This window comes from Talpa europaea, assembly GCF_964194135.1.
Source record: "Talpa europaea genome assembly, chromosome: 15".
Classification (NCBI taxonomy): Eukaryota; Metazoa; Chordata; class Mammalia; order Eulipotyphla; family Talpidae; genus Talpa; species Talpa europaea.
This window is the reverse complement of record NC_140083.1, coordinates 63492122-63607107: the sequence shown is the minus strand read 5'-3', so window position 1 is coordinate 63607107 and position 114986 is coordinate 63492122. Positions and strand designations below refer to the sequence as shown.

The following is a 114986-nucleotide window of genomic DNA, read 5'->3' as shown; positions in this document are numbered from 1 at the left end:
GTCCACAAATAGGTAACATTCCTTGCTACTTTCTGTATATCCATTAATTCCCAAAGGGTTGTGATGGAGACTCACATTTTTAAGCAAAAGCTAGAACAAAATTACTAAGTCTGTGAATACAAGGAAACACTCTGGTAGGGCAACAGGCCCCCAAAGTACCACTCATTTTTCAGTTGCCATTAATGTATATGGAACATAGAAAGAAAACAATCTGGAATGTGGAGATCCAAGTTTTACTTCTGATTCCCCGCTCATCCTAAATAAGATGAACCAGGAAAATTCATTATCACACTCAGGGGCTTACTTCATGATCTTAATCTTAAAGTTAGATATTTGAAGGGAAATATTCTCTGATATTAACTTTAGCTTCATCATTTCATGACAAAAATTAGATTTATAAAGTTGATTAAAAAATTCTAGGCTTTGGGCCTCCCCAGTGCTTGTATAAATAAATAAATTAATTTAAAAAAAATTCTAGGCTTTAAAGGGGAAAATAAAAGCACTACCATCTCAGGGCAGATAGCTGGCTTTGATTACATTACATGTACATTTATGCATGTACATCAGAAACAGGAGGTCCTATTTGTTTCTCATGTATACCCTTCTTCTGTATAAAAGAGATATTTTAAAAGTTGACTGCAATGTTGCATCCTTTTGGTGAAACCTCTGAGTCCTCTCTGCCAGTCCCACTTCTAGCCCTCGGTTGCCTTGGTTTCTGTCTCGTTTTAACTTTCTCCTTGACTTTCTTATCAACTCAAATCCTCACCACACACATACTCCACTACCTTATGCTGTCAGTAGCTGGGAGGTATCCTCTCACTTTTTCAGCCATAAAATGCTACAAAGGAACAATCTGTGCAACCAAAGGGATATCCATGTCATTATCATCTTCCTCACCACCAACTTTAACTGGATATTTAGGATATGCTGGAAAGTCTCACTGAAGGCTCCTAAAAATATTAAGAGTTACTTAGTTACTACTATTTCTCTTTTTATAGATAAACAGAATGAGGCTTAGTGAGGATCATAGTTTGCCTAAATTACACAACTCAAAAGTGAATTTGAAACACATCTCACTTCAAGGCACAAATACTTAATTCCTGTGTTCCATTCCTTAGAACTGGATATTTTCTCTTTTTAGGTGTATTCTTTCATCAAGCATTTCCCAAACAACTATAAAGTAGTCTCTAAACATCTTTAATATCAAATTGATAAAATAACAGTTTCTTTCCTTAAGAACTCTGTTCAGGGCCTCCCGGTGGCGCAGCGGTTGAGCACTGGATTGCAAAGCTGCCCGCAGCCTCTGCAGCGCCAGTTCGATTCCCGGCTGCTCCCCCCTCACCGGAGGAGGATCCCACATGGCGCGCAGACCTCTCCTGCCGCCCACTGCTCCCCTCTGCAGTGTACTTGGGTCCTTCTGCCTGCTCTGCTCCCCACTCTGGCTCTGGTGAATTCTCTCACCCTCCCGCGCTTCTGACTGTACCCAGTGCTTGTATAAATAAATAAATAAATCTTTAAAAAAAAAAAAAAAGAACTCTGTTCAAAACCCTAGTACGTGAAGTAAGCATTTCTTTAGGAAACATTTACTTTAGCTTTTCCAGTTTTAATGTTCAAGGTCAAAGAGAAAATAAATAAAGGATCTAAATCTTGAGTTAAACAAAATCAGTGGATTTGATCTTTCATGTTAGAATAAGTCAACTTTCTTTTTGTTTGTTTGTTTTTAAACTTACTGCTTCTTCCCATTGAGTCCAGTTCATTTTAATTTCTATCCAAGTTGCTGTAAAAATTGTCATTCCCCAGCCAAATGACTCTACACCCTCTCCACAACTTCCAGCTTCTCACTTGCAAAATTTTTGCTTGGGAATCTTATCTCACTTGCTGTTAACTTTTTTTGGACTAACAAACCATAATTACACATTGTACATCATCAGTCTTCCTGATAGATTCTTGGCCTCTTATTCATTTTTTAGTGCCACATTTTCTGTCTTAGATTTTCTTTCAGTGTTGGATACCTTAAAAATAGGAAGCCATATTAAGAACAGATTAAAAGGACCTGAAATTGTTGCAATTCATATCTGGAAATACATAAGGTATAAGGCAGAGGGTATAGACGTTATACTAGCAATGACCACAGTGTGGCGACCTCGCATCATGGACGACCTAAGGAACTGCCTTCTGTCATCACCAAAAGATGAAAACCCGCTCAAATTAGTGTAGGCTGCAGTGGCTACCAGTAGCTTCATAGTGCTGAGACTTAACCCCTTGCACCACAGTTCGATCCCTGGCCAGGGAGCAACCCACATGGCGCAGCAGACCTTTCCTGTCTCGCCCGCTGCTCTCCTCAGCAGTGTATTTCCTCAGTCTGCCTGTTCTGTTCCCCACTCTGTCTCTGGTGAATCCTCTCACCTCCTGCACCTCTGGCCTGTACCCCAGCTCTTGTATGCACTAATAAATAAAATAAACCTTTAAAATAATTAGTGTAGGCTCTTCCCTCCAAGGAAGTCATCAGGAGAAGCCAGGCTTTAAGCATTATGTTCAGTTGTGTCTATGTTTCATTTTTCCTTACTCGTACCTAGTTTTATCTTTCCCTTGACTACCACTCTTTACCCTTGGTCAAACCTTCCCTTATCTAAAAAGAAAAGCTAGTCCTCTCTAGTCATCAACCTGCCTATGTATCAGATCTCTTTTTTTTTTTTTTTAATAGAGGCATGTTTTTTATTTATTTATTTATTATGTTTGTTTGTTTTGTTTATACATGCACTGGGTACAGTCAGAAGCGCGGGAGGGTGAGAGAATTCACCAGAGCCAGAGTGGGGAGCAGAGCAGGCAGAAGGACCGAAGTACACTGCTGAGGGGAGCAGCGGGTGGCAGGAGAGGTCTGCGCACCATGTGGGATCCTCCTCCGGTGGCCGGGGAGCAGCCGGGGATCGAACCGGCGCCGCAGAGGCCGCGGGCAGCTTCGCAACCCAGCGCTCAACCGCTGTGCCACTGGGGAGGCCCTATGTATCAGATCTCAATTAAAATTTTCCAGCAAATATCCTTCACTTGCAGAATCCACTTTGTAGCCAACAGCAGTCTGGTTTACAATGCTATTTTCCCATGAAATTCAGCTTTTAATGCATCTCACAATGAATTTCTCTCTGACACTATTGTTCATCTTTTCTTTTTTAAAATTTTTTTAAGAAGATTTATTTATTTATGCATACAAGAGTGGGGGTACAGGCCAGAGGTGCGGGGGTGAGAGGATTCACCAGAGACAAACTGGGGAACAGAACAGGCAGATCTACTGAAATACACTGCTGAAGGGAGCAGAACAAGTGGATTGACGGAAACACACTATTGAGAGGAGCAGTGGGCGAGACAGGAGAAGTCGGCTGTGCCATGTGGGTAGCTCCCTGCCAAGAATTGAACTCATGTTGCAGTGGCTGCTGATAGCTTGATAGAGTTAAGACATAGCCTCTTGCACCACCAGGGAGGTCCATTTTCTGCCCCTTTAGATGCTGCTGGTGGATAAAAGAGAAGGATCTTCCATCCCACACGTGGAGGGGAGGGGTTCTGAAGAGGTGTAGACCTCACAGAGATGTATTGTTTTAGCTCAGATTCTTCAGATTCCAAGCCTGAAATGGGAATGTTTTCAAAGTACTTATTGAGGAATGCTCCTGGTGTGGGGGTGGAGTGGGTGAGGGATGCAGGGGAGGGTAGATGCTAAAGCTAAGTAAGAATATGGCCTCACATGGAGATTTGCCAAGTTTGACCCCACAGAGAAAGCTCTGGAGCACCAGTTAGTCTGCCTGGTGGTCTCCTGTGAGGCCAGAGCCAGGGCTTTTGTGTCCTCTAGTTAGAGTAGTGCTGAGGGTAATTATCTGGAAAAGGGGCAGCTGGCAGAGCTGGCAGCCAACACTCACAATAAGTGGGTGGTGGGGGCACTGTCAGTAATGGGGCTCAGGGTGCAGCACCCACAACGTTCACCCCTTGCTGCCTTTAGTCAGGGATCTGAGAGCATATTGTATTTTTTCACTACAAAGATCAACACGTGCTAATTTGCAAAGACCTGACAAGTGTCTTATCTTTGCCCCAGTATTCCTTTCAAGCACCGAGAGCAAAAATCAGCAACTTTACAGAGGGACACCTGGCAGGCACCACCTCACCTGAGTTATCAAGGCAGGCTCACCCAGTGCCATCCTGCACCCTGATGGGAGAGGCTGTGAGACTAAGGGAGACCCCTTAATGAAAAATCCCCAACTCCAGTGTGATCGTGTAAAAACATTCGACAAGCACAAATTGAGGGGCATGCTCTAAAATACCTGACCTGTGTTCTCCCGAGGTATCCAGATTAGGAAAGATGAGAGAAGACTGAGGAGACTGAGAAAGGAGCCCTGGATGCAGTGTGAGATCTTGCATGGGATCCTGGACAGAAATTGAACATGAGCAAAAGAGGAAGCAGAATAAAGCCTGTGGTTTAGTTAAGGGTATGGTGCCAATGTCAATTTCTCAGTTTTGATAGCTGTACCGTGGCTTTGAAAATACAAAGGAAAGTTAGGTGAGGGTATATGGACACACTGCATTATCTTCACAACTCTTCAGATATCTAAAATTAGTCCAAAATTAAACCTTTTTTTAAGATTTATTTATTTATTTATACAGGCACTGGGTACAGTCAGAAGCGCCAGAGGGTGAGAGAATTCACCAGAGACAGAGTGGGGAACAGAACAGGCAGACCGACGAAATACACTGCTGAGGGGAGCAGCGGGCACGGAAGGAGAGGTCTGTGCACCATGTGGGACTCTCGCCGGTGGCTGGGGATCGAACTGGCTCTGCAGAGGCTGCGGGTAGCTTCACAGTCCAGTGCTCAACCGCTGCACCAACAGGGGAGGCTCCAAAAAATTAAACTCTTTTTAAAATGCTAGTATTCTCTTTCCTTAGATTCAGAAATGAGGCGCTGGAACAGTGGTGAAGAAAAATTACACATGCGTGAAATAGTTGATGAAGCAATATTCATTACTGAGTAGTGAAATGTCAGTTTCATAAAACTATGTTTATGTCCTTCCTAACTTCTGTGCTCTGTGTCCCGGGAGGTGGCAGGGCATGTGGCACTGTGCTTGTGGTACAAAGAGCTACTGTCTTTTCCAAAGCAGGGACAACTCCAATCACTTACTCAGAATACAACATGTCATCAGAATTTTACCAAAATTAACTGATGAAAGAAAATCTTGTAACAGACATAACTCATTCATAAAAGGGATTGGAAGTTGCTCCCAAACTTTAAATTGTCTAATTCTGTTCATTTCCTTACAAAAGGAAAATAAAAGTTATAGAGAAAAAGCAAAGTGAATTTTAAAGTGGACTGCGCACTTTGTTGACCCTTTCCTTTTTTTTTTTTTAAAGATTTATTTATTTATACATACAAGAGCTGGGGTACAGGCCAGAGATGCAGAGGGTGAGAGGATTCACCAGAGACAGAGTGGGGAACAGAACAGGCAGATTGACCGAAGTACACTACTGAGGGGAGCAGCGGGCAAGACAGGAGAGGCCTGCTGCGCCAAGTGGGTTGCTCCTTGGCCAACCGGGGATCAAACTCATGCTACAGAGGCTGCGGATTGCTTCATAATGCGGTGCTTAACCCCTTGCAACACCAGGGAGGCCCAACCCTTTCCTCTTTTAAGGCCACCCTCACCTGAGAGTTAGAGGTCAGTTTTTCACTCTTGTTTGAATCCATCTTGTTTGTTTTCCTTCCCAAGTATTGGATGGAGAAATGGATTCAGAAGGCGGTATCACTTAACTTTTTAAAATGGATTATCTCCGCCAAAATATGACCTTTTTAAGTCTTGTTCTTAAAATTCACCTGTCATTAAAAGTTGAGCATCATTTATATTTGAACATTGTGTACAATTTGTGGTTTCAATTGTTTTTGAGTTCTAAGAGTATCAGGGGTCACTGGATCACACAACATATGGTTTCTGCTCTCCAGAGAGGGATCCTTGGGACAGTAGGAAAGTATCTGTAGAATGTGAAAACTCAAGGATTTGGGGGATATTTTCAGAAGGCACATGCATCAACTTAATCACCGAAATAGCTGTAACTAATTTTGAAAGTTCACATGCTCTACAGGTTCTTTGTATCTGTTCTGTCTTGTGATGCAGTTGATGTTATTTTAATCTTTCATCTTATATTCTAATATTTGTTTTGGAAAATATATGGGAGAAACCCAAGGCACTGACATTTACTGATTCACCTAAGTTAAATGTACTGGGGATCCAGGAGCAGCCTCCCATCTGATGTCAACTTCCATAACATCAATTTTTCCCATTTGTTTAATTTGAAACTGATTAATTTAAAAAATGTTTCATCAACACCTACCTTTTGCACAGACATGCTCTGTTACTTGGCATAAAAATGTATGAATTACTTGGCTCCTAACTTGGAGGAATTCAGAGAACAAAGAGACCTCCTATAGCTGATTATCCAGGTAAATATTCTAGATTGTTTTATATTTTTTCCAAGAATGGGAAAGAATGAATTCTAAAGAGAGGAATTGCATGTAAATACCCAGTAGTATATTTCTTTTATGGCTTTGCAAGGAATACTTGTTTCACTTTTTTGCATACAAGAAAACTTTTCAAGGAAAACTTTGTGTTATTCACAGGATACTCCTAGTTGATTTTCCATCTAAGAAAGCAGGAAAAAAAAAACAAACCCACTAGTGGTCCGACAGCATATAGCTCAGTGTTGTGTTATGTTACTTGAGACTTGCCTTCAATATATTTTTCTGCAAAGCTGCAAATCTGATTTTGCTTTACTGAGTCAATTAGGAAAGAGATGCTTGAATTCCATAACACTGAAGCAAAATTGAGTTCACAGCTGAGGAGATGAGAAGAGGTTAATTTTGCACTTAGTCTCTCATTGACCCTAAACATGGTGAACCTTAGACTCCTTGAATTTTTGGGGGTAGGTTGATGATCATGCTAAGTGAAAACTTCAAATAAGTTATCAATTAACATCTTTAAATAAATAAATTACCTTTAATATTTTTGAATATTCCATAATACTTAAAGTCATTTTCCATGTAAAAATACTTAAAACCACCAATAAAGTACCAATCCCTCCTCATTGACCCAGATACAACTACTGTAATCTATCAAACAAGCCTTTTAGGGTGTGTTTTCATGCACTTGTATTTTTTTATAGCACTGTGTTGTGTATTTATTTAAGCACACAGTGTCTCTCGTGTTTCAGCTTCCATTAACAGAATGTCTTGGGTAACCACATGTGAATTTATTTAGAATTGCCTCACTTTTATTTTTTATTATTTTTTAAAAGATTTATTTATGTATGCATACAAGAGCTGGGGTGTAGGCCAGAGATGCAGGGAGGGTGAGAAGATTCACCAGAGGCAGAGTAGGAAGCAGAACAGGCAGATTGACTGAAATACACTCCTGAAGGGAGCAGTGGGCAACATAGGAGAGGTCTGCTGTGCCATGTTGGTCAGCACTGGGCTGGGGATCGAACTCCAGCTGCAGTGGCTGTGGTTTGCTTCACAGTGCTGAGACTTACCCCTTGTGCCACCAGGGAGGTCCCTCACTTTTTTTTTCTTTCACATTTTATTTAAATTTTATTTTTTATATTCCCCATACAATTACAACCCCCTCATTTTGACCCCAAGCCCTCCTTTCCCTGCCCCCCACCTAGATCCCTCACTTTTAAAAGCTGCTGCTTAAGATTGCATTCAATGAACATACTATAATTAATTCAAACTTTCCTATACTGTGGACTATTTACATTGCTATCTATATTTTTTCTACCACAAACAATTTTGGTGAATGTCCTTACATATACCTGTTTTACTATTACTTAGGTATTGCAGGGCTAACAGACCAGAGGATGCCTGCCACTGAAAGACAGCTCACAGGTCCCCAGAGGAGGGCACACATACCCAGGGTAGACAAGTGAGAAAGCACCCAGGTGGGTCAGAAGCAGAGGGAGGCCACTGTATGCAGGAACCTTTATTGTAGCTTAAACAGCAAGGAAGGGGTTGCAGGGTAAGCAGGTTTAGGATTGGCTAGTTTGACTAATTTCAGTGGGTTCTGGGGTTAAGGAATGTCTCTCATTGTTTTGTACCTGGTCCTGGGATGATTAAGGCAGGTGAATAGTGTATCCCTGAGCATAAGACCTGATGAGCATTAGTGTTTGGAGGGAACAGACTCTGAATGGATTACATTTGAAAAATACACTCAGTGGATGAGTTGTTTATTCTCTATATTATATTCAAACATTCTTCCATTTTTAATCTCCTAGTGCGATCCTCTGAAGTATTAGACAAGAAAAGACAGATTAAAACTATTTTATTTTAGAGGCCTCCCTGGTGGTGCAAGGGGTTAAGACACAGCACTATGAAGCAATCCACAGCCTCTGCTCCGAAGCCTCTGCAGCACGAGTTCAATCCCCGGCCAGGGAGCTACCCACATTGCGCAGCAGACCTCGCCTGACTCACCCCCTGCTCCCCTCAGCAGTGTATTTCAGTCAGTCTGCCTGTTCCATTCCCCACTCTGTCTCTGGTGAATCCTCTCATCCCCTGCATCTCTACCCCAGTTCTTGTATGCATAAATTAAAAAAAAATCTTAAAAAAAAAAACCACTATTTTATATTAGTCATAAAATACAGACCACTAAAAATGATATTGCAATTTTATATAGAAGATAGTCACTCAAGGGAGTTGGATACTATCCATATCTGAAAATCAGCTTGACTCTAAAGAGAGAATCTTCCTCCCTCCATCCCTCACTTCCTTCCTTCCTTGCTCCTTGAAGGCAGAAACCGCCTTTGATTGATCACTATATCCTCTGTGTGCCTAGCACAATGTCTAGACAAGACAAACCCTCAATAAGTCTTGTTAAATGAATAAGAAAAAGGGACAACTGAGTTAGTGAAATGAGAATCACCGAGTTGTATACAGAATACTTTCCCAAATGAAAATAAAATAAAGAAAATCCTGTCTCTTCTTTAAAAAATGAATAAAATAAACCCTTGCTCCCAAAGCAAGGGCGTGAAATTTCATCTTTAAGAATGCTAGGGGTGGGCCACCCCGGTGGCGCAGCGGTTGAGCACTGGGTTGCGAAGCTGTCCGCAGCCTCTGTAGGGCCGATTGGATCCCCGGCTGCTCCCCGGCCACTGGAGGAGGGTCCCGCATGGCGTGCAGACCTCTCCTGCCGCCTGCTGCTCCCCTCAGCAGTGTGCTTCGGTCCTTCTGCCTGCTCTGCTCCCCGCTCTGGCTCTGGTGAATTCTCTCACCCTCCCACGCTTCTGACTGTACCCAGTGCTTGTATAAATAAATAAATAAATCTTAAAAAAAAAAAAAAGAATGCTAGGGGTGACTGTGTTTCTGTTATTCCTAATGTCTCTATTAATAAAACAGGAAAGAGGCTCATAGGGAAACCAAGTCCACACTGGCAATGGGCAGATTCATTTTGACCAGAATAGCAGCAGCTGCTATTCCTAGATGCCAGGTATTCCAAGATGGGTGGCTGTTAGGGGTTTAATATCTCACTACAAAGTTGTTCCCCTTTGAGTTTTGTCTTTTCGCTGTTTTTATGGTGTCTTCTGATGAATCCTGGTGTTCTTAATTTTTATGTAATCAAATTTATCAGTTTTTGCTTTGTCACAAATGCACTTGGGTCCTCTGTAAGAAATTATTTTTCTCCCTCAAGGTGTAAATATACTCTTCAGTGTTCTAACTTGTGGAGAGGACGCACTGTATTGTGGGCACTTTGTAAACATTTGTACCTTTTTTGCACATAGTCGTGGCTCATTCCCCTGCTTCTTCTAGGGCAAGGGAACTTCTGCCTTGATGAAGCTTCTGTTCAGGTTCCTTGAACATCATTGGCCAAACTACCTTAGAAAAAGGAGCCTCGGTGGCCTCCCCTGGTGGCGCAGGCAGTTGAGCGCAGCGCTGTGAAGCTGTCCAGAGCCTCTTCAGTGCCGGTTCGATCCCTGCCGGCCGCGGAGCAACCCACATGGTGCAGCAGACCTCTCCTGCCTTGCCCTCTGGTCCCCTCAGCAGTGTCTTCGGTCTGTCTGCCTGTTCTGCTCCCTGCTCTGTCTCTGGTGAATTCTTTCACCCTCCCGTGCCTCTGGCCTGTACCCCGGTTCTTGTATAAATAAATAAATAAATCTTTAAAAAAAAAAAAAGAAAAGAAAAAGGAGCAGCAAATAAAGGGATTCATTCCTTGGATCAAAATGATTAAAATTCCTTGGTGAGGACAGTTGTTCTTTAATTATACAGGCAGCAAAAGAAAGTTGAGAAGACACTAAGGAAACAGAAAAATTGTGTAGATATTTTGGATTTATCTTGGAATTTCTCTGGAGGAAATTTATTAAATGTGCTCTATTTCTCTTCCCTCTTTCCCTCCCCCACTTCTCATGATCATTGCTGACCAATCTGGAAAGGCGTGATCACGATGAAATTTCTGATCAGAAAAGGAATGTAAACAGGTGAGCTTTTCAGTGGGAAAATTTTTAAGTACAAATTTTTTTTGAAAATCAGAAATTTGGGTGAGTTGGTGATTCAGTGTAAACCTTCCCCTTCAAAATTCGGATGTCTTTGTTTCTTATTTGTGTCTGGGACACATTGCCCCTGACATCTATCAATAGATCACTCTGGTGGCACAGTGGGTTGAGCGCAGTTCTGTGAAGCTGTCCACAGCTTTTGCAGTACAGGTTTGATCCCGGCCAGGGAGCTGATCCATATGGCGCAGCAGACCTCTCCTGTCTGCCCTCTGCTCCCCTCAGCAGTGTATTTCAGTAGATCTGCCTGTTCTGCTCCCCACTCTGTCTCTGGTGAATCCTCTCACCCTCCCACGCCTCTGGCCTGTACCCCAGCTCTTGTAATTAAATAAATAAATAAATCTTTTTTAAAAAGTAGATCACTACACTTCTCACTGTTATGTTACTATGGGATGAGATTTGATTGTGGATGTTTTCCAAGAATATTGACCTGACTGTAATAACATCAGCAAATTGATGTTACATTTTCAATGTTTTTTTCAAGCTCATATGATAGAAATTAGCGAGAACTCAAAAGTAGAAAGCAAGTGCATGGATATGTTCACTTATTTGTATATTTTGTGTTGTAAGAATAATGACTGACGATTGTTAGTTGTTTCAAGAAATTTAAAAACAAATAAGGATTATAACACAAATGAAAATATGAGGTACAATAAAATAAGAGTTGGGGAACGTCAATACAGGAGAAAGTGGGACTTTTAAATTCTCTCTGGACCCCACAGTTCCTAAATGAAGTCGCAGTTACAAACCAGATAATTTTAACCCATGCCTTAATTTATTTATCATTATATTGGAAAAATAATAGTCAAGATTAGGTTAAATAATAGGATGGCTAAATGACCTTACACAATATGTTGTGGTGTAACACTCAGGTTTGCTAAGAGTTCAATATATTTAGAATTGATTATTGGTCTCAAGGTTGGACAAAAGACACTGAAACCAAGGTCATGACTATTATCAATTCTAAAGAATAGGGTGAAAGTACAGTTAAGTCTGGAAGGAATGTATGCCCCTGAGAAGTAGAGTGAAGGTCAATTACCAGGTGAAAGCCGGTAAATGTCACAGTCACTCTGAGAGGGCCAAATAGAGTTAAGAGTTGAAAGGTGTTAATTATTGGATGACAGAAAGGAAAGTGCTACATGTTGACTGGAAATAAACAAGGTCATGGTCAAAAGCCAGGCTCACTGCCTGGCAGAAGCAAGTGAAGACGCAGGAAAGTTAAGGTTTGAGGCAAATTGTGGGGAGATCCTCATCCATTCTGTCAGACTACACCTGTTGACAAGGGGGTTTCGTTATCATTAGTATCTTTTGACATAAAATCACGCCTAATACAGTGTCATTCTATTTTAAAAAAACCTTCCCTTCATCACAAAACATTTAAACAGCACAAAAGTATAAAAAGGAAACAGTGGCTTACTTATGTCCTCCACAATTTTACTTCCAGAAAACAGTCACTGGTAACATTTTATATATATTTTCTGAACACAACTTTCTTTCATTATGTATATAATATATAAGTCATATACATAATAGAAAACACATAATAGATGTATGTATACATATATACAGGTACTTATCAATATATACACATATGTCTATATTCAATATATAATTATACACATAATAGAATATATATGATATATAGATATATAAAAGATAGATACATTACAGACTATATATTATCTGTCATAACAATTATATATAGTCTATATACAATTATATATAATATATACTGCTTAGAAAATAGATATGTTATAGGTTGTATGTCTCATATATACAGAGAGACAGAGAGGAAGAGAGAGACAGAGAACTTAGACATTTTCTTCTATACAGAAATGGGATCATATTAATTTTTTTCACTTAATATTGCTTGTATGCCTTTTCATGTGGATATCATACACATAAATCTACTGAATTCTTTTCAATAGCTACATTATATGCCATTGTATTAATGGCCCATAACTATTTAACCAGCTAGATCAGCATTTTTATTATTTACCAGTATTTTGCCATTACACTATTACAGAAAGTGCTACAATTATATTTCTTATTTTTTTATTTATTGACTTATGCAGTAACAGGGTAAATTAAGATTGCCTAAAAAAAAGGTGCATTTTGACAGATCATATAATTTACCTTCTAAAACTTATATAAATATAAATATGAACTTCCAAAGGTATAAGAATGGCTATTTCCTATGTCTTTATCAACATAGCTGAAACAACCATAGTGTGTACACAAACGTATGATATCCTCTAGATTAATAACTTTAAAGCAAGCATTTGAGTTTTAAAATGTAACATAGCTATGGGAAAATGCACAATTGTATGGGCTTAGATTTATGAATATTTACAAGGAGAACACATCCATGTAATAGCAATAAGCTCAATAAATAGTATATGAATAATAAATCAAAGTACCCTGATAATACTTTCCAATGTCCCTACACAATGTCTTTCCATAATGATTTTAATGATTATGGAAAGAGTAAATTTTATGATTTTAAACAATAAAACAGTATATGCTTTTCTGAGTTTGGTTGCTTTCATTAACCACTTTATTTGAGTGTGGTAGTAGTGTGTTCATTTTCATTGCTGTATGATATTCCAAACCTATGACTGCACTATAATTTGCTAATCTGTTGTCCTGTTGGTAGACTATTGGGTATTTACAGTTTTGATTACTTCAAAGAAGATTTCTAATTATTGTACATACAGTGCACACATCTTATGTTGCTATTGCAGCTATACCTAAGATTGTTGGGTCATAGAGTATAAGTATGTTCAGTATGAGTTTATATTGTCAAACAATTTTCTTTTTTTTTTTTTGCATAGAAGAACTGGGGTATAGGCCAGAGGTGCAGGGGTGGTGGTGGTGGTGAGCAGGCAGGCGAAACAGGAAAGGTCTGCTATGCCATATGTGGGTTAGCTCGATGAAACTCAGCCCGCGGTGGTAATAGCACTAAGACTTAACTCTAGGCCACCTGGGATGTCCCAATCAAACCATTTTCTAAGGTGCTTGTATCAATTTGCACTCATCAAATGTTTAACCCTTATTAATTTGATATCTGGAAAAGGTATCTCTTAGTGTTAACATGTAATTCATTAATTTTATGTTTGATTGTAATTTCTTACATTAAGCCATTCTGAGTTTTATTTCCATGTTAGCAACTATACCCACTTTTGCTCATTCAGTGCATAAATTTATTAACTAAAATAATTACATTGGTTGTTTTAATATTTTGAAGAGATATAACTAATTTGGGCTTTCATTTTTGTTAATTTGCTCTTTCAATCTGCTGGTACCTTTAGCTGCTAAGGAAATTATTTTTCCTAATCTAGCTTTGCTTTTTGCTTCTGTGCCAAGTTATCTTTACATTGGTTGTCTATCTTCTGTCCTATTATTGCATCTTATAAGAATAAGATCAGAGAGACTGAGTAATTTCCCCCAAGTTATGTGATTAGAAAATGAGAGAATCAGGATTTGAATACAAGCAGTCTAGCTTTAAATACCAGAATTTTAATCATTCTTCTATTCTAAACTGCCTTAAATATTTTCATTTATAGTCCATAATGTGTGCTATTTGATTTTCTGATGAATTCCCCATGTTCCTTACCAACTCCACTGTGGATTTTAATTTTACTATTGTACTTTTACTTTCTGTGAAAGCCTTTCTAATTTGATCCTTCTGTTTTAATTTCATCTCATTCTGCTTTCTCCTGAAGACTTTACAATGGCTACAGATCATTCCTCATCTTCCTTGACTTCTTGGCATTTTCTTCTGTTGATGTCATTGAGAACTTTCTGATGACTTCTCAGTCTCCTTGATTTCTTCCACATCTTAAGTCTTGATTATCTCCAAGGCCTTTGGCTGTCTTCCTCAAACTTCCTTTCTTATCTACACTTTGGATTCTATTTCATTCACTACCATGATATTAAGTACCTACATATTTGTAACTCCAAAATATATATTTCACCCAGGCCTAATCCTGAACTTTATAATAGAATATTGATTCCAGTAAAGTTTTCTGAACATCAATTTTACAGTCACATGTGAGATACTAGACATTTCCACCTGCATCTTACACAGGCACCCAAGACCTTAATCTCATTATATCTTCCTCCAAATTTTTTTTGGATTTTTTTTATTCCTTGGATTATTCCTTGGATTACTTTTTGCTGAATCCTAATGCCACCAGTTGCATAAGCCAAAAACAAAAGTGAAATTAACCTCAGAATACTCTGTTTACTTTTAATTCTGTCATCTTTATTCTATATCTGAAATACCTTTTTGAACATTTCTGTTTCTTCATTCCAATCATCACTACCTTAACTCAGTCCCTCCCTGTGTATTACTTGGGGACTTGCAGTAGATCATTCTCTTCTCAACACAGTTAACAATGTCATCTTTCTAACACAGCAATAAAATGTTCTTACATTTTTTGCTATTTTGTCTCTCATTCCACAAAGTATTTATATCACCTCTTTTGCATGAATTCTGTCATCTGTTTTTATCATTTGGTACATAGCAATATGATCACATTTTTCTTCTTCTGCTTCAAGTATCTTTCCTCTTAATAGTGAATTACATTTAATGTCACAAGCCTGGTGTAGTCTCTCTCTTATATCTGTTCTTGTATGCATTTCTCTTCCTAGAACATCCTCATCTTGCAATGATCCTCCTGATATTTAACTATGATTTTTACTATTTCTGCTGGAATGCTAAGTTCTCTGTGAAAGCTTCCCTGATTTCTACAGGTAGACTTGGGTAGTCCCTAGAATGCTTCCCAGTTTTATTTGTATGCATGGCTAGTGTCTCTGTGGACATGTTCCCAAATGAGGCTGTCATTTTCCTGTGGTCAGAAAGTTTATCTTTCTAAAACAATACAAAGTTTTTTGTTAATGCCAGTTTTAAAGATATGATAATTTAACTGATGTCTCTGGTTTTATAACTAGAGTGAAAATAGCTCTCTGGTAGTACATTCTACTACTAGTAGTAGTTCTAGTAGAGATTTGAATGAAAATAAAACTATGGCCATTATATAAGTTTGGGCATATTAATAAATGCAATTGAGACTTTGTTTTGTGATAAAAAAAGATTTCTAGATTTTACTTTCTAAGAGTGATCAGAAAGATCATGTATCTTCTTATATTTTTATGCCAAAAAAAGGAGAAATCTTCCTTCCAGACTACATTGTAAGGAGATATTTGGACACAAGTGATTCTACCCTGATTCTACACTTTTGTAAACATACTAGTTATAGTTCCCTTAGTGTCTGTGCTCATGAGTTAAAAAGAAACTAATTTTCCCCTGAAGAAGTCAATCTATTTTCACAAGTTTCAATAATTTAAAAAACCATATTTTATGTTATTATAAGATAACAAACATTTAAAATAATTTTACATTAAATTTAAACTTGTCTAAAATAATGTAAATAATTCTAAGAAATTATTTTACATTATTTTATGCTTTCTTCACAACATCCTCCTTTTAAAATCAATCACTCTTTTTATATCTTCTAGACTCTACAAACAAGATTGTGTTTTGTTCTGTTTGACGAAGTACAACTATCACATTTAGTACTATTCTTCTCTTTCCAAGCTGAACCCCTTTAATCTACTCAACTAATCCTTGAATGAAACTGTTTTCTGACCCACTCATTATTCTTATCATCTTTCATTGTGGGATTTTACACTGAATTAAAATCAAGAACTCTAATACATTCTGAATAACTATAGTCTTCTCTGTCTGACATTGGTTTTCTCTCTTACTGGCAACTACTTTCATTTTTAAAGTCACACAGATAAATTATTCTAGTCTTTCTTGATCCCTTGCTGTCCTTTAATCTTGTGATTATATTTCTATTATTTTAGCCTCTCATTTCATGCAGATTCTGTTAGCTCATTGTACAGGAAAAGGGCCTGAAATAATTGACATTAGACAACTTGAACAATGTTGGGTAGGACAATAAAACAGAGAACCAAAGTTCTGAACTGATGTTACAAAGCGGAAGATACTTATTAAAATTTGTAATTATAACTAATAATTGAGGAGGGTGAATAATTATTTTAAGGAGTCTGATTAACAGCTTTCCATTGATGAGCTTGACTAACTTTTGAATTTACAGGCTGGTTGAGGCCAAATGGCAAATCAGATATGGTGACAGGTGCCCAACCCATGGGCTTCAAAGGTGATATTGTTCCCTTTGGCCTCATAAAGGACTGCTTCTGAGGTGCCCGTAGCAAGAGAGAGAAGGAGAGACATCATGGCTTCTCCCAAGATGCTGGTGCTCCTGTTCTCCACGACTTTGCTGGCCCTGATCTCAATGCAAGGCTCTACTGATGGTGAGAGGGGAAAATGGGGCTCCTAGCAAGGCTTATGGGGCTAAAATTTATGGAAAGGAATAAAGTTGGATTGAACCTTCTTAGAAATTTAGTACTTTGTTGTCAGAGAGTAGGTCAATAAAAAAAAAATTTCCACTGAAGGCCAATATCTTTTTAAAAACTGGACCTACGTCTCAGGCCAACATCTTCTTCATGTAACTTCATTTTTTTTAGAGCTATGGACTTTCAGTTATTCAGTCTGTGTGAAATAGATCATGTAAATTGAATGAAAATTCTATAATTCATCTAGATATATCATTTCCTTGACACCCAAAACTTGAACATTTAGAAATGTTAAGAATTTTGATTATTTTTAAATTCATTTTATTAAATTATTGCCACTCAGTAAGCATTATTACATGCTTCTCTTCATTTCATTACTTATTCTTTTAAAATATTTACAGGCCTGGTCATGTAGCCATATGACAGGCATTCAGTTATCATAAATCTAGGTATTTCTAGAAGTGAATAATTTCAGGTGACAGTGGAGGAATCTATATATTATAAAAGAAGAAGTTTAATTCTTTACCAGTCTCATGGCTTATATTAAATTTCCAGATACACAACAAATATCCAGATAATTGTTACATAACTATAAACACGTAGATGTCAGACCTCTTCTCAGATAAATAAGGAGAAGTTGGAATGAAATTTTATTTTCTTATGAAATGTTTTGGCTTTATAGAGAAGTAGCCTAAGTCAAGAACATTAAACACATGAGCTCCTAATAGATTATTTAGTTCTAAACTGTTGTCATATCCTGAGATAAAGTTGCTGTTCACAGGGAAGGCAATTCTAAAATGGTAATTTCAGATTTCTCTGAAAGGTATATAGTGTTAGCTTTCTCTGAATATTTCACAGAACATTTGTGATCAAGATGGGAGAAGTTTTTCAAATAAAAATATAGTTTAGGGGCTCCCCGGTGGTGCAGCAGCTGAGCACTGGGTTGAGAAGCTGCCCGCAGCCTCTGCAGCACCGGTTCAATCCCCGGCTGCCGGGCTAGGGCCCCACATGGTGTAAAGACCTCTCCTGCTGCCTGCTGCTCCCCTCAGCAGTGTATTTCATCAGTCTGCCTACTCTGCTCTCCCCTCTGGCTCTGGTGAATTCTCTCACCCTCCCGCGCTTCTGACTGTACCCAGCGCTTGTATAGATAAATAAATAAATATTAAAAATATATATATATATAGTTTAAAAGATTATAAAATGTAACATGCCCCCAAATGCCACCAAAGCAATCTGTTGAAAGAAGCAAAGAAAAATTTATTTTTCTCTGATAAAGGAGAGTGCTGCTTTGCCTGAGTGCCTCTGAAGGGAAAAGGCAAAGTCAAGGTTTTTGAAAATGAAGTTTAGGGGTCTCATGTCAGAGGGCTTTACTAGGAATTTGTAAGACAATGATTTAAGAGTTTAGACGATAAGGGTGATGAGGTTCTGTGAAGAATCTTAAACAGGAAAAAATTGATGAGGTTCATGTTTGCTTAAATGGACTTTGGGCAAATTCTTGAAATAAACAATCATTATTTGTAACATTTAAACATAAATATCACTAACATATTTCCATGTATTTTCCTGACTTTAAAATGTAATTATATATTTCTTACATGTTAATGAATTAAAATTATTTTGCATATGTAAGAAATGGAGATGTCTTTCTTGAGCAAGAGGCTGTTTTCAAGATTTAATAAAATTTTATTTAAAACAATCAGAAAAAAGAAGCATTCATCTTTTCTGGCAAAAGTATTTTGAAATAGTAATGCCATGTTAATGCAGACAGTAGGTTTTATGGTTGTAGATGGTTTTAGTTCTCAAATTTTCTTGGCTGCCAAGTATTACCTAATCTTTATTTGGTCACGGTAACATCCATCTCATTATACACAATGCAGAATTACTAAGATGTATGACTCCCTCTTTATCTCTGCTAAAGAATCAATGATTAGAGGATTATGGTTTGTTTGGGGGTTTTTTGGAAATGATTCATTGTATCCAATCTTTTATTATTACTATTAAGCATTAATTGTTACTGTTATTTTCATTCTTATTCATTTTTTAAAAGTATTTATTTATTTATGCATACAAGAACTGGGGCACAGGCCAGAGGTGGCAGGGGGAGAGGATTCACCAGAGACAGAGTGGGGAACAGAACAGGCAAACTGACTGAAATACACTGCTGAGGGGAGCAGCAGATGAGTCAGGAGAGGTCTGCTGCATCATGTGGGTAGATCCCTGGCTGGCCCAGGATCTAACTTATGCTGCAGAGGCTGCAGATAGCTTCATAGTGCTTTGCTTAACCCCTTGCACCACCAGGGAGACCCCATCATTTTTATTCTAATTTTTAATTCTGTTGGGCATTTAACTTCCTATATCTAAACCTATTGTCTTTCTTCAAATGTATTCTGAAAATGTATTTATTTATTTATTTATTTATTTATTTAAAAGATTTTTTTTTTTTTATTTATTCATTTATACATGCACTGGGTACAGTCAGAAGCGTGGGAGGGTGAGAGAATTCACCAGAGCCAGAGCAGGGAGCAGAGCAGGCAGAAGGACTGAAGTACACTGCTGAGGGGAGCAGCGGGCAGCAGGAGAGGTCTGCGCACCATGTGGAACCCTCCTCTGGTGGCCGGGGAGCAGCCGGGGATCGAACCGGCACTGCAGAGGCCCACGGGCAGCTTCGCAACCCAGTGCTCAACCGCTGTGCCACCGGGGAGGCCCTGAAAATTTATTATATAATACTTTATTTATCTTTGTTTTAAGATTTTTTGGATTAAATCCTAGACACTAATAAGGTTTGCAGACAATGTAGGTAAATCCCTATTCAAAGAATTGTTCCTTTTTTTCCCCTTAAGAATCTATCATACTTTTTTTTTCACTTATGTTTATCTCTTGGAAGTTCTCAAAATTGGGTCTATACAAGGGCAAATATGAATACCAAACTCATAAGTCCCAGTGATCCCAAGTAATATTGTTATATATCAAACATCTCCTTTCTTTTCATATTGGAGTCTCTTGTGTCTAATATTAAAATGTCTCAACATCAGTAGGACCTACTCATGACCTACTCATGATTTTCTCCAAATCTTTCTACAACTGACTAATGATTAAATGACCTCAATCTCTTAAGCTTGTAAGGACATTATTTCCATCAATATTTAATTAATTTGAGTCATAAAATTTGAGACCTTGAAACTCTAAAGATACTATGTATTTTAAGTAAAATACAATAGTTGTTTTATCAATATATTTACAACTGTACCTTACTTATTTGCAATAGGAATGCTTCATTCTATGATTTTAAATCTTGATATCTGTTTAAGTGATAGTTTGTCTCAGAGTCATTGAAGTTTAAAACCACTGATATGTCATCAAAGAAACGGCAGAAATGAGTAAATGAGTCAACTAAAAATTTTGTTACCTAAAGAAAATCTTTTCATGCTTAATGACTCTTCCCAGTTCCTGATTTGTCAATAGTCCTTCCATTTTGGGTTCTGATGGTGTTTCATACATGATTTTTTGTTGTTTTGTTTTTTCTTTGCAGCTTTCTCTCAAGTAAGACAGGACAATTATCCGCAATCAAGTGAGTCATTTTAAAGTTAATTAACTTATTTGGAAATTTTCTAAATGGATGCTACAATCCTCTAGATTTTTGGTCTAATTCAAAATATCTATCATTTTTATCTTAACAAAAAGAATTATGCTTACATATTAATATTGCATTTCCCAGTCATTCCACTATATAGTTTAATTTTATTAGTTTCACATTGCAGAAAGAGCACAGAAAACCATGCCCCCCCAAAGAAAATGATAATTTACATTAGACTGAAGAGTTCTCAAAGTCTAAGAGTCCTCCTATACACACTCCTACCCATATTACTTTTCTTCTGAGTTGTTTTCCACGTAATTTACCTGACCTGATTTTATGAGAACATGCCCATTTGGGAATTCCCAAAAGAAATGTTTTGATTTATTATATTCTATACTCCCAACATTAATTCAAGAAAAAGCAGTATTTAATAATAACCATGTCAAGGTCCTATTCTTGACATCCTATTCTTGGATATAAAGGTAAATAAAACGGTATTCAAGATCTAATGGAAGGTTGAGCTTGAGCACAGCGATGATCACCATAAGAAAAGTGGTAAAAGAAGAAATGGAAGCTTGGAGCAGGGGAGGAAAGGGAAGGGCTCTCAGAAGATGCTCTGGTGTGGAGGATGGAGGTTGGAGATGTAGGGGGAAGCAGAGTGAACTTCATGGGCAGTCTATGGATATCACATGGTCTGTCAGTGGTCTAGGAACACTGACTGACCCATAAGGTTGAGGTGAATATGGGAAGATTAATTTGGAACTGGAAGGATATAGTGAATGGCAAACAGAATTGAGTCTGCAAAGAATTCTAAGGCAGTAAGGAGATTTTTTTTTTAAGCTTCTATATTCGCGTGTGTGTCTATGTGTGTGTGTGTGTGTGTGTGTTTGTGTGTAGAAGAAATGGAGTATAGGCCAGAGGTGGGGTGGTGAAAGGATTCATCAGAGACAGATTGGGAGCAGAACAGGTAGATCCACTGAAATACACTGCTGAGGAGAGCAGCGGGAGAGACAGGAGAGGTCTGCTGTGCCATGTGGGTTAGCTCCCTGGCTGGGGATGGAGCTCAGGCCATCACAGTGGGCTGTGGTGGCGCTAGCGCTGTCTTAACCCTTAGGCCACCAGGAAGGCTTTTGCAAGAACTCTTTTGAACATTAGTTGCCCATACTAAAGTGACACATATTGCAAGTAGGCGACCATGGGCATATTGAGGAAAGCCTATCTAACCCTTCTGGGGAGATTGATCCCACAACAGTGACAGAGAATAGTGACAGCAGCACCCAAAGAAGGGAGAATAAATGGTGATGGAGCAAACACAGCTAAGTAAGTACACGTCCGTGCACTCATCAGAAGCCAGGATTCCTCTGCCCCTTCACTTCTCGCCAATGGTCAAGGCCAAGTACCATATAATCCAATAATGTATAACTTCTAAATTACTTTTGGCTATATAGATTCCACACGCGTCGCATTTAAGTTTACGGCTAACTTCTCCCTTGACTTGTTCCTCTCTGAATTTGTGTTCTCTTGCTTAAGCCAACAATGGAGAAACTGCAGGCACCTATTCTACAAACCAGAGAAGTTCCCTTGCCAAGAAAGGTACAGGTTCTGGTTCACAGAATGGACCTTATGGAGGCCTGAGAAGCTCATCTGGATTGGGTAGCAACACTGGCAGAGGTGGCAGCAGTGGCTACAGTGGCAGTAGTAGCTACAGTGGCAGCAGTAGCAAAGGTGGAAAAAGTGGCCAAGGAGGTTTGAGTGGCTCAAGCAGTCTTAATGGCCAGGCCTGCTTTGGCAACCAGGGAAGCCAAGCTGGCCAGAGAGGTCAGAGTGCAAAAGGCACTAAGGCATGAAAATGAACACCAACTGAAGACAGTCTCCAGTGTTTCCCTAGGTATTAATTCTATTTTTATACATGAATCTAGTGCATTTCTCTTTAAATTCCTTAATTCTCCTTATTATTTGTTCATTTCTCTCATTTTTTAATCTTGACCTTAATCACTCTTAAACTCTTTGTCCAGATCTTCCATTCAGCCTTATACAAAGAAAAGTCTCCTCCATATCATAAGAACAATGTTCTACTCAGTTCTTTTTTTATTCCCTTTTTTTTTTTTGTTTACTCATTTATTTATTTATTTTATTGAGATAACATTGGCTTACCTCATTTATATTCTGGAGAGTATAGGCTCTCCCCCTCTTCATGCATTATTAGCATAGTGCACCCCCCACCATCTCAATGGTCCATCATGCTGCCTCCCCACTTTGTTCTCACTCCTCTCCCTCCTCCTCTGAATCCCTCAGTCCTATAGTCAGTGTTCAAGGGTTACTATTTAAGTTTGACTTTACCTGACCCTCTCTTTGGTTTCTCTATATTCCACCTGTAAGTGACACTATCTGGTCTTTCTCCCTGTTGTTTATTCCACTTAGTATCATCCCTTCCAGATCCACCCTTGTTGGTGCACATGGCATGATTTTGTGCTTTTTGACTGCTGAGTAGTATTCCACTGTGTTTATATACCACATCTTTTTGATCCATTCATCCACTTTGGGCACTTAGGTTGTTTCTATATCTTGGCTATTACAAATAGAGCTGCTATGAACCTTCCTCTGTTAGCCTACAGCCTCCTTCAAGTTTTATCTCTTGCCTTACCACCCCTCATATCCTCTCATTTCCCTTGTCCCTTTTCCATCTTTTAGCTGCTACTTCCTGTCTCCCTCTTAATGGGGTATCTTGTATTGAGAATACTTAATAGTAGTTATACCAGGCATGGATCATGCTCACACCAAGTTATTTCTTCTGTCTAAATCTTGGTTTCAGAAATTGATGGAGATCAACCGATGACTGCGACTTCCTAGGCGTGGAAACTTGGTCTCTCCTTTCCCACTTCAATCACCAATAAAGTCATTAGCAGTAAAGTCCTGGCTCTTGTTCTCCTTCTAGTGTCATTTTTCTCTTTCAAGGGACAAGGACAGGCTGGGAGATGCAACGTTGTGATGGGATTCCAAATGTTCTATGTAGAGCAGCTCTAAGGGAGTTCTGCTTTTATTACTTTTGTGAGGCCTTACCTACCTCCAGTATTCCCAAACAAAAGATTTATTTTGTGACCAGTAAGGGGGCTTGCCAAATTCAGAAGATCAATACACATAATCTTTCCCTAACTCCAATACACAGAAAATTACCTTGTCAGCTTCCTCTATCTCTGGCCGTCTTCCCACACACATTTGCCATGATATTATATTTTGGTTTAGGTCTTGAACTCAAGAGGATCCCCAGAAACTGTCTACCCTCAACATGCTCTGACAGAGACTCATCCCAAACTGTCAGTCAGATAGGCTTGCCCTGGGATTGAAGACATTGAGATGACCTCAGGCACTATATTTAGCTCATACATGTTGACACAACTCATTTCTTTGGCATATATGCATTTGTAGAAAAGGTTGCCTAAACTAGGCAAAGGTAACTGAGTGTTATGAGTTGAATCATGTCTCCCAGAAATCCTTGTGTTGAAATCCTAAGCCAGTGACTCAGAATGTGGCTGCATTTGGAAACAGATTTGTTGCAGTTGTAACTAGTTAAGATGAGCTCCAGTGGGAGCAGGGTAGGCCCCTAATCCAACAGAACTGGGTATCCTTCTGAAAAGAGAAATTTGCACACAGACATGCACACATGGAGAATACCATGTAAAAATGAAAACAAATCAGGGTGATGAAGCAGAAGCTAATGAACAACAAAGAGAAAGTGGGGTGAGGGCACAATGGACTTGGTGCCAGATTGTGGGTGCCTTCGTGTCTGGTCCGCTATGGCAAGTAACTACATCTGATGGGTATGAGACCTAGCCACCATTCCTCTGTACAACCACCATTTTAGTATTTCAAGTTTTGCTTACTCAAGACTAAATAGCTTGCATTCCAGAGAAGGTTTCGACCCTCACCCCACTCTGGTCTTATCTCGGACAGCCCGGACAGCCACAGCGGAGCCAGTAGTTCGGACCACTAATGGGGTCAAACTAGCCATAAAATAGAGCTGCATCTTGGTGTGACCAATCAGCTCAAAAACTGAAACTGTGCGCCCACCGTTGTTAGGAAATGCACCTGTATAACCAATGAATGGTTGCCAACATGATTTGATTTTTTAAATTTGCTTGTAACCCTATAAAGAATCCCTGTTCCCTTTGTTCAGGGCTCTCAATCTCTGCCGCTGTGACGGTGTGTGTCCTGAGCCCGGACTCCAGCCCGAAATAAACTCCTTTGTGTTCTTGCATCAGCTGACTGTGTGTCCTAGGGGGCTGCACTTGTCAGCCCTGGGCACAACAATGGGGGTGTAGTTAATACACCAAAATACAAACAATGTTGTAAACCGATGTTACCTCAATAAAAAGCTAAATTAAACAAAAAAAAAGATCCTGAGTCTTCAAGAACAGCAATGATGCTCTATTTACCTTCACATCCTCCTGCTAGAAACAGGGCCCTGCCTAAACAGTTATTCAAGGAGGCCAAAGTCAATGCAGAAGTTGTTGTTTGAATGTTTGACTATGGGGGGCTGAATGACATCATTCTAATGGAACAGAGAAATGCTTCCTAAAAATGAATTTCTTTTGCCATATGTAGAGTTGAAGGAACAAATTTCTAGCAGTTTTTAGTAGATTTTTTTTTCCCAGCCACACTTAAATGCTGAACACAAAGAGGATTCTATTACCCAATTGTTTTTTCCTTAATTAAAAAAAAAAATTGGGGCCTCCCCAGGTGGCACAGGCGGCTGAGTGCGCGCTGTGAAGCTGTCCACAGCCTCTGCAGCGCCGGTTAGATCCCGGCTGGCCTCCGCGAGGGTCCCACATGGCGCTACAGACCTCTCCTGTCTCGCCCATGCTCCCCTCAACAGTGTATTTCATCAGTCTGCCTGTTCTGTTCCCCACTCTATCTCTGGTGAATCCTCTCGCCCTCCGGTGCATCTGGCCTGTACCCGGGTTCTTGTATAAATAAATAAATCTTTTAAAAAACATTTATTTCATGGCGGTAATATTGTTTTAGAGCCCTGCATGTGATTCAGAGATACAAGTTCACATCGCTTTTGCATGTATGTTACCACACCACACCCACCACCAACGCACACATAGTCCTCCACCATTGAGGGGGTCCACTGAGCCCCCTCCACACATTGCTCCCCATCCTCTCCCCCATCCCTTTAGCTTTAATTTTGCAGATTTTTTTAAGAATAAAAATTTACATTTATATGTACATTTTAATTACATATTTAAAATTTTATGATCCAAAAGTTAAATACCAGATTATCTGGCTCTTTTCTAGACACTTAGAGAGCCTGACCAGATCTGCTGAAGAATTGCCCTCCCCACACATAGTGGATGATAGGCCCAGACTGGCTCTCTGAGGATGTGGTCTTTTGAATTGAAGAGATGTGGTTCATTACAAGCAGGCAAGGATTCTAGTCATCACTAGTGTCTGCCAAGAGAGTTGAGAATTCACTGATCCAAAGACCTTACCAGCAAGAAATGCTTTCTGAAGTCAAACCTATACATATATCTACCTCTTCTGCACCTAATTAGTGCCTATCTTTCAACATCCACTCAAAACCCAAATGGCTGGAGACAAAACCTTGCTGGCAATCACTGATGAGTCATTCTCTCCATCTAAAACCCAAGAGCTTTCAATACTGCGTTCTGACAGATGCTGAGTACATCCATTCCAACTTTATTCTTGAGAATGAGAGAGACTAGCAGAGGATAGTGATGTGGACCTTCAGAACAACTTGTCTCCCCCAAACCTCCACTCCCACTGGAAGCTCCTGATGGAATTTTCATTGCCCAGATGCTAGTATTCAATCAAATCCTGTTCTTAACATCTCTCAAAATATCTAACTATCTCTCTTATCCCAGTTCACAATTACTCCATAAAATGGGTGCATTTCCCTTTGGGGAGGATTGAAGATTAGGAAAACATGCACCATGAAAATTCGCAGTGGTTTTTAGGATCTTTCTTCCCTGAGACCAGATCTTTGCTTTGATTAACGGACTTTTTGGTAAGTGACTCAGAGCTGGAGATTTGAGAAGGAATGGTGGTTTTCTATCACAGTGACTTCTTGGCATTTATTTTTTCCTTGCATAATTCGAGAGGTACCTTATTTGAATGTCTCCCTTAATCCTAGGAATGCCATTTCTATTAGTCCTCACCATAGATTCCTATGGATCAGTATGCACTAATCAGCTCTCTAGTTGACATTGCTATCCAATGAGATACTAACAATTAAGTGCTGTAACTGGCAGTTCCAATGTATTCACTGACGATAGGGCGCCCAGTTTCCTGGAAGCCTCTCCTACTAGTCAATTCTGGCCTGTGGAGAATGCCCCATTACTGAGTTTTCCATGATTCCAGGGCTCAGCGAAGGGCACATCCTCAAGGATATCCTGGGGTATGGAGTTAGGTGGTGGGTTTTTGGATCTGATATAATCAGTCCTCCTGATGTTATTATCTCCTTGAACTTCCTGGTCTTTCTTAATACCATGTCAAGGAAATTGCAGCAACTCCACTGTACATAGGAGGCCATCATGTGTCCCAGTGTCACGGAGCTGTCCCAGTGGAATATTAGGACTGGATTTACATGCCTGGCAAGGCCATTGAATGCCAAGTTGTTAGCAACTTGGCACTATGTCGAGGGTCCCCATGGCAATAAATTCCACAGATCCAGACTAAATACAGATGACTCTTCCATCCTCCACCCTCAAAATCCATTACCAACATTTTTTCTTATTCTTGTTAATATGTTAACAATATGTGCTAGCATTCGTTTGAAACTCTTTTCTTTTGGGACAGAAATGGCTTCTCCCTGGTTGGTCTGAGATAAAACTTGTGCTGGAATAATGAGGAGAGGGAAGAAATAGCTTTAGGACAACAAATGTTAACTTGCTGAGATTGGGTTAATCAACACTTACCAGGGGTGGGGATGCTGTTCTTCTTTTGTAAGGGGGAGGGAAGGGAACCCACTATTTCTTTTTTTAATTTTATTTTTTATTCCCCATACAATTGCAACCCCTTTATTTTGACCCCAATCCCTCCTTTCCCCGCCACCTCACCCCCCACCATAGTGTGTCTCTGGTTAATAGTTGTTTGTTGATTTTGATTTTTTCTTTCTTATAGTTATTCTTTTTCCTGGTCCCTTATTTAGGTTTTCTAGATTCCTGCTATGAGTGAGACCATCTGGTATTTTTCTTTTTCTTTCTGGCTTATTTCGCTGAGCATGATCCCTTCCAGCTCCATCCATGTTGCTGCAAATTGCATGTGTTTATCTTTTTTGAATGCTGAGTAATATTCCATGGTGTATATGTACCACATCTTCTTGATCCAGTCATCTATTTTTGGGCATTGGGGTTGTTTCCAAAGCTTAGCTATTGTAAATAGTGCTGCTATAAACATAGGGTGCAGGTGCTCTTTGGAATTAAGGTTTCTGTGTCCTTTGGGTAAATCCCTAGGAGTGGAATTGCTGGATCATATGGAAGCTCTATCTTTAGTAGGTTGAGGAATCTCCACACAGCTCTCCATAGTGGTTGGACCAGTTTGCACTCCTCCCACCAGCAGTGTAGGAGAGTTCCTTTTTCTCCACATCCTTGCCAACATTTGTTGTTGCTAGTTTTTTTAATATGTGCCATTCTCACTGGTGTGATATGGGATCTCATTGTAGTTTTGATTTGCATTTCCCTTATTGCAAGTGATGTTGGAACCCACTATTGATGGAATCCGCTGAAAGTTTCAGGGATTATGGGGCTTCCATATATTCAGCTTCATCTGCCTAAAATCCCTATCTGATTTTTTTTATGACATAATTTTCCCCAGGAATTTCTCTCTCTTATCTTCTTCTCTATTGAATTATTTCAATTTGCATGCACTCACTTTATTTATATTATCAACCTACATTTATTTATAGCCTGAGCTAAGGAATGGGGTAGGAGCCTGGGACTTCAAAGGGATAGAAGGGGATCTCCCATGATGAGGTACTTTTCTGACAAAGACCAGTGCTCTATAATTATATGTTTGACCTGCCATCTAGGTAGGTTTCTCTGATAGATTATTTCTGATAAAAATCTTAATTCTGTGTAATATCCCCAATTTTCACCTTCTAGGTTGTAAAGGGAGTGGTAATGTTTCTTGTGAGCCTGCAGGGCCTCCATGACCTCAGCTCAAAATAATCCACTTGCCAAAGTGACACATCTTAGGATGGCCTGCTCTGGAAATCTTGGGGGAGGCCTATTTGAACATCTTGGGGAGGCTTTCCTTTGCCAATAAGAACTATGTAGAGGAAGAAGCCTCTAATATGACTTTGTATCTACCTCATTTTCTTTTGCTTGGCTACTGTCCCCAGAGAAATTGAATGTTGAGGTGCTATGTTTACTTATTTATTCTAAAGATTTTATTTATTTATTTTTGCATAGAAGAGCTGGGGTATAGGCTAGAGGTATGGGGGTTGAGAGGATTTATCAGAGACAGAGTGGGGAGCAGAACAGACAGACTGACTGAAATACACTGCTGCGGGGAGCAGAAGGTGAGACAGGAGAAGTCTACCATATGTGGTGCCATCTGTGGGTTAGCTTCCTGGCCAGAGATTGAACTCAGGCTGTAGAGGTGATAGTTCTGAGACTTAACCCCTAGGCCACAAGGGAGGCCCCCAAGGTGCTATATTTATAAGTGGATGATCAAACTCCTAGGATTCACACCATCAAGACATCTGACATGGAGCTTCCAAGATTCCCCCTTGTTTTCAGGGCTTTTTTGTTCCCATTCCTAATAAATCCACAAAAACTAGTCTCTGCTTTGGTAGGGGGCAGGGACAGGTATTCTATAAGATGACATTAGAAAGAATGTAATCTCCAGTCTATGTATCAAATCTTCTAATGCTTCTTTATTAAACACTCGGTAAATCTTTTTAAATTCCTTAATTTCATCAATATATATCTTCTGGGCCTCCTGGTGGTGCAAGGGGTTATGCACCACACTATGAAGCAATCTGCAGCCTCTGCAGCATGAGTTTAATCCCCGGCCGGCCAGGGAGCTACCCACATGGCACAGCAGACCTCTCCTGTATGGCCCACTGCCCCCCTCAGTAATGTGTTTCAGTCAGTCTGCCTGTTCTGTTCCCCACTCTTTCTCTGGTGAATCCTCTCACCCCTCGTATCTCTGGCCTATACCCCAGCTCTTGTATTCTTGTATGCATAAATAAATAAATCATAAATATATATATATATGTATGTATGTATCTTCTGTCCTGCCAAATTTGGAGAAGAAAAATGAACAAATGACAATTGTGTAAAAGCAATTGCAGTTTTTAGCAAATTTATTAACCAGCATATTTAATATCTCTTCACTTATAAACATTTCCTCTTCGGTACACAAAGTTCACGGCTACTCTGGATAGGTTAGTAACAGTCCATCCTTATCTCACAGGTGACTTATAAATAATCCAGATAATATTCCCAACATTTGAAGATAATCTGTATAACATCATGTTTTATATGAAATTTTGACATTTTAACATGTCACTACCTAAGGCTTTTTTTTTTTTTTTTGATTGACCTCATCCCATCTGGATATCTTGACTATTAACGCAGGGCTAATTTGCTAAAAGCAATCACACATACCTCTTATGTGGAGAAATACCTTTCAGTGGACACGAAACAGTTTCATTTAGGATCTTTGTTTAGCCAACTTTGTTTTAGAAAATTTCCACATTTTGGGGTCACTCTCACTAATCCCGAATGCCTGATGCAGTTATTTTAATGAGTTCAAATAAACTAAAATTGCACCTGACATAGACACAAACTTAAAAAAAGAAAAAGAAAATTCCACATAAATCTCCTCCTCTCATACCTAGAGGGTATCTTACATTGATCTTTCACTGACCAATGGACGAGATCGTCCTTTTCCTAAAATAATTTTTGAACTTGTTGTGACAGTATTTTATTTACAATTTGTCTTAATTGTGATTATAATCAACATTAATTTCTGCTATATTCCTACAAGACTATAGCTGTCACCTTATTGAATCTTTACCAAAGGAGGATAATTGTTGGATGATCTGGGAAGAAAAATTTAATAGGTCTATGAGGATAACCAGCTGTTTTCCATAGGGATGCAAATAACAGCAGGATGATTTACAGTTGTTCTGAATTAGTTACACAGTTTTGCATTTGGAGAAATGATTTAAAACTAGCAATGAAAATATTCTTTCCTCTCACAGTTGATTTTAGAACATTAGCTAAGATTTTACATCATACACACCATTTTTACATCTCAGCCTCCTAGTCAAGGACTGTTTCAGCTTGCTATTTCCAATAATTAAAACCAGTGAGTGGCCTGAGGGATAGAGAATTGATGTTGCTTCTCCAAACATCACACCTAACTTTTTTTCTTTCATAAGGTAGCTAAAGGTCACCAAAAGACGAGCCCCACAATAAATAAAAAGGAGGAAGAGAAAGAAAGCGACATTTTTCAAGGCTCCCATGTGGGCATCTGTGCTAGAGTCTCTATAATCTGTGGCATTGAGTTTCATTTGCTTGGTGTGTCTCCACAGGGACATGATTAAAAGGAAAAATGACATCAGTGACACAGAAAATGGGACAATTATGAACAGGTTAAAGAGAGACATGGGTTGAAGTACTGACTTTTACTCACATGGGACATTTCAGTGAAGTTTTTTCTCTGTATTACAATTTTGTGAAACTTATTATCATCATTTGGTATCACTGTTAAAATAAGGCTTATAAGCGAGGAAAAGGCCAAACACCCCAGTAGGATCCAGAGAATTACCCTGTCAATCCTCCACTTCAGCTAGAGAAACAGTGGGTGAGAGAAATTAGCTATCTTGAGTAAATAGAAGAAATTGAGACAGGTGGCAAACCACATACTTAAGTAGTTGATCAGTGTCCAGAAGATACTCCAGACTACCTGTAGCTGATCATTTTCATAAAAATCTGGGTTTAGGACCCTGAGGATGCTATTTTTTGCTATAACAAAAAACCAAACATATTCTGGAACTAGCTAAACTTAGGAGAATGCAGTTAATCAAGGAGACCTTCTTCTTCTTCTTAATCCAGTGTCTCCAGCTAACGAATGTGATGTATCCATTCCCCAGCAGTCCTGTGATGGATGCTCCAGTTACTATGACTATAAAGATGTTCTCCATGATGGGCATGTTGGTAGACAGTACACGCTGATCTGATATCACTGCAGACCAGCTAGTTTACAGATGATCAGTTGGAACACATCAAATAAAGTCTTCAAATCATGAATAATGTTTTCATTTGTCATGATTCTGACTCGGATAACATTCCAGAAGGGTCCAGCTCTCCTCTGAAATAGGGTAGCTTCTATACTCATGAAGACTAAACTAACTGATCCTTCCAAACCGACAGTTTGAAGCCTGGACAAGTTATAATTATCACCTTTTAGTGAAATTGGTTTGGTTGAAATTGCTTTCATGCAAAATAAAAAGAGATTCTATTTCATGAATTTGCAATAGGCTTCCTGCTCTTAAATTCTGTATATTTGAATCTGTCCAACTGCTTTTTGAATAGGGAGCCACAAAAAGCAAGTAAAACGTGTTTAATAAAAATTTAAAGGTATAAATGAAACATCATTTTCAACACCATAAATTATAAATGACCCACAAGTCAGGTCTCCAGGTGGAAATGGATGTTAGTTTTGGAAATGATCAGTGTGGCCAAGTGGTAGAAAGTTGATAGTGAGTTAGAAGATAACAGTTTTTGTTTTATGTGAGTGGTTAATTAAGGAAGGATATTACACAAATCTAACTATAAAAGACATAGTGCTACTAGCTAGGCAAGCACATGGCAAAATTTACTAAAATTTGCTCTTTATTCCGGTGTTTGTTAAAATTGACAGATGCTAAGCATTTGTTATCTTTAGGTTTATTTAATATGGAAAATGCTGTCCTTGCCAATTCATTTCCTGAAAAATTTTCTCTCGGATGATAAACAGTCTGATCTAAGATTAAGGAAGTTCACATTTTAAATTATTCTAGTCATAATCTTTTATGAGGTTTGTGATCCCACATTCTATATTATAATCATTTCTCTAGATATGACAAACACATTTTTAAAATGTGCATTTTTTAATAAACAATAATTCCAGGAAACAGGACAAATTCTACTATAAATTGATTTATTCTTTTTTTCTGGGGAGACATGATTGAACCCACAGTAAAGATAGGTAATACAAATCACATAAACTAAAGTTCTTCTCATATTTAAATAGTTCTACAATGTCAACAACATATGCAGTATTTCCCCCTATTTCTTACATGTGCATAATATGTAATAGGAAAGCAGGACATTGACAATTTAAGGCAACCCAGTTTTCTGTAAAATGTTACCAGAATTGTACACTTAAAATGGCTTAAATGGCAAATTTTATGTCATATATGTTTTACTACAATAGAAATTTTTATTGATAGTGTTCAATTTTACTTCCAGCCCTGGTGTGACCCAAGCTAGGTATCTTATGAACATGGTCCTTGTAAACTCAGTTTGAGGAAGATGTAGAATGTTCCACAGGCTCTATTTTCTTTTCTTTACACTTTTCCTATCATTTTTTGTCATCTAGCATTTTCTTTTTACTTTTCTGACTACTGGACCATGTACTGAAAATAATTTTGAAGACTTGTTTCCCCCAATTTTTTATGTATTCTGAACTGGAAAGATTGCTCCAGATACATGGTTTACCATAATCTTGAAAGAAAAAGTTGTTTGTTCTTTTTTGTAGCTTCTTTTCAATCTTTCTATTTTTAAGTAATATATTCAAAGTTATATATTTCCTAAGTATTGATTTAGATACACACCGCAATGTAGACACATGGTTCTTGTGCTGTGTTGCAGAATCTTTACTCAATTGTAATTGGGTCAAGATTTTGTTTCATGTCAAATCAATAGATTTGAAGAATAGAAAGACTCCCTAATCAGTGCTCATCCCCTTCCTCCTAAGTAGACTTCATTTCCTGAGCTATTTTTCACAGAACTACTCAAATCTAGTGCTATGATCATTGCTACCATGTCAAACACACACAGGAAAACACAGACATTAGGTTTTAAGCAGTGAAAATAAAAGCAATCTTTTAAAGAATTGAAACTGAGTGCTCAACAGAGGCACCTCTGTCCTTTCATTTCCATGTTCATAACTTCCATTGTTAACTTTCTTTTTCTTTGAGTCTTGTTGGTGAAATGCTGTCAGTCCATTAAGAAAATCTGGTAAAGCATCATAAAAAGTCTTCAAAGTGAATATCTCCAAGATGTTCTTCCTCTGGGAGGTCTGAGGAAAGAAGTTGCAGGATAAAGAAATTGACTGAGTCACTGAATTTACAGGTGGGATTAAAATCTTGTTGAAGAGTGAGATTCTCTGAGATGTAGTCAAAATAATTACAAAAGATTTTAGCGATGTTCAATAATATAGTCAAAACAAATGCAAGAATATGATGCAAATGAAATAGGTCTTCAGGTGTTTCTTCACTAGTTGAAGCCTCCACTTCTCCCCTAGTTTGTCTGGGGAGTTCTGAGAAGATTCTATTTCTCACGGCACTCTAAGTGCTGCAGTATCACCAAAGAGCCTTGCTTTAGCTTGTTGTTTCCCAGAATTAAGATAAATGAGTGGCCCCAGGGATAGAAGACTGCAATTGTCATACCAAAAATAAGCAATGATTTGCATTCTGTCATAGTATAACATGATATTTCTATGGAAATGCCTATAAAATATAAGATGAAGAGGATGACAAAAGATATCAAAATTTTCATGGCGTTCATATGTGCTTCGGTGCCGGAGTCTCTGAATCCTGTGACATTCAATTGCATCTGCCTGCTGTGCCTCCAGAGGGAAATGATTAACAAGAAACACGTAATCAGGGTTAGTATAAAGAAGACTATTACTCCCAGATTGAACAATAGCTGGTTAATAATGAATTCACGTGTAATAATGTTGCTCTTCCAGGCTGTGTGGTTATTCTTCATTCTTTGAACTTTCATAATCTTCACAATTTGTGGAAAAGTAAGTAACCAGGAAATAAGCAAGGATCCCATCAGAAGGGGAAGAACCCTATTAATTCTGTTCTTCAACCAGAGAAAAATGTGGTGAGAAAAATTTGCTATCTTCAGGAAATAGAACATGTTGAGGCTAGTGGCAAACCAGATACTTGATTGATTGAGAATTATCCACAAGTAACTAATATAGTCAATTAATTTACCAGATGCATACATATCTGGGGAGAATATCTTTATAAATCCATCTGTAATTATTAGCCCTATCAGAAAAATTCTGGAAGTTGCTAAGCCCATGAGAATAAAACCAATCATAGAAAACTTCTTGTTCTTCATACAGTCAATGCAATAGACAATTCCAATAAACCCATTCCCTAGAACCCCCAATATTGACTCAATAATTGCTACAAAAATTAGGAAAACTTCTACTATACTTAGCATATCTGCCAATCCCTAATATTGCCTCTGTTACATCTAGGTCAGATTACCTGTTGCAGAATGAGGCATATATTGGTTGCTTGATGGAAGAATTATTTTCTTCTCTTTCTTTACATAAAGTCTGAAAAGTGCCCCAATTAATGCCTGGTGATAGAATCCAAAATATCTCCTTCCACTTGTCTGTACAAGTCAGTATAGAGAAAGCTTACTTACAGTTTGCTAAGATGCAAATAGAAGTTTTGGTTCATGGATTTTACTTGTCCTTCTGAGATTATTTGCATTTGTTGACCTGAATTGTGAAGAGGGAGTGCCAAATGCAACAGAAGCATAAACTGGACATCTTTTTCAACATCATCTTTAACATTATCATGTATGTTAAGTGTTTATAATGACAGCTCAGCTATATAAATTAAAAATAGTGCATAGAAAAGTGAATTTAGTCATTACAGACACTGAATAATTAAAGGCATAAAAAAACACATTCTCTTCCACTTTCTGGTAATTCAGGCAGCACATACTTGAAATTATGATATAAAGAGGACAATTGATTATGAGTCAATTATATAGAAAACCTGAAGGATTGTCACTTAGTATGAAGGTGGGTACCAGAAGGCAAGAAAATATAGTGACATTAGAAATCAATGATATAGGGGGCTCCCTGGTGGTGCAAGGGTTTAAGCACAGCACTGTGAAGTTATCCGCAGCCTCTGCAGCATGAGTTTGATCTCCAGGTAGCAAGGGAGCTACCCAAATGGCACAGCAGACCTCTGCTGTTTCACCCACTTCTCCCCTCAGCAGTGTATTTCAGTAGATCTGCATGTTCTCGTTCCTCGCTCTATCTCTGGTGAATCCTCTAACCCCCCACACCTCTGGCCTGTACTCCAGTTCTTGTAAGCATAAATAAATAAATCTTTTTTAAAAAAGAAAGCAATGTTATAGAAAATAAACTTTTCTGTAGAAATACACCAATATTCATCAAGACTAAAAATACAGGGCCTCTCTGGTGGTGCAGCAGTTGAGCGCTGGGTTGCGAAGCTGCCCGCATCCTCTGCAGCGCCAGTTCAATCCCTGGCTGCTCCCCAGCCACTGCAGGAGGGTCCCACATGGCGCCCAGACCTCTCTTGCCACCCGCTGCTCCCCTCAGCAGTGTGCTTCGGTACTTCTGTCTGCTCTGCTCCCCGCTCTGGCTCTGGTGAATTCTCTCACCCTCCCGTGCTTCTGACTGTACCCAGTGCTTGTATAAATAAACAAACAAACAAACAAACAAACAAATAAATAAATAAATCTTTAAAAAAAAGAGAGAGAGAGACTAGAAATACTATGAAAACTTCATGTGAAACTTCCTCAAGAACACTTCAAGAAAATTATGGGCTAAAATAGCCTGATCACAGATAAACTACAGCCCAGCCCATTCCAGTGCAGGACCCTGCTTTGTCTATTGAAGTCAGTTAATTCATGATATTCTGCTGGTCTCTGGTGGTGGATGCAAGTGTAGAGTAAGGTCCAGAGGTCAGCAGACTGAAATGAAGGATTTATTACCCATGATTTAAGTAAGGGTTCTCTGTCTCCAGTTTGTCATGAAAGGAAATAGATCCAGGTGCCATTGGCAACCATATTGTCACCCCAAAATGATGACACTAGAAGGAAGACCCTGAGGTGAACAGAATAGAGAGATAAATAGCTAGAGTCCTTGGCAACCTCCTAATACAACCAAAGCTGGAATTTTTTCTCCTTTAGATGCCTGGATATGAGATATTTTCCTCAGAATTCACTCCAGTTTTAGACAGGTTTTCTCTTATTGATAGTCAAAATCTTCCAGATTAATGTATCTCCCCCAAATATTGCTAAGATGTACATACTTCCAGGGATTCATGCTGCATGTAACATTTAATGAATAATTCGTTTTCTCTGTGGAAACACCACTCAGTAGAAAAGGTAAATATAAATGAGAAGATATTATCTTTTCCAGTCATCCAGCAATATTTCTTAAACTTCATGCCAAATTTTCCATTATAGAAAATAGGAAAATCTCATTTCTTTAAGTTGTATAGTATTAATAACTATTTCTATCAGTATGTTCATTAATGTGAATGTTTCTAATTTTTTATGGTTAAAGGATCATTTTATTTTAGCCTTTTCACAAAAGTCTTCAGGATTTCTCTACTCTCTTTTCAAAGACTCACTTCAAAGACTCCCTGAAATTCATTTTCAGTCATTCTACACAAACTAAGATGCAAATGTCACATAGTACATAGTGTAAAGAGAATTTCCATTTTACCAGGAATCAAAAATTTATGCAAAGCAGACAAAATGTCCACAGTAACTTAATCTCAGGCATCAGAAAACTACTTTGGAAAGGAAATTCTTAAACAAAAAATTATTTAGTTGAGCCATGATCTCAGCAGAAAATTGGAAATCTCCTCAATAGCTTTTTTAAAGGCATCGTCAATATTTTGCTACAAAGTGTTTACATGTTTTGTGGGAAACAGTATATATTGTTCTGTAATATTTTCCACTTGAAAACATATATGTAGTTATCATTTTTAATATTAATAATAGTTTTGTATGTCTTGATTAGTTAAATGTCAATTATTTTGATTCCTTAACAATTCCTCTTTTCAGGGCCTCCCCTGGTGGCGCTGGCGGTTGAGCACAGCGCTGTGAAACTGTCTGCAGCCTCTGTAGCATGGGTTCGATCCTGGCCTGCTGGCAAGAATCCCACATGGCGCAGTAGACCTCTCCTGTCTTGCCGGCTGCTCCCCTCAGCAGTGTATTTCAGTCAGTCTGCCTGTTCTGCTCCCCGCTCTGTCTATGGTGAATCCTCTCACCCTCCGGTGCTTCTGGCCTGTACCCCGGTACTTGTATGCATGAATAAATAAATCTTTAAAAAAAAAAAGCTTTAAAAAATAAATAATTCCCCTTTTCTTTCTTTCTTTCTTTCTTTTTTTTTTTTTTTTTTGGTGGGATTAGGATCAGAATAAGGGGGGGGGGGTGGGAATTGTATGGGGAATATAACCAAAATGAAAATGCATACATTGTGCAAAAATGAAAAATGATGTAAGAGTTATATAAAATAAAATAATTTACAAAAAAAAAAAAAGAATTAAAGAGACTAGGACCAAATCTGAGGTACAGCAAAAACAATAATAATAATAATACACCTTCTTTTGAAGTTAAAGATGTTTCTCAATCTCATGCACTGATATTTTGGTCTGGATAGATCTTTGTTGTAGAAAACGGGCCTGTAATTGTAGAATGTTCAATAACATCTCTGACCTCCATCCACAAGATGCCAGAAGCACCTCCCCAATGGTGAGAACCAAAAGTATCTCCAGATATTGCCTGATGTCCAGCGGGAGGGAACAAATATTACCAGAGGGCCTCCCCGGTGGCGCAACGGCTGAGCGCTGGGTTGTGAAGCTGCCCACGGCCTCTGCGGCGCCGGTTCGATCCCAGGCTGCTCCCCGGCCACCGGAGGAGGGTCCCACATGGCGCGCAGACCTCTCCTGCCACCCGCTGCTCCCCTCAGCAGTGTACTTCGGTCCTTCTGCCTGCTCTGCTCCCCACTCTGGCTCTGGTGAATTCTTTCACCCTCCCGCGCTTCTGACTGTACCCAGTGCATGTATAAACAAACAAACAAACGAACAAACAAATAAATAAATAAAAAACATGCCTCTATAAAAAAAAAAAATTAAAAAAAAATATTACCAGAACACAATGCCATTGCCAGCAGATACTTGGGTGTTATTCATGGAGTTTTTCATATCAATTCAGATTTTTGCCTATTCCTAAAGATGGGTTTTCATATTCTTTAACATAAGTCAGTATCCTAAAATACCTTACCCAGGGATCATGGCTGGAGGGTTTTCTTGACAGCAGTTATGTTCACAGCTACACATTTGTGCGGTGTTTCAAGGGCATTAAGTGTAGGTCTTGTAAAGGACTGAACCCTGAAGTTACCATTTGCTGAGGTCACAGGATCAGCTAATCATCACATATGTTGTCAGGGTTTTGATCATCCAGCTTAGGGTTTAAATTCTCCAGATATTAATAATTTTCTTTTAATTTATAATACAACATAGTTTTAGTATTTCCTGATTTTTTTCAGTTACCTCGTGGTTTTTACTTTTATGGGAGCAGATTTTGTTTCAGATTAAATGTGTTTCACTCATCGTACCAATGCCTGGTGGTTGTTTTCAGAAAATTTTCTGTTCTTATTAAATAAAAAGATCAGGAAAACATATCTTTATTATGTCTGCTACATTTAAAAACCATATAGTTCTTAAAAATTCTTGGAATTTTTTAATCCACTGATTAAACAGATTTATTTAAATTTACTTTTTTTACAATATATTTTCCTTCTTAATTAAAACCAAGGTCTTAATTAATAAAAAGTCACCTAAAATGAGCTACCAGAGTAAATCAACTAATTTTATGCTGTTATCAACTAATAACACAATCGAGAGTGAATATGAGGGGTTTAATTAACTCTTTTTACCCACTTTTTTACTTTCAGATCAGAGGATTTGAGTTTGGATTCTAACCATGAAGTCACACATTATGCCTTGGAATTTTTCTCACTGAAAAAAATAACGATAATAAAAATTTGGTATAAATTAAATTACAATGCTAAATTGCCTAGGATATTTCATGAAATCCAGAAAACCTTTTCTCTTATGTAATAGCCTGGTCTACTGAGAGTTTAAAAAAAAAAAATCTATTGACACAAAATGAAGACCAAGGTAGAAACTAGGGGATCCTCAGAACATAAACTGTTTTCTTCAGGTTCCTCCATGCTATGAAGATTACAATCCCTTGATGTAAGATTCCATTTGCTTAAGCACATTCACGAAAGTCTGTCTCATTTTTCTGTTCCCCAGAATCATATTGAAGGGGTGAATTGAAGGATAGAACAATGCTACCATCTCAGCGATAATCACACTCACTGAGTTGTCCAGTTTGGCATAGCACCACATTACCAAGAAACTAGCCAAATAATGCACCACTAAGAGAAGGATGAAAGAAATCATCATATTTCTGGCTCTTACATGAACCTCTGTGTTGAGGTGTCCAGATCCTGTGGTGTGATGCATCATCTGTCTGATATGTCTCCATAAGGAAAAGATTAACAGGAAAAATGAAATGACTGCCACAACAAAGGGGATGAAGCAATCCCAGTTCAGGAAAATTTGATGGTCAAAACTTGGGTTTTCATTCAGCCATGCTTTCCAGGTCAGATTCCTTTCCATTTTTAGATATTCATGCACCCAAACAGTATTCCATTTTATGTTCAGAAGATTAGCCAAGAATGAGAAAAAGAACCCAAAAAGAATGGTGAAAACAACTCTATCTCTTCTCCACTTCAGCCAGAGAAAGAAGGGATGGGAAAAATTGGAAAGTTTGAGGAAGTAGTAGACACTTAGGCAGGTAGCACACCAGGTGCCCAAAGAGTTGTTCAGACTCCATAAGAAACCAAGAGTTATTGCTACCATTAGGTTGGTTTCATATATTTTTGGATAGAACACTATTACGATACTGTCTTGAAGAAGCAGGTATATCACACCAATCCTGGAGACTGCAAAGCACATTAAGATAAAGTCAAGCAAGGTGATTTTCTTGGTTTTGATCCAGTCAGCACAGATTACTAGGAAAATGAATCCATTTCCCCAGGTACCTATCAGGATTTCTACAATTTCAATGCTGATGATAACTTTTTCAAATGCACTTGACATATCTGCAGAAGTCAAATCTCAGCCACTTCTGTCACAGCTGACTTTTTGGAAATGATTTAACTGTTGAGAATGTTCTTCTTTGAGGTTTTTGGAGTCTCAGACCAGAAAAATACACAACCCTGATGTGAGAAAACACTGTCAGCAGCTTTGTAAAAAGCACATGCAACACAAAAACCCTCCAAAGAGCAATCCTCATAAATATCAACTCGATTCCTAAATGAATCTTTTTGTCATAGTCACAGGCTGTTTTTCATCTGTGAGGCTGGCTGAATGTTCACCTCATATTTGCTAACAGGCAAATGAGCAGAAGATTCTATGACATTGCTTTGTGTTTTCTTCCTCTTCAATTAAGCTTTATTTATTTATGCATACAGGACCTGGGGTGCATGCCAAAGGGGGGGAGGGTCGGCGGGGAGAAATTTCACCAGAGATACGATGTGGAACAGAACAGGCAAACTGACTGAATACACTGCTGAGGGGAGCAGTGAGGGAGACAGAAGAGGTCTGCTGAGCCATGTGGGTAGCTCCCTGGCCAGCCTGGGAATGGAACTCATGCTGCAGAGCCTGCGGACAGCGTCACAGTGCTGTTCTTAAACCCTTGTGCCTCCAGGGAGGCCCCCTTATAAATTCTTAATCCTGAGATTAAAAATGGCCAGGACCCTGAATTCCTAATTGCTGCAGCTTTTACTTCAGGATCCTTAAGGGCTGCAAACACCATGCTCAACACTTCCAAAGATTTGAGTTTGGATTCTAACCTGTTTGGGTGCATAACTTCTAAAGGCTCCATTTGTAGTTTGCCACGAGCCAGCGGCTTAGCCTGGGTGTCGGGGGTTCCTGAAGGATAGGATGGTGTTGGTGTCGGTGCAATTGTGGAAATGAGGGGGAGGGAGAGTGATGAGATGCAGACAATTGATCAGGGTGCAGACATCATACTGCTGAGGGTCTCAGCAGCCCTTTATTTATACATTTCAAGCAAACCGTGAGTGCTTAAGCATATGCATTAAGGCAGGAAAATAACAATCATCACATCTTTTTCAAGAACAGCCAGGGGTCTATTTGCCCTCCTGCAGAGGTTGTGACATTTATTATTCTTTGTTTTATAGAAGGCACAGTTGCTAAACAAAAGTGTTCTTAGAATAGTCATTTACCTTAAACAACCAAACAGTCATTTTATTACTAGTAAAAACTTATGTGACTGAAACTGCTATAGGACAGGGAGAGGGGCAGCCCAAACCCCATAAACCTGCCTATTCTAAATGGGTTCTGCCATCCGCCGCATCAACACAAAACATATGAGACTTTAATGGAAAGGAACTTTAATAAAACTAGGAAACAATACAGGTAAGACAAAGAGTCTAGTTTCTAAATCAAGCACCCAAAGTTACCCGTCCCCTCGTGGGTAAAACTCCATCCATATGGGAATGGCGCAGAGCAAGGCTCCAAAGCCTGCCATAAGTCTAAAGCATCTTCCAGTGGGGACCCACAGAAAAGGGTCAAAAACAACCAGACAAGCCCGGAAGGAAAAGAGCAAAATCAACATCAAGATAAATGCTGCCATTGTCACCTCCCCATGGGTCTCACCCACATCTGTGTCACCCAGTCCACGACCAAAAGACAAGCGCAGTTTCTTCACGTGTTTCTAGGCTCCATGCGCCTCCTCCAGGTCTCCTTCTGGCTCCATCTTGCTTCCTTTTTTTCTCAGTCCCTTCTGCAGCTTCTCCTCTTCCTGTTCAGCTCCACCCTCCCTTGGGTGGGGCAGGGAACCTCCCCCTTTCCTGGGGACCACCCTGTTACAAAACTATCATATCTATGTTTGCCTTAGTGAACGATTAACTAAGGGCTAGGGGAAACAAAGGACAGGAAGCTACCTGGGGAAGGAAGATGCACTGATACTTCCCTAGCCCCAAGCTCTCAATTAAGGGAGGAATTTTCCTAATCTAACAAAAGAGTTATTCTACCTATTACCCTATACTTATCTCGTCAGCCTAGTTTCCGTATCTAACTTTAAGATCAGGGGAAAATTTCTTTTTCTGTAAGATTGCTGGTTGTTGTTTTAAGGAACTACAAATATTTCATCAGAGGCAGGGCCGGAGATGGTTATAGCTTTTGATTCCCAGAATGGTTAATACGTGACATATCAGTTGTAACATTGACTATTTCCAAGTGCATTATTGTGCTGCCATGGTTTTTAGCTCGACCAGTCACAGAATTGTTGTTGACTTATTCTTGAATACACACTCTAACAGCCACCATACCAATCATCACCTCCAGGGGAATCAGGCATAAACAAGCAGGAAGAATTTAGCAAGAGCCGGCTTTGGCACCTCCTGGCTTATCAGGAATTTTCTTATGCTTGGAGCATGGCTCGCCTCTGCCACCCAACTGCTGTCTTTAACTTTAAAGTAAAAGAATTTCCTTCTCCATTTAGCCCTTGTCTCAGAAGACCACATCTCCATATTAAAGACTTGGCCGAGGGATGTTTACAGCCTTTTGTTCCCAAAAGTTTTTTCACTTGTTAATGTAAGGGAATTGAAATATTGAATGTTGAATGTTGAATTGCTGCCTTTTGGCAGAGAATTACTAATTTCATAAAAAATGTAATATTTGTATCACGCAGTGCCATTTGCCATCAAATTGGTTATTCAGTAATTGATCAAACAGCATTTGCAGTTTTACTTTTTTTTTATTTTTTTTAAAGATTTATTTATTCATACAAGCACTGGGTACAGTCAGAAGCACGGGAGGGTGAGAGAATTCACCAGAGCCAGAGCAGGGAGCAGAGCAGGCAGAAGGACCAAAGCACACTGCGGAGGGGAGCAGCGGGCAGCAGGAGAGGTCTGGGTGCCGTGTGGGACCCTCGCCCAGCAATGGAACGAACCACAATGCAGAGATGCCAGGCAGCTTCGCAACCCAGCGCTCAACTGCTGCACCACTGGGGAGGCCCTGCAGTTTTACTTTTAAATGCGTATTTTAACAATGGTAGAAACTAGCCATAAACAAATGAGGAGAATCTAGCAGGAGTCAGCTAATGGATTCCTGACTTTTCAGGAATCTGCCCCATGTCCGGACCTTTGTCAGACAACATGAGTAGCACAGCTCCCAGCAGCAGTTCAGCACCGGTCTGTTAGGGGGAACGGGATGTCCTAAAGCTAATATCGGGGCTGCTCTATAACAGGTCCTCTAACTCCCCATCCAGGGAAAGACCACACAAAGCCTGAGCCACACACATTCTTATACTTGGGCCATAATATTCCAGCTTGACTAATAGCTACATACAAAATGTATAAGAAAAACAAGAAGATGAGGTTTGTCTCTCCAACTCTTTTCCTTTCTCCTATGTCTTATCCCAGTCTTACTGATATTCCAAGCTGGGGCCTCCCCTGGTGGCGCAGCAGTTGAGCGCTGGGTTGCGAAGCTGCCCGCAGCCTCTGCAGCGCCGGTTCGTTCCCCGGCCGCCGGCGAGGGTCCCACAAAAAATCCTGATATTCCAAGCTGACAACTTCCTCGGGCTTCACCTAAATAGATTAGAATTCCTGGAACAGGAAGGAAATCTCAAGGACAAAGTTACTGGCCCCATTTGCTCCTTCCATGCAAAGCTCCGACTCTTAGCTGGGTGATGTGATACATTGAACTGTGTCCCTCCTCCCCCCAAGGATATGTCTGATACCGGAATTGTCAGGCCTAGTCTCCCAGCCAGGAACTGATCCCAGGCTGCAGGGCAGCGCTGAGCCCCAGCCACTAGACCCCCACGGGTTGGTGTCTCACGATGCCGCAGCAGGAACTTCGCAGACGCTCAGGCAAGCAAGCGAGAAGAGGCAGGTTTGTTTAGAGAAAGAAAAAGTTTATTGAGGAGAAAAAAGAGCAGAAATAAAGTGGGACTCCCAGGCCAGGGAACCAGGCCTGGGAGGGGCAAGGAAGCCAAAGTAGAGTATAGACCTTCTTTCCCTCATTATTCTAAAGCTCCACCAGTCTCTTTGTGATTGGTTAGTTCTCAGCTGTTTCACTTAATTTGCTACTGAGTGGGGGATCTTCACATTCCTTATCTAACAGCTTTCTCTTTCCCCATTTGTTGCATCTTTAAATTTATGGCCCAGTCCTCTGGATGGGCATCCCTGCATTGAAGTTAAACAGCTGCCCTTCTAAGTTGTCCATAAATTAAACCACTCTCCATTTCTCCAATCTCCGCCTCCCTTTACCACCTGAAGGAAACCAGGACAAGCATTAACAACGTTGTCCTTGGTCCTGGCATGTTTGTTTTTCCTAGTGGAATGGGTTACTTTCCCTTGGTTGTCCTTATCTCTGAAGCCTCCCTAAATTCTTCAGAGGTCCCCTCCTGCACTGTCCCTAAAACTGCCTAATTTCTAGCTTGCCCTGTGTCTCATGTCCAAGTATGAACCCCTGGCAGCTATGAGTGTATCCTCTGTTGCAGATATAATCAGCCCTAAAACTGATGACAGGGGTTCTTATAAAAGAAAGGGTGAGGGATTTGACATACAGAAGGAAGAGATTGCATTTATGCTGCTTCCATCCAAGAAACCCTGGGTGCACCAGCAGCAGAGGAGAGGAAGGACTCCCCAGCAGCACTTTCAGAGGGAGCATAGTCCTACCGCCATCTTGACTTCAGGCTTTTAGCTTTCAAACTGTCTGCTGCATCAGTTGCCTACTGATTACATTTAATATAAATATTTAATAAGATATTAATATAGTTAATATAAATATTAAACTATTATGAGGAAGAGGTAGGATTAAAAACAGGTCACGGTGATTTGATACTGGGTGTCTTGATGGTGGGTGTCTAAGGCGACAGCACATAAGGGGGGAATTCCTGTATTTCCAAACACTAGCAAGGATGTAAAACAATGGTACTTCATTTAAAAAAGAAAGTAACTTTTTTTTTTTAATTTTAAAGATTTATTTATTTATGCATACAAGAACCGGGGTGTAGACCAGACGTGCGATGGTGGGGAGGAGAGTGAGAGGATTCACCAGAGACAGAGTGGGGAGCAGAACAGCAGACTGACTGAAACACACTGCTGAGGGGAGCAGCGGGCAAGCCAGGGGAGGTCTGCTGCGCCATGTGGGTATCTCCCTGGCTGGGGATTAAATTCGTGCTGCAGTGGCTGCAGATAGCCTCACAGGTTGCGTCTCAACCCCTCCCTTGCGCCACCAGGGAGGCCAGTCTTCTAGGTCATTTTTAAAAATTATTTTTCTACAATGTACTTTTTCCCTCCTTCTTTGAAACATCAGTATTATCAGTGTTTTCTTTTTTTTTTTTTTTAATAGAGGCATGTTTTATTTATTTATTTATTTGTTTGTTTGTTTTTGTTTTATACAAGCACTGGGTACAGTCAGAAGTGCGGGAGGGTGAGAGAATTCACCAGAGCCAGAGCTGGGAGCAGAGCAGGCAGAAGGACCGAAGCACACTGCTGAGGGGAGCAGCGGGCGGCAGGAGAGGTCTGCGCGCCATGTGGGATCCTCCTCTGGTGACCGGGGAGCAGCCGGGGATCGAACCGGCACCGCGGAGGCCACGGGCAGCTTCGCAACCCAGTGCTCAACCGCTGTGCCACCGGGGAGGCCCTTCTAATAGCTTACTGGTGTGGTCACATGGCTTGTGTACAATATTTCAACCTTGCTCTGGGCTCTCAGCCTCCTAAGGGGGAATAGTGAATTTTGGTCTCTGGAAGCTGCTCCCTAAGGGGAGAATGGTTGTTGGGGTTTGGAGTGGAAGAAGCACTTTGCTCTGGGTCAAATGCAGCTCCTCTTTACAGCTGCTTCAGGGTTGTGTCTGGTGGGGTGAGAGTCAGGTAGGGACAAGACACCTCCCAATTCAAAGCACTGTAGAAACTTGTCTCTGTTTGGAGAGTTGCATTTCTTTAATGCTGCCAGGAAGCTTTCCATACTTTCAACATTTTAGCATTAGTGTATTCAAATCAATAGCATATATTTCCCAAGAGGGAGAATGGTGGATTTATGGTGGATATTTTTCTTTCTTTCTTTTTTTTAAAGATTTATTTATTTATGCATACAAGAGCTGGGGTACAGGCCAGAGGTATGAGATGAGAGGATTCACCAGAGAGAGAATGGGGAGCAGAACAGGCAGGTTGACTGAAATATACTGCTGAGGGGAGCAGCGGGCTAGACAGGAGAGGTCTGCTGCACTATGTGGGTTACCTCCCTGGTTGGGGATCAAACTCGTGCTGCAGTGGCTTGCAGTATCTTCATAGTGCTGAGACTTAACCCCTTGCACCACCAGGAAGGCCAAGATGGTGGATTTTTTTTTCCTTCTATCCTAACCATAGCTAACATTTAGTTCCAGTGTTTATTTTTTTTAAAGGCTGTAAATAAATGAGATTCTGCCAATCAAAGCAGTTACAGAGTCAAATAAGTAGGACCCCTCTCACCAGGCATGTCAAAGAGATTGTGGTCATTTTTAGTCCACCAAACCACCTGTAATTTTCAGAATTATGCTGCCTTTTTCTAGTTGCATAAGTCATTTAAACTTGTTAAAATATATTTTTAAAAGTAAAATAAGTCTCCATTCTTCTATTTTCCTCCAATCAAGACAAATTCTTTCATATCCAGTTATACTGATTTTCCCATGTTTTTAAATATTCCACTATTTAAACTGGAAACTGCAGATATACGTGATTATGTGGAAAAGTTTCCTCAAATATCAGATGCTTTCCTATGACCATTCATACAAAATATTTTTCAAAAGAGAAAATTACTAAGTTTTTTGAATAAAAGTAAAAAACCTGATATAACCACACTAGGAAATATAAAAACTAACCATGTATCTCAGAAATCATGTTTATTTCTCATGAAATTTTGTCTCTAATCTTTGCTTAATGTCCATTTTATTTTCCACTCACCAGTGAGCCAGATACATGAACAAATAAGACATACATTTAAAAAAAAAACCACACCACAAATTTAAGTTTTCAAATTCAATGACAATTTCAAACCAAGATGTTGGAATCATATACATTAAACTCTGAATTGTGTACATATTTATATGTTTATCTATCTTGAATTTATTTATTTGTTGAGGTAACATTGGTTTACAACGCTGTATATGATTTAGGGAATAGGGCCACATTTCGATAGATGTTTGAATGTGCCCACACCACACCCACCACCCCAGCATCCATAGTGCTTTACCACAGACAATTGTGGCCCTTCCTCCATTGATCTCATCTCCACACTTCTGCACTGGCAGCCTCCATTCTGAAGTCAGGCTCCATTCTGAAGTCAGGTTTGTTTTGGTTTAGTTTTATCAGTTCCTTTGTTTTGTTTCTCCATATTCCATATATAAAAGACACCATCCGGTATTTGTCCTTTTCCTTCTGATTTATTTCACCCAGCATAATCCCCTCCAGTTCCATCTGTGCACATACTTTATTTTTTTTTTAAGATTTATTTATTTATGCAAGAACTGGGTTGTAGGCCAGAGGTGTGGGGCGAAGGGAAGGTGTGAGAGGATTCACCAGAGACAGAGTGGGGAGCAGAACAGGCAGATCCACTGAAATACACTGCTGAGGGGAGCAGCAGGCGAGACAGGAGAGGTCTGCAGTGCCATATGGGTAGCTCCCTGGCTGGGGATCGAACTCATGCTGCAGTGTCTGTGATAGCTTGATAGCGCTGTTTTTAATCCCTGCACCACCAGGGAGGCCTGGGGTTTCCCAGCTTTTAACTGCACCTCAGCTGCCTCAGCACTGAAAGAAAAGCCCTCCTTAGTTTACTATTTCCCAGAATCAGGATCAATGAATGGACTGAAGGATAAGCAAGTGCAATAACCTCAGCAAGCATAAAAACCAAGTTTTCCTTCATCAAGCTAGCATTGAAAGTTGTTATGACAATCATCAAGATGTACATAGCAAAGAGGAGGAGAAAAAAGGTCACAGCTTTCATGGCTCCAATATGGGCCTTGATGTTGGGATCGCCAATTCCCAAGGCATTGCTCATCACCATCTTCAGATGTTTCCACAGGGAGAAGATTAACAGTAGTAAAGAGTTCAAGGACACGGAAAAGGGTATAGCAGATCCAATGATGAATATAATCAATTTAGAAAAGTTTTCAGTGTTATTCCTTTTAGAACTCAAAGTCATATTTCCTTCATGTGGATAAATGTGTATATTTAGATATAGATTTGTCATCATCAGAATAAAAGGTGAAATTACTAATGACCCCAGGAACGTTACCAGAACCACCATGTCAACCCTATGCTTTAGGTAAAGAAAAAGAGGGTTTGAAAAATTGGCTATCTTGAAAAAATAAAAAAGACTGAGGACTGTGGCAAGCCAGATGCTAAAGTGATGGGCCATCATCCAGGCCATGTTAATAAATAGATCTTCCTTTCCATTCATATGGGAGGATGGGTGAAGTACAGTTTTAAACCAATTCACTGTCATTGTCAAAATCAGACAAATTCTGGAGATTGCCAAAGCAGTGACGATTCGATCAGCTGAAGAGATCTTTCGCGTCTTAAGCCAATCAACGCAGTTCACCAGTGTTACAAATCCATTCCCCAAAATACCAATTATGAATTCTGTATGTATTATAATGATGAAGAAGTTATCCAAAGCACTTACCATTTCTGCAAAGAGAGAGTTCCAACGTTAATTACAATGTCCACAATTTCTTGATTTGTTATGTCTAAATCATACATACATGTATTTCATTCTGGGATGCTTAGTTAATTTCTTCCTTAAAAAATCATGGGTTCAACAAGGCAGAAAGCACTGAGATGTTCTAATGGATGTACACATCTCTCCCTTTATGTAAATCATTTTCTCCAAGCAGCCAGGTGCATGCTGGTCCAGTCACTATATGTTCTCAACATAAAGTGAAGTATCTCCTACTTGATGGTGAAAGAAGAACTGAACTCTCATTTGCTAACATGCAAATAAACATATATCTTCTTTCTTGATTTGGCAACGCTTGCTCTATTTAATCTCTACACAATTTGTTTCACAATTTGAGTTGTGTTCCATAACATTTAAAAATTCAACTCACAGAGCTCTAACCTACAGTAAAATATCTACATCAGTAGGTGGAGTTTGGTGAACATGATCATCATTGCTGATCATGTAAGACCTCAGGGAAATTTCCAGTTTATACAAAGGTTTGCTATCTATTAACACATTTGAGTTTCCTGAGTGAACCTAGAGAATTCCTGAATGCTGATCATTTCCATTTCTTTATCAAAGAATTGTTTGCATGTGCCCAAACACAACACCATGCTGAACAACCTTATGGGATTATTGTCCAGGATGGACTGTCTACTTTTTGGCAAGAGGAAAATAAGGTTCGGACAATCCTGATTATCTTAGAGATCCAGACTGCAAGAATTTTCAGTAGAATACCAGAAAAAAGAGACAATTTCAGAGGTCTTAGAGTATCCCATACTATAAGGAAAATATCCAAGGCTGAGAAAGATCCATCTAAGAGGATCTGAGGAAACAGTGTCCTGCATACACACAGGGCAGGAAGCATGCTTGTCCTCCCACCCCCAGTAAGACTAGATGCTTGCTCGATGAATGTTTGTGTCCCCCCAAAATCAATCCCTAACTCCTGATGTGATGTGATTTAGAAGTGGGGGCCTTTGGAAGGGAGTATGTCATTATTGTTGAGCCCTCACAAATATGATTAATATCCTTATAAAAGAGCCCCCAGGGAGTTCCCTCTGCCCCTGCTGTGCGAGAACACGGCAAGATAGGCTTCTGTGATCTGGGAAGTGGGCCCACACCAGACGCCAACCTACCCTCATCTATATTTTATTTTAGTTTTCTATGTCATTAATTCTTTCATTATTATATGCATATTATAAAGGAGTTAACAACACAAGGTTACAAATCTGATTGCTTGTCCTAGCATTTTGATTTTTTCCCATTTTCTGGCTGTGTGACCTTACAGAAGGATCTTCATCTTTTTTTTTTACTTCTAGTTTCCTTATGTGCCAAACTTGTATGATTTTTTTTCAGGATTAAGCATAATAATACCTATAGAGCACTGAGTAGGGTTTTCTATATACAACTGACCTAACCAACTCAGAGTTTAGCAAGATGACTCTCTCCCAGACAAAAATCCTCAGATAACTTTTGGTTCCCCAGAACTTAACTACTGATATCCTGTTGTTGACTGGAAGCCTTACTGATAACATAAGCAGTTGTTAACACTTATCTTGCATGTTATATGTATCATATACTGTATTGTTAGAATAAAGTAAGCTAGTGAAACAATATGATATGAAGGAAATGATAAGGAAAACACATTAATAGTACCGTACTGTGCTTATTGACCAAAAAATCCCCATGTAGTTCAAATACATGTTGTTCCAGAGTCTAACTGTCCAGTAAAACTAAACACTCTTCTCTTAGCTTCTTTCTATTTTTTAAAGATTATTTTGTCATTGATTTCTATCTTTTATTTTTGACTGGTTATTTCTATTTAATGTAAATTCACTTAGCATAGAAATTGAAAAGTTGGGGGCCTCCCTGGTGGAGACTTAACCTAGGTTAAGTCTCAGCACTATCACAGCTATGGCCTGAGTTCTATTCCCAGCCAGGGAGCTGACCCACATGGCACAGCAGACCTCTCCTGTCTTAACTGCTGCTCCCCTCAGCAGTGTATTTCAGTGGATCTGCCTGATCTGCTCCCTGCTGTCTGCTGCCTCTGGTGAATCCTCTCACCCCCCACACCTCTGGGGTGTACCCCAGTTCTTTTATGCAAAATAAAAAGAAGAAAGAAACTGAAAGATCATCTTACATCTACCATCAATATTTTGCCCAATATTAAATTAAATATTGATGAAGACGGAATATGAATCAGAGTCACTTATTTTCTGCTATATCCTTAATGTTATTCAAACCAAAGTGTATTTAGGAAAAAACCTTCCTGCCTGGTATTGCTTATCTTGCTTAGTGTTTGAGAATTTGCTGCAGTCTATTTGTCTTGGAACATGTTTATTCAGAATCTGTTTCTTTCCACTTCATGCTCCCATGAGCTAGCCTTTCCTTACCACTGTGTTATAGCATTTGGTTAGATTCCACAGATACTCACTAATCTCTCAGCATTTCTCTCTTTTTGAGTTAAATAATTGGTCCATTCATCTTTTTAAACATTTTTATAATAAATGCATTTTAGTTATAAATTTTCCAACCTTAGCTGAAATTTTCAAACTTCCATGTGGATAGTGTTTTTGTTCTTGTTTAGTTCTAAGTTTTGGATTGACCCCAGCATCTTTTTTGTCTTATTTATGATTGAATTAGTTAGTAATGTACAAATCACGAATACTATAACTATCATTATATGCTATTATTACTTTGTAAAAATATTGAAATGTGGTGATAAGAGAATATATTTTGTGTGATGCCATGTTTTTTTCATTTATTAAAATTTTTTGGGCCTATTACATGATCTATGTTTACAAAATTAAGTGTTTCTGTTAATAAAAGTTAAAAGTGAAATGATTGTATATTGTCTATTGGTATAGGACTCTATATAAAATGTAATGCAGTTATTCACAATCTCTTTAGAATTATTAACTTCACTTGATCTATTGTAGCCAGATCCCCTTCATTCTGTAATAACAAAGAGAAACCTCCCCTACACTAAAAATTAGAAATAAGTGGAATTAAACTCTAACCATCCTTTGTTCTCTCTCTCCCCATCCCCTCCTCAGGATTAACTGTTAACAGGTTCCACCTACATTCCTGGGAACTTGGAAAACAATTTCTAATAAAATTCAGTGTGTTAAGGGAGAGGGGGAAGGGGTTGATGGTGGCGTCAGAAATAAACATTTGCTAAGAAAACATACATTTGATACTTTTCATGCAGATTTTATTACAGTACTGCACACAGATAGGAGCAGAAAAATCCTCTCTGCTGATTATTTTTTGAAGTATTTACCCCAAAGTAAAGTCAGTATTATGCTTTTTGGTGAAACACCAAGAAAAATCTTCCATTTCCAAAGATGCCAATTATCATCACCATTGCTTGACAATTTGAAAGTCTGTTCACTAGAGGAATCTACACCCAAAACGAAAACATTCAAATGAAAAGAAGTAAAATTGAAAAGAAGTAAAATAGTCATTATATGCAGATGATACCATTTTCTATCTGCAAAAGACAAGAGAAAGAGCTTTCAGAAAGAGTCCATGTGACAGTTTAGTAAGGCAACTGGCTTCTAACTCACAACAAACAAATAAGCAAAAACAAGGACCTTTCGGGAGACACAGAAACCAGAGGGCAAATATAGAAAAATAAGAGCATTTAATATAAACATAGAAATTATATATTTTACCTGTTTTTTTTTTTCCCACCAGATTTCAGATGTGGCTGTGGACAGCCTTTTTCCATTGCTGTTTAAGTCTGGAGAAAATCCCTGCTCTGCTGGGTCTATTACTCTCGCTCTGCGCTTGCACCTTCATGCACCACTGGGAATATCACTTAATATCTCAGCAGCTCGACTTCTTAATATGAGACATGTAGCTTGCACAGAGGGGGAATAGCAAGTACGAAATATACACACTACCTAGTGCACGAATATCGTAACTTCCTGGTTTTAGTGGCTACCTATTCATTACGGACACGTTTTATTTTATTTTGCTTTATACCTTGTCTCTTATTAAAATGTATTCAAGACACATAGGACAGATGTTCAATACATATTTTTCAATGCATACATGATAGAGTGACTTTAGGAGAACAAGAAAATTTATTTCAAGCACAAAGTCTGTACTTTGAAGAGATTTCTTTATGAATAAAAGCCCTAAGTAAAGAATTCTTCATTTCTAAAAATACACAAGATCCTATAGCACCCAGGATTAACAGTAAGGGACAGAAAGATCCTCTTTCCTCACTTTTACTCCATTTGATTTAGTTTATTCTAAATTTTCACCTTTGATATTTAGTTTTCATTTCTACTATAGAACCAATATTAACAACATATACACATATTCAAAGTTCATGCTAATTCTGTCTTGGTTACTCAGGAGTGACTCTACATTTCTGTTCCTATGTCCTGGTTGCTTTCCACTCACCAATAAAATAGAAGTATGTCATTAAATAAGATATAACAAAACACCTATCTCCCAAAAAGAGATTAATAGGCTAGCACCAGTCAACATTTGGTAGACTTATACATTAAAATTAAACTGTTGTTTTACAAGTTAAAAACTATTTTTAAATATATACATTAAAAAATAAATGCATGTGTATACTGCATATACTGCATAAAAATGTTGATTTAGAATGATGCACACCTGAATCTTATATAATATAATGCAATGTAACATCAATACAATTTTTTAAATAATAAAATGTATTGTTATATATTTAAGAACTACATTGGAAAATATAATTTATTTCCGAATATAAATTACATGTGCTTAATAATGATAAAAACGCAGTCCAAGAATGTGAAACTAATAATATAGAAAAGGTGTTGGAACAAACCAGCTAAGGAACTTCTAGAAATCATTTGTAAATTGGGACTTGCATTTGAGACAATAGATTTAGTGTATGTAATTTGCAAGTTTATAGTTTATTCTTCATTTTTAATCTGAAATTTATGTATGTGCCCTAGATTAGGAATTCATTTTATATACACGAAAGTATAACATTCTATTTTTTTATATTAATATTTTTATTTTTTTACATCACTGTTCATTTTTAAACAATATTTGTTTCCCCCCACCCCCTCACGTGTAGTCCCCATAGAGTTTCCTTCCCCAAAGCACCCCTGCACCATCACCTCAGTCCCCTGTGCTCCTCCATCCCTCCTTCTTATCTTTCTTCCTCCTCCTCCCCTGCAGGATATCTCTGGTTTATAATTGCCCATTTTTGCTTTGTTGTGTTTAGTACTGTTTTTTTTTTTTTTTTTTTGCACTGATATCTTATTTGGTCTCCCTATATTCCTGCTATAAGTGAAACCATCCAATATTTTTCTTTTCCCTTCTGGCTTATTTCACTGAGCATAATTCCTTCTAGTTCCACCCACATTGCTGCAAATGGCATCAGTTTATTTTTTTTTTGATTGCTGAATAAATTCCATTGTGTATATGTGCCACATCTTCTTGATCCAGTCATCTATTTTTGGGCATTTGGGTTGTTTCCAGGTTTTACGTATTGTAAATAGTGCTGCAATAAACATAGGGGAACAGGTGTTCTTTTGAATAAATGTTTTTGTGTCCTTTGGGTAGATCCCTAGGAGTGGAATTGCCGGGTCATATGGTAGCTCCAATTTTAGTAGACTGAGGAACCTCCAGACAGCTTTCCACAGTGGTTGGAACAGTTTGCACTCCCACCAGCAATGTAGGAGAGTTTCTTTTCATCACATCCTCACCAATATTTGTTGTTGGCCATTCTATAACATTCTATAACATTCTATTTTTAGTAACTATGTTTTACATGCATATACACAATTTATTATGCATTTCTCAATTTAAAATTGCAAAAAGATGAATGGTTGATACAAAATGCATATTATTTCTTATGGTAAATTGTTCTTACATTGAAAGTGTTCACATCCACTTCCTCTTGTGTATATGTGTATTAATATAAATGACATACACTATGCTCAGCTGTCATAATATTTAAATATTGTTTGTTCCAAACATACTTTGTAACACTCAGATGTTACACACAATGGAAAAATAGTGGGGAACTATAAATTTATGTCATAAAAATTCCTTATCAACTGATTTTCCACTAGGATGTGCAAGATGAGCTCCTTTCTAGTCTATGGGTCTCAGGGTTCCCCATCTTTGAACCTGAACCTCAGCCACCCCAGCATTGAATGAAAGGCCTGTCTCAGCTTATGGTTTCCCAGAATCAGAACATACGGGTGACCTGAAGGATAAACAACTGCAATATCTTGGCAAAACATAGTGATCCGATTTCTGTCTGGAAGCTCCAAGCTCCAAAATGACATGGAAAGAGACAGAAAGAAAATGGCATAGAGCAGGAGAAAGGTTACCACACTTTGCAAGGCTTTTATGTGGGCCTTGGTGCTGACATCTTTGGAGCCCTTGGCATTGAGCTGTACTCTCCTGAGATGCTTCCCCAGGGAGAAGATTAGCAGGAGAAAAACTGTCAGGGTCACTGCAAAGGGCACGAACGCGAACAGGGTGTTTATATATACAAGATGGTTGGTAAATTGGGCAAAGTCCTTCATCCTGGAACTACAAGTCATGTTTCTTTTATATTCACCATACCAGGCATTCATATGTGTGCTGACCAGTGCAAGATTAAGAATCAAGAAGACCAATGTCACCAATATGGTCAGTGAGACCACCTTTTTAACTCTCCACTTGAGATAGAGAAAAATAGAGTCAGAAAAATTGGCTATCTTGAGAAAATAAAAGATGCTGAGGCTTGTAGCAAGCCAAAGACTGAAATGATTGCTCACAGTCCAGAAGATAAAAACTATAATTAACATTTTTCCAGTCATAAAAAAAGCTAAATTAAACATGCATATATACGAATTTATTAATATTACCCAGAGCAAACCAATTCTGGAGACCGCCAAAGCAGTGAGAATTCCATCTGTGAAAGAGATCTTTCTTCCCTTGACCCAGTCAATGCAGTTCACCAGGGCTATGAAGCTGTTTCCTAGCTTGCCAATTACAAATTCGGCAATTAGAACGACCATAAGTGTGTTGTCGAAGACGCTGACCATTGTCTGGAAAAGAATACTCCAAAGTCTACTATCGCTGCTGAAGATTTCTTCATTCATTCATCTCAAATGCTATGTATATCTGATTCTTGAAAACACAACCGTATTCTCTCTTGTAAAACATGGTGTTGGGCTTGTCAAATCAGCAACCATCAAGATTTGCTAATGGATGCATTTATGGCTTTCCCCCTGGAAAATCTTTGTAGTTCTCTAGACAACTCAGCTGAACTCTAAAGTCTTTTATAACTGATGATGAAAGAAAGCTGCATTCTCATTTGCTAACATGCAAATCAAGATATATGCAATTCCATGAGCCTCACTTCTGTTTTCTCAATATTTGAATCTGCCAACTTGAGTTCAGGATAAGTAAAATTACAAAATTCTAACACATGTAGCAGGCAACAGAATTCTTCAAACACTTCAAAGCTAGGTGTGCACGGGGACTTATCCATACATTATGCAAAACCTTTCCTACAAAATATGAGTTTTCTAATAAGATCATGGAAGAAATTATTCCTAGAATACTGGGTATTGCAAATAAACTTGTTTATCATTTCATGTGTGTGCACATGCATAACATATACACATCTGTACCCACATTTATTTGGATACAAATTTACTCTTTGAACTCCAATAATACAAGTTTTTCATTTCTCCATTGACAGTTATTATGCATCTATCTCATGTTTAATGGTATGAGAGTTGTTAAGGGCATTATTTAAAAATGCTCCAAAGTTTATATTACATAGTTTTATTTTTTTTAAAGATTTGTTTATTTATACAAGAACTGGGGTACAGGCCAGAGGCACAGGAGGGTGAGAGAATTCACCAGCAACAGAGTGGGGAGCAGAACAGGCAGATGACCAAAAACACTGCTGAGGGGAGCAGCTGGCGAGACAAGAGAGGTCTGCCATGCCATGTGGATATCTCTCTGGCCGTCTGGGAATCAAACCTGTGCTGCAGAGGCTGCAGACAGCTTCACAGTGCTGTGCTCAACCCACTGAGCCACCGGGGAGGCCCTATATTACATAGTTTTAAATGTAAAAATTCAGTAAGCTTTGGGAATATTTTTTCTGTACCTAAGAAAGGTGATGGAAATCTATCTGTTGATAGATTTGAATGCATTCAAATCCTGCGTTTGAATGCATTCATCCACAAAGAAGAATCCTCATTCTGTGATTCTTTCTTGTCCTATAGGGAACATTACTCCATTAATACATGCATCTTCAGATTTTACCCCCACCTACCTCCCCAGCAACATCTGTTCCATGATGCTCACTGCAGACACTCAGGCAGACAAGATGGTCAGAGCAGGGCATGAGCAACATGATACAATCATTCTTCTTCATTAGGTATAAAAAAGTAAGCAAGGGACCTGTGAAATAAATTCAGTATCAGCTACCAAAGAAAGCAGAAGGGCATGGGTCCTAAATTTCGAGGGTGATAAAAAGATAGGAAGGATTGACCCCGGGAGCAAAAGTACAAACATACTGTCAGTGAGGAGGCAGGAAATTCCCCTTGTCCAAGGAGCTTGGAAAGACGTGAAGAGAATTGCTAATGGAATTGGGTGGAGTGGGTGCGGGTGCTGAGACATCAAAGGCTCTTAGAAAAGAGAGCAGAGGGCCTTCCTGGTGGAGCAAGGGGTTAAATTTCAGCGCTATGAAGCTATTGCCAGCCACTGCAGCACAAGTTCGATCCCTGGCTAGGGTCACCCACATGGCACAGTAGACCTCTCCTGTCTCACCCTCTGCTCCCCTCATGAGTGTATTTCAGTGGATCTGCCTGTTCTGCTCCCCACTCTGTCTCTGGTGAATCCTCTGACCCTCTGCCCCTCTGGCCTGCACCCCAGCTCTTCAATGCCTAACAAACAAATCTTTTTAAAAAAATTTTTAAAAAAAGAAAAGAGAGCAGAACTGGGGTTCCAAAAGGACAACACTCACCTCCTTCTTATTACTTAAAAATTTTAATTCAAATAATGTATAATATTACCTAGTCTTCATGTGTATGACATTATAACTACCTGTGATACTACAATATGCTCATCCCCCACATGTTTAGCTTCCATTCTTCGCCAAACAATTGACCTCTTAACTCCAGTTTACCCACCACCCCCACCTCTGTCCACCTTCTCTTTGGTGACCTATTTGTCTTATAGTCTAGGACATTGTTTTTGTTTTGTTTTATTTGTTCATTTGTTGTGTTTCATTATCTTCTACATGTAAATGAAACCATGCAGGAATGTGTGTATTTCTGATCAGCCTGTTTCCTTGGGTAACTGCACAGAGAAAACTTCAGAGACACCTGAGTACTGTTTGTGTTTTTCAACACCTGAGTAATGTTAAAGGAGAAAAACTATATTTATATCATATTTGAGTGTCTTCACACTTTCGAGCCTATTAGTGATTGCATTTTCTCTATGCCTCTATGCAGTCCTTGGAACTTGGGTGTAAAGATTTGTTTAGAGACACTTGAATAGTGAAGAAACAGATTCATAAATCATTACAAACTCAGATTTGGTGATGGGTTTCATTTTTATTGGTTTCCCAGATCTCATGTAGTTTATTTCATCCATTATTCTGTCATTAGAATATCATTTTAACCCCTCTCCATGGACAGTTTTTATGTTCTGGAGAGTCAACAGTGGCAAGATAGATATGATTCTACATTATGGGCCCAGTATTCTAGTGGAAGAGATAACATGATTAAAAATAAATGACAAAATCAAATGTGAAAATGTTTTCTCTTAATGTTTGAATATGGTATAAATTTTATAAAACTAAGAACTAATAGAGACATGCAAATTAAGTTATTGTTATGCTTTTTTCCTTAGAATAAAATTTGTTATCGGGGCTTCCCTGGTGGTGCAAGGGGTTAAGGACCGCACTATGAAGCAATGCACAGCCTCTGCAGCACGAGATCGATCCCCGGCTGGCCACGGAGCAATCACACGGCGAAGCAGACCTCTCCTGTCTTGCCTGCTGCTCCCCTCAGTAGTGTACTTCAGTCAATCTACCTGTTCTGTTCCCCACTTCTCTGGTGAATCCTCTCACCCCCACCACATCTCTGGCCTATACCCCAGCTCTTGTGTGCATAAATAAATAAATCTTTTAAAAAATTGTTATCAATAGCATGTCAACATGCTTTCCATCTCATCATTTTCCACAAAATTGTAATAAAATAGATCCTGATATTCCTTATCAGTTTCACAACAATACCATGTTAATATACAGAGAATGGTCATTGAATTGTATATATACATACTTTTTAAGTTAGATAGAACTTTTAAAAATGTTTTCTCTTAATTTGTTTACATTTAAAACATTGGTTTACAGGCCTCCCCGGTGGCACAGCGGTTGAGCACTGGGTTGCCAAGCTGCCTGCAGCATCTGCAGCGCCGGTTCGATCCCCAGCTGCTCCCCAGCCACCGGAGGAGGGTCCCACATGGCGCGCAGACCTCTCCTGCCACCCACTGCTCCCCTCAGCAGTGTACTTTAGTCCTTCTGCCTGCTCTGCTCCCCGCTCTGGCTCTGGTGAATTCTCTCACCCTCCCGCGCTTCTGACTGTACCTAGTGCTTGTATAAATAAATAAATAAATAAATAATCTTTTATAAATAAATAAATAAATAAAACATTGGTTTACTTGAACTTCTTTTAAAATAGGGAAGAACTGAGTCATTTTACTGATGTTTAAAGGGAATTTTTAACTAGCAAGATGGGAGAGAGGATTGGCAATTCAAAGGTTGTTAAAGGAAAAATGAATAATCTGACTTCAGTTCAACTTCAAAGAAGGTCTTCTGACTTCAAAAACTGGACAAAGGACTTTCCTAACTTCATCTGAACATTGGTCATCATCATCTTTCTTCTTCATCTTCATTGTAGACCTTGGTCCTTTTCTAAACTTCTTATGAACTAGCTTAAATCTAATATTCTTCAGTATTCTTTATTGAGCATACATGCAAAATTTACTGTAAATTTGAATTTGTCATGCTTGAATTTTATTATGTGCATCTTTTCTTAACATAGTTCTCATTTCTCTCTATAAACTATAAAGTAAAAACTCATGATGGAACAGCATCTATCTCAAACATCCACCCTCAATGTGTTATTAGAATTGCTTTTCACAACCATCCAAAGATTGGAGGTTTGAACAATGAAATTAAAGAACCTGTGTTACAAAATGTGAGGTGTAATTACAGTGAAAAATAGCAATGATTCTCCGAGATAAGTTCTCATTTCTTAAAGAATGTTTAATATAAATAATAAATTATTTTATTGAAAAATGATGACAAACAATCTGTATATGAAGACCACATAGGTTTATCATTCTGAGGAATTTTGTATAATATTTTGTAATATTTATGTTGCTTATATGAAAAGCTGGTCAATGCTATGTTAATCTTACAATCACATTTTTTAAAGATTTATTTATTTATGCATACAAGAGCTGGGGAACAGGCCAGAGGTGCCAGAGGGTGAAAGGATTCACCAGAGACAGAATGGGCAGCAGAACAGGCAGACAACCGAAAATACTGCTGAGGGGAGCAGTGGACAAGACAAGAGAGGTCTGCCGCACCATGTGGGTATCTCTCCAGCTGGCCGAGAATCAAAACCGCACTGGAAGGCTGCAGACAGCTTCGCAGTGCTGTGCTCAACTCCCTGCACCACCAGGGAGGCCCAAATTTTACAATCACATTTTTCATAAATACACACATATATAGGTTTTGTGATAAGCTTAGGTAAAAGACTTCTATATACATTTTCAGAAGTTATTCAACTACATACAAATTACAGGAAGCAGTAGGAGTATAAGATGTTAGACTCCACCAGTTTGTTTTCTTCATGAAGAGTCGGGAGCCCCCAGCTACTTCCTTTCCTTCAGCCAGCACCTCAGCTGCCACAGAAATGACACAAAAGCCTGCTTTAGCTTCTTGTTTCCCCAGATGAGGATACACGAGTGGCTTGAAGGATACAGGATTCCAAGAAACTGACAAAGCAAGATGATGTGTTTATTCTGCAAGTCTGGAGAACTCCAAACTGAGATGATTAGAGACAGGATGTAACAGGCAAACGGCAAGAGGAAGGAGACCATGGTCTGCACAGCTCTTATGTGGACCCTGGTGCTGGTGTCTTGGGATCCTCTGACCCTGAGCTGCATCCTCCTGTGATGTTTCCACAGAGAAAAAATTAACAGCAGAAGAGCTATCAGGGCCATTGTGAAGGGGATGAAGTTTGCTAATGTGAATACAATGAGATTGGAAAGGAATACACCGTGCCTCAAATAGGTGTTCCAAGTGGTGTTTCCTTCATATTCCTTTGTCATCACATTGTTATCGATGCTTATCAGTGAAAGATGAAAAACCAAGAAGATGGAACTCCCCAACAGAATGACGTGAATTACACTTTTAACTCTCCACTTTAGGTAAAGAAATTTAAGGCTAGAGAAGCTGGCCAGCTTGAGCAAATAAAATATGCTGAGGCTAGTAGCAAACCAGAGGCTAAAATGATTGGTTACCGTCCAGAGAATAGGAACAATAATTCTTTCTTCAAAACGATATAAAACTGGATCAAATGCAAATATACACCAATCCGTTAATGTTATCCAGAGCAACCCAATTCTGGAGACCGCCAAAGCAGTGAGAATTTGATCCACTGAGGAGAATTTTTGTCTCTTGACCCAGTCAATGCAGATCACTAGTGCTATGAAGGCATTGGCAAAATTCCCTGCAATAAATCCTATTACTACTAGGGTGAAAAGAATGCTCAGGAATGAACTTAGCATGTCTAGAAAAAAACAAAAAGCCAAGTCTAATATCACTGCTCGTGAGTCTTTAATATTCTCACCTTAACTTGTATGTGTCGGTGATCTCTGAATGTGCGTAAAAGTCTGGTTTCTTTTCATTCACTGTGAGCAATGTCAAACAGGAAAGCAACGGAGCATGCCAACAGGTGGGATGGATGTCGTCTTTATGAAAACATTGACATTCCCTTTTTGTTCCAGTGGAATCCTATTCGCACACTGTGCCCTTGCCATAGGTTGGGATTTTCATAACTGATATTGATGTCAATGTTGAACTCTCATTTGCTAGCATGCAAATAAGAACATATTGTTTTGCAATTTCCCTCCCTTGTTTAATCTCTCCATTACTCGCACTCATCAATTTACATTATTCAATGACCATTCTGCATAGATTCTGGCAACTAAGATATCTATATAATAATTATAGGGAATGTCTTCAAGATCTGCTTTACTGTAATCTTGTAGAAAATGATGAAATAGAAAGTGTGTTGGCATCTTATTGATTGTAAGTTCTACAATAAAAATAAATGTAAAAACTTTTCAGTAATTTAATTTACATTCCATACCAATATTTAATATTATGAAATTTTAACATTATAAATAATTTCCACTACTAATTTTTTAATCACCTGTCTCATCCAGAAGTATAGGGGCAATGTATCTATCTTATTACTACTGACACCCAAGACATTGAATTCAGTTCATGAAGTTGATCCAAATGATATTCTAGGGCCTCTCCGGTGGCGCAGCGGTTGAGCGCTGGGTTGCGAAGCTGCCCGCGGCCTCTGCGGCGCCGGTTCGATCCCCGGCTGCTCCCCAGCCACCGAAGGAGGGTCCCACTAGGTGCGCAGACCTCTCCTGCCGCCCGCTGCTCCCCTCAGCAGTGTACTTCGGTCCTTCTGCCTGCTCTGCTCCCCGCTCTGGCTCTGGCGAATTATCTCGCCCTCCCGTGCTTCTGACTGTACCCAGTGCATGTATAAACAAAACAAACAAACAAATAAAATAAATAAATAAATAAAGCATGCCTCTATAAAAATAAAAATAAAAAAAATAAACTTACAAATGATATTCTAATGACAAAATAATTGGATGGAGAAACTAAACTTGAAAATTTATGAAAATGACACCCAACACAACATCTGTGTGCTTTGCATGGATATCCTGGTTCTATTTCTTTTTTTTTCAAGATTTATTTATTTATGCATACAAGAGCTGGGGTACAGGCCAGAGGTATGGGGGGTGAGAGAATTCACCAGAGACAGACTGGGGAACAGAACAGACAGATCGACAGAAATACACTGCTGAGGGGAGCAGCAGGTGAGTCAGAAAAGATGTGCTGCACCATGTGGGTCACCTCCCAGGCCAGGGATAGAATTTGTGCTGTAGTGGCTGCAAATAGCTTCATAGTGAAGTGTCTTAACCTCTTGCACCACCAGGGAGGCCCCATCCTGGTTCTATTTCTTCATCATTCAAATATCTGTAAACAAATCTGCATACTCCAAGGTCCAAGAACTGCATTAGACTGGGTACCAAAATGTGCTTACTAATATATAGTGAATTGAACACAATATAAATTAAATGTACTCCTTTAACAGTTTCTGAGGGGCCTTCTGTGAGCAATTTTCCAGTGCATTGGGCTCATCAAAACTACACACCTTTAACAAGTGTTTTCTAGGTTGTCATGGAGTCACCTCCATTCCAGGAGGCTGGGTGGAGAAAGCTGTACAGATGAGCGTGTAGTTATTTTAGATGGGCGTGTAAGAGTGCACATAATTTCTACCCATATAACATGCTGAGATTTAAATCACATTACCACGCACATCTGTGAGGGAGAAATGGAGTTTTTGTATATTCCAGAGAAGAGGAGAACATGGAATCTGGGAGCTGAAGTTGGAAGGCACTTGGAAACATTTCATGGAAATAGACAAAGACTATTGTAAAACAAAAGAAACCCCTCCTTTAGAAGGCATGCATGGTATAGCTTGTTCAAAAACACTTTATTTGTGCCCCCCCCCGGGGGTGCAGGGGTTAAAGCTAAGCATTGTCAAGCTACCACCCCCCCACTACAGCATGAGGTCTATCCAGGCCAGCCAGGGAGGTGACCCACATAGCACAGAAGACCTCTCCTGTCTCACCCTGCTGCTCACCTAAAGTATATTTCAGTCAGTCTGCCTGTTCTGATCCCCACTCTGTCTCTGGTGAATCCTCTTATCCCTTGCACCTCTGGCCTATAACCCAGTTCTTGTATGCATAAATAAATCTTTTTTTTTTAAATAATAAATTTTATTTTTATATTCCCCCATACAACTGCACATGCCCCATTCTGACTCCAATCCCTCCCCTCCCGGCCCCCACCCCCCAAAAAGTGTCTCTGGTTCATAGTTTTTTGTTGATTTTGATTTTCACTTTCTTATTCATTTTCCTGATCCCTTATTTAAGTTTTCTAGATTCCTGCTATGAGTGAGACCATCCGGTATTTTTCTTTTTCTTTTTGGCTTATTTCGCTGAGCATGATCCCTTCCAGCGCCATCCATGTTGCTGCAAATTGCATGTGTTTATCTTTTTTGAATGCTGAGTAATATTCCATGGTATATATGTACCACATCTTCTTGATCCAGTCATCTATTTTTGGGCATTTGGGTTGTTTCCAAAGCTTAGCTATTGTAAATAGTGCTGTTATAAACATAGGGGTGCAGGTATTCTTTGGAATTGATGTTTCTGTGTCCTTTGGGTAAATACCTAGGAGTGGAATTGCTGGATCATATGGAAGCTCTATGTTTAGTAGGTCCAGAAATCTCCACACAGCTCTCCATAGTGGTTGGACCAGTGCATAAATAAATCTTTAAAAAATACTTTATTTGTGTATGCCTAAAGGTCATTGAATAATATACCATATTTTCTACTGTTCTTGTATAAACATTTTTTAAAGATAGTGCATAATTGAGTCTTCTTACCTGAAGTTTAAAGGAATTTTTAGGTGGCATGATGGGGAGAGAATGTCAATTTAGAGATCCATGGGTGGCTTGGGGAAAAGGCAAATAATTTGATGACAGATCTTACTTTCAAAAAGTTTTTCTTATTTTAAAACTGGAAGAAATGACTTTCCTAACTGTCTTGTATGATCTGCAATTCCTCAGCATCATACATAAAAAGTTGCTACTAATGTATTTGTCACTCTTGAATTTCATAGTGTGCCTCTTTTACTCACAATGGTTCTTGCTGGTCTCTGTAAACTATAAAGCACTAGTGATGGAATAGCATTATCTCAAACATCCATCCTCAATGTGTGATTTAAAACTGGTTTTCATGACCATCCAAAAGACTGGCAGTTCACCAATAAGACATCAGTGTAAAAAAATAACAATAGTACAAAACGCAACAAAGCAAAAACGGACAATTATAAATCAGAGACATCCTGCAGGGGAGGAGGAGGGAGAGGGATCAGAGGGAGGAAGGGAGGAGCACAGGGGACTGTGATGGCGCATGGGTGCACTGGTGAAGGAAACTCTATGGGGACTACACCTGAGGGGGTGGGGGAAGCAAATATTGATTAAAAATGAAGTGATGTAAAAAATAAAAAAAATTAATATTAAAAAATAAATTAAAAAGTACAAAAAAATAAATGAATACAAAAAAAGTGATAGTCTAGTTTCTAAAAATGTGATATATATTTCATATACATGTGATATATATATATATATAAATATGTGATATGGAGTCTTTTACCTAATATCAAGTAAACTGTTAACTTTTTTTATTAATTTATTTTTTATTTAAATATTTTATTTTATATATTTCTTACATCTTTTTTCATCTTTGCTCAATGTATGCATTTTCATTTTGGTTCTATTCCCCATATAAGTGACCTCCCCTTATTTTGACCCTAATCCTTCCTTCTCCTGCCCCCCACCCCCCGCCACCGCCATAGTGTGTCTCTGTTTTATAGTTGCTTATTGATTTTGATTTTTACTTTGTATTGATTAGTCTTTTTCCTGGTCTCTTATTTAAGGTTTCTAAATTCCTGCAATGAGTGAGACCATCCGGTATTTTTCTTTTTCTTTCTGACTTATTTCACTGAGCATGATCCCTTCCAGCTCCATCCATGTTGCTGCAAATGGCATGTGTTTATCTTTTTTGGTTGCTGAGTAATATTCCATTGTGTATATGCACCACATCTTCTTGATCAACTCATCTATTTTTGGGCATTTGGGTTGTTTCCATAGCTTAGCTATTGTAAATAGTGCTGCTGTAAACATAGGGGTGCAGGTGCCCTTTGGAATTACTGTTTCTGTGTCCTTTGGGTAAATACCTAGGAGTGGAATTGCTGGATCATATGGAAGCTCTATGTTTAGTAGTTCAAGAAATCTCCACACAGCTCTCCATAGTGGTTGGACCAGTTTGCACTCCCACCAGCAGTGCAGAAGAGTTCCTTTTTCTCCACAACCTCGCCAACATTTGTTGTTGCTAGTTTTTTAATATGTGCCATTCTCACTAGTGTGAGATGGTGTCTCATTGTAGTTTTGATTTGCATTTCCCTGATTACAAGTGATGTTGAACATTTTTTCATATGTCTGTTGGCCATTTGCATTTCCTCTTCAGAGAAGTTTCTTTTTTGCTCTTCTCCCCTCCCATTTTTTGACTGGATTATTTTCCTTGTTTTTGTTGAGTCTCATCAACTCTTTGTAGATTTTTGTGATCAGTCCTTTATCATTGGTGTTGTGTGCAAAAGTGTTCTCCCAGTCAGTGGGGTTTCTCTTTGTTTTTGTTATTGCCTCTTTTGCTGTGCAGAAGCTCTTTAATTTGATGTAGTCCCAGCTGTTTATCTTTGCCTTCACTCTCACCGCTTTGGGCCATGTGTCTGTAAAGATGTGTTTGAGGTGCATGTCATGTAGTGTTTCACCTATATTTTCTTCTATGTATTTTATGGTTTCAGATCTTATGTCTAGTTCTTTAATCCATTTTGAGTTGGTTTTTGTGCATGGTGTGAGGTAGTGGTCAAGCTTCATTCTTTTGCATGTAGCAACCCAGTTTTCCCAGCACCATTTATTGAACAAACTTTCTTTGCTCCAATGCATAGTCTTTGCTCCTTTGTCAAATATTAGTTGACCATAAATCTGTGGGTTTATTTCTGGATTTTCTATTCGATTCCATTGGTCTATGTGTCTGTTCTTGTTCTAATACCATGCAGTTTTGATGATTATGGTATTGTAGTATAGTTTGAAGTGTGGGCATGTGATGCCTCCATTCCCTTCTTTTTTTTTTCAGAAGAGCTTTGGCTATTTGGGGTTTTTGGTGATTCCATATGAATTTCATCAATAATTGTTCTATTTCTTTGAAGAATGTCATTGAAATTTTTATTGGAATAGCATTGAATCTGTATATTGCTTTTGGTAGGATGACCATTTTGATTATGTTAATTCTTCCAATCCATGAGCAGGGGATGTCTTCCCATTTCTTTGTGTCTTCTTCTATTTCTTTTAACAGTGTTTTATAGTTTTCTTACATTATGATCAAGGGGACAATACTTCCAGAAGAAATAACACTCATTAACATATACTCACCAAATGAAGGAGCACCAAAATATCTCAGACAACTATTATCATCTTTGAAAACAGACATCAGAAAAAACACAACACACCACTATCAACAGTGGATAGATCAATGAGACAAAAAATAAGTAAAGACACTAAAGCTCTAAATAAGGATCTAGAGCACTTGGGTTTAACAGACATCTACAGAACACTAAACCCAAAAAAATCTGAGTACACATTTTTCTCAAGCGCACAGGGATCATTCTCCAGGATCAATCACATACTGAGACACAAGACAAACATCAACAGATACACCAAGATTGAAATCATACCAACCATCTTCTCTGACCATAAACTGTTAACTTTTAGTTAAAAAATATACATAATATTTAAATTAGAATCAGTGGCCAGTATATGGAAAGATGATTAATAAATTCTTGTCTATTAAATTAAGAATACAGAATAAACAATTTTAATCACCTTAAAAAATTATGTTGTTATCACTTGTCATCAGGGAAATGCAAATCAAAACTACCATGAGATACCATCTTACACCAGTGAGAATGGCACATATTAAAAAAACTAGCAACAACAAATGTTGGCGAGGGTGTGGAGAAAAAGGAACTCTTCTGCACTGTTGGTGGGAGTGCAAACTGGTCCAACCACTGTGGAAAGCTGTGTGGAGATTTCTGGACCTACTAAACATAGAGCTTCCATATGACCCAGCAATTCCACTCCTAGGTATTTACCCAAAGGACACAGAAACATCAATTCCAAAGAACACCTGCACCCCTATGTTTATAGCAGCACTGTTTACAATAGCTAAGCTTTGGAAACAACCCAAATGCCCAAAAATAGATGACTGGATCAAGAAGATGTGGTACATATATACCATGGAATATTACTCAGCATTCAAAAAAGATAAACACATGCAATTTGCTGCAACATGGATGGCGCTGGAAGGGATCATGCTCAGCGAAATAAGCCAAAAAGAAAAAGAAAAATACCGGATGGTCTCACTCATAGCAGGAATCTAGAAAACTTAAATAAGGGACCAGGAAAATGAATAACTATAAGAAAGTGAAAATCAAAATCAACAAAAAACTATGAACCAGAGACACTTTTAGGGGGGCGGGGGCGGGAGGGGAGGGATTGGGGTCAGAATGGGGGGCTGCAATTGTATGGGGAATATAACAATAAAATTTATAAAAAAAAAAATAATAAAAACCATGATCAGACAAAAAAAAAAAAAATTATGTTGTTTTCTAAATCTGTTAATGTCCAATCTGTATGATCTAATAGTCTGATGTTTTTCATTATGGAGAGAAATTAGTCATTTTGGAATACAAAAAGACCTAAAAACATATTTTTATATGCAAAAAAAAAAAAAAAAGACTGGCAGTTCAAACAATGAAACCTAAGCACACTGTGTTACATTTGGTGCTAGCTACAGTGGAAAATAGCAATAATATCATGATATCATCTAAAATGCAAAATTATTCATCATGGATTCTTTCATGAGATGATAACTTAAAATACATATATGAAATTAAATATATATATACGAAATTTGCATGACTTCATAATCCTAAAGGATGTCATACAACATTTTGCAACATTAGAGTGCTTATCTGGAAAATCACACTGAATGGTTTGCTAATCTTACAATCTTCCTAATATTTTTCATAAACACACATATATAGGTTTTGTGATAAGCTTAGGTGAAAGACTTCTACATACACTTTCAGAAGTTACTCAATTGCGTACATATTAGAAGGAGCAATAGGAGTAGAAGAGGTTTGTTTTCTGCACGAAGACACGGGAGCTACCAACCACTTCCTCTCCTCCAGCCAGCACCTCAGCTGCCTCAGAAATGACAACCAGGCCTGCTTTAGCTTCTCGTTTCCCCAAATCAAGATAAGTGAATGGATTGAAAGATACAGAATTCCTATAGCCAGGCATAACAGGAGGATGGGTTTTCTCAGGACTTGACTATGGCTCCAAATAGAGATGATGAGAGCCATGAAGAAAACAGCGAACATCAAGAGAAAGGAGACTATGGTTTGCAACGCTCTGATGTGGATCTTGGTGCTGGGGTCTTGGGATCCTTTGCCTCTGAGCTGCATCCTCTTGAGATGTTTCCACAGGGAGAAGATTAGTAGTAGAAAAGATATCAGAGACATGGTAAAGGGTATGGCAATAACTAAAGTGGAAACAGTCATATTTGACAAGCATATGATGTCTCTGATTTTGGTCTTCCAAGTCATGTTTCCTTCACACCTGTCTGTCAGCGTAGTCTCGGTTATACCTGCCATTGCAAAGTGAGTCACTAAAAAGGGCAAACTCCCTAATATTATGATGAGAAGTACACTTTTAACTCTCCTCTTTAGGTGAATAAAAATGTGGCTGGAGAAATTGGCTATCTTAAGCAAATAAAATATGCTGAGGAGAGCAACAAGCCAGGTGCTAAGATGGTTGCTTACTATCCAGACAAGTTTAACAATAATTCTTACTTTTACGCTTTGTAGAACTGGATTATACACAGTTGAATAAGAATAAAGTAATATTACCCAGAGCAAAGCAATTCTGGAGACCGCCAAAGCAGTGAGAATTCCATCCGTCCAGGAGAACTTCTGTCTCTTGACCCAGTCAATGCAATTCACCAGTGCTATGAAGCCATTGGCCAAATTTCCCAGAACAAATCCGGTCATTACTAGGATGGAAAGAATTGTTAAGATTATCATGTCCAAAAATACAAAAATTCAAGTCTAAAATCACTATTTTACATGCAGCTGATTTCAAAATGTGCATTAAATTCTTATTTCTTTTAAATTCTGTCACCAGTGTGAAGCAGGACAACAACAGAGTATGCAATACATGGATTCATTCTGTCGTTATGAAAAACAATGACATTCCTTCTAACTCAAACAGATTCCTGGTCATACTCTGTGTGTGTCCTTGCTACAGGCTGAGATAGTTCAGTTGAGTTGAGTTGAATGTTATATTCTCATTTGCTAACATGCAAATTCAGACATACTCTTTTGCAATTATTTTCCTTGCTTGATGTCTCCATAATTTGTATTCATCATTGTAGTTGTTAATAACATTTAAAAACTCAGTACATAGAATAGACAATGAATTTTCGAAATTAAAAGATAGGTCTTGGTCATAACTAGGGTTATTGTTAATTTGGATTTTTGCTTTTAATGTCAGGTGAATGAAGGAAGAATGCTTTTCCCATCAAAAGCATTCAAGATTTTCTTGAGAATTCCAAGAAGGTCAATACTCCCTAAAAACTGTTTGCTGAAAACGAATATTTATGTCTAACTTTATTTTTTTTTTTTGAGTAGAAGAACTGGGGTGTAGGCCAGAGGCATGGGGGGGGGGTGCGTGCGAGAGGATTCACAGAGACAGAGAGGGGAGCAGAACAGGCAAATCTACTGAAATACACTGCTGAGGGGAACAGAGGGCGAGACAGGAGAGGTCTGCTGCACCATATGTGAATTAGCTCCCTGGTTGGGAATTGAACTCAGTCCATGGAGCTGATAGCACTGAAACTTAACTCCTAGGCCACCAGGAAGGGCTTAACTTTATTTTTTCCAAGATAACCACATGTATATCTCATGAATGAATGAAGTTAACATCCCATAATTTCCTAATGCAAAGTCAGTGTCAGGGAGAATTCCAGGTTTAAATCTCCACTTTCTCCCACATACACTTCTCAACCCATTATTAGTAAATCACGTTCAACCCTTTGATAAAAATTTTTATTTTAGTCTGTTATTTAAATACTAACATTTCATTAAAATGTCCAGGAATTTTGTAAATATTCTTTGGGCACATCAAAAGAAGCAGATATAATTATTCAATTTTATTTTTTTCTAAAAAATTTTTAAATTGAGTTTTGAGGGCTTTTGTTTTTTTTGTTTTTTTAGATTAATAGATGACCGTACCTACCTCTACCCTGGATATTAATTAGTTTCAGTCTTTACCATATACTTGTTTTCAGCAGAGGATCTCAGAGTCAATTAACATGAAAGAAAACCCAAGTGTTCTGCTTCACATGTCTCTGTCCTGGGCTCTGTTTTATAACTACAGTCTGCCTCTGTGATCACCAGTCTATGTGGATAATAATAAAATCCTGTCTGAGTGGCATTTGGAGGAGTTACTATTCTGTTTGTGCCAAGTGCTTTCAGTGTTGACTGTCTGGTTCCGAAGCTCTGAGGACTGTGACTTACTCATTCATCCTGTGTGAATTGATGCGTCCAGGTTCACAAGTTTGATGCTTGTGAGAATTTCCATCTAGAAGCAGAATGTAACAGGCTGAAGAAGGCAAGACTCTTCCTGACTCAACCAAGATAAGGGGGATAAGCTGCTAAAAATATAAATTCATGAGAGAGCTGTGAAAGAAAGGAAGATTAACATCAACTGAAATCCTTCATGAGAGTGGATGCTGGGAATATACAGTCTAGGAAGATCTCACATGGACATCCATTCAGTTCATTTTCAACAAAACACTAATTTAATGAGAAATAAAATTATTTTCTATAATGGATGCTGGGAAACTAAACAACAGTATGGAAAATTGAACTCCATCCTTTATCTCAAATGTACAAAATAATTTGAGAGCATGATGGACAGAGTACAAAAGATAAAATAATAAAGCTTGTAAGAAAAAAAGGATAATTTCTTATGAAACTTGGAATAGGTAAGTTATATCCTTTCTCAGAATTTTTTAAACAAGATAAATTTTTTATAGATCCATGAGACAGCCTAAGCTAAAGGAGATGAGCACTCTTTGCTTATTTCTGCTCAAGTGCATAATTACTTGGCTGCCACCACTCCCCAGGGAAACTCAGTGTGGTGCTGAGAGGATGATGTGTCCACAATGCACCCTGGAGCTCAGTGCACATCAGAGGCCAATGTCTTCCCAGCACCCTTCTGATGTAGAGGGCATGGGGATTGGGGCCAGAGCCGTGCAGTGCCATCAGTGGTAAGAGTCCTTTCTGCCCCCAAATGCCCTTTTTTTAATTTAAAAGTCTCTTTTGAGAAAATATTCAGATAATTTCAAGTTCAAACTATCCATCAGGGCTGATGAAGGACTTTTGTTCCTTCACAAGAGACTTTCTGGGACGCTTTAAAGCCCCTTCCTGCCCAGAGATGGAGGGACAGGGACTCAGGTGGTCTCTGATGGAGGCCCAGATGGAGAGGCGTGTGCAGCACACATAGCCAGCGACTTAATCTTGGGTCAGGCAGCTTCTGTCTTTACATCTGCTTCTGGAATGTTCTTCTTGGGTAGCTCATAATCTGTTCTTTCACACCTCAAGGAGTTCTTGCCCTTCACCCCCAAATCTCCCCAGTTCAGCTCCCACAATGACGTCAGATCCCCTGGGTCTCCTCCACTTTCTCCATCTGGCCTTTGCCTCAGCTGGCCAGGCTGTGGCCACGATTCTAAGGCCAGTGAGTCCTCACCATGCCCCATGGCCATGTCATTGCTTCTCACTCAGCTACTTTGAGTCCTGACTAAGAGCACATGAGAAATTCTGGATCTCCCTCCTTGCCATTCAGCTAAGGAGTTTCTTAAGAGAGAAAAGAAATCTCCAGTCTTCTTTCTAACAAACCTGCACAATCATCATTTCCCAATGCTGCAGTGGCTCCATCTGGTCAAAGGACTCCCTGAGCAGTGTGCTTCCTGATTCTAAAGGAAATGAGGGAACAAACACTTTTCATATCTACCTTCAATCTACCTGTGATTCCTCTCATTCTTCAGTAGCTACCTGAAGTATTTCTTCTTTTACTTTCATTGAGGTATAATTAATATTTAACATTATATTGTCCAACTATTCCAATATAATGGCATAGTGACTTGATGTCTATAGTGGTAAAATGACCACTACAATAAGTCTAGTTAACACCTGTCATCTCATAAAGGTATACTCTTTTAGCAACTTTCAAATATCCAATAAAATATTATAGTCACCATGTTGTATAGTACAGTATATCCCCATGACTTATTCGATAATTGGAAGTTTGTACCTGTTGAACATTTTACAATTTCTCCTACTCTTCACACCCTGCCTCTGGTAATTATCAGTCTGTTCTTTGGACCTATGAGCTTGGGCTTTTTTATTTTTTTAAGAGCTTTAGATTCTACATAAAAGAGAGATCATGTGATATTTGTTTTTTCTGTCTGACTTATTTCACAAAGCAGAATGACCTTGTGATCCATCTGTGTTTTTGCTAATATCAAGATTGCATTTCTTTTTTATGGCTGAATAATATTCTGTGTGCAAAATTCCAAGTTTCCCTCTTCTATCTGGGCTGTGCAACGATATATTAGTCAGGCTCCCTTACAGGTGGTTTGTGGCAATGTGATGGGAATTGGAACAATGTCATGTGATTGGAAATTATGTGCACCATTTATAGGCCAATTCCAATTTCATGCACATTCTTCCATATACCTTTTCCTCCTGAGATGGAAGATGACTACAAGGCAACATTGGAAGTCACATGTTAAAGGTGACGTATTTTTGAACAGTCTGATTTCCTGGATAAATTTGTAGAAAAGGTACTGTTAAAAGAATAAATTAAATTTATAATGTGTTAAGTCACTTCAGGGAATCTTTACTCTTTGTCACGGCATTTTGTTTACCCAATAATATAGTCATTAGAACATAGAATGTACAGATTTATTTATTGGCACTTAAGTGGTGAAGTAGAACCAGGAAAATTAAGCAACCTGCAGATTATGTCATGTGTGTCATTTTCATTGGTTTTCCAGTCCAAATACAGTTTATCCATTCATTTATTTCATTGTTTCATTTATTTCATTTTGTCCAACTATTCCATGGGTTGACTTTTATGTTTAGAGACTCAGCAGAAAAAGATAGACATGAACATACATCACAGTGCTAATATTCAACTGAGGAAAACAGAGGATTAAAAATAAAGAAACCAGGGCCTCCCCTGATGGTGCAGGCAGTTGCGGGCAGCACTGTGAAGCTGTCTGCAGCCATTGCAGCGTGGGTTCGATCCCGGCTGGCCGGCGAGATTCCCACATGGCAAGGTAGACCTCTCCTGCCTTGCCTGTTGCTCCCCTCAGCAGTGTATTTCAGTCAGTCTGCCTGTTCTGTTCACCGCTCTCTCTCTGGTGAATCCTCTCACCCTCCCACACATCTGACCTGTACCCCGGTTCATGTATGCATGAATAAATAAATCTTTAAAAAAAAAGACAAAGAAACCAGATGTGAAAATGATTTCAATCTTAATGTTTAGATAATTCTATTAAAATTTAATATGGGCCTCCCCGGTGGCGCAGCGGTTGAGCGCTGGGTTGCGAAGCTGCCCGCGGCCTCTGCGGCGCCGGTTCGATCCCCGGCTGCTCCCCGGCCACCGGAGGAGGGTCCCACATGGCGCGCAGACCTCTCCTGCCGCCCGCTGCTCCCCTCAGCAGTGTACTTCGGTCCTTCTGCCTGCTCTGCTCCCCGCTCTGGCTCTGGTGAATTCTCTCACCCTCCCGTGCTTCTGACTGTACCCAGTGCATGTATAAACAAAACAAACAAACAGACCAGCAAACAAATAAATAAAGCATGCCTCTATACAAAAAAAAAAATAAAAAATAAAATTTAATATTACTAAGAATTAATATTGATGTAAATGAAATCACTGAACAAAGCTGTAAATTTATTATAGTAATACTATCAATAATTTATCAACATAATTTCCATTTCATTTTGTTCCACAAAATTATAATAAACAGATCTTGAATACATACCCTGTAAGTATCACACAGACATCATAGATACTATTTTAATATATGGTAATAGTACTATATTATATGCCCATAACTTTTTGCTATTCTTATATGAATATTTTTTATGATAGAGAAAAATTGAGTCTTTTAAACTAAAGGTTTAGGTAGCAAGATAGAAGAGACAATTGGCAATTCAGAGATCCAAAGGTGGCTTGGGGAAAACAAAATTATTTTTTTAATAATACATTTATTTCTTTGTTTTTTACGTTGTGGTTCATCTTTCTGTAGTTATTGTTCCTCCTTGATTTTGGAGCTTCCTGTGGTACAGGAGACTGTCCCCGTTTTGTCCAGGCCAGCGTGGTCTCTGGGTTCTGTGCCTCCTCATCCGAAAACATAATAATTTAACACCAGATCACACTTCAAAAAATCTTTTTAAGGGCCTCCCTGGTGGCACAAGGGGTTAAGACACAACCTATGAAGATATTGGCAACCACTGCAGCATGATTTGGATCCCCAGCCAGGGAGCAACAGCAGACCTCTCCTGAGTTACCCATTGCTCCCCTCAGCAGTGTATTTCAGTCAGTCTGCCTGTTCTGTTCCCCACTCTGTCTCTGGTGAATGCTCTCACCCCCTATACCTCTGGCCTGTACCCTAGCGCTTGCATGCACAAATAAATAAATCTTTTAAATCTTTTTAATTAAAAACTGGACAATGGGCCCACCTGATGGTGCAAGGGGTTAGGCACAGCACTGTGAAGCTATCTGATGCATAAATAAATAAATCTTTAAAAATATATAAAAATTGGACAAACAACTTTCCTAACAGCATGTGGACACAGAGCAACATTGAGAACAGCTCATGGTTATTTTTCTTTCTTCTTCATCCTCATGGTAGACCTTGATCCACTTCTAAGCTTCTCATCTACTTGTATTAAATTGGATATTGTTTAGTGCTGTTTATTGTATGCATATATAAAATCTACTATAAATATGCTTTGTTACTCCTGAATTTTTTTAAAGATTTATTTATGCATCCAAGAACTGGGGTGTAAGCCAGTAGTGTGGGGGGGTGAGAGGATTCACCAGAGACAGAGTGGGACACAGAACAGGCAGATTGACAGAAATACACTGCTGAGGGGAGCACCGGCAGGTCAGGAGAGGTCTGCTCTGCCATGTGGGTTAGCAACCTGGCAGGAAATCTAACTTGTGCTGCAGTGGCTGCAGATAGCTTCATAGTGCTGCAACTTAACCCATTGCACCACCAGGGAGGCCCTTGTTACTGCTTAATTTTGTGTGTATTTTTTCATAACAGTTCTCATTGTGCTCCATGAACCATAATCTGAGTTCTCATAATAGAGTAACATCTGCCCAAACAAACATTCTCAGCATGTGACCGAGGAATGACTCTTAGGACCATCCAAAAGATGGTCTGAACACATTGTTTTAAATATGTGTGACACTAATTACAATACAAAAAAACAATGGTTTCCTGAACTGAGTTGGTAATTTGGGTCTTCATTATGTGTAAATAATGTTGTAAATATAAATCACAAATTCTTTAATGAGAATTGAACACAGGCTATGTCTGTGAAATACACCTGACTTCTTAATCCTAGGGAATTTCTTACAGTAACTTGTAACATTTAATTGCTTATATGGGAAAAATCATATGTATTTTTGTGACAAGCTTAGGCAAAAGACCTTTATATAAATTTTCAGAAGTTACTCTCTACATACACATTAGAAGAAGCAGTAGGAGTAAAAAATGTTAGACTCCACCAGTTTGTTTTCTGCAAGACGACACCGGAGCTGCCACCCACTTGTACCTCAGCTGCCTCAGAAATGACACCCAGGCCTGATTTAGCTTCTTGTTTCCCCAAATCAAGATACATGAGTGGCCTGAAGGATACAGGACTAAAAGACTCTCACAAAACACTAGGGATAGTTTGTTTTGGAGCCCGTTTGAGCTCCAAAGAGAGATGGTGAGAGCCAGGATGAAAATGGCAAATAGCAGGAGAAAGGAGACCATGGTCTGCATGGCTCTGATGTGGACCTCGGTGCTGGGGTCTGGGGACCCTTTGCCTCTGAGCTGCATCCTCTTGAGATGTTTCCACAAAGAAAAGATCAACAGCAGAAAAGATGTCAGGGACATAAGGAAGGGTATAAAGTTCTCCACTGTGGCAACAGTCATGTGCGAAAAGCGTATTACTTCCTCCAGTGTGCTCATCCAAGTGGCGTTCCCTTCATATTCATTTGTCCACACATCTTCATCTATGCTTATCATGGCAATACTCAAAACCCAAAAGACCAAACTCCCCAACAGTATTGCTAGAATGACACTTTTAACTCTCCTCTTCAAATAAAAAAATATAAGGTTAGAGAAATTGGCTATCTTGAGCAAATAAAATATGTTGAGGCAAGTAGCAAGCCAAGTGCTAAGATGGTTGCATGTTATCCAGGCAATATGAACAATAATGTTCACTTCTAAACTATAGGAAGTTGAAAAAAACACAGTTGCATACCTATTTATTAATGTTACCCAGATCAGCCCAATTCTGGAGACCGCCAGACCAGTGAGAATTCTATCCACTGAGGAGAACCTTTGTCTCTTGATCCAGTCAATGCAGTTCACCAGAGCTATGAAGCCATTGGCAAAGTTTCCTGCAATAAATGCTATCGTTACTAGGAAGAAATGAATATTCAGTACGATCATCATATTTAGGGGAAAAAAATCTTAGTCTAATATCACTGGCTGTGATTCTATAATATTCTGATCTTAAATTCTATGTGCAACTGATTTCTGAATACACAGTTAAGTCCTTGTTTCTTTTCAATTCTTTGATAGTCTCTAAATGAAAAGCACCGGAGTATGCTAATAGATGAATTCAATGATGCTTCAGTCTCAAGCTCTACCTACCGACTGAGCTAGCCAGGCACCCTCAATGATGTGTAAAAATGACTGCTATTACCCAAACAGTTCAAATTAATTCCTATTCATGTGATTTCTGTCCGTGCTGTAAGCTGGAATAATTCACAACTGAAGTTGATGTGAAAGCTGAATTCTCATTTGCGAACATGCAAATAAAGACATATTCTCTTTCATTGTTTTGCATTTTCCCTTTGTTTAACTTCTCCATAATTTGTGTTATCAGCTTTGTCATTTAGTGAAATTTTATTTATTTTTTAAAGATTTATTTATTTATGCATACAAAAACTGGGGGACAGACCAGAGGTGCTAGGGGTGCAAGGATTCACCAGAGACAGAGTCCCGGGGAGCAGAACAGGCAGATCTACTGAAATAAACCTCTAAGGGGAGTAGTGGGCAAGACAGGAGAGTTCTACTGCTCAATGTGGGTTAGCTCTCTGGACAGCCAGGGATCGTACTTGTGCTGCAGAGGCTGCAGATAGCTTCACAGTACTGTGCTTAACCTCTTGTGCCACCAAGGAGGCCCATTTAGTGAAATTTTAAAACCCAATATATTGACTGGACAGTGAGTGTCTATACACTTAGATGAAGCTTTGCTGTAACTAGCATCATCACTGTGGATTTGCTTTTCATGTCAGATTTATGTAAGACGGATCTAAGATTTCCCATTAAAGTTTTCTTGGGGCCCCTATGAAGGCAAGTACTCCTTCTCTCTCTGCTCAGCAACACTCTCCTTTTGGGTGGGGCAGGAAACCTAAAACCTCCCCCTTTCCTGGGGACCACCCTGTTACATTACCATCTTGATTCTATTTGCTATTTAAATATTAATTATACAAATAAAATGCTCAAAAATTTTATACATATTCCCAGAAATTCAAAAGAACATGTGGTTTCCACACTAGACTCTAAACTTCTTTGTATATGAATATTTAGCTTTATTTTTTCTGTTTAATTAATTTTTGGCTTCCTAATATATTTAAGACTAATAGTAGAATACAACCTCTACTCTTGGATTTTACTCAGTTTCAGATTAAATTTTTTTTTCCTCAGTTAGTCAGTCCTTTACATACTATATCATTTTCGGGGCACATGTTCACACTTACATATATGCACATGCTTCAATTACCCTTACCAAAACTCCAGTGCCAATGTCCTGTCTGCTTTCTTCTCCAGTCCTCTCCCTCCTCATCACCTTTCCTCTGGTAACCAGTATATTTTTCGCATAATCTAAAAGTTATTTCATTTTGCCTATTTGTTTTCTTTGATTATTTACATTCCACAAATAAATGAAACTACCCAAGAGCTGTCTTTCCCATCTGATTTATTTCACTTACATAATCACCTCAAGGTTCATCCATTTTGTCCCCAAAGGTACTATTTCATCTTTTTTTATAGTTGGGTAGTTTTCCATTGAGTGTCTATGTCACAATTTCTCCAGTTTTTTTGTATTATAATTTGAACTTGTTTTATGTTTTGAGTTGTATTATAATTTAGATTTAGACTGCCAGGATGGGAACCAGGACTTTTGGCCTCACATCACCCTCATCCAGGACTAGGAGCTTAGCTGCTCTGTGCCTCTTACCATCAGTGGCACAAGACAGAGAATGACATTATCTCCCCAGGAGGTCTTTGTGAAGAGTAAGTACACCATTTGTGGAAAGTGCTTTTATTAGCCTGCCCAGAAACAGCAGACACCGAGGATTGTTAATCATTTGAAACGTGATAGTTGACTCTTCAAAATTAAACTACCAGAACTTCGCTTGTGAGTACATTGCTGCAGGTTGAAAAGGCAAGATTTCCTCCTGCAACAATGAAGGGGAATAAATTGTCAGACTTATGTTGTAAGTACATTCCAGAGTTAGGGAAGGAAGAGGATCACCTGAAATAAATCAAATAAGAGGCATGCCTTTTTTGGTGAAGAGATGATTTGTATATTTAATACAGTCACCATCAAATCCCAGAAGGCTAGTTTGCAAAAGTGAAAAACTATTTCTAAAGTATAATTGAAAATGCAGAGCACACAGGATAGTCGAAGAATATTATTTAAAAAGAACAAAATTGGAGGATTACATTTCCTGATTTCAAAGTTTGCTACAAAGCTGCATAAGGTAGTACTCACATGTATATCAATGAAATAAAACGATGCTCAAAAATTACCACTAACCATCATGGTGAATCCATTTCAAAAAAAGGTACTCTGTCAATTCCAGGGGAAATGATTTTTTTTCAACAAACGATCCTGGGAAAACTGGATATCTACATGCATAAAGTTGAATTTTGATCTTTATTTCATATCACATGAAAAATCAAATTAAAATTCATCATAGGGGTCTCCCCGGTGGCGCAGTGGTTGAGCGCTGGGTTGCGAAGTTGCCCGCAGCCTCTGCAGCACCGGTTCGATCCCCACCTGCTCCCCGGCCACCAGAGGAGGGTCCCACATGGCGCGCAGACCTGTCCTGCAGCCCCCTGCTCCCCTCAGCAGTGTACTTGGGTCCTTCTGCCTGCTCTGCTCCCCGCTCTGGATCTGGTGAATTCCCTCACCCTCCCCGCGCTTCTGACTGTACCCAGTGCTTGTATAAATAAATAAATAAATCTTTAAAAATAAAAGTTCATCATAGACATAAATGGAAGAGCTAACCCCATACAATGTTCACAAGAAAACATGAAAAAAGTTTTGTAATATTGGATTAGTCAGACCTCTTAACTACAACATCAAAGGTATGATGCAAAATGTTTAAAAATTAATAAATGAGGGGCCTCCCTGGTGGCGCATGCGGTTGAGCCCAGCACCGTGAAGCTGGCGGCAGCCTCTGCAGCACGGGTCCGATCCCGGCCTGCTGGCAAGAATCCCACATGGTGAAGCAGACCTCTCCTGCCTTGCCTGCTGCTCCCCTCAGCAGTGTATTTCCTCAGTCTGCCTGTTCTGTTCCCCACTCTGTCTCTGGTGAATCCTCTCTCCCTCGTGCATCTGGCCTGTACCCCGGTTCTTGTAAAAACTAAAAATAAATCTTTAAAAAAAATTAATAAATTGTACTACATCAAAACTGAAAACTCTTGCTCAGTGAGATACATATGTGATTTCAAGATTATGGGGGACAGTAATTAAATCAATGTACTGCTGTTTGCTTAGACAAGTAGATCAATGGGAAGGATGAACAGTGTAGTGATACACATATGTACAGTCACTTTATTTTGAGAAATTCATGGGAAACAAAATTCTTTTTAACAAGTGACACTGGGAATAACAGTATGGAAAAAATGAACTTCAACTCTTATCTCACATTATACCAAAAAAAAAAAAAAGGAAGTTATCATACACCTAAAAATAGAAGATAAAATAATAATTCTTCTAGAAAAAAAGAAGTTGGATAATAATTTTGTGATCATATATAGACAAAGATTTCTTAGCTAAGACATACATGAACACACACATACATGCATACTGCTAAACAAAAAGAAAAAAAAAGGATGGATTGGACTCCATGAATAGACACTGAAGAAAATGAAAATTTTGGTCGTAGAATGGATACAAAATATATAAATATATAATATAGACATATACAAACGTACATGATTTATATGTTTATAACTCAGGGTCTAAATACAAAGCAATTTTAATCCTCTCAAAAGGCTGTGCATTTTTTCACACTGTAGATTAAACCACTGGAAAGACTCACTAAAAGCAGCTTAGCACAAAAGAACATTTGTGTGCATTTTCAACTTGAGCATCTGTATATCTCTTTTAATGGAAACACATCATATGACACTAAAGCAGCAACAATGCATCCATATTGTTTTTATTAGTATACACACACACACACATACTGATTATATGTATTGCAAATGGTTGGTATTTTGTATAATTATATATACTTGCTACGTCTTTTTATATTTTATATATATATATATATATATATATAGTTTGTGTGTATATACTACTCATTCAACTGTGCAAAGAAACCAAACATTTCACTTTTTGAAAAGTAAGCATAATATTTCAACAGACCATTAACAAAAGAAGATACAATAAACCAAAAAACAGGTACCCAACATCATTACATGAAAGGAAAATACAAATTAACACTCCATGAAATACCAAGTCAAGCCCACTAGAGTGATAAAATTCAAAAGACTGATCATACCAAGATTTTGGCAATGTTGTGAAGTAAATGGAACCCTTATGTATTTCTGCTGTGAGCCAAAATAATACAATCACTGTGGAGGACTGTTTTACGTTTATACTAAAATCAAACATACATATTCCCTACAATCCTTCTATTCCACTCTTGCATATCTACTTAACATAAATAAAAATCTATGTCCACAAAGGACTCACCCAGAACTGCTGACAACAGTTTTACATATTGGAGCTCAAAACTGGATGACTGATAAATATATCAACAGGGGTGAGAAAAGAAACTTAGAATAGCCATCGGATGAAATACCCCTTTGCCATAAAATAATTAACTATCATATACACAATAATATGAATTAGCCTCAAAAATTTTTTTATTAAATCTTTTTTTAAAGATTTATTTATTTATTTATTTATTTATTTATTTATTTATTTATTTATTTATTTATTTATTTATACAAGCACTGGGTATATTCAGAAGCTCAGGAGAGTGTGAGAATTTACCAGAGTCAGAGCAGGGAGCAGAGCAGGCAGAAGGACTGAGGTACACTGCTGAGGGGAGCAGCGGGCGGCAGGAGAGGTCTGCGTAGCCTCAAAATTTTTTGAGGCTCAAATGATGATTGAAGAGAGCTAGACAGACTATACTACATTTTGAAAGAATATGATTTCATTTATAATAAACCTTGAACAGGAAAACTAAGAAAACACAAGAGTGGTATTTTCAATCTGACTGCAAAAGAACATAAAATAACTTTGGGTGATAAAATTGTTCTATTTGATTATGATTAATGATTCAAGGTCACATACAATTATTAAAGCTCACCGAACGTGAGCATTTTACTCATGCAAAATCTAACTAAATGAAGTTAATTTAAAGATAATACAATAAGTGGAAATGTAAAAATGAGACTCTTCTTCTGAAGTATTTTTGTACTGATGAATTTTTGTGATCTGTTTATTCTATCCTGAGGCTGAAGTGGTACAATGCAAATAGGAAACTGTGTTTTTTTACAATTGACAAAAGTCATTACCCATTATTGTATAAGTATTAGACCTTTGCTTACCCCTAGAGAATATTAATAAAAAATTATACATTCTCTTCATATTTTCATAGAAACATCTGGAAGCAAAATTCTTCACCAGCTTATTTGCATTACCAGCTACTGTGATTAAATGGCTATTTTACTACAGAAGTCAAAGTAGCACTACATGTGCATAAACAAACCCAAACATTGTACTGAATATGTGTTATGCTTTAACAATTTACCATTCTATTTCTGTTTTTCTTTATCTAGAAACTAAAAAGATTATAAGCTATAATTTGCTCATTTTTATTGTTCTATAGTATTCTATGGTTGAGAAACTTTATAATCAATTCATCCATTTTATCACCGATGGGCATATGTACGATCTCTCAATTTCAATTGTAAAAAAGGGATAGTTATATACACATTATAGTATATACATTCTGGTATACATGTACCAAAGTTCATCTGTTAGGTTGAATAATGGGAGTACATTTAAGAGTCTTTGGATATACTTCTTCACCTTAATCATGTAATGCCATACTTCATACTGAGTTGTTTTAGTGATTGATAATCCTATGAGTAGTGTATGCATATTTCCATTGCTGCAGATCCTTTCCAAAATTAAATACCACACCAACACTTATACTTTTTATTTATATAAACTATATTATACTTCTATTATGCTTAACAATATAATTCCTTTCCTATTCAAAATTCAAGTCTATCACTCAGTAAAAAAATGACTACGATTTCATACACTTGTTCGTCTTGCATATTATATATCATATATACATTTATTACTATGCCATTACATAATTTTATAACCTTTTGCATGTCAATTTCCGCTTTTGTATCCACTGCTGTTATCACATAGATATTCCCATTAAATAAATAATATGTTAGAGCACTTTGAAAAATATGATGAGCTGAAGGTGTATTTTTTTGTTTTAAGATTTATTTATACAAGCACTGGATACAGTCAGAGCGTGGGAGGGTGAGAGAATTCACCAGAGCCAGAGCGGGGAACAGAACAGGCAGACTGACGAAATACACTGCTGAGGGGAGCAGCAGGTGAGGCAGGAGAGGTCTGCGCGCAATGTGGTATCCTGGCCCAGTGGCCGGGGATGGAACCGGCGCTGCAGAGGCTGTGGGCAGCTTCGCACTGCTGTGCCACCAGGGGAAGCCCTGAAGGTGTATTTCAAGGCAAATTATAATTCTGACTAATAACACCAAAAAGACCCAATGAGAAAATGATGAAATTAAATATGAACCTACAGGACTTCTATTAAAGCATTTTCTCAGGGAATACAGAAAGCTGTTTCTAATGCTATGAGGCAAAAGGCTTTGCTCTTCTTCCAGAGAATGTAAGATGCCACAGCAGTCTTGAGGCAATCTGCTTCAGCTTGTTGTTTCCCAAAATTATAATAAATGAGTGACCTGAAGGAAAGACAGATGAAATCGCCACAAAAAATATTATGTCCTGATGTCTATATAGCTTAAAGAAGATCCAATTTGCCATGAGAGTGGAGATAAAGTATATGATGAAGAGGAGCAGGAAGGTTGTCACCATTTTCATGGCCCTTTTATGGGCCTCTGTGCTGGAGTCCCGGGAAGCCATGGAGTTGCGCTGCAAATTCCTAGTGTGTCTCACCAAGGACAGAAACAAAAGGACCAAAGAGGTCAGGGACAGGAGGAAGGGGATAATGTAGGTCATGCTAAGAAGAATCAGGCTTCTCAGATAGAAAATATAATTTGCATCCACATATGAAGTCGTGTTTCTTTCCTGCTCTCTGTAAGCGTCCATCCACAGCTCAGTAAAAGCATCCTGCAAGAGGGCATTTATACACAATAAAAACAAAGACCCCAGGAAAATGACAAGAAGCACTCTGTTCATTCTCCACTTCAGCCAGAGGAAAATGAAGTGGGAGAAGGTGGCGATCTTCAGCAAGTAGAAAATGCTGAGGCAGGTGGCTGCCCAGGTAGATAAGTGATTACTCAGTGACCAAACAAAAGTCATCACTCTTGCTGATTCACCACACAAATACAGGTGTGGAAAGAACACCACAATATATGCGTCCAATATTGTTACCCACAGTTGAAGGATTCTGGCCACAGCCAAGCTGGTCAGGATGAAATCGGCTGATGAGATTGTCCCCTTCTTGACCCACTCCCTGCAGTGGACCAGTGCAATGAACCCGTTTCCCAGCAGCCCTAAGGTGATTTCTCCTGTGATCACCACCAGAAAGGAGGTTTTCACTGCAGTTGACATTTCTAGAAAAGTATCTCCAATGTTGTGTCTCACTGACAGTTCTAGAGTTACCTAGATGCAGATTGACATCCATTCATGTTGCTTTCTGTACACGTGTTCATCATAACTCCAGCAAGGATAGACCCTGCTCTGTGACAGTTTCAGCGATCTTTACAAAAGATGGTTCATTCTATGTGTGTTATAATTCTGGTGCCACCAAATAGTTCTGCTAAGAAATACAAACTTCCATGAACACCTTTCTTATTACTTATATAGTCAGCTACTATGTTATATCCAGAGTTCTTGCTAATGATGCCCTCTTATCCTTGGCACTAGCTACAATTTTCTACCTGTGCAAATGACTGAAAAGATGAAGACAGGTATGTCAACATGCAAATATGAGCACTGTTTTCCACCACCTGTATATTCATGTCCCTTGAGCCATGTCCTTGAATGCAAATATTTTAGATTTGAATAAAAATTGTTAGAAAAACAATATAATTCAGTCATTATTGGTCACTCATCAGGAAAACACTTCAGCCTATCAAGTAAGTTTGTTGAGTCAATGTAAATTGTTTATAGAAACAAATTAAAGAAATGTTTACCCTTCAAAAAAGCACACATGATTACTAGAACATGTGACTATTAATAACTTCTTCATGGCATTTTAGAAACCAAAATCAAAATTAAGAAGAAAACGTAGTGGCACCACATTAGGAAGCTCCAAATGCTACAGTGGGGCACTGTTAGGATTTTATGAAAATAAAAACAGTTAATGTGAACTTGGATTCTTTGGGATTTGTAAAGAAACTGAAAAAGAATTCAAGACAGAAGCAAGGACATGCACACGATATCAAAGGGACATGACCGTGCTGCCCTTGCATTAGATAGAACAACTGCTTTCACACTTTTTGTTCATTACACGGCTCACTCCCACACGTGCTCCTCTCCTCCCTGCTACCATGGAGGTGACTCCAGGACAACCTTGGAGTCACAGCTAAATATGCATAGTTGTGGTCGATCTGACCCCCTTGGATAACTGCAGAGAGAGGGCAAGACAGAGCTGTTGCAAATGCAAAATTAAATGAGCTCAAGGGGTTAAGAAGCAATGTATGAAGCTATCCCTAGCCACTGCAGCACAAGTTCGATCCCTGGCCAGGCAGCTACCCACATGGCACAGCACACCTCTCCTGACTCGCCCACTGCTCCCCTCAAGCAGTGTATTTCAGTTGATTTGCCTGTTCTGTTCCCCACACTATCTCTGGTGAATCCTCTCACCCCCCCACACCTCTGGCCTGTACCCCAGCTCCTGTAGGCATAAATAAATAAATCTTTTTAAAAAAATTAAATGAGCATTGTGTTGAAGACTTTTTACATTTTGGAACCTATTAGTAACAGCACTTATTCTACCCAGTCTAATGCAGGGGTTGGAACTGAGATTGTGCAGATTTGTTAATTGGCATTTGAGTGATGAAGAAACAGAAGCAGGATGTCCATGCAATTTACAGATTATGTCATAGGTGTCATTTTCATTGGTTCTCCAACCTTAATAGTGTCTATTAGAATATTCATTACAATACCATTTTAACCAACTATTCTAAAGAATGGTTTGTATGTTTTGAGCTGTCATTAAAAACACAGACATGATCCATATTACAGTGCTAATATTCACCTGGTGGAGGGGGATGATTGAAAACAAATACATATTAGATGTGACAATCATTTATCTTAAAGTTTAAATTACATTAATCTTAATATTGTCACAAAGGGCACAAGTGTATATTTTTGATTGCCGAGTAGTATTCCATTGTTTATAAATACTACATTTTCTTGATCCACTCGTCTGTTCTGGGGCATTTACATTGTTTCCATAGTTTAACTATACTAAATAGTACTTCAATAAACATGGGAGTGCAAGTTTCCTTTTGAATTATTGTTTTTTAATTTTTTGGATACATGCCCAGGTACAGTAGTAAGACATCTCCTTTCTGCCTTCCATAAGGGCTGAACCAGTAGTGCATGAACTAGGGTGGTAATACCTGATGGAGGTACTCCAATGTTACCACAGTTAAACATACATTAATTAATTAAAAAAATAAAATTTCATAATATTAAGAATCAATGGAAATGAAAATTAATTGTGGAATAAGGTTATACATTTTTTTTACAGATGGTGATCTCAAGAGTATGTCAACATGATTTTTTTGAAAACTTCCACAAATTAAAATAAAACAGGTCTTGAAGACATTTTCTATAATTATTACATAGACTCCATATATATACAGAATGTTCACTGTATGACATACCACATTTTTTAAAAATCCTTAAATTTAAATGTTTTAAGATACAGAACAATTTAGTCTTCTTAAAATGAAGTTTAAAATACATTTTGGGGAGGAGAAAATTGGCAATTCAGAGGCCAAAAAAAAGTTTAGGAGAAAATGAAATAATTGACATCAGAGATCACTTTTAAAAAGATCTTAATTCAAAACCTGGAACAAATAGCTTCCCTATCTGCACTTGGAACGAGACCAACATTGAAAGCAGGTCATGATCATTTCTTTTCCTCTTCATCCCTGTTATACAACTTGATCCTCTTCTCAACTTCTCACCTCCTTCTACCATCTCATATTCTTAAGCACTATTTATTGTACATTCATGTAACATGAACTGTAAATATGTCTGCCACTCTTGAATTTTATCATGTGCATTTATCCAAGCATCAGTTCCCATTGCTCCCTATTAACTATGAAGTAAGGACTCGTGGTACAATAATATTTGTTCCAAGCTGACATCCTCACCATGTGATTTGGAACAGAATAGCATTACCATCCAAAAGACTGGGAGTTCAAGCAATGAAATCTAAACACCCTGGGGTATATATGTGTGCCACTAACTACAATGAAAATAGCAATGATTTCTTGGTATAAGTTGTTAGTTTTATAAAAGCATAAATATAATATTTGGGAAATATTAAATTATACACACATTAGAAGAAGCAGAAGGAGTATAAAGTGTTAGACTTTATCAGTTCATTTTCTGCCCATAGACTCAGGAACACCCACCCACTTCCTTTCCTTCAGTCAGCACCTCAGCTGCCTCAAAAATGACACACAGGCCTGCTTTAGCTTCTTGTTTCCTCAAATCAAGAATTATGAGTGTGGACCTCCCTGATGGTGCAAGGGGTTAAGGAGCAATCTATGAAGCTATTCACAACCACTATAGCATGAGTTCAAGTTTGATCCCCAGCCAGGGAGCTACCCACATGGCGCAGCAGACCTCTCCTGACTCGCCCACTGCTCCCCTCAGCAGTGTATTTCAGTCAGTCTGCCTGTTCTGCTCCCCACTCTGTCTCTGGAGAATCCTCTCACCCCCCACACTTCTACCTGTACCCCAATTCTTGTATGCATAAATAAATAAATATTAAAAAAATAAATATGAGTGACTGGAAGGATATAGGATTAAAAGAACATTGCAAAGTATGTGGGCCAGGTTGTTCAAGAGGCTACTATCATTCCAAACTGTGAAGATGACAACCAAGAAGTAACTGGCCAATAGCAGGAGAAAGGAGACCATGGTCTGCACGGATCTGATGCGGATCCTGGTGCTGGGGTCTTCATACCCTTTGCGCCTGAGCTGCATCCTCTTGAGATGTTTCCACAGGGAGAAGATTAACAGCAGAAAAGGCACCAAGGACATAGTAAACTTCACAGTTGCTGTGAAGTTTGCCAGCGTGAATAGGTCCTATCTGGAAGATGCACAATGCCTCTGAATTTGGTGTTCCAATTGATGTGTCCTTTATATTCTCTTGTCAGAATATTTCCATCTAGGCTTCAAAATGCAAGTTGGGAAACCAAAATGACCAAACTCCCCAATGGTAATATGAGAAGCACACTTTCATCTCTCCACTTTATGTACAGAAATGTAAGGCTGGAGAAATCTTGAGCAAACAAAATACACTGGGAATTGTAGCAAACCTGGTGCTAAAGTAGTGACTTATTATCCAGGCAATATTCATAATCATTATAAATGCTTTTAAACTACACAAAGTGGAATTAAACACAGTTGCATACCAAATTATTAATATTACCCAGAGCAAACCAATTCTGGAAACCGCCAGAGCAGTAAGGAGAACCATCCACTGAGGAGAACCTTTGTCTCTTGGCCCAGTCAATGCAGTTCACCAGCACTATGAAGCCATTGGCCAAATTTCCTAGAATAAATTCTAACATGACTCTGTTGGCAGCAATGCTCAGCAGTAAAGTTATCATGTCTAGAAAAAAAGCAAAAAATCAAGTCTAAGATCATTGCTGTTGATTTTCTGACCAAAGATACATGTGCAGCTGATTTTTGAATGCACAGTGAAGTTTTGCTTATTTTCAATTCTGTGACTAATGTCAAGCAGGAGAACACCAGGTGTGCTAATAGACAAGTTCAATAATGTCTTTTTTTAAAAAAAAATCATTGTTATTCTCCAAATAGTTCAAATTGATTCTTTTTTTTTAAAGATTTATTTATTCATGCACACAAGAGCTGGGGTGTAGGCCGGAGATGTGGGGGGTGAAAAGATCCACCAGAGACAGAGTGGGGAGAAGAACAGGCAGATCTACTGAAATACACTGCTGAGGGGAGCAGCAGGTGAGAGAGGAGAGGTCTGCTGTGCTATGTGGGTTGTTCCCTGGCCAGGGATAGAAATCATGCTGTAGTGGCTGGCGATAGCTTCACAGTACTGTCTTTAACCCCTGTGCCACACAAGGAGGCCCCTCAAATTGATTCTTAATCGTATGATTTCACTTCTTATTGTGGGCTGGAATAGTTCATAAGTGAGGTCAACGTGAAAGCTGAATTCTCATTTGCTAGCATGCAAATAAAGACATATCCTCTTTCATTGTCTTGCTATTGGTTTCCTTGTTTAACCTCTCAGAATTTGTGTTCACAAATATAGTTGTGACGAGTAAAATTTGCAAACCTCTTCCACTGATTATAGAATTAATATCCAAATTAGTAGGTGAAGCTTGGTCATAATTTACATGGCCATTATTCTTTTTTTTTAATTTATTTATTTTTGCATAGAAGAAATGTGTAGGTCAGAGGTGCGGGGGGTGAAAGAATTCACCAGAGACAGAGTGGGGAGCAGAACAGGCAGATCTACTGAAATACACAGCTGAGGGGAGCAGCAGGCAAGACATGAAAGGTCTGCTCTGCCAAATAGGTTAGCTCCCTGGCCGGGGATCAAATTCAGGCTGTCGTGGTGATAGTGCTGAGACTTAAGCCCTAGCCCACCAGGGAGGCTCAGGATGGTCATCATTCTGTACTTTTTTTAAAGATTTATTTTATTTATTTTTGCATACAAGAACTGGGGTGCAGGCCAAAGGTGGGGGGGGTGAGAGGATTCACCAGAGACAGAGTGGGGAGCAGAACAGGCAGATCTACTGAAATACACTGCTGAAGGGAACAGCAGGCGAGACAGGAGAGGTCTGCTGTACCATGTGGGTAGCTCCCTGGCCAGGGATGGAACTCATGCTGCAGTTGCTGCTGATAGCTTCATAGTGCTGACACTTACCCTGCACCACCAGGGAGGCCCTGTACTTAGTTTTTTTAATACCAGATTCATGTAGAAAGGTGATCATACAAGGCTTAATACAAAAGAGAAAACAAGAATGCTTCTAGAAAATAGTTGCATAATATTTATATGGTGTTGGGTTTGGTGTATAATTTTTTTCTTTGTTTTTTAAATACACAGAGCCATGAGGTTTGTCTCATCTACAAGGGGAAAAAAAATTGCTGAGTCCTATTCTGACGCAAGAATTAACTTCAATACAAGTGTGGTACTAAGCCCTTGCTTATAAAACCCAGATGAGTATCTACCATACTCCTCACCATCCCAAAGTGGCTAGTATGACAAAATGGTAGAATGTCCTTTGGAAGACACAGTTATGGTGCCAACTGGTGTGATACTGTGCAAGACCAGAGTAAAATTCTTCACATATGCTTGGAATCAGCAGGCAATGTGTTGGTTTCTCCAAGAGCTAAGATTAAGAAATCCAGAAACTAAGGCTGGAAATAAGGGTGGTGGGTACGGGGAGGGGCAAGTTCCACTGACTCCATTCATTGTCACCTCTAGTATCCCAATAGCTAATTTTTGCTTAATGTCTCCACTGACTTTATGCTCTGCTGGTTGAGAGGTCATATTACAAGGAGAGGTACACTTGTACCAGGAGACACAATGGTTCCATTGAACTGAATGTGAGAATGCCACCTGGTTACTTTGGAGTCCTCATACCTCTAAATCAACAAAGGAAGAAGGAAGTTACTGTGCTGACAGGGATAATCAAGATTGACTACCAAGGGAAAATTGGACTCCATGATGGAGGTTAGAAATATGTCTGCAATATGGAGATCCCTTAAATAGTCTCTTAGTATTAGCCTGCACTGTGATTTATGTCAGCAGAAAACTACAACAATGCTAGCTAAACAGGACTACTAATGACCAGGCCCTTCAAGAATGAAGGTTTGTTCCCTTTGGTTAAAAATCAGTGACCAGTTGAGGATTCTTCTGAAGCAAAGGGAACACCAAATGAGTAATAGAAGTTCATTATAATACCATTTATGACCCGGCGACCTGTTATAAAACAAGTATTATAACTTGCTGAATTAATTCTTGCTTAATTTTTAGGAATATTTTGTATATTTGAATATCGAATATACATATTATATATATATTAAAATTCTCTAGGCTTTACTCCCTCTCTTACACTCTATTATTAACAAGTTATATTGACTTGATATAGTATTCAAGTATTGCTAATTTTATACATCATAGTACTGAAGTTGCAGAATGCCAACGAGAGTAAACTTCACTCAAAGATCTTACCACCAAATCTGGGGAAGGGATTTGCATGTTTTTGGTTGAACACAGGATAGTCACATATGTCAGGCAGAATTATGACTTGATCTTATCTTTATTTGGAGCTCAAAAATGATTTAGGGAGATGTGTATGGATGCCAAGTTTTTAGAAGTGGACCTGTGATAGTTAATTTTATGTGTCACAGGGTGGTCAGCCATTAGCTTAAACATTATTCTGGGTCTATCAACGATGGTGTTTCTGTAAGATTAACATTTAAGTCAGCAGTCTGAGTAAAGCAGATTGCTCTCTCCATGGTGGGTGGGCCTCATCTAATTCACTGAAGGTCTTGGATAGAGCACTAGAGCCAAAAATAGAGCTGAGCAAGAGAATTCATGCTCTCTGTACATGGCAGTCCTCATGCTCAACATCATTCCCAGACTGCCAGTCTTAGATCATGACCAAAGCTGACTACATAGACTGTCCTGGTACTCAGGTGTTTTGGTTTTTTTTTTAAGATTTATTTATTTATGCATACAAGAACTGGGGTACAGGCCCGAGGTGTGGGGGGTGAGAGGATTCACCAGAGACAGAGTGGGGAGCAGAACAGGCAGACTGACTGAAATACACTGCTGAGGCGAGCAGAGGGCGAAACAGGAGAGGTCTGCTGAGCCATTTGGATATCTCCCTGGCTGGCCGGGGATTGAACTCATGCTGCAGAGGCTGCAGGCTATGGATAGTTTCACAGTGCTGTGCTTAACTCCTTGCACCACCAGGGAGGCCCCCTGGTGCTCAGGTCTTTGACTTACCCTGGAGCCATACCATCTGTTCACCTGGTCTCGCCCCTTGTCTAACTCATGACTTCTCAACATCTGTAATGGCGTTGAGCCAGTTTCTTTTAATTTATTTTTTTCCTGTGTCTTTATCTATATGCAACTATTACCTATTGGTCTCATTCTTTAGAAAATTTAACTAATATGCAGTACATATTCAGAAATTTGACAGTGTTTTTCAGATCATGCAAAGGACTCATGGTCAGAAGTCATATGTTTAGAGAATTTGTGAATATGGAAGCTGTCTATGGTGAAGAATACAGCAAGTTTTATCGAAAGTTGTGTTTGTTTCCTGTAACAACTGATCACAAATTTGCTGGCTTAACAACACAAAGTTATTATCATACCATTCTGGAGGTCTTAAACCTAAAATTGAACTCACTGGGCTAAAATCAAGATGTCAGTGAGTGGATTTGTCTTGGAGGATTTAGGAAAGTTTCATTTCTTGTTTGTTCTTCCTGCTGGAATTTATCCACTTTCCTAAAGTCATGCACCCTCTCTTCTTCGAGGCCAGTGTACACATAACTCTGCTAGCTGTTTCCATCTTCACGGGTCTTTCTCTGACTCAGGCCCTCTGTCTCCCACCGACACTTAATCAGGCTCAGGTAATTCTAATCAGCACACGTGGCTAATCCAGGATAATCTCCATGTTACAAAGTCAACTGATTAGATGCCTTGATTCCATCTGCAACCTTAGTTCCCCCTTGATTTATAAATAACATACTACCTTGGTTCTACGATTAGGACATTGACTTCAATGAGTGGTGCCACAGCTTTGACAGACAGTTCTCTTCCTTGATTTCTGGATGAAGAGGCGCTATCCCCAAACAGGATGTAGATCATGAGATCCTAGAATTCAAAAATAATGCTGTAATTGAGTGTAGGGTAAGGAAAAAATGTCAGGCTTTTCTGCCCTCCCGCCATCAGGATAGATGACAGATCCTTGCTGTCCTGAATGCATGCCTGATGGCGGGCACCTGGAGTAGGGTGTGGGCATAGGCAGATGAGATTCACCTGGGCTAAGACTGTGCTTTTTAAGGGCGGCGTCACGGGGACGCCAGTAGAAGCCAGGAGAAGCAGAGAAGCCGAGGGCAGAGAAGCAGAGAGAAGCCCGGAGAGCCCAGAAAGAGTGAAGACTTGCTGGGGGCTGGGAGGACTGCCAGCCTCCCGGCCCACCAGCACTCCTGCCTGCCGTGTACCTGGTAAATCCAAATAAAAGCCTGCAAAAAAGCCACTGAAGTCTCCAGGACTCTTTCCTCCTTTACTCCGGTCTGCATGCGATCATAGAAAACCTGCTCTATGGTCTTCCTGCCCTTACATTGAGTGAGACCTCCGGGGTGCTCAGAGGGGAGTGAGAGTATTTTACAAATAGGAGGAGCCCTGAATAATTTTGCCAAGAAAGTAAATGGGGCAGAGCACCTCATTTTCTTGAAAATTGTTTATCCTCAGCAGCACTCCCACTGCCCACCTGTGACTATGCAGGTGCCTCTTATTACCAACTCCCTCTGCAGGGCAGCAGCTTTCTGGCTGCCCATGACCTGTATCATGTTGGGACTTCTCTTCACTGACCTCCCTCAGAGGAGGCCGCTCTCCTCAAGGCCTCCTGCCTGCAACCATGCAGGCCTCTCTCAGCAGACCTGTCCCTTTCGGGGTAGCTCTTTCTGCCCACTTGTGTCTATGCAAGTGTCTTTTACTGTCCTATCCCTTTCTAATAAAGCTGCTCTTCAAATACAAAAAAAGAAAAGAAAATTGTTTATCTGCACTGTAGTTGCACCTTTTGGGAAGTGATTTTGCAGTATCTGCCAAACATGGACAAAGTGACTCCTTGCCCTTTTGCTCTGAGCTCACTTATGTAAATTTACTTGATAAATGGGAAATTAGTACTTGACACAAAGGCTGGCCCAGTTTTGTAATCACCACTGTGGTAATCACCGTGAGAACAGGCCAAAGTTAGTGAACTGTTTGCAGGAGACGCCAGAGCCTTCAGAGTCAAGTTGCCCCCGGGGACATCCATCCTAAATTGCACATAAGTCAAATTAACTGGCTTCCAGGTACACATGAAATACTTTAAAATCATTCAAACTATTGTTCCTTTTAATATAATCTATAATTTATGGCTGACTTTAACAAGACTTTCTTTGGTCTTTGGTTTCCTATAGAGTTTCTAAGTTAAATTGCTTCAGTTATCTAAGTTTTGATGACTTTTTAAGTGAATGAATTGAAATTTTATCCCTTTGGAGAATATCACCACTATTGCATTTTCTCTCTTCTATCTTCCAGAAGTCTTGGAGTATGTTAGACTTTGTGACTGTGAACCTCATGTCTCTTACCCTCTAGCCTTATTTTCCATCTCTTTATCTCTTTGTGTTTCATTCTGGGTATTTATCTTCTAAATCGACTAATTCTCACTTCTTCTAGTCTAACTGGTAACCAAATAAGTGTGTTGAATTAGTTTTAATTATTAATTTTCTCAATCTTATTGTTTTTGTGTTATGAACGTTATTTTGCTCTTCTTCTATAAGTCATCTTTTATGGGGAAACCGTATAAAATACTCAGACCACTGTTTAAAAAACCTTTTTATTATAGCAATTAAAAAGGAAATAGTAACAATCTTCTTTTCCCAAACTTTAGTCACAGAATAAATAAAATCACGGTCTGGTCTCTTTCTACCAAGTTGCGAGGAATTGGTAATGGATGTGAGGTGAGCAGATTTTCTTGGACGGCAGTTTATTTCTCTCATCATCAGCGCAGCTCTCATTACAGGGAAAGTTGAAGCAGAACTTGATTTCAAAACATTCAAACAACAGATGCTAATACATCAATCACAATGTTAATACATCCTACTCATTGACTTATTTTTCAGCAGTTCCTTTACTTTTATTCTACTTCTAATGTGCCTTAACTCTGTGATCAAGATCACATATGAATAATTTGCTCATGTAACACATTTAAATCAAATAACTCTCAATTTCTAAATGTATTCAGTTTGCCTTGAAATATTTCATTTACTAAAGTTACCCACACTGATCTTTAAGGAAGCATTTAGTCATGTCCAACTTATGTTTGTAAGCATTTCAAATATAAATCATTAAATGAGGTACATAGTGGTGAGGGGGGCGGGTGGATGAGGAGGGTGAAGACAACTAAATGGGAGAACACTAAGAGATTGGTGTGCCTTAATTAAGTTTTCTAAGTGGTACAGATTACTGTCATTGAAGAAAATTACCAATCTTCTCCATGGCCTTATGATATTTATATTAATATTCTCAGCATTAGGGCTAGCTTGAGAGAGTATCTTCATCTACCACTTATCAAAACTAATTTAAAACCAGCATATCTATAATTCATTTGCTATTTGTTTTCCTTTCTTCACAAGGAGGGAAAACACAAGCATATCTATAATTCATTTGCTATTTGTCTTCCTTTCTTCTACAAACATTACTTAGCATTTAAAGCATTTGCATGTAGACACGACCATATCCTCTTTACAATTATAGAGTATGTAATCTTTCATATTTTCATAGCAAAATTTGCAAGCAAATTCTCCACCTGCTTGTTTGCATTCCCAACTCTTGTGATTAAATGTTTATTTTATTACAGTAACCAAAGTAGCACTACAAATACACAAACATAACCAAACATTACACTGAATATTTTGCTTTAACAATTGTGCCTTCTTACATATAATTTTCTCTTCTCTATCAAGAAAATAATTTATAAATCTAAACTGTATTTTTTCATTGTTTTAGAGTCTTCTGTTGTGTCTAATGCTGTGATTGATTTACCATTTTAACAATGATGGACATTTGTATGATTTCTCAGTGCCAGCTATTAGGAATAATAGTTACTTGAACATTTTTGCAACTATTTCCTGGCATGCCCATATCAAAGATACCCTACACCATAAAAATTGGAGTGAGATTAATGAGTATTAGTATATATCGCCACCTTTATCACATGTTGCCTTTTTGCTGCACTATTTTTTTTAACAATTTATAATTTTATGAGTAGTGTAAGAAAATTCCCATTGCTTTATATACTTTCCAAAATTAGTAATATCAGACTAATATTTACAACTTTTATTTATATAAAGTATCAATACCCATTATTACACTTAATATTTCATAAAATTTTTCCTATTCAAAATTCAAATTTATCACTAGCTCAAAAAATGACTGATTTCATATACAGTTGTTCACATTGTATATGTTACCATATGCCTACAAATAAATACACAGATAGTGCATATTATGTGCATTGTATACATGTTTAGTAATGTGCCATTATATAATTTTATAACCTTTGCTTTTTATGTCTCAGATTTTCTTTTGTAAACAGGAAATATTATTGCAGATATATTTCCATTAAGCAAATATTGTATCAGATCACAATGTTAGTTAAAACACTTACTTTAAGGGAAATTTTATTACTGTTTAAAACACTAAATAAACTCCTGGAAAGAGATGTTGAAATTAACAATGAGCCTACAAAGTCTTCTATGACAATATTTTCCCCAAGAATTCAGGGACTTCTTTCCAAAGCTATGAAACTAAGGGCTTTGCTGTTCCTCCAGAAAATTTAAGATGCCACCTTAGTCTTGAGGCAATCTGTCTTAGCTTGTTGTTTCCCAGAATTAAAACAAATGAGTGACCTGAGAGAAAGACATTTGAAAACATCGCAAAAGATATCTTGGCCCAAAACCTATTTATCTTAAAGATATCCCAACTTGTAATGAGAGTGGAGATAAAGTATATGATGAAGAGGAGCAGGAAGGTTGTCACCATTTTCATGGCCCTTTTATGGGCCTCTGTGCTGGAGTCCCGGGAAGCCATGGAGTTGCGCTGCAAATTCCTGGTGTGTCTCACCAAGGACAGAAACAAAAGGACCAAAGAGGTCAGGGACAGGAAGAAGGGGACAATGTAGGTCATGCTAAGAAGAATCAGGCTTCTCAGATAGAAAATATAATTTGCATCCACATACGAAGTCGTGTTTCTTTCCTGTACTCTGTAAGTATCCATCCAAAAATCAATAAGAACAGCATGTAAGAAGACAGTTGCACACAATAAAAACAAAGACCCCAGGAAAATGACAAGAAGCACTCTGTTCATTCTCCACTTCAGCCAGAGGAAAATGAAGTGGGAGAAGGTGGCGATCTTCAGGAAGTAGAAAATGCTGAGGCAGGTGGCTGCCCAGGTAGATAAGTGATTACTCAGTGACCAAAGAAAAGACACCACTGTTGCTAATTCACCACACAAATACAGGTGTGGAAAGAACCCCACAATATATGCGTCCAATATTGTTACCCACAGTTGAAGGATTCTGGCCACAGCCAAGCTGGTCAGGATGAAATCGGCTGATGAGATTGTCCCCTTCTTGACCCACTCCCTGCAGTGGACCAGCGCAATGAACCCATTTCCCAGCAGCCCTAAGGTGATTTCACCTGTGACCATCACCAGAAAGGAGACCTTCACTGCAGTCGACATTTCTAGGAAGGTATCTCCAATGTTGTGTCTCACTGACAGTTCTAGAGTTACCTAGATGCAGATTGACATCCATTCATGTTGCTTTCTGTACATGTATTCATCATAACTCCAGCAAGGACAATCCAGACCCTGCTACGTGATGGCATCTCAGCGATCTTCACAAAAGATGATTCTTTCTCTCTGTATTATAATTCCAGTGCCACACCAAATAGTTCTGCTAAGAAATACAAAGTTTCATAAACATCTTTCTTAATTTTTATATAGTCAGCTACTATGTCATGTCCAGAGTCCTTGCTGATGATGCCCTCTTGTCCTTGGCACCAGCTGCAATTTTCTACCTGTGCAAATGACTGAAAAGATGAAGACAGGTATGTCAACATGCAAATGTGAGAGAGATGTTTTCCACATATTTGTACTTTTATCTCCTATGTCATATCTTTGAATGCAAATACTTGTGACTTTGAATAGAAATTGCTAAGGAAAAGAATGTTTATAATTGTCATTATTTGTCACTCATCTATAAGATACTTCTGCCAATAAAGTATTTTAGTTGATTCAACATGATTTATTAATAATTTAATATTACTTCCACTTCAAGGAGCACTCCAGGTCCCAGAAAAAAGCAACTATAAATAATTTATGCATAATATTGTGTAGCTAAGTCAGAAATAGTAAGCAAAATATACTGACTATGCATAATGAAGTTGTAGTGCAGGACAAATTATGAATTTATAAAGATAGGGACATTTAGTGGAACTTAATTCTTTCCAATTTTTGAAGAAACAGAAAAAGAAGTTAACACCGATGCCAGGGTATGAACACAGTAGCACAGGGAGATTAACAAGCTGTGTCATGCATTATGGAAGGACATCTTTGATTTTACAATAACTTATTTTTTTATTGTCTGTGGGAATTGAAATGATGTGAGTGCCATCCAAATTCCATGTTCTCATCTTCTTTTTTTTAAGATTTATTTATTTATGCATACAAGAACTGGGGTTCAGGCCAGAGCTGTGGGGGTGAGAGGATTCACCAGAGACAGAGTGGGGAACAAAACAGGCAGACTGACTGAAATACACTGCTGAGGGGAGCAGCGGGGAGACAGGAGAGTTTGTTGCGCCATGTGGGTAGCACCCTGGCTTGCTAGGAATTGAACTCGTGCTGCAGAGGCTGCGGACAGTTCCACAGGCTGTGTCTTAACTCCTTGTGCCACCAGGGAGGCCCTCATCTTCTTTCTTGATTGTAGAGAAAGGATGTGTGCTAGGCTCAGGCAGTGTGTCACATGATTGGAAATTGTATGCACATTTACAGATCTATGCTGGGGAAAGTCTGCATGCTCACTGCCACATTTACCTTTTCCTTCCTGACTGTCTGGAATGGAAATGACTCCTCAGCTATCTCAGGAGCCACATGTTAAAGATGGTTTATTTTTGAACAGCCTGATTCCTATGATAACTGCATAGGGAAGGTTCTCAGACACCACAGTATTATTAGAAGAACAAAATTAAATTGATGTTGGGTTTGCGTTACTTTGTGATTTAAGCCTAGTAGTGACAGCATTTAGACTACCCAATCTAATACAGTGATTGGAACTTATAGTGTGCAGATTTGTTTATTGGCATTTGAGTGGTGAAGAAATAGAAGGAGAATATCCATGCGACTTACATTTTTGTGATGCATTTGATTTTTTTCATTGGTTTTTCAGCCCTCATATAGTTTGCTCATCCCTTTATTAGGCACCAGAATATCGCATCCACAGGCTGACTTTATATCCTAGGGAGTCAGCAGGAAAAAAGGTAGACATAACCTTACATTATAGTGCTAATATTGCTAGGAGTGAGAGATGAATACAAATAAATGAATAAATCAGACGTGAAGGTGATTTCTCTTCATTTGGATTATGCTAAAATTTCATAATAAGAATTCTACTCATGAAAATTAAGTTGTTGGGCCTCCCTGGTGGCGCAAGGGGTTAAGCATTGCACTATGAAGCAATCCACAGCCTCTGCAGCACAATTCGATCCCCTGCCAGGGAGATACCCACATGGCGAAGCAGACCTCTCCTGGCTCGCCCGCTGCTCCCCTCAGCAGTGTATTTCAGTCAGTCTGCCTGTTCTGTTCCCCACTCTGTCTCTGGTGGGTCCTCTCACCCCCATATCTCTGGCTCTCGTACACATAAATAAATCTTTTTTAAAAAAAGGATAGAAAATTAAGTTGTTGAGTACATTTGTTTCTCATAATAGAACTGCTATCCATTCTATGTCAATGCACAATTTCATTGTTACCTACAAGATTGTAGTAAAAACAAATGTGTAATGCATTTCCTTTAATTATTTCATAGACATCATAGATATCTCTTTAATATATGCAGAAATGTCATTAAATGATGTACCAATGTATTTCCTAATTTGATATTGAACAATTATTTAAGATTGGGAATATCAATTCTTCTCATCTGAAGTTTAAAAGGAAATTTTAGGTAACAAGACGGAGGAGACAATTGGTAATTTAGAGGTACAAAGGAGGTTTAATTCTGGACAAAATGACTTCCCTAACTACACATGGACGCAGAGTATCATTGAGAATCATTTTCCTTTCTTCTTTATCCTCATTGTTGAACTTGATCTTTTTTCTGACTTTTTTGCCCACTTATGTTAAATCTAAAAATTTTTGGTATTGTTTATTGTACATAAATGCAAATATGCAAATAGTGTAAATATGTCCATCACACTTGAATTTTATTGTGTGCAACATTTTCTGGAAGAAGTTCCTATGTCCTTTTAACCATAAAGCAAGAATTCATGATGGACTAGCATCTGTCCCTAGCTCACATCCTCAATGTGTGATTGAAAATTGATCCCTGGTGGCGTAGGGGTTAAGTCTCAGCGCTACCCCTGCAGCATGAGTTCCATTCGCAGCCAAGCAGCTGACCAACATGGTACAGCAGACCTCTCCTGACTCACCTGCTGCTCCCTTCGGCAGTGTGTTTCAGTAGATCTGCTTATTCTGCTCCCCACTCTGTTTCTGGTGAATCCCTCACCCCTCACCCCTCACCCCCGCACCCCTAGCCTACATCCCAACTCTTGTATGCATACATAAATAAAATAAATCTTGAAAACAAGGAAAATTGATCACTGTCACCATCAAAGACATGGGAAACAGTGAAATCTGTATACAGGGTGGAACTAATGACAATGCACTGTAGAACGATTTCCTGAGATAAGTTGTCAGTTATTAAAAATGCATATAAATCTAAATTATTTTATTGGAAGATGAAAACATACAATATATATGTGAAATACACATGACTTTATGATTCTGAGAAATTTTTTACAAAGTTCTGTAAAATGAGGTTACTACGCCCCAAAATCGGTTAGCAGTATGTTGATCTTATCATCTTTCTTGTATTTTTCATAAACACACATACATTTGTAAATTTTGCCATAGTTTTGGGTAAAAGAGTCTTCTACCTAAATCTCTGGAAATGACTCGTTACATACACATTAGAAGAAGCAGTAGGAGTAGATGTTAGACTCCACCAGTTTGTTTTCTGCACGAAGAATCAGGAGCTCCCAGCTACTTCCTTTCCTTCAGCCAGCACCTCGGCTGCCTCAGAAATGACACAAAAGCCTGCTTTAGCTTCTCATTTCCCCAGATGAGGATACACGAGTGGCTTGAAGGATACAAGATTCCAAGTACCCTACAAAACAGAAGGACCAGTTTGCTTCGCTGCAGACTAAAATTCCAAATTGAAATAATTTGAATCAGAAAGTAACCAGCAAAGAGCAAGAGAAAGGAGACCACGGTCTGCATGGCTCTGATATGGACCCTGGTGCTGGGGTCCTGGGATCCTGTGCCTCTGAGCTGCATCCTCTTGAGATGTTTCCACAGAGAAAAGATCAACAGCAGAACAGAGGACAGGGACATAACAAAGGGTCTGAAGTTTGCCAGCATGAATAGAGCCGTATATGAAAGGCTTACTCCATGCCTCAGTCTGATCTTCCAAGTGATGTTTCCTTCATTTTCTCTTGCAGACTTCATATTCTCAAGCATGCTTTCCACTGCAAGGTGAGGAAACAAAAGGATCACACTCCCCAAGAGTATTGCAAAAAGCACATTTTTCACTCTCCACTTTAGGTAAAGAAATAGAAGACTAGAGAAATCGGCTATCTTGAGCAAATAAAATATGCTGAGAATAGTACCCAGCCAGATGCTAAAATGGTGGCTTGTTGTCCAGGCAATATTAATAATAGTTCTAACTACTTCCAAACTATAAAATGCTGGATTAAACAGCATTGCATACCACTTTATTAGCATTATCCAGAGCAAACCAATTCTGGAGACCGCCAGTGCAGTGAGAATTCGATCCACCGTGGAGAACCTTTGTCTCTTGACCCAGTCAGAGTAGTTCACCAGGGCTATGAAGCCATTGGCCAGGATCCCTAGAACAAATTCTGCCATAACTAGGATGGAAAGAATGCTCAGCAGTAAAGTTATCATGTCGAGAAAAAACAAAAAGTCAAGTCTAAAATCACTGGTATTGATTTTCTGACATAAGTCTATGTGCAGTGCAACTGATTTCTAAATATGCAGTAAAGTCCTTGCTTCTTTCAACTTCTGTAAACCAATGCCCAGCAGGAAAACACAGGGTGTTCTGACAGGTTCAATGCTGTCTTTACAAAAACATTAATATTCTCTAATAGGTTAAAATGACGCCCAGTCACACTGCCTGTCCTTGTCTATACTAGCATATTGCGACGCTGACTGAAGTGGAAACTGTGTTCTCATTTGAGAACATGCAAATAAAGACATATTGTTTTGCAATTTCCCCTTGTTTAACCTCTCCACAGTTTGCCTTCATCAGCTTAGCTGGTAGTAATATTAAAGACCCAACACATAGGACATACAATCAGTATTCCAAATGGCTAATTTATTAGTTGGAGTGTGGTCCTAAGTAGGATCATTATTAGTTCAGATTTATTAACACCAGGTTAATGTAGAAAGAACCTAAGTTTTCCTATCAAAAGTAGCCAAAGTTTTTTTTTGGATTCAGGAAGGTCAATACTTGCTAAAAGCTGCTTGTTAGTAACTAATATTCATATAACATTCTGTTTACAAGCGCATGCACACACATATTTCTTGGATGAACTAGTGTGCTATCGTACATTTCCAAACTGTACAATGTCAGGGAGGTCACAAGGTTTAAATCCTCTTCTCTCATAAGCAAGTTTTTCAACCCACTGTTAATAGTTATCAAATAGCTTACCACTTTGATAAACTTTCTGCTTTCATTCTATTTAGTATTTAACCATTAATAATTAAAATATCCAGGAATTTTGTAAATGTACTAGGTACTTAAAAAAATATATGGTTTCCATGGCAGAATCTAGACTTACCCACATGATCATTCAGATTTACACTTCTGTTTAAATCACTTTTTTCCTTTTTTTTTCTTTTTTTTGATTAATAGATGTTTAACTCAGCTGCTACTCTTGATTTTAGCCAGCTTCAATCTTTACAGTACACTTGTTTTCATCAGAGGGCTGCCATGAAATGAAAACCAGACCCTCTGCTTCTTAAGTCTCTGGTCCTGGACTGTTTTATAAATATTCTCCTCCTCCATATGATCATCAGTAAAATCTCGATAAGATTTATTCAAGTGACCTTTGGAGGAGTTAGTATTCTATTTGTGTGAAGTGCTTTCAATTGTACCTGTTTGGTTCTGAGGCTCTGAGGACTGTGATTTACTCATTTCATTCTGTGTTAATTGAAGCTTCACAGTAAGAACTTCCACCTAGGAGCAGAATGTAGCAGATTACAGAAGCTATGGTTTTCTCTTTAAATAACCAGGACAAGGGCCTCCCCAGTGGCGCAGCGGTTGAGCGCTGGGTTGCGAAGCTGCCTGCGGCCTCTGCGGCACCGGTGTGATCCCCGGCTGCTCCAGGGTCCCACATGGCGCGCAGACCTCTCCTGCTGCGCACTGCTCCCCTCAGCTGCTGCGCACAGCTCCCCTCAGCAGTGTACTTCGGTCCTTGTGCCTGCTCTGCTCCCCGCTCTGGCTCTGGTGAATTCTCTCACCCTCCCACGCTTCTGACTGTACCCAGTGCTTGTATAAACATTCAAACAAACAAATAAATAAATAAAAACATGCCTCTATAAAAAAAAAATAAATAACCAGGACAAGGAGAAGAAATTGCTCCACTTATATTTTTAAATTCATCAGAGAGCTGTGAAAAAAGAGGGTCAACTGAACTAAAATCCAGCATGACATCTTTTTCAGGTAAAGAGAAAAAATGCAATCCCTTTCAAATCCCAGCAGCTCTTTTCACAGAAAGGGAAACTATTCCCAAAGTGTATGTGGAAATGTGTATGGATGCGCGTGCGCACACACACACACACACACACACACACTCACTCACGGATAGGAAAGTGCCCAGGAGTGTTGAAATGTTTTTTTAAAAAGACCAAAGCTGAAAAAATAAATAAATAAATAAATAAATAAATAAATAAATAAATAAATAAATAAATAAATAAATAAATAAAAAGACCAAAGTTGAAAGATCACTGTTCCTGCTTTCAAAGCTTACTACCCGGCTGATTAATAAAGATGGTATGGTAGTCTCATGAAGAAAGATACGGAGGTTGATAGATGATGGTTGGATTGATAGATAAAAATGAAACATAATTGAAATGAAATGAAACACTATTTAGAGTTGAACTTAAGTGTTCTCACCAAAAAAATTAAAAATGAGGCAATACGTTAATTCAGTATCATAGTCCTTAATGTACATCATCATTGTGCTCTTTAAGTATATTACAAATTTGTTAATTTATGCCTCAATACAAGTGAAAAAATGGAGAAAATGAGTTGAAATTTAAGCCTTCTTTGTCCTATACCATAAATAACTGCAGAGAGCAGGTTAAATGGGGTACTACTCAAGTATAAAAGGAACTTGATTGCTATGGAATGCTGTGGCGTCTTCTCCAGTTATATGAAGTAGAAAAAAATAAAGATACAAAACAATGTGTACAGTGTTATTTGTTATCTAAAAAAGGTAGAAGCTCTCCTAACTAAAAATGAAAAAAAAAAAACCTAGCTTTTTTTAAAAGATTTATTTATTTATGCATACAAGAGCTGGGGTACAGGCCAGAGGTATGGGGGGTGAGAGAATTCACCAGAGACAGAGTGGGGAGCAGAACAGGCAGATAGACTGAAATACACTGCTAAGGGGAGCAGCCAGCAAGTCAGGAGAGGTCTGCTGCACCATGTGGGTAGCTCCCTGGCCTAGGGGATCGAACTCATGCTGCAGAGGCTGCGGATAGCTTCATAGGTTGCGTTTTAACCCCTTGCACCACCAGTGAGGCCTTAAAAACTAACGTTTTAAAATGTTTATCTATTTGGAAGGAAACAGAGATGAGAAGACAGGAAACTAGATTCCTCTTAAGTTTTTGACTCTGGTACGATGGGGAATGGTACCCATGGAAAAAAATGGAGTCCACATGGCTGGAAATGGAAGTTTGGGGACTCAGTGATTTCTGTCACACTCAATAATACCTCTTTTACACTTTCAATTTAAGGTAAATTACACTGTGTACCGAAACCATTCATCTTCTGATTCTCAAAGTCGTCGTTCATATTGGACTACTCTTCAGTCCACCAGTATTTCAGGTCACCTTAAATGACCTGCAGTCATTTCTTCTAAGGGCTGTCTAGTCGCTGGGGTGGTACTGGTACTGGTACAGCAAAGTATCAAAAGAAATTCTAGTAATCATCACACAAATTAAGTTTTATAAATTTCACAATGTTATTTGTACAAATCTTATCAGTAGATATATAGAAACAAACGTTCTTTAGGCTACGTTAATTTTGCTTTGAACAATACATTTATTTAGTGCAGGGTGAGGTGTGGAAAAATTGAACAGTGCTTTTCCAAACTTCAGATTATGATCAGAAGTCACTCTCGGAATAATCTACGTTTACACAGGTTGTCCATGATGAAAAACACAGTGCTTACCAGTAAAAACAAAGAGATTAGAGAAGGTAATGAAATGTGTATCCTTGAAACACCAGAGTAGGTGGTTATCCATTACGATGTTACCCTAAGTGTATTCAGGGTGTGTAAACTGGGGTTAGAATTTCCAGCTTTAGGGGCCTCCCTGGTGGTGCAAGGGGTTAAGACAAAACCTATGAAGCTCACCACAGCCACTACAGCACAAGTTCGAGTCCCAGCCCCCGAGGTGACCCACATGGCGTAGCAGACCTCTCCTGTCTCGGCTGCTGCTCCCCTCAGCAGTGTATTTCAGACGATCTGCCTATTCTGTTCCCCACTCTGTCTCTGGTGAATCCTCTCACCCCCCAAAACTCTGGCCTGCACCCCGGTTCTTGTATGTATAAATAAATAAATCTTTAAAAAAAAATTTCCAGCCTTAGGGCTTAGTCATAGTTTCACGTGTGTCTCCTTGCAGAAACGATATGTTTCCACACCTAATCTGGATTTTTCCTAAGTTTACATGGGGAGTGAGAATTTGATATTGAGAGATTATGAACTGCAAAAAAAAAAGAAAAAAGAAAAAAAAGCTTGTTGAATGTGTAACTTCTGTCACAATTGAAACAGTCCTAAAACATCGCAGAATATGCCCAAATCTGTTTAAGGGGCTCATCTTGTCCTAATATTGCTAGGGGGAAAACAATGGCCTAAAGCTAATTCCATACAGGTTTTGTGGACTCCATCCCCACTCCAGACCAAAGCCATCAGGACATTGGGAAAGACAAATCCCATCACCACCAAAGGGAAGGTTGCTGGCACCTGAAGGTGGGGTTAAGCAGCCAGGTTTGGTATAAAACCAGACAAGTGGGCTTTGGGGGATTCCCTTTTGGCTCTCCGCCAGCTCACAGTGCTTGGCCAGCTCTGAGAGTGCCTTTGGGTTTCCAGGTCAGCGGATCAGGTAGGACGCATTAAAGACTTTATTTCCCTATTTTCTCCCTGAGTTGTACATTTCCTCAATTCCCTTTCCCTTGTAAATAAACCTTTTATTAACCTTTTGTGTGTGCCTGTAGTGGAGTATTAATAAGTCCCTTCTAAGCTCGCAGGTGAGGACCCAAAGCCAGGCAACCCATTGTATATTTGGGCTGCTCCAAAACAATATTACAGCCAATGTTACAAAATAAAAGGGTAAAATGCCTGGCTAAAAATCCCAGTTTTATTGCTGGCGGACAGTGAGCCTTAAGGCCAAATATACCACTTCACTTGGCTTCCTTTCTCCAATTTGTGTTGGGGGGGGAGAAAGGATGTCCTAAAGCTAATTCCATACAGGCTTTGTGGACTCAGCCCCCACTCCAGACCAAAGCAATCAGGACATTGGGAAAGACAAATCCCATCACCACCAGAAGGAAGGTTGCTGGGACCTGAGGGTGGAGTTAAGCAGCCAGGTTGGCATAAAAACCAGACACGTGGGCCTTGGGGGGGAGGGAGGGGGAGGCTTTTGGCTCTCCGCCAGCTCTCAGAGTGCCATTGGGTTTCCAGGTCAGCAAATCAGGTAGGACACATTTAGGACTTTACTTCCCTATTTTTTTCATGAGTTGTACATTTCCTCATTTTCCCTTTCCTTGTAAACAAACCTTTTATTAACCTTTTATGTGTGCCTACAATGGAGTATTAATAAGTCCCTTTAAGCGCGCGTGTGAGGACCCACAGCCAGGCACCCCGTTTTATATCGGGGCTGCCCTGTAACAGTGCAGTGAAAATCACGCCGTAAGGCTGTCCATATGTTCTATTAAATAACACGTATGCCATTTATATAAACCCGCTGGGGGCCACTACGTGTTAAGCGCTAAAGTAACTATCATTTGCGCAGCCGACAGGAAGAGGCGGGGCGCCGGCGGCTGCCAGGGGCTCGGCGCCGCTGGGGAGCAAGCGGCGGCGGCGTCGGGCGCGCACGTCTCCGGGAGCCGCAGCCGCTCAGCCCCCGCCCCAGCCTGCCCCGGACGTCCGTCTGGGCCTGCGGGGACCCTCGGCTCCAGGCCCATGGCCACCGCGGCGGCTTCGTCTTCCCTGGCGCTCCGGGCCTGCAGCCCGGCCGCAGCCCCCAGCTCGTACGGGGTCTTCTGCAAGGGGCTCTCCCGCACCCTGCTCGCCTTCTTCGAGCTGGCCTGGCAGCTGCGCATGAACTTCCCGTACTTCTACATCGCGGGCTCCGTGATCCTCAACATCCGCCTGCAGGTACACTTCTAGTGCAGCGACTTCGCCGCTGCCATGGCGGCACACCTTGGCGGACTCCCTGGGGGCCCGGCTCCGCGAGGTCTCGCGAGAGTGTCGGGCGCTCTCCGCGGCTGCGCACTCCGCCCTCAGCCGCACTCGCGGGCCGTCGCGTGAGCCGTCCGGGGCTGGCCGGAGGGAGTGCGTGACTTTGGTTCCGCCCGCAGACTTTGTACAGACTCACGATTGTATTTAAGAAGCCGAACGTTCGAGAAAAAAAATTATGTACAACAAGCTCAAGGTTCCAGTTAAATAAGTTTCGGGACTGTTGTTTGGATCGGATTGTAAGCAGACACTGAATGAGTCAGAAGCTGAAGATCTTAAGGATTTGCCGTGGACGCCAGCTCTTTCTTCGTCCCACAGGAGAAAACCATGACAGGAACTTTTAGTGAAAACAGCGCAAAGACGGTACAGGAGTCGCATCCTTCATATATACCAAGATTTGACCCGAGGGTTGTATTTTGAGCCTCGGAGGGTCGGAGTGTGAGAAAGTGGACTCTGTTGCAGTGACCCTGTGAGTAGCACCTAGTTCAGCACCCAGGAGCCAAAAAGAAGGCAACCCAGTCGTAGCACAAAGCATGGCTATTTCGTGGATAATATTTAGATAATCGTCATAATGTAATGCTGTTTATGGTTGTCATCTTTTAAAAGAATTATGCTTACAAAGTAGCATGCCAATGACATCAACCTTTACAATGTAAAAGTAGACCTTACTGGTGGTGATGTTGAAAGGGGGCAGGGTAAATGGAATAGTGGATAAAGTTGCTAGAATAGTAATATAATTACATTCAAGAGAAAGAGCAGAGACCAGCAGGAAGTCAATAAGAAATGCCTAAAGATGGAGAGTTACATGACATGTCTCAAAAAGAAAAAATGGTAGACTATTTGGTGTGTTTGTATGTGAGTTAAGAGGTTTTTAATGTTTTAGGGAGTCTGGGATTAAATGAGTGGTTTATAGGGCTTTTTTTAAATTAAGGAAACAGCTGAGGCAATTATAAACCCCAGGAAAAATTAAAAGTTTGACAAGAATTACACTGCATGCCTCAGCTGTGAATAATAATGGTTATATAAAGTTGGTCATAATTATGTAAACATTGAACACAGATAAAACGAGTGGTTATGTAATTTGGAGGAGACTGGAAAGGAAAGAGATATGTGTATAATGGAGAATCAAGATCTAATTCAGTGAAGTCAAACTATGTTACATAGGAAAAACAACTCAGTTAAAAGTGGTTGTCTCTGAAGAAAGAAAATCAGGGATGGGTAGAGAAAAGCAAGGAGTGCTGCTGCTTTTCACTACCGGACTAGCAGTATTATTTGATTTTTTGAACTTAGATACTTATTTCTTTAAATAGGAATTGGTTTAAATAAGTTTCAACTTTTTAGAAGTTCTCCAGGTAATTGAAATTTACACCATTAGTAAGAGTCAGCAGGGTAAGTTTTTAAATCAAGTAGATCTGTTAAAATATGAACTCTGATTTTATAGCCTTAGGTGATGCCATTCATCTGCCTAAACTCCTTTCCTCCGTTATTAAATGAAGTAAAAATACCCACTTTGAACGGTGAGGATTAAAAATAAGCCTGCCTTAGTGTTTCATATATACTCAATAGATGGTGTTCATTATAACAGTACCCTTCATATATGAGTAAAACTTAAAACTCTTATGGAAGGCCTGTTTTTCCAGAGATTTGAAGGAGATATGTAGGGTACTGACACTCGAGGTATGAAGATATTGCAGGAAGATTTTTGGTGAGACATTTGTGTGAAGAGTGGCAATTACTTCTTGTGAAAAGATTTAAACTGTTAACAGTGTTCTATATTCTAATTGTATCCAACAAAGAAATATACCCCAGGGGCAAAAAACTAGTGCCTGCTCCAGCACCATGTCTGGTTGCCGGTAATTCTTTCCATAATCCTTTTCTCCAGCCAGACTATTGAGCACTTTCTACTTATACTTGCTTCTGCCTTTTTTTTTTTTTTTTTTTTTTGCTTCAAGTTACCCATGTTTTAAGGCCATGTTTTTCCATTAAGATTTTCTGAGATGCCTCTGACCAGAATAGACTTCATTCCTTTTAATCCATCCAAGGGCTGTGTTAATATCAAATTTACACCTGCATTCATTATCAGATTTGGAGGGTTGGGTTTTTCTTTTAATATCCAGGAAGACACATTTCCTGGACTATCATCTCTCCCCTTGGTAATTACATATTGCTGTGATAGAGTGCAGGAACTAAAATATTTTGGTCTAAAATATCAGAAATAGAATTTGATCCATAATGCCAAGGAGCCTGCAAAGGGGCAGACATCACTAGTTCCTAGAGGTACTGATGCTCCACTTATAACACAAGAGAATGTAGCTTCCTTCATGCTGGAATGAGGAGGTCCAAGATGCTCCATTTGGGTAGCTGCCTGAATCCAGTGTTTTCAACCTTTTTCCTCTTAGCAGTCTTTTGTTACACTGAAGAAACTTAGACACTTTATCACTTTATTAAACTTATTTATCATATCCTTCAACTAGATTGGAAGCTCTGTGAGTGAAGACACTGTATCATAATCCAATTTTACAACCTGTAGTATCAGGAAATGTATAGTAGGACCTGAATGAGAGCTCTGTGATATACCATTTATCCTTCACAATTGTTCTAAAACCTAGATGTATGTTTTTCTTCTGACATGATACAACTCAATGAACTTTATCAACATCGCTGGAAAACAAGAGTTTTGCCCTGACAAACCTGTTACTCTAATTTGCGAGTAATTGTATTCCTCTTGACATCCTTCCAGGTGACATCCATGAAGCCAAAGACTTTGTTTGTTCTTTGCTCTATCCTCAGCCTGGAACATCGCCTAATGCAAAGTAGATCATAACTCTTATTGAATGAATGCCGAATTTGTTTTTTCTTCTACACATAGCAGTCAATAAAGAAAATAAAGCTGTATTTGGGCATGATACTAAGGTTATCCATTTTATTATCCATAAATTGAGCTTTTTTTATTGGTACAGACATATCTCCAACTTGAAGCAAAGAGGTGGTGTAATTCTGACCTGTGAAGAACTCCTAATGCCGAAATTTCTGAGCCTGGAAAGAAGTCTGATCGCCAGTGAGCCCAGAGAAAGAGTAAAGATTTGCTGGGGCCTGGTGAGGCTCTGCCCCTGACCCCTGCCTTGCCTCCCTGCCTTGCCAAGCCTGCAGGCTTGCCACAACAACCCTCCACTCCTGAATTTCTGGAGAAATTCAGAAGCCTTTTGGCCCCTGGCTTCCCTTCCCACCCTGGGCCAGGTTGCCCTCATAGAGGAGGTTTTTTTATATCTTCAGTGAGGCAGAGTAGATTCACCTTTTATCAACCAAAGTGAGAAAAGCTAAATCCTCACAACCAAAAGGCATAAATCATTAATGAAATCCTTAACCAAGAATGTCTGAGTTTTAAAATCATTGCTACAGAATAGAGATTGTGTCCAACAAACTAACAAGGTGTTTAATTTAAAAGGAACTTTTTGGGCCTCCCCGGTGACGCAGCAGTTGAGCGCTGGGTTGCAAAGCTGCCCGCAGCCTCTGCAGCGCCGGTTCGATCCCTGGCTGCTCCCTGGCCACCGGAGGAGGGTCCCACATGGCGCGCAGACCTCTCCTGCTGCCCGCTGTTCCCCTCAGCAGTGTACTTCGTCAGTCTGCCTGTTCTGCTCTCCGCTCTGGCTCTGGTGAATTCTCTCACCCTCCCGCGCTTCTGACTGTGCCCAGTGCTTGTATAAATAAATCTTTAAAAAAATAAATAAAAAATAAAAGGAACTTTTCTGAAAAACTTTTGGAATTTTTTTTCCCCTAAGATTTATGTATGCAAGAGCTGGGTTGCAGGCTAGAGATGTGGGGGGGTGAGAGGATTCACCAGAGACAGAGTGGGTAGAACAGAGGATCTTCTGAAATACGCTCCTGAGGGGAGCAGCGGGTGATCAAGAGAGGTCTGTGCCATGTGGGTCAGCTCCCTGGTCAGGGATCGAACTTGTGCAGTGGCTGTTGACAGCTTTATAGTGCTGAGACAACCCCTTGTGCCACCAGGGAGATCCAACTTTTGGAATTTTTAATTGATAAAAGAAAACTTTGACATCATCCCAAACTGAATTTGAAGAGGAATATGTTTAACAGATGCCTTAAAATTCAGGTCAGGTTAGATCTATATGAAAGGGAAAAAAGTTATTCCTAGCTCTGACATAAACAGGACAAGGGATAGAGATACCAATCTACATTTGAGATAGTGCTTTGTCTCCTGGAGCTGTATCTATATTGGTGTCCCTCAAATAATGACTAATTGAAAATAGTCCATCTGTCTCCTGTGATCTTTAAATATCCCCCCAAAAATAATGTCTTAACTGTTTTCTGAATTGATCGAGACCAACCATGTGGTCCACTTTTTGAATGAAGGTTTATTCTGGAAAGCCCAGCACAAGACTTCATCTGGGTAGACAACACTAACCAATCTCACATGTGAGTGGACTCTGGAAGTATGAGTTTTGCAGGTGGCCCCATGTTTCTGTATCAGTTAAGGGAGGACCAGGCCTTAATCAAGACCAGTAGATTAAAGACCTGAGCCATTATATTCCACATTTTCTTTGGGCTCTGATAAGATTCTTGGATGTTTCCACTATACAACATGATTTGACCACTAAAGTGTTTTTTCCACTTAAGATCGAGGGTCTTGGGCAGAGTTCAGGGCCAAGCCTCTTCTGGCATTAGATACAGGTTATTTGTAACTAGTTTCAGGTGTGGGCAAACTTGGGGGAAAAATGAACATTATGTCAAGACAGTTCACACTTGAAAGTTTATTTTGGAGGGATGTGATCAGCAAGAGAGCAATGACAATCATTTTTTATTCCCCTAGTAAGTTGGTCCTGTACTAGGATGAACTACTCTCCAGATTCCATGGGACTGGCTGGGGGTGTGATAGTAGTAATTTTCCCTGGAGCATGACTTGGGTCTCCAACTCAGACTTTTGTTATGGAAAGGGGAGGCACAGAATTTAATCTTAAAACTCCATTTTAATAGGAAAAGGCAAGGCAGCAGCCAACGCCCAGCCAGGCTTTATCTTCTCTTTGTGCTTCTCTTATCAGGAGTAGGTCCCTGCTCCCCAGAGTGTCATCGTCAAGGACAGTACATGAGAAGTGAGGACTTAATTCTAAGGAGGCATTTACTGCTCCTTCCCACTCGAAGAAAGCAATAGTTGTGCATAGTTGCTTCATCTTTTATATCTTTGCCATTAAACAAAAGTTTGCTAACACTAAAATAGAAATCAAAAAATTAAAAGTATATCCAGTTTCTTCTAGTAAGTACGAAAATAATCTTTAATATTTTTACTGAAAAAATATATTCTAAACCGAATTATCTTCAATATCTGAGTAGCGCAAGTATAATTTGAACTTTACCTTTCCTAAAGAAAGATAATCCTAGTGACAATCATTAGATTTCTTACATAGTGTTCAACATGAATGCAATTTAAATCTAAATCTCTGTTCAGACTTGGATATACATGTATCATAACATTATCATTGGCATGGTCACGAATGTATCAGAGCTCACCATAGTAAGAGTATACTTGACAAAATTTTTGCGGTTCTTATGTCTTCCCCAGCAACAGATTTGATGTATTACTCCATCAAAACTGACTTAACCATCAGGGCCTCCCTGGTGTCACAAGGGGTTAAGATGCAACTTATGAAGTGATATGCAGCCACTGCAGCATGAGTTCCACCCCT

General features: G+C 39.1%; 10 protein-coding genes and 2 pseudogenes across 12 annotated transcripts; 1 reads left to right on the top strand and 11 right to left on the bottom strand.

Moving 5' to 3' along the window:
- Positions 1-30770: 30770 nt before the first annotated feature.
- LOC311185414 (taste receptor type 2 member 8-like) lies at positions 30771-31706 on the bottom strand (annotated as a pseudogene). Its single transcript has one exon. The product of its transcript is annotated as a taste receptor type 2 member 8-like (transcript).
- Positions 31707-34089: 2383 nt separating this feature from the next.
- Positions 34090-34998, bottom strand: LOC311185413 (taste receptor type 2 member 10-like; the record flags this gene model as incomplete). Its single annotated transcript, XM_084256040.1, has 1 exon — positions 34090-34998. The coding sequence occupies one exon, from the start codon at positions 34996-34998 to the stop codon at positions 34090-34092; it is 909 nt and encodes a 302-aa protein (XP_084112166.1).
- A 13418-nt stretch (positions 34999-48416) lies between these two features.
- LOC311185412 (taste receptor type 2 member 19-like) lies at positions 48417-49064 on the bottom strand (the record flags this gene model as incomplete). The annotated part of the gene is made up of 2 exons (XM_084256039.1): positions 48417-48698; positions 48930-49064. The coding sequence occupies 2 exons, from the start codon at positions 49062-49064 to the stop codon at positions 48417-48419; spliced, it is 417 nt and encodes a 138-aa protein (XP_084112165.1).
- A 6416-nt stretch (positions 49065-55480) lies between these two features.
- On the bottom strand, positions 55481-56410 carry LOC311185410 (taste receptor type 2 member 14-like; the record flags this gene model as incomplete). Its single annotated transcript, XM_084256037.1, has 1 exon — positions 55481-56410. The coding sequence occupies one exon, from the start codon at positions 56408-56410 to the stop codon at positions 55481-55483; it is 930 nt and encodes a 309-aa protein (XP_084112163.1).
- A 4858-nt stretch (positions 56411-61268) lies between these two features.
- On the bottom strand, positions 61269-62186 carry LOC311185409 (putative taste receptor type 2 member 33; the record flags this gene model as incomplete). Its single annotated transcript, XM_084256036.1, has 1 exon — positions 61269-62186. The coding sequence occupies one exon, from the start codon at positions 62184-62186 to the stop codon at positions 61269-61271; it is 918 nt and encodes a 305-aa protein (XP_084112162.1).
- Positions 62187-69486: 7300 nt separating this feature from the next.
- On the bottom strand, positions 69487-70446 carry LOC311185408 (taste receptor type 2 member 20-like; the record flags this gene model as incomplete). The annotated part of the gene is made up of 1 exon (XM_084256035.1): positions 69487-70446. One exon carries the CDS (start codon positions 70444-70446, stop codon positions 69487-69489), a length of 960 nt encoding a protein of 319 aa, XP_084112161.1.
- A 6809-nt stretch (positions 70447-77255) lies between these two features.
- On the bottom strand, positions 77256-78203 carry LOC311185407 (taste receptor type 2 member 19-like; the record flags this gene model as incomplete). Its single annotated transcript, XM_084256034.1, has 1 exon — positions 77256-78203. The coding sequence occupies one exon, from the start codon at positions 78201-78203 to the stop codon at positions 77256-77258; it is 948 nt and encodes a 315-aa protein (XP_084112160.1).
- A 6700-nt stretch (positions 78204-84903) lies between these two features.
- LOC311185406 (taste receptor type 2 member 42-like) lies at positions 84904-85845 on the bottom strand (the record flags this gene model as incomplete). Its single annotated transcript, XM_084256033.1, has 1 exon — positions 84904-85845. One exon carries the CDS (start codon positions 85843-85845, stop codon positions 84904-84906), a length of 942 nt encoding a protein of 313 aa, XP_084112159.1.
- Positions 85846-86726: 881 nt separating this feature from the next.
- On the bottom strand, positions 86727-90095 carry LOC311185405 (putative taste receptor type 2 member 33; annotated as a pseudogene). Its single transcript has 3 exons — positions 89869-90095; positions 89334-89540; positions 86727-86863 (listed from the first exon to the last, which is right to left on the bottom strand). The product of its transcript is annotated as a putative taste receptor type 2 member 33 (transcript).
- A 7949-nt stretch (positions 90096-98044) lies between these two features.
- LOC311185404 (taste receptor type 2 member 42-like) lies at positions 98045-98986 on the bottom strand (the record flags this gene model as incomplete). Its single annotated transcript, XM_084256032.1, has 1 exon — positions 98045-98986. One exon carries the CDS (start codon positions 98984-98986, stop codon positions 98045-98047), a length of 942 nt encoding a protein of 313 aa, XP_084112158.1.
- Positions 98987-102562: 3576 nt separating this feature from the next.
- LOC311185581 (taste receptor type 2 member 31-like) lies at positions 102563-103486 on the bottom strand (the record flags this gene model as incomplete). Its single annotated transcript, XM_084256209.1, has 1 exon — positions 102563-103486. One exon carries the CDS (start codon positions 103484-103486, stop codon positions 102563-102565), a length of 924 nt encoding a protein of 307 aa, XP_084112335.1.
- Positions 103487-109011: 5525 nt separating this feature from the next.
- SMIM10L1 (small integral membrane protein 10 like 1) lies at positions 109012-109218 on the top strand (the record flags this gene model as incomplete). Its single annotated transcript, XM_084256210.1, has 1 exon — positions 109012-109218. The coding sequence occupies one exon, from the start codon at positions 109012-109014 to the stop codon at positions 109216-109218; it is 207 nt and encodes a 68-aa protein (XP_084112336.1).
- Between the last annotated feature and the right edge of the window lie 5768 nt (positions 109219-114986).